We start from the raw sequence: 133,479 nt of genomic DNA, 5'->3' as shown, positions 1-133,479 counted from the left end.
CCCTTGCCACCATGGGGGGCGGCTCGCGGGCCACTCCAGGGCCTATGGGTTGGCTCGCAGCCACCCTAAATCTTGCTGGGGGTGGCTCGTGGGCCACCCCCGAGGCTTAGGGGTGACCGCACGCCACCCCCAGATCTATCTGGGGTGGCCGGCGGGCCCCCCAGGCCATGGGGGTGGCTCGTCGGCCACCCCGTGGCCTGTGGTTGGCCGCGCCGGCCACCCAAATGAGGCTGGTGGTTCTCTCATGACTACCCTTATTTTGCTTTTTTTGTTTTGGTGTTTTATTCTCATTTTAAGTTTTTGCATTTTTTTTAAAGTGCTGATGTGTCATGTGGTGATTGGTGGGCAGAAAACTCATGTTTTCTGCCGAAACCGTATAGCAGCAGCTCTCCATCCCAAAACCCACTTCTTTCTCACGTCAAAGAAAATCCCAGTTTTACGCTTCTTCTTCCTCTGCCTCTTCTTTAGGCTTCTTCCTCACATCTAGACATTTACTCCTCTGCATCTAAGGCTTATTTTCTTTTGAGGAGGATTGACATCGATTATGTACCTGTTCTAGAAAAAAGTAGAACATCTGGAGAAAATCAACTTCTTCCTCTTTTGGAGAATGCCAAAGTATCTGCAGAAGAATTTTTGAGAAAAATCTAGCTTCTTTGAGGGCGTTAAGGTTTCTTAAAAAGAAGGTACTTGGTCTATGGTCTTTTCGTGAGTGTATTCGTTCAGGAATGTACCATTTACTATTACTCTGCAGTTGTGATATGTAAAAACACGTCCGCAACAAACAAAGTCCAACAGAATTTTCTCACGATTAATTTTTTTTTTTCCTCAATTCTCCCAGCAAAAAAAATTGCCTCAATACAAAAATACTCACAAAACTTATAATCCAAAAAGGCACACAATAACCCAAATCAGAGAACCTAACCTGACCGAATATTTGGTATTGGCGTTTGCCCTTGGGTTTTGTGTGTGGATTTGACTCCGCCTTCCGGTGACGAAGAACCAACAAGCGAGAGTCCACTAAAAGCGGCAGAAAGGCCGTGCGATTCAAGTAGCGGCTTAGCCTCAATTTTTTCTTTCGGTTTTCTGTGGAAGACGAAGAAGGGTAAAGCTGGGATTTTTTTTTTCAGACGTGAGGAAGAAGTGGGTTTTGAGAGAGAATTTCTTGGTATCCTAAAAACAAGTGGGTTTTGAGGGAAGTGGGTTTTAGATGCAGAAAAGAAGCCTTAGATGCAGATGAAGAAGCTAGATGTGAGGAAGAAGAGGTAGAGGATGAAGAAGGGTAAAGTTGGGATTTTCTTCAAACGTGAGGAAGAAATGGGTTTTGGGTGGGAATTTCTTCGTATCCGGGTTTTGGGAGGGAAGTGGGTTTTAGCCACATGGCATATTTTGGACCTTCAAATAAAATGGAAGGCCAAGATCATTTAATTCCAGATTCTGGAATTCCAGGGGATCCAGATCCGACGGGGATCCATGAAATTGCGCCCTTCCAGTTGTAATTGGGCAGGGATGTGTGGACTGAGGAGGCCCGATGGGCCCTTCTTTGCTGAAGAAGCAGGGTGGCATGTGGCTTCCTGTCCACTACCCAAGCAACATGCTCAGGTGTGTGGGCTCGTTTTCGGTCAGAAAACTCTTCTCTCACATTACTACAATTTTTCCGTCCCTTTCATTTTTTTGACTACTTGATAGAGAATTATAGTCAATCCCCCCCTTTTATTTATTTATTAATTATTATTATTATTCAATGATTACGTGGTATAATTTTGGTCGTTCGTTTACGATAAGAAGGGATTGTAATGGACCTTAATTTCAGTTTAGGAGGCCCTATATTCAAATACAAAATTTGATTAATGTGATTTACTACTTTAACAAAACTTTACTTTTTCACAACACATTTATGAACGCATGCATAAGACGCAGTTTTTTTTTTTTTTTTCATCAAACTTACAGTCGTTTGATAAGTTCTTAATCTCCGCAGCACCAACTTTTTTTTACGGAGAAGGGAAACAAAAGTGGCATTAAATCACTCATTAAAGGCTTTCATAATATATTTTTGGAAAAACTTCACTTACTCCTTGATATTTTATCACTTTTATAAATCGTATACTCAAACTTTAAAAGAGTGTAATGTCGGATCGCTATATTTTAAAAGTTTGTAATGTTACCATTCCGTTAAGATTTTTTTGTTAAATCCTAATAGAGGCCACCAAAATATCAAAAATACCTCTATTTGAAAATTTGCCCCCGGGGACCCACGACCAAGCTAGCAGTAGGTTTTTTTTTTTTTTTTTTTTTTTAATTATTTAATTAATGTAATTTTATAACTTTAACAAGAGTATAAGAGATATTTCATCTATTAACCATCTTATTTAACGTTAAATCTTATTAGTAGGGGTGACATTGAAAATTTTAAAACATGATAACCCAATATTATAACTTTTTAAAGTTTAAGAGTACTATTATAAAAGTGATGAAACATGCATGAGGGAAGTAAGAGAAGTTTCTCCTATCATTTTAATGACCGCCCAACAAGTTTGCAAAAACAAATGGTAAAAGAAAATTGTTTCATTTAAAGCTCGTTGTGAGAGCCTTTCAAGTAGGGTTGTAAATGGGCTTAGATCAACAATATTAGGACTAATAATAGACCAAATAATTAGGTCAACAATGGGCTAAATAAAGACAAACTCAGCCTTTTTGTTCAACCGGCAGCGGGGAGTGATGATAAAATGTGTTTGTGTAAATGTACGAATGAAAATGGATGATTGATTCGAGATAGTCAATCTCCAAATAAAAAAAAAAAATGGAAAACAAGATTGTATTGAAATGGTAATTAATTAGATTTGATCGTAATCAAATTATTATATACCTCAAATCTCTTACGATAAATAAAAGTAATTTGTATTGTATTATCTTTAAGGGATTAAAAACAAAATTTTGCCCTTTAAGGCTTCATCTTATTGTTCGATTTTCGATTCTTCCGCACGATTCACTCACAACCCCGGGCTTCTTTGAATTTGTAAAATCTCCATGACTATGGAAGGCCCAATACTCGTGCTAAAACAGCGACGTCCAATGTTGGAGTTCAGCCCTAGCTTTCTCTGTCTCCACGGCTGAGCTGTGTCAAATAGGCGCCAACATCTCTCGATCCGTCTCTCTAAACCTTTTTTTTTTTTTTTTTTTTTTAACCAAAAAAAAAAAAAAAATCAAAATTTTTTTTGAATAGCAAACTCTGGATTACCAGAGGAATCATCAGCACCGAACATACAATATCCATTAACAACATGCATGGCCAACTCGTCGGCCAAAATGAGTACATGCAGCCACATGGGGAAGCCAAAATTCCTACCAAACGCAAGTACTCTGACCTCTTGAACTCCCATCATATCCTCTCTTCGTCATTTTTCAAAACTGAGTTTAATTAGGTGGTTCTCAATATTGTTCTTCAGTCTATGCCCAGATCTGAAATCAGATGATATCTCGTTCCCTTTGAGTTCCTCCAGTGAGAGTGTTTGACATCAGCAGACAGCTGACAGGCTAGGTATTGGTGATGGTCAGACAGAAAACGATGTAAACGGCATCCTTCAAAACAAACGACTGTTTGATCTCTTTTAAAATAGTTTGCTGTTATTATAATAAAAGCAGGTAAGCCGGATCCTTGGAAGTATCCCTGGCCGGCTGCCTATGATTAATGGTTGGTTGAGTAGATTTATGGATCATCATAGGGTGTCAAATAAAAAGAAAAGTATATATAGTTGAAAGGAGCTGGATAAGTATCAGAAATAATAATTTAGGAGCTAGATAAATGCAAACAGGAGACTAAACATATATTTTCCGCAGGGGGCAGTTAATGGTCCCCGTCCTTGTAGAGTCATCATCACTTGTCCGTTTCTCCCTCTCTCATCTATAATCGAGAGAGCTTGAAATGATGTTTGTTGAAAATGCAGAAAATGACAAAAGTAGCCAAAGTTATATATAAATTTATTTGTAATTCTCTAATTCTTCAGTCTGTGATTATATATATTTGTAAGAAAAATGCTGATCGAAGCTAGATGCACTTCTTAATTAGGTCACTCTCTCTTTCTTTCTTTTTTCGTGAGACCCAAAAAAAAAAAAAAAAACCTAGAGAAAGACAGAGATGGAGATTGAGCATTTCAATCACCGGCATGTGCTATCGCTGAGAGAAAAGAAGAGAGAAGATAGGGTGTTTTGCCAAGCATGCGATGAATATTGCGCTGAAGGTCTGATCTACAGTTGCAGGGACTTATGTGGGTTCTCCCTGCACGAATCATGTGCAAATCTACAGCAGGAGTTGGACAAACCCTGCAAAACGCTATGCCGACTCCAAAAACTTGTTTATCACAATTTATGCGGAATTAATATTATGAAGCAATAAACAATTCAATCACCCAAAATATATAAAGCAATAAAGAGGCAGACATAGATATTTTGGTTACGAAGAGGAAACCTTTTAGAAACTGATCTAAAAGTAAAATCTCTCCGGGGCAGCCAAACCCAGGAAATCACTATCAAAAGATTATCCAGAGATTACAGACACTAGGAACACTTACAACCCTTTGCAAGACCTTGGCTCTGTAAGATCGATAAGCATACAACTCGTCTCCTTGCTCACAATCTTCTTCAACGTGATTCTCCTTTACCGGACCCTTCCGATAGACTTCCCAACTATAGATTTATCAAAGGAATAACTAAAACTCTAAGAGATTTAATTTAACGCTCACCACATATGATCTCTCTTAGCACAGCCTCCGACGAACTCTCTGGGGGTAAAAATTCGTGCCTCTCTCTTCTATATTGATGTATATATACCCCCGACAAAACCCTAGACTTAACCCACTTAAAATCACGTTTTTGGGCCTAAAACGTATGGGGTGTCCGGACATGTTAATGGGCTATCCGGACACGGCTTTGCGAAGCAAAATTTGAGTTTCTGGAAATGAGGTCCGGACCCGGGGAATTGCGGTCCGGACCCGGCCTGTCCAGTCTTGATCAACAGCTCCGATCGATGGACGTTTGTGGTCCGATTGAGCTGAAATTTTGCAGGGACGTTCATAACACATGAATCTACATTATGAACGGTGGAGATTGGATTATGAGCATTCTATATCAGTGTTTGAGCCTGTGAACAGTAACATCTGCATTTTGGAACTGAATTAAGCCAACACAAGAACTAACAAACTCCCCCTTCACCCACACCCTCTTGCCCTATACCCAAATTCCGATGGATTTTCCTGTTGTGCTTCTGCCAACCCTCCCGGGGGCTTCTTCGTCCATTGCCACGAGTGCCTTCCCATAGTACTCCCAAATTCCTACTTCAAACAAAAATTTCACCGAAATTCCTAGGACCGTTCATGTTATGCTTGTCGCAGGAGTTGCGGGGGCTTCACCTTCGGCTGCGACAAGTGCAACTTCAGCCTTGATGTTATGTGCGCTTTTATAAGGCTAGCGAAAGAAGAAAGGGACCACCCTGTTCCTACACTACATTTTAGCCACCATGAGCATCCATTGCTACTCTTCGAGAACATACCTGTCCATCACATTAAGTGCCGCATGTGTGGAAGATCCTGCCGGGACCCGAAGACCTATGGTTGCCTCCAATGTGGCTTCTTTCTCCATCTGTCGTGTTTTAACTTGCCGGAAGTGATTTTCCATCCCTTGCATCCATACCACCCTCTCACCCTAAAACCAATCAAGGATGAAGGTAGTCGACGATGCAATGCCTGTCGCCATTATATCCAGTACTGGCACAGATTCGCCTACGTTTGTGAGTGTAAGATTAATTGTAACTTTGGCTTGCACAGAGAATGCACCAGTGTGATAATGCCTGCCATAACATTCTGATGCAGCGTAGGATTGTGGTGAACAAGAAAAACAGCAAGTAAAAGGGATAAATATTTCTAAGATTGTGAGACTATCACAAGAATCAAAGAAATCTTCTTAAAAACTATAGATTCTATCTATGGTTTAAGGAAAAACACAAAGAAACTCAACTCTGAGTAATTCTTATTAAACAAACTCAATAATAATCATAAACTGAATTGTTAAAGGCTATAAGCATATATTTATAGCTCAAGACTCCTAGTCCTAAGATAACAATGAAATAGAGTTAATTTAGAAGTCTACGAAAGACAACTAAATCAAATAAAAGACTAACAAAGAAACCTAATTCAAATAAAGACTGAAAGATAAGATAGAATAAACGACTAACAAAGAAACCTAATAAAAGACTAAAAGATAAGATAAGATAAGATAAGATAAGCCATTCTAAACTATATCTGCATCATTCTCCCCAGGTTGAACAGAATTCGACCTCGAATTCGAATCCTCATTCGGCGAATCACCGGTGAATGGTACAAGGTGTTTGACATTGAAAACGTCAGATGTCTTGATATGACTAGGTAGGTTCAACCGGTACGCATTTGAATTGATCTTCTCTATAATCTCTACCGGACCAATCTTGCGGGCAGCCAACTTGTTATACTCGCCAACAGAAAACCTATCTTTAGTTAACACAGCCCACACAAAATCCCCTTCCTCGAACTCAACAGCACAGCGCTTTTTATCCGCATCCTCCTTATACTTTACGGTAGATTGTTGTAAATTGTGGATGGTGAACTTGTGACCTGCGTGTATCTGAGCTATTAAGTCCTCAGCTGTAGCATGCGGCCGCTTCAAATTGGGAAGAGGAACCAAATCCAATGGGGCACGAGGATTACTCCCATAAATGATGGTAAATGGGCTAAGGCCAGTGCTCCGGTTAGTGGAACGGTTGTAGGCGAACTCGGCTTGGAACAATTTTTGATCCCATGATTTGATATTCTCCCCCACCAAGCTTCGAAGTAAGGCTCCCAATGATCGGTTAACGACCTCTGTTTGTCCGTCCGTCTGTGGATGATATGCACTGCTGAAATCAAGCCTAGTATGGGATAACCTCCACAAATAGCGCCAGAAGTGGCTAAGAAACCTTGTGTCGCGATCGGATACGATAGACAATGGCAAATCATGGAGGCGGTAGACCTCTCTGAAATACAATTGGGCGACATTCACCGCATTGGCGGTCTTCTTGCACGCAATGAAATGCACCATTTTTGAAAATCTATCAACAATGACAAAGATTGAATCATTACCTTTTTGGGTTTTAGGTAAGCCTAGCACGAAGTCCATGCTCACGTTGGTCCATGGCCCTTCCGGAATAGGAAGGGGCATATATAACCCGGCATTAGTAGCCGACCCCTTGGACACTTGACATATTCTGCAGCTCTTCACAAATTTGTCCACTTCTTTCCGCATACTCGGCCAATAGAACTGGTCCGCCACCAGTTGTAATGTTTTATCCCTTCCCATGTGACCTTCATAATGGCGCTCATGGATGATTTTCAACCTTAGACTACCTTCAGGAATGCATAATTGAGTACCTTTGAATAGGAACCCATTACACAAATTGAAGTCTCTTCGCTCGCCCGATGACACCTCCTCAATAATAGGACCAAAAAACGGATCACTAGACAAAGAATCTTTTAATAATTCAAAACCGAGTACCTCTGTTTTCATGGTGACTAATAGTGATGATTTCCGGCTGAGGGCATCTGCCACTTTGTTCAATGCTCCGGACTTGTGCTTGATTGTGAAGTTGAATTGTTGGACAAAAGCGGCCCATTTAGCATGCCGAGATGACAATTTATCTTGACTGCTGAGGTGTTTAAGTGCTTCATGGTCCGAGTACAAAATGAAGTTGTTGTAGGCGAGGTATGAGCTCCAATGTTTCAGTGCTTGTACTAATGCGTAGAACTCAATATCATAAGTGCTATAATTGAGTTGGGCGCACTTTAACTTCTCACTAAAATAGGCTACCGGTTTGCCTTTTTGGCTGAGTACTGCTCCAATTCCTACTTTTGATGCATCACAATGCAACTCAAAAGGTAGGTCAAAATCTGGAAGAACTAGTAAGGGAGCGGTGGTCAATTTGACCTTGATCAACTTGAAGGCGGTGGTGGCTGCTTCACTCCACGAGAATTTACCCGCCTTCATGCATTCCGTAATCGGTGCTAAGATGGTACTAAAGTTGTAAATAAAGCGCCGATAAAAAGATACTAACCCATGAAAACTGCGGACCTCATGTAGTGTAGTGGGGAGAGGCCAATCCCGAACTGCTGCTATCTTTGACTCATCCACCGCTAACCCGTCCTTGGACACCACATACCCAAGAAAAAGAACGGATTCCGTCATGAAATTGCATTTTGCCGGGGCTGCGTAAAATTTCTCCTTGCGCAAGACACTTAGTACCTCCCTTACATGTTGAAGGTGCTCCTCAATGGTAGAGCTATATATGAGGATATCGTCGAAGTAGACGACTACAAACTTTCCAATGAATGGGCGGAATGCCTGATTCATAACTCTCATAAAGGTACTAGGAGCGTTAGATAAGCCAAACGGCATTACTAACCATTCGTAGAGTCCTTCACGTGTCTTGAACGCGGTCTTCCATTCGTCACCAACCCGTACCCGAATTTGATGGTACCCACTCTTCAAGTCTAACTTCGTAAATATTGTTGCCCCACTTAATTGATCTAATAAGTCATCTAATCTAGGAATAGGAAATCTGTACCTTACTGTGATCTTATTGATAGCGCGGCTATCGACACACATTCTCCATGATCCATCTTTCTTAGGTGTAAGCAAAGCTGGAACTGCACATGGGCTCAAGCTTTCCCGGATATGTCCCTTGGTTAGTAACTCTTCCACTTGTCGGCGCAGCTCTTCATGCTCCTTGGGACTCATGCGGTAGTGTGGTCGGTTGGGGAGATTAGAACCGGGCACCAAGTCAATTTGGTGTTGAATGTCGCGAAGAGGCGGCAGCTCTTCCGGTAATTCTTTTGGGAACACATCGGCAAACTCCTCCACTAATCCCTTGATTGCAACCGGGACCTCCTCCTCCGTGGGAGTGCATTCCTTTCCAACTAGGACATATACTTGATTGGAATCACGCATCTCCTTAATGAATTCCCTCTTAGCTAAGAGATTTTGGCCCGCCCCTTTAGAAGGTTTAGGTTTGTCTCCCGGGTTAGGCAAAAGAGTGAGTTTTACATTATCAACCAAAAAACTATAGGTGTTCTTCCTTCCGTCATGATGAGCATTCCTATCATATTGCCAAGGCCTTCCTAGCAATAAGTGGCATGCATCCATGGCCACCACGTCACACCAAGTTTTGTCTTTATATCTTGATCCAATTGAAAAAGTTACAAGGCAACGTTTGGATACTATTACCTCGTTTCCCTTCTTGAGCCACTCCAAGCGGTATGGTGTAGGATGTTTTTCTGTTTCAAGGGCTAATTTTCGGACCGCTTCTTCCGCCACCACGTTTTCACAACTGCCTCCGTCGATGATAAGTTTGCATACTTTTCCCCCTATGGTGCATGTGGAGTGAAAAAGATTGTGGCGCTGCCCATCATCACCTTCCTCCTTACGAGGTGTTAAGCATATTCGTCGTATCATCAAAAGAGGACCGTCATCTCCGGATACAAATTCTCCATCATCGTTCCCATGGTCCTCAATGGTGGTGTCATACTCCTCATCCTCACCTTGTTCATCGAAGGTGTCTCCCGACTCAATAAGCAAACCTTTACCGTATTTGTCCCCTTTTCGGCAATCCGCCATTCGATGGCCTGATTCTCCACATCGAAAGCATTTAGGGCCACTCGTAGTTGCCCCTCGGTTGGATGGACCCGTTGTGGTTGGGATCCGGTTTTGAGTTGGGGTTTGCGTGGGGCTTCGAGCCGTGAATGGCCCGCTTGATCGGTTTGTGCTTCCCCCGGTTCCACGGCCAAAAATTCCATAGGACCCTCGTGAGGCCGTTTTCTCAAGCAAGAGTGCTCTTTGATGGGCTTCCGACACATTCTTTGGGTCAAAGAGGTTTAACGAGTCCTGAATTTGGTGACGTAAACCCCCAATGTATCGTGACACTAATTGATCGTCGGTTTCGACTAGATCAACACGTGTTAGATACTTGTAAAATTCTTCCGTGTATTCGTCCACGGACTTTGACCCTTGGCTCAAGTTTTGCAGCTTTTGATACATAGTTCGAGTGTAATTATAGGGTAAAAAGGCTGGCCTCATATGCTTCAACAGTTTCTCCCACTTGTTGATCTTCGTCTTGCCTTGCCGCCCTCGGGATTGCTTCAATTGCTGCCACCATGCAGCTGCCCTTCCCCGGAATTTGGTTGCGACTAAAGAAACTCGTCGATCGTCAGGCACCCCTTTGAAATCAAGAATTTCTTCAACGGCCGCTACCCAATCCAAGAATTCTTCGGGTTGGAGACCCCCTTGAAATTCTGGAATATCGAGTTTGAAACCGCTTTCCCATCGATTGGCTTGGGCTTGGACGTGGGGTTGATGCCCTTGTACTCCGCGCCTTGCAAAAGGATTCCGGGCTTCATTCTCCGTACGTTGTTCGTCTTCCTCCTCCGAGCTGGTCGGTGAGGGTTGTCGACGGTGCTCATGGCGCCCCTCCGGATTGGCCGCTCGAGCATTGGAGGCTGCAAGTTGGGCCTTCAAATCAGCGACCGTTTCCACCATGAGTTGCCACTGCTCCTCCGTGCGTGTTTCACCTACTACTTTTTCACGTTCATACACGTCCTCCAAATTTGCAAAGCGGTTGCCCCTTCTTCTTGTGTTTGGCGGTGCCATGGAAAGAAAACTGGAGCTCTGATACCAACTGATGCAGCGTAGGATTGTGGTGAACAAGAAAAACAGCAAGTAGAAGGGATAAATATTTCTAAGATTGTGAGACTATCACAAGAATCAAAGAAATCTTCTTAAAAACTATAGATTCTATCTATGGTTTAAGGAAAAACACAAAGAAACTCAACTCTGAGTAATTCTTATTAAACAAACTCAATAATAATCATAAACTGAATTGTTAAAGGCTATAAGCATATATTTATAGCCCAAGACTCCTAGTCCTAAGATAACAATGAAATAGAGTTAATTTAGAAGTCTACGAAAGACAACTAAACCAAATAAAAGACTAACAAAGAAACCTAATTCAAATAAAGACTGAAAGATAAGATAGAATAAACGACTAACAAAGAAATCTAATAAAAGACTAAAAAATAAGATAAGATAAGATAAGATAAGATAAGATAAGATAAGATAAGCCATTCTAAACTATATCTGCATCACATTCGAAGGCCACGATCACCTTCTTCAATTCAACGTCAATATTAGAAAGAATAATAGAGGTGAGGATGAACTGATCAAGTACTGCAGCGCTTGCAAATCCACTTGTGAATCATATGGCTTCAGTTGTCTGTACTGTGACTTCAATCTCCATCATACGTGTGGTCCATTACCATATTCCATTAAACACAAATCCCACATACATCCCCTCATTCTTATCAATTCTCCTGCTCAGCATGAAGATGAGACAGACGATGAATTCTATTGCGATGCTTGTGAGGAAGAAAGGCTGGATCCACTATTACCCATTTATTAGTGCATAGAATGTCACTTTGCTGCTGATATTAAATGCGTCATCTTGAGGTACGTAAGCTCATATATAAAATCTTACAGTTGAAGATTTGAAAGTTCAAACAATAACCTGGCTACTCTTTTTGATAGCATATTGAATCAAATACTCTTAACTTTAGTATTTTGGAGCTCTGTGCATCATCAGATAAATTAACAATGTCATGTGCAGATGATCTTTTAGATAAAGGGAAATGCTATGGGTATTAAATTTTTTACTAAGAGATGAGTATCAAGTTAATGTGGAGCTCATTCATTGGTACCTGTATCATTTCTCTTGATTAATTGTTTTGATTTTCTCCAATAAATCAGCTCCACATTAATTTGGTATCAATTCTTTCTATCTATTGGTTAAAGATTTAGCACCTATAGCATTTTTCTTTGAAAAAATTGCTTTAAAAAACTAATGTAGCTTTTAACCATTTTCAACACTAGAATCGATGTGCCTAGATGGTGGAAATTTTCTATTAAGGTAGAACTCCATAAACTACTTGAATTCTCAAAATTTGCTCAAAGTTAAATACGTTTTTGTTAGGTATACATGTGTAAATGTAAAAAAATTGAATCACCGTATTAGAAATATGTCACAAGTATAAATGGTTAATAAAGCATATATATATAGCTAGGCCAAAACTTGTAGATTTAAGCTTTTTAGTCGAGTGATGTCCCAACATGCATGCTATATTATAGTTTCAATGAAAGACTAATATGTGTCAATCTCCCTAACAATATATTATATAGGTTAGTGTCATTTGACGTCATGTGGGATTGGTTGGTGCCAACAGTTGGTACTTCATTAATTTTTTATATCAAGATTTTTAATTTTACAATTGGTTCATGCTCTTAACTCAATGTCTCTGGTTGGTTTGTAGGTAATATCATCGCTAAATGGAGAATATGGAGATGTAGAGTTGAGGAATCCGCTTGGACAGTTTGGTAAGGTTATTACCAAAGATGCGTTAAAAGAAAGGATGCAGAAAAAATATAAAAAACAACTCAAGCCGACTTTAAGTTGGAAAGATTTTTTAAGCACTTTGACTATAATCGAGGAAATATCCTTAAGGAAAACGATTAGAGAAAAAACTACTGCTGAAAAGATAGAAGCTTATGACCATGATGAAATTATAATGTTTTCTGACAAGGCCTATACACAATTTATGGATTATCTTAATTATTCTGAGGTTTCGCATAACATGTTTCCTTATGATTGGCATGTTGGTTCTCATACAAAAGAAGAGGTTATCAATGTTGGGAATTACATGACTACTCGTAAGTTGGCCTCAATCTTAAACCACTTGCTTTCCAACCATGGGGATATTGGTGCCGAATCCATTTTTAGTCCTAAATTGAAATCGATTTACTTTTTCATGTTATGTGAGTGCATAGATCGCATGAGAAACATCATGGTTGTGGATATCACTGATGATATGCTTCTCGGTTGGTGGAGATGCTTGGAAACCTTGCAATTTGCAGGATTTAAAATTGAGTTTGCCTTTGATCATTTGAAGAGAGTTACACATGCTCATTTTGGTCTTTATGTTGAAAAGCAAGTAGACAATGTTGTTGATCAACTTGATAGAGATATTATGGAACTTACAAGGAAACTTGAGCGCATAAAATCTGCAAAATCTTCAAAATTCAGCTTTATTGAGGAATGCTTAAGAGAGGCTTCAGTACTGAGGAAATGTAAAGCAGTTACGTCTAGGCTACTATAGATGTCAACCGTATTAAAAGCTATATATTTCCATGCATGTATGTTTGTTTTTTCTGTTTTAGTTTGTCTTATTTATGTATCATGAAGCTAATTAGTGGGTACTAAATGTTTACAACACAAATTTGAAATAAAATATATAATATTATTTGTAACACCTAGATCCAAAAATGGCATTAAAGGGGCTTTAATCCAAACTCTGGAAAGGAGAAAACAAGAGTAAATGGAAGTAGGTGAATAACTTTTAGGCAGATTATTCCTGGATTAGTTTGCTTCGCGGGCAATCTAAAAGGGGCTTTATTCTCATTTGAAGTCCCTTGTATGCTTCATTTATTGTTTAATCTATAAGCGATTTCTTAGTTTGTATGTATGTGGTAAAACAGAACAGAAAGCATAAATTTCCAAATAAAACTGCAGTCTATATTAATCTTCAAAAAAATTATTTAATTAAGGTAATTTTATAACTTTTACAAGAGTATAAGAGATATTTCACCTATTAATTAACCATCTTATTTAACTTTAAATCCTATAAGTAGAGGTGTGACATTGAAAATTTTAAAACATAATAATAACCCAATATTATAACTTTTTAAAGTTTAAGAGTACTATTATAAAAGTGATGAAATATGCATGAGGGAAGTAAGAGAAGTTTTTCCTATCATTTTAATGATCGCCCAACAAGTTTGCAAAAACAAATGGTAAAAGAAAATTGTTTCATTTAAAGCTCGTTGTGAGAGCCTTTCAAGTAGGGTTGTAAATGGGCTTATCACCAAGGACCACATTTGGATGGCTAGAAATTGTCTTATTCATGGTGGTGTTTATCCAAACCCACACGTTTGTCATAAAGCCATTCTTGTCTTTATTCAAAAACATTTAAAGGCATGGGTTGATTCTTAGAGCACTCCTCTCCAGTGGTCCTCTCTTCCTCATGGGTCTTTTAAAGTGAATTTTGACGTTATTGTTCGTCCTAACTTCAATGTAGTTTCTGCAGTTCTAAGTAGCGATAATGGTTGGATTTTGGCTGCCCGTACCCAGCAATTTCCCCCCTCTGAAGCTTCTTTTGGTGAGGCCTCTGCCACCTTGCTTGCTGTCCGCTTAGCAGCTTCTTATAGCTATCCCTCTATTATCGTGGAAGGCGACTCCCTCCTCACTATCTTGGCCATTAACCAAGGTCACATCTTCTCGGATTGGCCTTGTGCTCCTGTGATTGCCGACTGTCACCAGCAGCTCTCCTTTTTCAGTTCTTGGACAGCTTCAAAGGTCTCTAGATGTGTCAATTTTTTGGCACACTCGGTTACAAAATGGGCCGCTTCCTACGTTATGTTTGAAAGCATTCTCGATAACTCTCATTTCCTTTCAGCTTTAAGAATTAGGAGTGGCAAAGATCCTCCATTGCAATTTGTTTTTGTGCTTTTTGTTTGTCCCCCTTTCCTTTTCCAGAAGTTGAATAGAAAAAAAAAAAAAAAAAAAAAAGGGCTTAGATCAACAATATTATTAGGACTAACAATAGATCAAATAATTAGGTCAACAATGGGCCAAATAAAGACAACTTAGCCTTTTTGTTCAACCAAGCGTGGGGAGCGATGATAAAATGTGTTTGTGTAAATGTACGAACGAAAATGGGTGACTGATTCGAGATAGTCAATCTCCAAATAAAGAAAGAAATGGAAAACTCAACAAGATTGTATTGAAATGGTAATGATCAAATTTGATGGTAATCAAATTATTATATACCTTAAATCTCTTACGATAAATAAGAGTAATTTGTATTGTAATATATATCTTTAAGGGAATAAAAACAAAATTTAGCACTTTAAGGCTTCATCTTATTGTTTGATTTTCGATTCTTCCGCATGATTCACTCACAACCCCGGGCTTCATTGAATTTGTAAAATCTCCATGACTATGAAAGGCCCAAAACTCGTGCTAAAACAGCGACGTCCAAATCTGAGTCTATGCCCAATATTGTTCTTCAGTCTATGCCCAAATCTAAAACCAGATGGTATCTCGTAATCTTTGAGTTCTTCCAGTGAGAGTGTTTGGCTTATAATAAAAGCAGATAAGCCGGATCCTTGAAAGTATCCCTGGCCGGCTGCCTATTATTAATGGTTGGTTGAGTACATTTATATATGGATCATCATCATATGGGTGTCAATTAAAAAGAAAAGTATAGTTAATGAAAGGAGGATAAGTATGGGAAATAATAATTTAGGAGATAAATGCAAATGAGATGCAACAGGGGAGTAAACATATAGTTTCCCTCGAATTGTCATTTTCCGCAGAGGCAATGGTCCCGTCCTTGTGGAGTCATCATCACTTGTCCGTTTCTCCTTCTCTCATCAATAGACGTGTACGTCTTTGAAAATGCAGAAAAGGACAAAAAAATTCAAAGTTGCTTTTTGCTTTTTTGCTTTTTTCTTTTTGACTTATAAGAAAGGTGTATTTTTAATTCTCTCATTCTTCAGTGATCACTCATTATATTATATAATTGTAAGAAAAATGTTGAAGAGTCACTCTTTAGGTCACTCTTTATTTCTTTTTTCGTGAGAAAAAAAAAAAAAAAAAACCTCTTAGTGATTTTGGGTTAAAACCGATAGAGAGAAAGACAGATCGAGATGGAGATTGATCATTTCAGTGATCACCAGCATCTGTTATCGCTGAGTGACAAGGAGAGAGATGATTATGTTTTATGCGACGCATGCGATGAATATTGCGTTGGTCCGACCTACACTTGCAGCAGTGAATATTATTGTGACTTCGCCTTGCACGAATCATGTGCAAAGCTACCGCAGGAGTTGCGCAAACCACTTCTTCACCCACACCCTCTTGCCCGAGTACACCCAAAATCAAAATACGGCAAGTTTGAGTGTAATGCTTGTAGCAAAATTTGCAGGGGCTTCACCTTCCGCTGCGAAAAGTGCGACATCAACTTTGATCTTAAGTGCGCTTTTGTAGGGCCAGTGCTAGAAGAAAGGGAGGAGGCAGTTGCTGTTGGTACTTTTAGCCACCACCAGCACCCATTGGTTCTCTTCGAGAAGATTCCTGCCCATCGCATTAAATGCCGCGTATGTGGAAAATACTGCTCGGACCCGGCTTATGCCTGCTTCCCATGTCGCTTCTTTCTCCATCCATCGTGTTTTGATCGAAGCTTGCCCCAAGAGATCCAACACTTCTATCATCCCTGCCCTCTCACCTTGTACACTACTGGCCCAGATAAATCTTCTCCTTGCAGAGCTTGTCGACAATTCTGGCCCAGGGGAGGCTTTTACTATGGCTGTAGTCGGTGCGATTTTGTGATGGATATTGATTGCACTCTATTGCCCAGTACTACCCAATCTAAAAGTGATTATCAAGAAGAGATTCTCCATTTCCTCCACGGGCATCCACTGTCACTAATCTCGAAGATCAAGGCTGATGACAAAGTGATCAATTGCTATGTATGTGGGAAAGGCTGTACGGATCCGACCTATGCTTGTGGTTGTGGCCGCGGAGGTCACTGTAACCGCGTTTACATTCACCAATCATGCCTTGAATTGACGCAAGACATTTTAGATCACTCTCATCCATACCACCCTCTCATCCTAAAACCCATGGAGGATAGTGCTCAATGCAATGCCTGTCGCAAGGATATTAACTGGAACCGCAAAGGGAACAACTTCGCCTACGTTTGTGAGAGTAACAATTGCAGCTTTTGCTTGCACATAGAATGCAGTGTCATAATGCCTGCCGTTATATCAGACGAAGGGCACGACCACCTTCTGCAATTTAGGGACAATATAGTTGATGATGAAACGATCAAGTGCAGCGCTTGCAAATCCACTTGTCATGAATCATACTCTTTCAGATGTCTAGATCTGGATTGTGACTTCAATCTCCATCATACGTGTGGTCCATTACCATATACCATTCAGCACAAATGCCACATCGATCCCCTTACCCTCACGCATTCTCTTGCTGAACATGAAAATCAGAGAAACGATGAATTCTATTGCGATGCTTGTGAGGAAGAAATTGAAGACCCATTATTACCCATTTATTACTGCGCGGAATGCCATTTTGTTGCTGAAATTTCTTGCGTCATCTCTGAGGTACGTACATAAGCTCATATATAAAATCTTACTGATGAATATATGAAAACAACCTATAGCTAGCTACTATGATCTTTTTGGTTTGGAAATGCAATCATGTATGAATTGATGTTTAATCCATATAGCTTTACTCTTTTTGATCAAGACAAAAGCTAATGAATGGAGTTATCACAAGGAAATAAAATTTGTTGAATCAAATTGTTGGCTGGATTTTCCAGCAAGACACACTCCAAGGGCAGTAGATTAAACAAGGGAAACACAAGAGAATAAGAAGAACAACTTGCTACAGAAATTCTGCATAAAATGAGTAAAGAAATAGAGGAAAAACAGCAGAGCGGATGAGTTTTTTTTTTTTTCTGAAGAAAGCTTCTAGCTCTTTTTTCGGTTCTTTTTTTTTTTTTTCTTCTTCTTACATTACAATTTTTCTGCAGCTACACAATACAAAAGAAGAGAAGCCTTTACAAAAGTAAGTGCTAGAACCACACGTGGCTTCACAGCACACATTTTCACCTATTACAAACTAGAGTTTAATAAACACAACCAAAGATAAAAGTTTGACTAGTCAAAGCACATTACTTCGTAACACAAATAACTTTAGTTTTTTGTAGCCCTTATCAATAATGATTATAATTAGATGCATGCACATCATTAGATAAACACCGCTTATTGTCATGTGCAGATGATCTTTTGTAAAAGAGAAATGCTATGAATACTATTAAATATTTTATCAAGATCATGAGTACTAGATTGATGTAGAACTCATAATTCATTGGTATACCTGTATCATTTTTCTTGATCAATTGTTTTGATCATTTCCAATGAATGAGCAAATCTTTCCATCTCTTGGTAAAAAGTTTAGTACCTATAGCATTTCTCTTTGGAAAAATTGCTTTAAAAAACAAATCTAGCTTTTAACCATTTTCAACACTAGAATCGATGTGTACATGTAGATGGTGGAAATTTGCCATGAAGGTAGAACTCCATTAACTACATGAATTCTCAAAATTTGCTCAAAGTTAAATATGTTTTTGTTGGGTATACATATGTAAGTGTAAATAGATTGAATCCTATATTAGAAAGACGTCACAAGTGTAAATGGTTAATATAACATGAATAGCTATGCCCAAACTCATAAATTTAAGCATTGAGTGATGTCCCAACATGTCATATATATTATGGTTTCACTAATTAAAAGACTCTAAAATGTGTCAATTTCCCTAACAATTATATATATCTAGTGTCATTTGACGTCATGTGGGCTTGGTTGGTGCCCACAGTTGGTTCAATAATTTTATATATCAAGAGTTTCATTTTACAATTAGTTCATGCTCTTAACTCAAAGTCTCTGGTTGGTTTGTAGGTAATATCATCTCTAAACGAAGAATATGGGAAGGTAGAGTTGAGGAATCCTCTTGGACAGTTTGGTAAGGTTATTACCAAAGACACGTTAAAAAAGATGATGCAAAAGAAAGATAAAGAACAACTCAAGCCGACTTTAACTTGGAAAGAATTTTTAAGCACTTTGAGTGTAGTCGAGGATATATCCTTAAGGAAAACAATTAGAGAAAAAACTATTGCTGAGAAGATAGAAGCTTATGACCATGAGGAAATTATAATGTTTTCTGACAAGGCTTATACACAATTTATGGAGTTTCTTAATCATTCTAAGGTTTCGCATAACAGGTTTCCTTATGATTGGGATGTTGGTTCTCATACAAAAGAAGAGGTTATCAATGTTGGAGAGTACATGACTACTCGTAAGTTGACCCCTATCTTAAACCACTTGCTTTCCAACCACGGGGATATTGGTGCCCAATCCACGTTTAGTCCTAAATTGAAATCGATTTACTTTTTCATGTTATGTGAGTGCATAGATCGCATGAGAAACATCAAGGTTGTGGATATCACTGATGATATGCTTCTCGGTTGGTGGAGATGCTTGGAAACCTTGCAATTTGCAGGATTTAAAATTGAGTTTGCCTTTGATCATTTGAAGAGAATTACACATGCTCATTTTGGTCTTTATGTTGAAAAGCAAGTAGACAATGTTGTTGATCAACTTGATAGAGATATTAAGGGACTTACAAGGAAACTCGAGCGCATAAAGTCTGCAAAATCTGCAAAATCCAGCATTATTGAGGAATGCTTAAGAGAGGCTACAGTATTGCGAAAAGGTAAAGCAGTTACGTCTAGGCTACTATAGATGTCAACCATGTTAAACCTCTATTTCCATGCACACATGTTTATTTCTTATGTTTTAGTTTGTCTTGTTTATGTATCATGAAGTTAATTAGTTATTAAATCCATGGTTAACGCATTATGCGTGAGTGATGAAGAACATTATAGTTTAAGCACTTCACTACTGTTTAAGCTGGAACACCAACAATTCTCATGTTCCCATGCAAGATTTATTTTCCATAAAAGCAACTCATTTAATAAATCACATGTTTTCTTTTAAACAAACAACCAACTGAACCAAGCATACTTTATGTACCATTTAAATCGTAAAACATGCATAAAAATCAAGAGGGTGCGAGTTCTTCAAGCTTAGAGAGACCAACCTTTAAGAGTAGCCTCATTTCTCTCTCCTCCCCTCTCTCTAGGTCTAAGGTTTTTGAAATAGGTACAAAATGGGTTTAAGACCGCATTCTTGCCTTTAAATAGAGGCAACCCAAACAACTAGGGTCTTAAAAGGTTTCATTTTTTTTTAAAAAAAAACCGTTTGGGAAATTCAAACGTTCTTTGGAAACTTTGATTGTTCAAGGATGATCATTCGAATCCAACTTCAATCGTTCCAATGCAAGGATTGTTTGAATCCAATTTCAAACGTTCCAAGGCAACGATCATTCGAATCCCACCTGGAACGTTCGAATGTTGTAGGTTTTAAAATGGATAAGAAAGAGATATTCTTTTCAAATTATTTGAAAGACGTTTTATTTACTAGTGAATTAATACGTGCAAGAGGTTGACTAATAGGTTACCTTTATTATCCCATTTTATTTTTATTAAAAATATGAGTATTAATTTCATGGGGGCATTATACGTTGTATGTGTCTTGGAGTGCAAAGATTCTCACTCAAGTATAGAAGCCGAATACCACGCAATGGCTATTGTTAGGAGTGTCAACCCGGTCTCGATTCCTGGTTATTTTATTTTGAAAAACCAGAACCGGTTATCCAGTTATACAATAACTAGCAGATTCCGGTTGGTACCCAGTTATCTGGCTGGACCGGGTAATTGGTTTTTTTTTTATAATATATATATATATATATATATATATATATATTGGGCTTATTTTAGGTATTGAGCCTAATTTTTGGGCTTATTTAAGGTATTGAGTCTAATTTTTGTGCTTAATTTAACAATTTTTACCCTTTTTTTTTTTAAAAAAAAATTAGCATTTTTGTCCCAATAAGTTGGGGTTTGTAGTGATTGTTAAAAAAAAAAACCTAAAAAATCCCAAAAAATACTTTATTTGGCTTTTTGGGCCTAAAAAAAATAAAAATCCAATGTTTAAAAATGTCATAAAACTTCATTGTTTAAAAATGCCATTAAAATCCAATGTTTACAAATGCCATAAAAATTCAATGTTTAAAAATGCCCTAAACAAAATATATATATATAAAAAATTATTATTTTATATATATACCTGGTTACCTGGTTATAATCGGGTGCAAAAAATTGGAACCGGGTATCCGGTTACCAGTTTTTTCCAACCGGTTTCTTGGTTTTCCAGTTACCGGTTGGTACCCAGTTTCCCAATTTTTCGATTAGTACATGGTTTTTTTTAACACCCCTACATTTTTAATTTTTTTACACCCCTACTTACCAATGATGTCTATTGGCTTTGCCTGTTGCTAAAAGATTTTACGATCGCAAGTTGCATGTTCATCCCTTGCCACCTACGTTTTGGTGTGACATTATGGAAGCTCTAACCTTTACTTCTAATCTTGTATTTTTATGCTTGTAAAAGAGTACTTACATTGGCTTAATCATTTCTTACTTTTATTTAAAATATATAAGTCAAATACTAAAATATCTTATGCATCTCAAATGCAAAATATATGTTTGTTGCATTTGTAAACAGTGTACCGCTACATGTAGCGGACACGGTTCACACATCCATCTCATTAATATACTATTTCTCTCTTCATATCTCTCTTTTCCCACAATTTCTCCTACTATTTCTTTCCACATCTCTCTTTTTCTCAAAATTTTTTCCTACTATTTTTCTTATCACATGTCTCTTTTAGCAAAAGTTGAAAAACAGGATCTTATGAAAAATACAATCCTTATAACTAATAATAATAATAATAATATTCAAAATTATATAGATAAAAAAAATAGATAATCGGATGTATAATGTCTTTTAAAACTCATTAACTAAATTAAATAAAGTAAATTTTAACGAGCTATTTTACATAAAAATATACATAAATCAATACAAATACTCTAAAGCATATTAAAATTAATTATGCGCTTACACTGAACAAAGACATTTCTGCTCGCTACAATATTGCCACCGTTGATCATGCTTCTGCTCGAGAAGGCGGGTGTAGAGAATATTCAGATGCTACAAAAGGAAGATCCTTCTGCTCGACAACAAAGCACTTGCAGCTCACATTTTCTAAAGTAGAAAAGGAATCTCGAATTTGCATGGAGCTACAAAAGGAAGCTGCTCTTGCTTGACAGTTGACAGCAAAGCAATTGCTACCCACTTTCCTAATGACATTACAAAAGGAAACTTTAGTCGTCTGTCTTCTTGCTCGACTGCGCATCACCAAACACGAAAGCATTTCCTGCATACGTTTTCTATGAAGTCAAATGCAATCAGAACTCTACTTCCAGCCAATATCAAAACATCCCACACAATAAATCATTACCCAAAAAAGATTTAACCAAACCCATCTGCATAACAACGCAAAAAAGAGAGGAACAAGCCTCTAGAAAGGAAGCTTTCTGATCAGGATCGAGCTCGGTACTCTTCTGATACTTACGGATTTCACTGCATAACATTGAACAAAAATCACGTGTTAGATTAGACAAAACCAATCTCATACCCATAACGCAAATTCACTAAAAGCAATATTGACAATGTACTCCTTATAAACAAAAAAAGTTAGATTTGTTGAGAAAAAAATACTTTATCAAATTTAGAGAGATACTTTTAAAATGAGTCAAACATCAAACTCTCTATACTTTTATCTATTTTAGTTAAATATTATTATTTTATTAATTTTAAATCAATCAAGGGAGAGGATACAAAATAACCTTAAAAAATTATGTAACTTTAACTTTTGGCTCTTGAAATATAGGGAGCATCTATGAGAAGAGTTAAATAAAAAGTAGAAAATTGAGCTTGTTAAATGAGTGTTTTCATGAGTTTTATTATATTTTTAGAGAAAAGCTAAATATAAAAAGCCTATTATAAATGCTCTAAATGAGGCAAATTTAAGAGCAAAGAAAGGGAAAACTAACTCACCGAAGAGCAACAATATCAAGCCGGTAGCGATGGGGCTTCTTGACACCACCGGTGGGCATGGCTTTGGCATACTTTAGGGATCTTTGAATTCATTTTCATAACAATTTGTAATTTTGACAAACTACATAGTCTACATTAACTGATTTTACATTTAAAAAAAAAAAACAAAAAACAAAAACAAAAAAAAAAACAAAAACAAAAAACTACAGCAAATACCTATAATGATGTAATCCGTGCAACCCTGAGATTCATGAAAAATTCCTTGTAAAGCTGTACGCAGCCATATGTGTAAATTATTAGGAAAATGCGCTCAATTGATATATAAAATTATCATGCATTTTTAACATGTGAAAGTTACATTTCTTTTTAATGACAATTGAGAAACACAGTTTTTTAATAGAATTTTCTCTAACTTTATTAATGTTGTAAAAAAATATATATTTTTCACATGTTCAAGTGACACATCAATTTTATAGGCTAAATTAAAGAAAATCCTTGTCTTTATATATATATAATCTAAAAAAACCAAATCTAAACCATAAAATACATCATCCCCGATTCAGCCAAAATAATAAATCCAAAGATCAGCCTATATATATATATATATATATATATATATATGAAGTGCCAGATCTCCCAAGTCAAATCAACATCATCCCATCGTGCAATTTCAAGGGTTTATCATCATTTTCATCAACATGCATGGTCATTGTTTCCAACGTGCCCAACCCGTTGTAGTGAGAATTTCATGGACCTGTTACTTTATTCACTTATGATAGTGCACGGCCTTGGATCTAGGCACATAGTCTGATATTTCGTCGTGTTTGTCTTTGTTTGCAACGTGTTTATCTGTCCCCATCTATTCCTTACATAAAATCACCTTTGCTCAGTATTCATTAGTATCTTCTATAGTATGGATTGCAAAGGCATAGAGGTTCTAGTTCATTCTTTTACTTTTTAAAATTATTATTGAATGTGTGTGATAATGTGGGCTCGCATAAACTCCACAAATTTAACTGTGACTTTGGAAAGCGGAGCACTGGAAAAAAAAATTAGAGGAGGACGGGTATCACCGAAAGTTGTACCAATTATGAAATCAACTGCTCTTATCGGAAAAGAAAAAGGATAAAGGTAGCCAAAAGGTGACAATGGTGGGAACCTGCACTCATTCTCCCCCTTTTGCTCTTTCTTTTTCTTTTTTGACTTATAATATAAATTTATTTTTAATTCTTTCATTCTTCCGTCTGTCATTATAATTGTAAGAAAAATGTTGAAGAGGCACTTCTTTGGTCACTCTCTGTTTATTTTTCGTGCAATTAAAAAAAAAAAAAAAATCCCTTAGTGATTTGGGTTAAAAACCTTGAGAAAGGAAGAGATGGAGATTGAGCATTTCAGTCACCAGCATCTGTTATCGCTGAGTGAAAAGAAGAGAGATGATAAGGCTCTATGCGACGCATGCTGGACATATTGCGTTGGTCCGACCTACAGTTGCAGGGAATCTTATTGTTACTTCGACCTCCACGAATCATGTGCAAGGCTACCGCAGGAGTTGCACACCCCCCTTCACCCACACCCTCTTATCCTACACCCACGATGCCACTTTAACTGTTTTGCTTGTGCCCGGTACTTTAGCTGGGGCTTCACCTTCTGCTGCGACAAGTGCGACTTCAACCTTGATATTAAGTGCGCTTTTATAAGGCCAGCGAGAGCAGAAAGGGATGACCCAGTTCGTACACCATTTAGCCACAAGCATCAGCCATTGGTACGCTTCGACAAGATTCCTGCCGATCGCTTTAACTGCTTCGCATGTGGAACATACTGCTCCGACACAATCATCTATGGCTGCTTCCCATGTCGCTTCTTTCTCCATCCGTCGTGTTTTAACTTGCCACAAGAGATCATTTTCCATCCCTTTCATCCATACCACCCTCTCACGCTGCTCCCGGTTAAAGTACGTCGACGATGCAATGCCTGTCGCGAGGAAACCCATGGCTTCTTCTACGTTTGTCAGTATAACAATTGCAGCTTTTGCTTGCACATAGAATGTAGTGTCATAATGACTGCCGTTATATCAGACGAAGGCCACGATCACCTTCTGCAATTCAGCGACAATATAGGTGATGAGTTGATCAAGTGCAGCGCTTGCAATTCCACTTGTGAATCATACGCTTTCAGATGTCTAGATCTGGATTGTGATTTCAATCTCCATCATGCGTGTGGTCCATTGCCATATACCATTAAACACAAATCCCACATACATCCCCTTATCATCACGCATTCTTTTGCCGTACATGAAGATGAGACACACGATGAATTCTATTGTGATGCTTGTGAGGAAGAAAGAGACCCATTCTTACCCATCTATTATTGCGCCGAATGTCATTTTGTTGCTGAAATTTCTTGCGTCATCTCAGAGGTACGTACCTAAGCTCATACATATATAAAATCTTACATATTGTTGAAGATTATTCCAACATGTTATATTAAGAGTCCAAATGTGCCAACTTTCCTAACAAGGTATAAGAGTTGTACGGTGGAGTGAAATTAAATAAACACAAATAAGGCCAGGTTCATTATTAGAGTAGGAACAAATTAATGTGCAAGGGCTAGCATGGACTCCTTAAAGCAAGAGGAAAAGGTTTGTGTCATGGGGGAAAACATGAACAAAGGTTATTAGATGTGCATTTGATCTTTTGGATAATTTTCTTTCAAAAACTAATCTCTTAGTCAATTTCAACAATGACTAAGAGATTATATGAAAGAATTGTATGATTCATATATATATATATATATATATGAGTAGCCCCTTAATTTTAATTTTAATTTTTAATTTTAATTTTAATTTTAATAAAAATACAGATTTGTGTCATTTGAGGTCATGTGGGCTTGGTTCAATAATTTCAGGAAAAAGTCTACATATATCTTTAAATTACCACCACTGAATTGACAATGTTTCTTCAATCTTTTTATCGGGACAATATCTCTTAATTAAATTACTAAAAAATTGTCAATAATGATCCCCAAAGAAGAAAATATCCTTAAAATAAAAATAAAAATTCTAAAAAAATAACTAAAACTATATTTATTTTTTAAAGCCACTCTCAAATTTCTTATTTTTAATTTTAGTTTCTCCTAACCATACTAGAAGTTTCCTGTGGCGGACCGTCAAGGCTCCATTGGGCATGTACTCATAAACCAAAAACAACTAGTCTTGATCATGAAGGCACCATCCTCTTAACCGGATGTGGCGGAGGTGAGCCACATCCGCCACAATTTCATATATATATAAAAAAATTTATGATCTTTTTTTTCTTTTAACCTAGGGGTACATTGACAATTTTTTTGTAGTTTGGGATAAAATTATCCCAATTGAAAGTTTGGAGGCACATAGACTTTTCCCACAATTTCTATATATATATATATCAAGATTCGCATTTTACAATTGGTTCAGGCTCTTAACTCAAAGTCTCAAGCTGATTTGTAGGTAATATCATCATTAAATGGAGAATATGGAGATGTAGAGTTGACGAATCCTCTAGGGCAGTTTGGTAAGGTGATTACCAAAGATGCGGTAAAAGAGATGATGCAAAATATAGAAAAACAACTCAAGCCGACTTTAATTTGGTGCAGTGCTTTTGAAACTTCGAGTGAAGTCGAGAATGAGGATGTGGTTCTTTTAGAGGGTAGAATATTAAAGGACACAATTACTGATAAAGAGATAGTACCTTATGATCATGATGAAATTATAATGTATTCTGACAAGGCTTATACACAATTCGTGGAATTTCTTAATCATTCTGAAGTTTCACATAACAAGTTTCCCTATGATTGGGATTTTTGTTCTCGTACAAAAGAAGAGGTGGTCAATGTTGGAGATTACATGACTACTCGGAAATTGGCCCCGATCTTATATCGCTTGCTTTCTAACCACGGGGATATTGGTGTCCAATGCACATCAAGTCCCAAGTGGAAATCGTTTTACTTTTGCATGTTTTGTGAGTGTATAGATCGCATGAGAAACACCAAGGTTGTGGATATCACTGATGATATACTTCTCGGTTGGTGGAGATGCTTGAAAATATTGCAATTTGCAGGATTTAAAATTGAATTTGCCTATGATCGTTTGAAGAGAGTAACAAATGCTCATTTTGGTCTTTATGTTGAAAAGCAAGTGGACAATGCTCTTGATCAACTTGATACAGATATTGAAAAGCTTTCTTTGGAAGTTGAGGCAATGAAATGCAAACGCGAGCGCGTAATATTTGAAAAATCTACAAAATCCAGCTTAAATATTCAGGAATGCTTGAGAGAGGCTTCAGTACTGAAGAATGGTAAAGCAGTTACATCTAGGCTACTATAGATGTCAGCGGTGTTAATTGATAAATGTCTATTTCCATGTATGAATGTTTATTTCTTTTGTATCATGTTAAGACCAAGGGTAAAAGTGTTTCTCTTTAACATGTTATGTGCAGCATGAAAAATATCAAGCTTGTAGATATCACCCATGATTTGCTTCTCAACTGGTCAACAATTTTGAAAACCTTGCAAAGAGCAAGAAAAGAGAGGGTATGCGAACCCATCACATTTGGAAGCCCAAAGAACACATTTTTACAACCCCTGTTTTCCATGATTTGCCTTCCTGAGTTGTTTTTGATTGGCTTCATGGTCCTTGTATTTAGGATGAGAGAACTCACTCGATGTCTGCCTAGATGTTTCAGTTTCACAATGCACGGTACTTGTTTGATAAAAAGTCTCAATTAAAAGTCCTTGTATTGGCTTCATAGTCTTTTGAATTCTTGATATTGTTGAAGGAAATTTAAAGTAGGGTTAAATACTCCATACCCATGGGTTTAGTTGCTTTATTATTATTATTTTTTTAGGGTTTGATTTTTATTACAGGAGGTCTTTGTGATTTTGATAATAGACTAAATTAGTCATTTTGTCAGTTGACCGTTTGTTGATTTAACGAAAGTCCACGTAGACTAATTAAATGTTGACACGTGGCACCTACTTAATTTTTATTTATTTATTTATTTATTTTTATTTTTATTTCTTGGCCATTTGGGGGTGGCTCATTGGGGGTGGTTTCGGCCACTTCTAATTTTTTTTTACTAAAAAAAAAAAGCATTTTTTTAATTAAAAAAAATTTTAAGTAGGTGTCACGTGTCAACATTTGATTGGTCTACGTGGACTTCCGTTAAGTCAACTGACAGAAGGACTAATTTGGTCTATTATCAAAACCACAAAAACCTCCTGTAATAAAAATCAAACCCTAAAAAAAAAAAAAAAAAAAAGCAACAAAACCGCCTTTAAAAGTATTTTTGTCTTTGCAAGCTGTTCGATTAATTCTACATGGCAATTTGATAAATTGCCGAATAGGAGGTCATTGCTGGAATGGTACTTAAAAAAATAATGTTAAAATAGAAATTTTTTTTAAAATATATTTAATTGGAAGAGCGAAAGTAAATTCTTAATTTAAAGAGCAAAAAAATAAAGAAAAATTGTATTTTTCGTAAAATAGAGAATAAATTTAAGAAGAATAAAGAATGCCCTCACTTGGTTTGTTTCTCCCCCTCTCTCATCTATAATTGAGGCAGCGAGTAGGCTTAAAAAGCAGAAAAGAAAAAGGACAAAAGCAGCAAAAGCAGACCATGGCGGGAGGAACCCTGCACTTATTATATTATCCACAGCTTTTGCTCTTTCTTTTTTCTTTTGCTTTATAATATAAATTTATTTTTAATTCTCTCATTCTTCAGCCTGTCATTATATTGTATGAAAAGTGTTGAAGATGCACTTCTTTTAAGTCACCAGAGATCTCTACGCCAACGCATATTATATATATTCTTTTTCGTGAGATAAAAAAAAACTCTTATTAGTGATTTGCAGGGATGGAGATTGAGCATTTCAGTCACGAGCATCTGTTATCGCTGAGTGAAAAGAAGAGAGAAGATGAGGTTTTATGCAAAGCATGCAATATATATTGCGTTGGTCCGACCTTCAGTTGCAGGGAATCATGTGGGTTCGGCCTGCACGAATCATGTGCAAAGCTACCGCAGGAGTTGCACAACCCCCTTCACCCACACGCTCTTTCCCTACACCCACAATACGGCAAGTTTAAGTGTAATGCTTGTGCCCAGGATTGCTCGGGCTTCACCTTCCGCTTCGACAAGTGCGACGTCAATCTTGATCTTACTTGTGCTTTTATAAGGCCAGCGATAGAAGAAAGGGAGGAGCCAAATGGTACACATTTTAGCCACCACCAGCATCCATTGCTGCTCTTGGAGAAGATCCCTGCCTACCGCATTAACTGCCGCGTATGTGGAACATACTGCTCCGACCCGACCTATGGTTGCTTCCCATGTCGTTTCTTTCTCCATCGGTCGTGTTTTGAGCGGAAGTTGCCGCAAGAGACCCAACACTTCTATCATCCCTGCCCTCTCATTTTGTACACTACTGGCCCAGATAAATCTTCTCCTTGCAGAGCTTGTCGCCAATTATTTCCCAGGGGAGCCTTTTACTATGGCTGTAGTCGGTGCCATTTTGTGATGGATATTGATTGTACTCTATTGCCCACTACCCAATCTAAAAGTGATCAAGAAGAGATTCTCCATTTCCTCCATGGGCATCCACTGTCACTCTCTAAGATCAAGGCTGATCACAAGGTCCATTGCTATGTTTGTGGGAAAGGCTGTACGGATCCTACCTATGCTTGTGGCAGACGTTACTGTAAGTACGTTTACTTTCACAAATCATGCCTTGAGTTGCCACAAGAGATCATCTGCCATCCCTTTCATCCACACCACCCTCTCACCCTAGAACTACTGCAGTATGGTGGGCGATGCAATGCCTGTCGCAAGGATATCCGCTTCAACAACTCTGCCTACGTTTGTCAGTGTAACAATTGCAGATTTTTCTTGCACATAGAATGCAGTGTGATAATGCCTGCCATAAAATTCGAAGGCCACGATCACCTTCTACAATTCAGGGACAAGATAGAGAATATACCCTATATAGGTGAAAAGTGCAGAGTTTGCAATTTATCTTGTGAATCATATGCTTTTAGTTGTCTGTATTGTGACTTCAATCTTCATCTAATGTGTGGTCCATTACCGTATAGTATTAACCATAAATGCCACATAGATCCCATTGTCTTTACAAGTTCTCCCGTTGAAGATGAAGAGGATTGCAAGTCGGACGAATTCTATTGTGATGCTTGTGAGGAAGAAATTAGAGACACATTATTACCCATTTATTATTGCAAGGAATGTCCTTTTGTTGCTGAAATTTCTTGCGTCATCTCTGAGGTAAGCTCATATAAATCTAATTTTTGAAGATTTGAAAGTTATAACAATAACCTACCTAGCTAGCTATTATAGGATCTTTTTGTTTTAGAAATGCAATCGCTATGAGTTGATGCTTAATCCATATTGCTTTAGTCTTTTTGATAATTAAGACAAAAGGTAATGGATGGAGTACTTATCACAAGGAAAGGTTGGACTAGTTATATGAAAAAAAAAAAAAAATTGTATGAATGATTCATTTATATGTTGGTTTTTCATTTTATTTAAATACAGGTTAGTGCCATTTAAATAAAATCATCTGGGTTTGGTTGGTGCCTTAGGTTGGTTTAATAATTTTGCACCAGTATGATTTCCTCTAACAAACATTTTTACAGCTGGTTCATGTTTGTGACTCATATATTTGGTTGGTTCTCAGGTGGTGTCATTACTAAAGGGAGAGCATGGAGATGTGGAGCTGAGGAATCTTTCTGGACAGTTTGGAAAGTTGATTCGTGAGAAAGAAGAACAACTGATCAAGCCGGCTTTAACCTTGTATGATATTTTGAAATCTTTGAGTGAAGAGGAGAATGAGGAATTGAGTAGTGCTCTAAGGGCTAGAGGGAGGGAAACAATTACTACAGAAGAGATATTATGTAATGACCATGATGAAGTTTTTTGGGTTTCTGACAAGGCTTACACAGAGTTCATGAAATTTCTTGATATTGGAACAGAGATTCCTACAGAATTTCGAGATGGAGTGGAAGTTTTTAAGATTTCGAATTTCATGTTTAGGTATAGGCAACCTCCTGAAGAAGAGGTTGTCAATATTGGGGATTACATGGTTACTCGAAAGCTGGCACCTATCCTAAAGGGGTTGCTTTCCAAACATGGGGATGTTAGTGCCGAGTCCAAGTTAAGTCCAAGAGTGAAACTTCACCTCTTCCACATGTTATGTGAGAGCATATATAGCATGATAAATACCAGAGTTGTGGATATCACCAAAGATGATCTTCTCAAATGGTGGACAAGCTTGAAAACCTCACAATTCGCAGGATTTAGAATTCAATTTGCCTTTGATCATTTGAAGAGAGTTGCACATGCTCATTTTGGTCTTTATGTTGAAAAGCAAGAAACCAATGCTCTAGATAAACTCGATAGAGATATCAAGAAGCTTTATAAAGATATCGAGGCACTGAAAGGAAAACGTGAGCGCATATCATCCGTAAAATCCAGCTTAATCGAGGAATGCTTGAGAGAGGCTTCGGTAATGAGGCAAGGGAAAGCAGGTGTTGGACTACTATAGGCGTCAACACAGAGCGTTAAACGTCCATTGGCAGGCATGTATGTTTATTTCTTTTTGTATTAGCTTGTCTTGTTTATGTATCAGGATTCAGGAAGTTTGTGGGTACTTATTGTGCTAATATAATATGTTCACAGTTAACATGAATGTGTAAGTAGAGCTTTTTGAAGAAGAAAGCCCTTTTCCATTCATTACCCTATTTTACCTACGATTTTCCATGAGCAAGGCAGTCAACTATCAGTCATATTATCCCATGGAATTTTTGTAGAAAGGAACGTTATTGCCATAATTTTTGTGGTGTGGTTGCTAGCGTGCGCCAGCTGAGGCAGGACAAACTTGCGTTATAGACCAGGACAACATGCAACAAATGAAGCTGCCCAGGTCTGATTTCTTTTTACTTTAATTCCAAGAATGAATTTTTACAGTTGACTTTAGTTCGTTCAACGAGTATGCTATTCTTTGGTTAAATAGATGATGAATGGAGGCAGAATGTCTGAATCTTATCAAACTTGTGTTACTGTTTGTGTATGTGCTAGTGTACATGTACATGTGTCTTATACTCGAAGGTTCCTCTTTGCCTTATTTCATTCTGAGTTGAATATGGTTGCTTGACCACCAATGCTAGCTTCAAATTTTGTTTTACAGTGCAATTGAAATGGGTGTTTTTCTGCATAGCATTCATTTAAGGTTGTGGTGTTCCACATATTATTTGTTTGATTTAATCAGAGAGACATTATGCAAAAAGATACAAATAAAGATTGTGTTTATCTTTCTAGATATTTGCACCTTGGAGATTTCCTACTCCTAACTTTCGAAACGAGAAAACAAGGGGTAAATGGAAGTAGATGATTAATGAATAACTTTTAGGCAGATTATTCCTGGATTTGTTTGCCTCACGGGCAATCTAAAAGGGGCTTCATTCTCATTTGAAGTCCCTTGTATGCTTCATATATTGTTTAATCTATAAGCGATGTCTTAGTTTGTGTGCATGTGGTAAGCAGAGATTTCCAAAATTGCAGTCTCTATTATTGATGACTTGCTCATACCGATTGCAAGATCCCCTAGAAACCCAATAAACGTGCACTAGAAATTCCTTGTCCAAGAACAACAAGAAATCTTCAACTCGAAAGGTCTATGAAAGTTATAAAAGATGAATTTATGAGACTAGACTCCTTTTTTTTTTTACTCATCCAACTCCATTTATACTCGATTTGTGAATTAAGTTTGAGACAAAGATAATAGTACTTTTTTGTAATATGTTTGGAAGCTAGAATGCTTTATGATGAATTTTTGTGGGGGAGATGCCAGGATTAAGTACTGTAATCAGTCAAGAGTATTAGAGGTCTATAATGTTAAGGAGTCTACTACCATGCAAGATAATGAGAGCGCTCGAGTGCATACTTCAGATCAATCGAGCGCAGTACCAGGAACGATCCATCATCATGAGACATCTACTTCTTCTTAACTTCTCTTCTATCATTAAATACAAACAGAATGCTCTAGTGTATTAATTCTTCGACTGTAATTAATTTTCTTAGATAGTTATCTTATCATTCTTATCTTGTTAAGATTGGTGTTTGATTGTAATTGTAACTCTTTCATTATTTAAGCTCAATGAGAAGGCTGATAATATTATTCTCCCCAAAATCCCTTCTCTTTATTTTATTTTACTCGGTATCAGAGCCATTGTAGGTGCACACCTTCAACCTAATGGCTTCTTCCGCAAACTCTATTTCCATACCCAATCTTACTAGCTTTGCACCTAGCAAATTGGGTGAACATAATTACCTGGCCTAGTGTCTTCAAATTCGTCCCATCCTTCATACACATGGTTTTATGAGCATCGTTGATGGCTCAAAACCTTGCCCAACGAAATTCCTTCCCAAAATTGTTGAAGAGGATGATGTTATTAATCCTGAATTTGCTATATGGGAAAGAAAAGATCAGTATGTGCTCAGCTGGCTTATCACTTGTCTTTATGAGAAAGTAGTTCTAACAGTCTATGGCTTGAATACCTCCCATGAGGTGTGGACTGCATTGGCTACCCGTTTTGCATGCCCTTCTAGGACACGCATCAGTCAACTACGGCACCAATTACAAACCCTTCATCAAGGAACTAAGACTTGTTTTGAGTATTTACAAGAAGTCAAGTCCCTTGTTGATAAACTGGCTTTTGTTGGAAAGATAGTTGACGAGTGATGCAGGGTGGGTGTTGTGGATTCGCAATAGCAAACAATAATAGAATCATAACTTTTCTTAAACTAAGATTCTATCAAGAAATTGAGGTAAAAGGGATAGAAAATCACTCATAGAGTGTTTCATAGATTAATCAAAATACATAAAATTTGCCTGTTACATATTAGGTCTGCTTATTTATAACAATAAGCAAACTTGGAGCAAAAGTAAACGTAAGCCTATTATGGAAATTTCTAGAATAATAAAGGGAAAATTATAATTAAATAAAATCCTAATTTAAATAAGGAGAAAATACAGTTTACCCCTCCTAAAGTTTCAGGAGTTTTTCAATTTTGAAGCCCAAAGTTCAAAAATTGGCAATCTACCCCCCTGAAGTTTAAAAAATTGGCAATTTAAACATTCTGTTACTAATTTCCGTTAAATTGGACGGGAATTTTTTTTTTTAAAAGCTTGAGGGTAATGATGTAATTTCATAGATTTCCGTACATTTAGACGGAAAAATTAAACGGAAGGTTTAATTTGTCAATTTTTGAAACTTCAGGGGGGTAGATTGCCAATTTTTGAACTTTGGGGTTAAAATTAAAAAACTCCTAAAACTTCAGGAGGTAAACTGTATTTTCCCCTTTAAATAATGTAAATAATAAAATAAAATATATTTGATTGCTGGATTATTTGATTTGTTGGAATAAAATCTTTATTAAAGTCCTCAATAGGGCAATCAAGTATTTCCTTATTGGATTATTGCTTTTATTTCCGTCCAGTTTTTCAATCTTCCCTTTATAACCCGTTTTGACCTAGTAAAAATTGGAATTAGCCAAAGCTTGTGACACTGAGTTTGTAGATATTTGAATTAGCTTTTTAATACCACCAACCTTGCTCAAATCCGATATCCGAAACTCGAGATATAACATTTTTAGTAAAACTTGTTTGGTGGGAATTTAACCAAAATGAGTAAACTGACTTGCATCAGTTTGGTAAGATGATTATCAAAGACGCGGCAAAAGAGATAGTGCAAAAGAAAGAAAAACAACTCAAGTCGACTTTAACATGGTATGATGTTTTTCAAACTTTGACTGAAGATGAGAAGAAAGAAAAGAATCTATTAAGGGATAAAATAAAGAAAACAACTACTGCTGAAAAGATAGAAGCTTATGACCATGAGGAAATTTTAATGTTTTCTTACAAAACTTATACACATTTCATGAAATTTCTTAATCATTCTAAGGTCTCAATTGACAAGTTTCCTTTTGTTTGGGATCTTTCTTCTCCTACAAAAGAACAAGAGGTTGTGAATGTTGGAGATTACATGACTACTCGTAAATTGGCCCCCATCTTAAAACACTTGCTTTCTAACAACGAGGATATTGGTGCCGAATCTACATTAAGTTCCAAGTTGAAATCTCTTTTATTTTACACGTTATGTGAGTGCATAGATCGCATGAGAAACACCATAGTTGTGGATATCACTCATGATATACTTCAAGGCTGGTGGAGATGCTTGAAAATCTTGCAATTTGTGGGATTTAAAGTTGATTTTGCTTTTGGTCGTTTGAAGAGAGTTACACATGCTCATTTTGGCCTTTATGTTGAAAAGCAAGTAGACAATGCTCTTGATCAACTTGATAGAGATATTGAGATACTTATAAGGAAACGTGAGCGCGCATAATTAAAATCTGCAAAATATGCAAATTTCAGGTTAAATATTAAGGAATGCTTAAGAGAGGGTTCTATGCTGGGAAAAGGTAAAGCAGTTGCGTCTAATCTACTATATATAGATGTCAACATTGCTTAACGTCTAATTTCCATACGTGTATGTTTATTTCTTTTGTATTAGTTTGTCTTATTTATATACGAGGAAGTTATAGTGGGTTCTCATTGTCGTAATTATATCGTTACAGCATGAATGTGTAATAAAATTCGTCATATATGATATAGATGAAGTCACGATACGCAATATATATTATAAGAAGCAGTTTGTATTCAAGTATTTATCACTAAATATAAACTCCTTGTAAACTTGACGTGGTAGTTCATAATTAAGCAAAAAATCTTACTTATCAATATAATTAATTAGTTAGTATATAGCAGACTTATCAACCATACACTATTAATTATTTCATCAATTATAAACTCTCATTTCATTTCATTATTTATTAATTACGAGAATTAAATGCGGGATTTCACCATGCTCTTAATTTGTCCTGAATCCGGCCATGTGGGTGATAGGTCATCTATTGTACGTGTTTAATTATTTCAACTCCAAAAGTCATCTCACAATTTAATTTGTTCGCACTAAATTACAAATTAAGACTCGCCATTAATTTTTTGCGCCAAAGAAGATAATTAATTTATAAGAGATGATTCCCATCTAAAGTAGCTAGAAAAGGGAAAATTCATATCCTTTTAATGAATGGAATCCTTTTCTGCTTGTTTTTCTGATGTTTGCAAGGAATTAAAGTTCGTGATCATAATTAAGATAGATAATGCCTAAGCAATATTCTTTTGTTAATAATTAGATACTACCAGTGTGTTATTGATTGCTTTTGAGGTAATTATTAATTGTTAACAAACATTATAAACTTGTTAAGAAGGTTAGGAACTAACGCCACGTGATGATGCAGGATAAAATATCAAAAGAAAGAAATTAAGATAAAATTAATGATAAAATTTTCTCACTAACTAACTAATTACCTAACCCTAATTTCACTAACTTTGGGCTAAGGTCATTATTAAAATACAAAATAATACTTAACTCTTAAAAATTTAATACTAATAGCTTCATTAATTAATAAAACAAAAAGACCCAATTATTTTATTAACCATTTCAAATTGAACCTGTTGGATAGCTTATATCAGATCAAGATTTCTAATAATTTCTTAGGTATTCTACCGGTAGAATTCTTTCTTTAAATCACAATTATTGTTTTGGAATTCAATGATTAATATTTCTCAGTGTTGGCGATTATCAATAGTTATCACTTTAAACAGCGTCTCAACAGTTATCATATTTATCTATATTTTGGAAGTGGTAATTATTGTTGACATGGAAAAATCTCAACCATTGAATTCCAAATTAATGTTCGAGATTTGAATAGACCTACTCCGTACGTATATATAACACCCCAAGAATTGCATGTAAGGAATTCTAATCCGTTAACACCAATAAATTAAAATCTGTGTTATAAAATTCATGGCAAACAATAATTAATATGAAATGAAGACTGCACAATGTCTAACAATTACTGTTTGTGATCAAGTAATCATTATTTTTTATTACAAGAACTAAATGCAAGATATCACCATGTCATCTTGTGTGTTTTTTTTTTTTTCTTCCTCCTATTCAAATATGGGGGCTAGGGAGCGGGAAATGGAGAATTATAACAAGATAAAATACAAAAAAGGTGAACAACCCAAACAACAACTAAAAGATAATGCTAAAACAGCATAACACGGTAACCCGCGGGAATATATAGGTCGATCAATTAAGTGACTCAGTCCATAAAGGAAACAAAGCAATCATAAAGGGCTACAACCAAAGGCAAAGCAAATGATTGCGAGAGAAGCAAACCTTTTAAAATCTAAAAAGGTAATCAAAATCTGTCTTACGTAAAGAATTTTGTTTCTTTTTGCTTATAACTTGCGTGGAGTGACTAGAATCCGCTAAAAAATGTAGTGATTCTTTTCTTCAAAACGGAGGAAATTAGAATCACAGCTTTGTTTAACAGAAAATTAAATTAAAAAGAAAAGGTAAAATAGATCATTATTTTATTTTTTATATGGTAATATAATATATATTCAATCTTAATATATTTCTTATTCGATCTCTTCTTATATATATATTGTCAGTTATGATTGTGCTTGCTCGATCTACAATTATAGCTAGAATAGTTATGACTGTAATTTTGTAAATTTCATTGAAAATGGACAGATCAAGATTATACTTCATAAATTAATGTAAAAAAGAAGAACAAAAAAGTCGAAAGGAATTAAATTTAATTGTTAATCATTATCACTTGGTCTGTTTCTCCCTCTTTCTATAGGCCCTCATGTGGCTCTGCCACTGGATAATGTAAAGGGTAACTCCAATCCCACCACCCACATCGATCAACCAACACTTTAAGGCCTTCAAACTCTTTGTACACATGGAGTAATTTCTTCATGATCAAGATTCAAGGTAGTGGGAAATCTGATACCTTTCCTAGCTACTCAGTAGTATTGCTTTGCTGGGACTTGAATTTGAAGGTTTTAACTTTTAATATTCATAAGATTTAATAAACTCCCACAATCGCACCAATTGCAATATTGCATGCTCTCTCTCCCGATTCGCAGTTTATCCAAGTAAGCTTTCCTCCCTAGGCTTTTCTTTATTTTTTATTATTATTATTATTTATTTATTGTCTCTCGATCCCGATCGAGGCTTTTCATTTCCCTCTTCTTGATGCAGATTTGCTCTTGTAATAAACCCATCTAAGTGGGGGAAGCGTCTGGATCTAAGTGGGTGAGTTGTAGACACAAATTTCCTCCACTCCACATTTAGAAGGTACTTTTTATTATTATTATTATTATTTATTTATTTTAAAAAAAAAACAATGTTTTAAGGTGACATAAAGATAAATTAGTAATGCTATACTCTCATATGATCATTGGGTTGATGTGATACTATCCTTTAAATATGCACTACCACATGAGCATAATGGAATGTGGTGTAATATATTACATTTCTCAAAATAAACTAAAATAACTAAGAGTAGATTGGTAGTGTCATGCGATAGTGGTGTGGTATATAAAGTACTCAAATAAAAATATATTTGAGTAATGTATACTATGAATATTTTATGATTGATTTTTTTTTTATTATTATTTTTTTGCTAAAAAATAAAAAACTCTCCCAAAATGCATTGTCTAATAAGGCCGCTATCTTTAATTGTTTATCTAGCATATTCTTTTTCTTGTTGTTTCTTTGAATATATATTTATAGAATAGTTTTATTTAGTACACTGTTGTACGACCATGATATAATTGAGATGAAGTGACCGTTTATATTTTTTTTGGATAAAGTTCACATACTCCCCTCAAATTACTACCTAACTGACAATGTTTCCCTTAAACTTTCAATTGTGACAATATTTCTCCAAACTACCAAAACATTTTCAATGTCCCCTACAAGGCTAGCAAAAAGATAAAAACGCCCCTATATATTTCTCAATAAGACAAAAAAACTCCTATGAATTTGAAAAAAAAAAAATAATTAAATTAATTAATTTTTTTTAAAAACGTAAATTTTATTTTTTTTAAAAAAAAATCTTCAATTTTTATAAAAAAAAAAATCAAAATCAAAATTTTTTTTTTAAAATTTTTTCTTATAAAAATGAATTTTCTTTTTTTTTTTTTAATTTTAAATTTGGCCATTTGGAATTTTTTTTAAGGTTTTTTTAAATTTTTTTTAAATAAAAAAAATTACTAAGGGTAGTTTCGTCATTTGGAGGACATTGACAATGTTTTAATAGTTTGGAGAGATATTATCATAATTGAAAATTTGGAGATATTGTCAATTGGATAGTATGTGAACTTTCTCATATATATATATATATATATATATATATATATATAACAAATGCTCATTTAAAGACTTATTTTTAGTGCATTTGAGAGGATAATATTTTGGACAAATTTGCCATTCTAAATAAAAGTAATGATACAATGCACGCGGCGTGCGTGGCACGCCCACGCATGCCAGTGCAAAATTTTTTTTTTTTTTTTTTTAAATAATAATAAAAAAAAATTTTGTGCCTGGCGTGCATCACTGTTGATGCACGCCAGGCGTGCATTGTATCATTACTCTTCTAAATAAACTAAATGGATACTCTCCGTTGGATCGGTTTCCCCAGTTTGATTGTCTGAAAGTTATACAAGTGCCAAGTGGCTACCACTAAATTAATAACATTAAATTACTCACATTTATAATGTCTTATATTTAATGCTCATCTTTTTCAGCCGTACATTACAATTACCAGAAAATGTTTGAGAAAGCTTTCGCGGCGGCAAAGAAAACAATTTCCGAAACAGTAGAGAAGACGGCAGCGACAATTTCCGAAACAGTAGAGAAGACAGCAGCGACGTCGTCGGCTCCACATTTTAGTCATCCTGGTCCTGAGCATTGGTTAGTTAAGTACGTTGAACAGTATTGGCTAGGTTTGCAATGGTTGCGGCATAATGAGGATATTAAATGCGCCATTTGCACATTGAACATCTGATGTAGATTGGAATTTAAGGCTTATCTTATCTTATCTTTTAGTCTTTTATTAGGTTTCTTTGTTAGTCTTTTATTTGGTTTAGTTGTCTTTCGTAAACTTCTAAATTAACTTTATTTCATTGTTATTTTAGGGCTAGAAGTCTTGGGCTATAAATATATGCTTATAGCCTTTAGCAATTCAGTTTATGATTATTATTGAGTTTGTTTAATAAGAATTACTCAGAGTTGAGTTTCTTTGTGTTTTTCCTTAAACCATAGATAGAATCTATAGTTTTTAAGAAGATTTCTTAGATTCTTGTGATAGTCTCACAGTCTTAGAAATATTTACCCCTTCAACTTGATGTTTTCTTGTTCACTACAATCCTACGCTGCATCAGTTGGTATCAGAGCTCCAGTTTTCTTTCTATGGCACCACCAAACACAAGAAGAAGGGGCAACCGCTTTGCACATCTGGAGGATGTGTATGAACGTAAGGAAGCAGTCGGTGAAACACGTACGGAGGAGCAGTGGCAACGCATGGTGGATGAGGTGGAGATGCTGCAGAAAAAATTAAAGGTGAATCAAGCGGCGATTCGTTGGCAACGCATGGTGGATGAGGTGGAACTACTACGGAAAGAAATAGAGATCTTCACAACCCAAGTTGACAACCGGGGTAGCCCTAAAGTTCGTCACCATCGAAGGAATCAACGCTTTGTGGATGAGGATAATGTGGTTGTCGGTCATAGGGCGTATTCTGAAAAACGGAGAGCACTATTTGAGATGGAGATGCCGCAACAAGCCAACTTGACCATTATTCGCGAGCCTCAAATCTATCAACCAAATCCATATTCTGTGGAGGAGGAAAGGGAATCTGTGGATGAAGAGTTTCAGGAATCCGAGTTCATTGATGAAGAATTCAGACATGAAGATATTGAAGATCCTTCGCAACGATTTGGGGATTGGGATTCACCACCAACCTATGATGAGGAGCCCGAAGAATATGACTCATGGGAAGAGGAAAGGCCTACGGAGGAGCACGAAAAAGATGGGTTTTTTCCCATGTTTGGTGGTCTCTATCCAGAAGAAGATGGCCAATTGGAAGAGGAAGGGCCCACAGATGTCATCGCCAATTACGAAGAGGATGGCATTGCTGATTATGAAGAAGTTGAAGAAGACCTTCCAGGTGCATTACCTAATTTTAGTGATGAAGAATTAGGTTATGTTGATTTCCTTGGTATTGAAGATATTTTAAATTCTCCTAACGAAGATTATGGTGAGTTTTATGCGGATGAGAAAAATTATATGTTCACAAGGGAAACAATGGTTGACCCATTCTTGAGTATCTTCATGGCACATGGAAGGGAGAAGGAACGAACAAAGAGCAAACCTGCAGTATTGCCAAATGGTGTATGGGGCTTTCATGACAACCATCAAAGTATTTCGATGATGAGAAGCGTCACGTTTATTTTGGGGTGTTGCCTTGTTGTGATCTTAAGGAACAAAGAATGGAACGAGTTAACAGGACACCCGAAGGACCGTGGAAAAGACAGTCTGAATTCGAGGGCGAATTCTCTCCAACCTCGGGAGGATGATGTAGATTGGAATTCAAGGCTTATCTTATCTTATCTTATCTTATCTTTTAGTCTTTTATTAGGTTTCTTTGTTAGTTGTTTATTCTATCTTATCTTTCAGTCTTTATTTGAATTAGATTTCTTTGTTAGTCTTTTATTTGGTTTAGTTGTCTTTCGTAGACTTCTAAATTAACTTTATTTCATTGTTATTTTAGGGCTAGAAGTCTTGGGCTATAAATATATGCTTATAGCCTTTAGCAATTCAGTTTATGATTATTATTGAGTTTGTTTAATAAGAATTACTCAGAGTTGAGTTTCTTTGTGTTTTTCCTTAAACCATAGATAGAATCTATAGTTTTTAAGAAGATTTCTTAGATTCTTGTGATAGTCTCACAGTCTTAGAAATATTTACCCCTTCAACTTGATGTTTTCTTGTTCACTACAATCCTACGCTGCATCAACATCCTTGATGTTCCAGTGCGGGCATGCTCCAAGTGTAAGTTCTTCCTGCATGAAGAATGTGCAAAACTACCGGAGCGACTACTACAAAACCCCTTTCACCTTGCTGTCCCTGCACACCCTCTTACCTTGCAGCCAATTCAAAACCACGACTTTCGCTGTCATGCTTGTCATCAGCTGTCAATCCAACGCTCAGGCTTCTGCTTCCGCTGCGGCGACTGCAACCTCAACCTTGATCTTGAATGTGCTTTTATAAGGCCAGCAACCGAAAAAACGGAGGAGCAACATTCTAGCCACCAACATCCATTGGTGCTCGTCGAGAAAATGCCTAACGATCTAATTAACTGCCGCTTATGTGGAGAATACTGCTCCGATCCAAGCTATGGCTGCTTCCCATGTAGCATTTTTCTGCATCGATTGTGTTATGAGCGAAACTTGCCGGGAAAGATCCAACACTTTTTTCATACCTGCCCTCTCACCTTGTACACTTATAATCCTGAGGAGTCGAAGTTCAGAAGTTGCAGAGCTTGTTACAAACCCTTGTCCCCGGGACTCTTTTATTATGGCTGTCGCGAGTGTCGTTTTGGGATGCATGTTGATTGTACCTTGTTGGCCACTGAAAAATCTACAAGTAATCAAGAACAGATTCGGCACCATTTCCTCCACGGACATCCATTGTCACGCTATGAGATAAAGAATGATGACACTAATGTTATAATTTGCTATGCATGTATGACACGCTGCACAAATCCCACCTATGCTTGCTTGCAGCCTTCGTGTAGTAAGAAGGTTTACATTTGCAAAACATGCATTGAGTTGCCAAAAGAGATCTGCCATCCCTTCCATCCATACCACCCACTCACTCTGCTTCAGCAGTACCACGATCATCTCCAACATATAGACTGGACAGTTCCTCTTCCTGGAAGCGTATGCAATGCCTGTCGCAAAGAGACCGGCATCGTCGTCTACAGTTGTCAGAGTGAGATTTGCAGTTTCGGCTTGCACGTTGGATGCAGTGGGATAAGGGATGCTATAGAATACGAGGCTCACAATCACCTTCTGCAATTCAAGGAGATTATAGATGGTCATCAACTTATTAAGTGCAGCGCTTGCAATTCCACCTGCAATTCATATGCCTTCAGTTGTCTGCATTGTGATAATTTCAATCTCCATCATACGTGTGGTCCATTACCATCTACCATTAAAGACAAATGCCACATACATCCCCTCATCCTCACGCATTCTCTTGCTGAACATGAAAATCAGAGAAACAATGAATTCTATTGTGATGCTTGCGAGGAAGAAAGAGATCCAGAATTACCCATTTACCAGTGCATGGAATGCCACTTCGCTGCTGAAATTAAATGCGTCATCTCTGAGGTAACCCCTGATCATGTAGAATCTTATATATATTTATATATATGAGTGGCACTTTAATTTCATTTACATTGGTTCATGCTCTTAACTCAAAGTCTCCGCTGGTTAATTTGTAGGTAAAATCAAGGCTAGATGGAGAATATGGAGAGGTAGAGTTGAGGAATTCTCTAGGACAGCTTGGTAAGGTGATTACCAAAGACGCGGCAAAAGAGATGGTGCAAAAAAACGAACAATTCAAGTCGACTTTAACTTGGGAAACTTTTTTAAGTACTTTGAATGAAGACGAGAAAAAGGAAGCAGATCTCTTATGGGTTAGGATACTGGAATCAACGCATGCTGAAGAGATAAAACCTTACGACCATGAGGAAATTATAATGTTTTCTGACAAGGCTTATACACAATTCATGGAGTTTCTTAACCATTCTAAGGTATCGCAAGACATGTTTCCTTGTGATTGGGATATTGGTTCTCATCTAAATGAAGAGCTTGTCAATGTCAGGGATTATGTGACCTCTCGGAAGTTGGATCCTATCTTAAAAGACTTGCTTTCTAACCACGGGGATATTGGTGCCAAATCCACAATAAGTCCTAAGGTGAAATCGCTTTACTTTTGCTTGCTATGTGAGTGCATAAATCGCACGAGAAGCACCAAGGTTGTGGATACCACAGATGATATACTTCTCGGCTGGTGGAGATGCTTGAAAATCTTGCAATCTGCTGGATTTAAAATTGAATTTGCCTTTGATCGTTTGAAGATAGTTACATATGCTCATTTTGGTCTTTATGTTGTAAAACAAGTGGACAATACTCTTCATCAACTTGATAGAGATATTGAGGAACTTACAAGGAAACGTGAGCGGGTCAAATCTGCAAAATCTGCAAAATATAGCTTAAATATTGATAAATGCTTGAGAGAGGCTTCTGTACTGAGGGAAAGTAAAGTAATTGTTGCGTCTAGGCTACTATAGACGTCAACAATCAACATTGTTAAACGTCTATTTTCATACATGTTTATTTATTGTCTTATTTTATGTATCAGGAAGTTATATATATATATATATATATATATATATATATATAGTGAGTTCTCATTCTCATTCTTGTGCTGATTATATGTTCACACTATGAATGCGTAATAACATTCATGATAGGTGATATTTTTTCTTCTTTTTGATTACTGTCATTATTATTATTTATGTTTTATTCTTCTAATGGTTTAACTGTAGATTTCGTATATCGCTTGTCGATGAGGACAAGAATTTCATTACATGATTGTAAAAATTTCAAGATTTAAAATTTGATTGTGATTAGCGTGACAATGTTACGTCAACTGTCACATTAATTTGTACGGAGACTGAATTAATAAATGTTGTAATACCTCAAACATTTTTTCGAAAAAATAGAATGTAAGCTAGCTAGGTGCAATGGATCATAATCTAAAAAACCCTCTAATTTAAACCTTGCTTTTTGCTATCATTTTTCTGTTTGACAATAACTTAAACCTTGCTCCCTTTTTCCCCCCTTTTTGTTTCTTACAAGTTAATGTCAAACTTTTAGTAAATGTAATTAGAATTAAACAGGAACCAGCAACTTGGCTGCTCAGAGCCACTTAGTTGCAAGAATCAGCACGCCAACTAAATAAACAGGTGTCTTTTAAGTCCTAAGGTAAAAATCACTTTACTTTTGCTTGTTATGTGAGTGGATATATAGATCACATGAGAAATACCAATTAAGGTTGTGGATATCACTAATAATATACTTCTCGACGGGCAGAGATGCTTCAAAATCTAGCAATTTGAAGATTTAAAATTAATTTTTCCTACGATCGTTTGAAGAGTCACATGTGCTTATTTTGGTCTTTATGTTGAAAAGCAAGTAGATAATGCATGCTCTTAATCAACTTGGTAGAGATATATATTTCAAAAGCTTTCTGTAGATATCAAGGCACTTACAATGTATGTATCCTCTTTTTTAATTTGGCCCATTTTAATGTCCCTAGTTATTCCGTTAGGATTTTCTGTTAAATCTTAACGGAGATACTAAAATGACCAAAATACCCCTCTTGTAGATCAATTTGCCGTGGGTCTAGTTTAAATTTCTTCTTCTTCTTCTTGTTTTTTTTTTTTTTCTTAAACTGAGGGTAAATTTGTATTTTTATGAATTTTTGGAGGCCGGTTATAAGAGACATTTTACTATGAGTGAAAAAAGGGTTACGGTTAACAATTATTGGCTAAAAACGCTAATCGTAACCGTCTAGGCGGTTAGTAAAACCTTTAATTAGTTAACGGTTATTCGGTTAATAACCCTAATAACCGTCGGCCGCTTTTTAAAAGAAAAAAAAAATACAAATACAAATACAAATTTTACATGTTAGTCATTTGACTTAACACAAAACCCTAACAGTAATGGTGAAATTAAAAGGGACTAAAGAAAAAATAAGATACAGATTGCATGCAACTTTTAATAATCCAAGATTAACGACATTGCAACAACAAGGACACTTCCGCCGCGTGGGAAGGGGAAAAGTAAGTGAAGTTTCTCTTAGAATATTTGTTAACACCGAATTAATTACTAGAATCATCCTTTTTATTTTGTGCCAAAGAAGATAGTTTATATAAAATGATTCCCTAAAGTGGATAGAAAAAAGAAAATTCGTATACTATTTATGAATGGAAATTTTTATGCTTGTTTTTATGAGGAATATTTAACGTTTGTGTTCATATGAGAGAAAAGTAGGTAAAGCTGTTGGATTTTGCTTTAAGCAATATTAGTTTTGATACCTTTCGTATTAACATTAATTTGCTAGCTAGGATTGAAATCTGATACCTTGCTTTCTGTAGGACTTGAAATGAAATTGAAGGAGCTTTTAATAATTACGGAAATCTAATACCTTTCGTTGAAATATTATTTTATTAGGACTTCGAATTTGAAGGTAATTAATAATATTAAGACTATATATATTGAATCCCTCGATGAATTGAGAACCAATTGATTGCTCTCCCTCCCGATTCGCAGTTTCTCCGTCACTAGAGTTTATCGAGGTAATTAAACTTTCCTCCCCCTAAGCTTTTCATTTCTATTTTGTTCATAGGTTTCCTCCTCTCCACACTTTAGAAGGTGCTTTTTTATTTATTTTTTTAAAAGTGCTTTGATGAAATAGAAAAATAAATGAGTAATGCTAGCCTATATGCTATACCTATATTTCATTGGGACGATGTGCCCATTGGCCTTCGAAACAACCCTTGTGAGAAATGTTGATGGGTACTACCCCGAGTGGAATGAGGATGCCGTTTATAACATTTCTCAAAATAAATAGAGTAATGTTTTATACCACATCACTATCTCAGCCACAATGCTAACGTTATATTGTCAATTCACCTTTGAATTTTTTTTGCTTCTTTTAATAATGATTGATTTAGCTAGAATGGATTGGCAATATAATGCCGTCATGATAGTGAAATTGTGGTGTGGTACGTAGCATTACTCAAATTAAAATGATTTTGAGTATTTTATGAATCTTTTATGGTTGAAATTGTTGGTAATGATTTTATTTTATATTTTGCTAACTCTCCAAATTATGCACTGTCAAACGAGGCTGCTATCTTTAACTTTTTATCCTGCACTTTCTCTTTCTTATTGTTTCTTTTAAAATATATTTATAGCATAATTCTATTTACTAGACTTCCGTAAGACTGAATTAACTCCTCAATGACCAATTACTTTCTCTCTCAATTCACAGTTCTCCTGGTCTTATGTAGACATTAATTTTTTTTTTTTTTTTTATTATTATGAGAAATAATAAATTTTTTTACTTTTTTTTAAAAATAATATCCACATAAAACTAGAAGGATACAAGAAAAAACAATAACATTTCTTGTAAAATATTGTTGTAGTATATATATATTATTACTGAAATAAAAATAATTGTTGAGTATTTTATTTTATGATTAAAATTGTTTGTTTGGAAAGGCAAAAGTTTCCTCAGAATGCATGGTCTAACAAGGCGCGATCTTTATCTGTTTCTCCCGCATGCACTTTCTCTTTCTCCTTCTTCTTCTTCTTCTTCTTCTAATATATAACGATAAACTTATAATTGATGCTCATCTTTTTCAGCCGTACATTAAAATAGTCAGAAAAAACCATTCTTTTGGTGATTATGATAAGGAAAGTTCTCGGGAAGGTACTAAGGCCGAGGCCGAGGCCAACGCCGACGCCGACGCCGACGCCAAGGCCGACACCGGCTCCGACGCCGACGCCGACGCCGACTCCGTCGAAGTATCCACATTTTAGTCATGAGCATTTGTTATTGAAGGAGAAATTCCAGGCAGATGTGGTTAAATGCGCCATATGCACAATGGACATCACTGGTGGTACGTTGCGGGCATGCTACGCGTGTAAATTCTTCCTTCACGAAACATGTGCAAACCTACCGGAGCAACTGCACAACCCCTTTCACCCACACCCTCTTACCCTACGCCCAAACCACGGCTATAGCTGCTCTGCTTGTCATTCAATCAAACACTCGGGCTTCGACTTCCGCTGCCACAATTGCGACTTCAACCTTGATCTTCAATGCGCTTTTATAAAGCCAGCAATCGAAGAAACGGACGAGCATCATTCTACCCACCAGCATCCATTGGTACTCTTCGACAACATGCCTAAAGATCGCTTTCACTGCCGCTTATGTGGACAACTCTGCTCCGATCCAACCTATGGCTGCTTCCCATGTAAACTTTTTCTGGATCGATCGTGTTATGAGCGAAACTTGCCGGGAGAGATCAAACACTTTTTTCATACCTGCCCTCTCACCTTGTACACTTATAATAACCCAGAAGAATCGAATTTTAGCAGTTGCAGAGCTTGTCACGAATCCTTGCTTCCGGGACTCTTTTATTATGGCTGTCATCGGTGTGATTTTGGGATGCATGTTGATTGCACTATGTTGGCCACTGACGAATCTACAAGCAATCAAGAACAAATTCGGCACCATTTCCTCCACGGGCATCCATTGTCACTCTCTCTGATCAAGGATGACGACACTACTAGTGCTATAAATTGCTATGCATGCAGGAAACGCTGCACAAATCCTACCTATGCTTGCTTCCATCCTTCCTGTAACGATGCCGTTTACATTTGCAAAACTTGCCTTGAGTTGCCGCAACAGATCATCTGCCATCCCTTTCATCCATACCACCCTCTCACTCTGCGTCAGCAGTACGATCCCCACAGACGGATTCACTGGACAGATCCTTTTCCTGGGAGCATATCATGCAATGTATGTCGCGAAGAAACCAATATTGTCGCCTACAGTTGTGAGAGTGATAATTGCAGTTTCCGCTTGCACGTTGGATGTAGTGAGATAATGACTGCTATACAATACGAGGGTCTTATTGATCACCTTCTACAATTCAAGGACAATATAGGTGATGAACTGATCAAGTGCAGCACTTGCAATTCCACCTGTGAATCATATGCGTTCAGTTGTCTGCATAAGTATTGTGATTTGAATCTCCATCTTATGTGCGGTCCATTGCCATATACCATCAAACACAAATGCCACGTAGATCCCCTTATCCTCACGCATTCTCCTGCTATACATGAAGATGATCAGACAGACGATGAATTCTATTGTGATGCTTGTGAGGAAGAAACTGATCCACTATTACCCATTTATCAGTGCAGGGAGTGTCAGTTCACTGCTGAAGTTAAATGCGTTATCTCTAAGGTAACCCCTGATTCAACCTTTTATTTTAGAATTTCATTGTGTGTGAGTTGATCCTTATTTCATATTGCTCAACTAAGACGAAAACAATATTGTAACTTACTGTTTTTAGCCACATCAGTGATCATTCAATGAACAGCTTTGAAATAGCTGATCTTTGGGAAAAAGTTGCATTCAAAAACTAATCTATTAACCATGTTCATGATCAACATAATAAGAAAGTACTGTGTAGGTGGTGGAAATTAGTAATCTTCACATAATATTATCGCATGTGCCCTCAAGGTAGAACACCAGAAACTGCTAATTTTCAAGATTTTATCAAAGTTGCATATGGGGTTATTGAATGAATGTTCTGCCTTAATTAAAGCAGTTTATTTGCAAATTTTAAAGCATAGCTGACTGTAAATCATCGTACTATTTGTTGAAAACATTGGGCAACCAATGTATAGTTTATTCAATAAATGTGGCATTTCTTATGGTCTTAATATATTGGTCTTGCTTTTAAGATTTGTATGAATATCCATTTATATGAATAACAATTCCCTCTTCAATAAATAAATGTTAGTGCCACTTAAGTTCATCTGGGTTTGATTGGTTTGTTCAATAATTTATACCATTACTTTCACCGACAAAAATTTTACAATTGGTTTGCGCTCTTGACTCAATCTTTGGTTGGTTTCTAGGTAATACAGTCACTAAAGGGAGAGTGTGGAGATGTAGAGTTGAGGAGTCCTAATGGACAGTTTGTTAGGCTGATTACCAAAGACACAGCAAAACAGAGGGTGCAAGAGAAAGAAGAGCTACGCAAACCTGCTTCGACTTTGTATGACATTTTAACATCCTTGAGTGAAGATGAGAATAAGGAGTTGACTAGTGTTTTAAAGGCTCTAGAAAGGGAAGCAGCTACTGCTAAAGAGATATTATCTTATAACCATGATGAAGTTTTACTATTTTCTGACAAGGCTTATACACAATTTATGGAGTTTCTTGATCATGGCGTAGACATTCCTATGGAATGCCAGGGTAGTAAGCAGGATTTCAAGGTTTCAAATGACGGCTTTACCCATAAGTGGGCTCCTAAAGTGAAGGCTGTTAATGTTGGAGATTACACAGTTACTCAGAAGTTGGCCCCTATCCTCAAGCATTTGCTTTCTAAACACGGGGATATTAGTGCCGAGTCCTTGTTAAGTTCAAAGGTAAAAGTGTTTCTCTTTCACATGTTATGTGAGTGCATATACAACATGAAGAACATCAAGGTTGTGGATGTCACCCATGATTTGCTACTCGACTGGTCCACAATTTTGAAAACATTGCAAAGAGCAGGGTTCAGAATTCAATTTGTCGTTGATCATTTGAAGAGAGTCTCACGTGCTCACTTCGGCCTTTATGTTACAGAGCAAGTAGACAATGCCCTTGATAAAATCAATAAAGATATTGAGGCACTTAAAGTGAAACGAGAGTGCATAACATCTGCTAGATCCTCGAGATCCACTTTTATTGAGGAGTGCTTGAAAGAGGCATCGGTACTAAAGAAATGGAAAGCAAGCATTGAACCACTGTCAATGTGAAGATTCAATCAGGTATCAACACACATGTGAATTAAGATCCTCTCTAGTTCATTTGAACTGGATAATATCTAGTTAGTTATATTTGAGTGATATTTTTGTTATGATTTTCTTTGTTGGATTATTCTATGTAAATGCATGTGAAAAAATTACATCTTCAATTGGGCACATCCAACAAATGTGCTAGTTAGGAAATGCTTTAGGGCATAAAAGACCTCTTCATGAAAGGACAATAACATTTATGCAAGTGCAATGAGCCTTGAAATAAGTTCTTCAGTTTCTTCAATAAATTCTTTCTCATCCAAAAAAAAAAAAAAAAAGATTTATATTCCTTACAAAATAATTACCTTTTATAATTGACTAATTAGGTTTGATGATAATCAAATCATTTTGATTAGAATGGTATGACAATGACATCAATGACCGAGAATAGACATAAATGCAATACAAGAAACAGGGGTCCAATTTTTGAAGTGATTCTATAAATTTCTATGGAGCTGAACAATCCTCTACAGTCTAACACACTCCCATTTCTTCTACATTGGAGGCTAAAAAGCAGGAATAAGAATATGGCAAACAATTACAATGGCATGAGATGGACATGTAAAGCAAAGAACTTGCCAGAGCCAATACCCCTAAAAATTTTCTAAAGAAATGGACTGATCTGCTTGTAATTCAGATTATTAAAAAGAAAAAAGAAAAATTGTAAGTCTAGTATCTTTCAAAAAATATAATTGAAAAAGAAAAAGAGAATATACTGCTTTGCATGTCCAAGAAGCACATATACTCCAAATAAAACCCCTAGTTGTAACCCATATCTTATGTGAAGATACATATTAAACATGCATCCAACTTAATTTTTTTCATGAATACTGCATGGATACTAGCTATTAGGATGCGGCTATGTTTGGGAAAAAAATTGAATTTTCTTCGGGAAAAAAAGGGGCCGGGGTCTATTCATGGAGGACAAAATGTACACCCATCATGTACTACCTAAAATTCTTATTATTTGTTAAAAAAGAGAGAAAGGTTAAAATAATGTACAACACGAGAGGCAATATTTTAGAAAGTTAGAGACCTCCAAAATTAAAAATCATTATAAATATCCCACAAAGCTAATCTAGGTTTTTTGTTTTTTTTTTTTTTTTTAATAATGACCAATCCAAAGACTACTCAACATTGTTGCCACATCAACTTTGTGGAATATTTGTGGTATGTAACATTTCTCAATTGGATTTAATCTGTTATTAACTCTACCTGTTTGGATGACGACCCACATATACAGCTGACCTAAACATATAATTAAATATTGGATCAACTCGCGAAGATCAATTACTATATTGCATGCATGTTTTGTAACCCAAAATACAATTTTTTTTTATTTTTTTATTTTTTTGGCCTATCTTGTTTCAATGTGTTTCAAAAAAAAAAAAAAAAAAAAAAAAAAAAAAAACAAATTTTGTTCTCTCGCGTGAAGAATGGTGCGTGAACTTTGGGGGCTTTTCTCTTTCTCTTACCCTTTGTTCCAACAACCAGGGAATTGCAAGTTGGGGCTTTGAAACCAGAGAAAGAAGATCCGGTTGGGCTTGCTAGCGTTTCAAATTAAGAATTCTCAGCGTTCAATCCACTAGCAGTTTCCATAGTCTCCTCCGTCTCCAATGTAATGCCCCCCCTCCCCCCTAAATGACAAATAATATTGTTCGTTTTTTATTACCTAAACCAGACTTCCCAGGATGTCACTTATCCTGGTACTGCTCTCGAAGCTTGCTTAACTGTGGAGTTCTGATGGGCTCATGACGGTGTAACAATACATATAGGCACATTCTCATCCACAAGTGATGTGGGACGTTACAATCATCCCCTCTTGGGAACCAGCGTCCTCACTGGCGACTCTCATGGGCTTGTGCATCCTACCGCTATCTCAGGCTAGATAATGGCTCTAATACCATTTGTAACACCTCACTCCAAATGATACACAATATTATCCGCTTTTAGCTCCCCAAACCAGACTTCGTAGGAGGTCACCCATCCTAGTACTGTTCTAGTATAAACTCGAGTAACTGTGGAATTTTGATGGGCTCATAACCATCACAGCTTTAAAACGCATTGTTGTCAAGAATGGTGTAACTATACATATAAGCACATTCTCATCCTCAAGCGATGTGGGACGTCACATCTGGCGTACTCTAAAGCTCCGAACTACCCTCTCGTTGCCGCCATGTTTTACCCTTGCTTTCACGTGCAACTTGTTGTGGGTTCTTTTAATTAGTTTTTTCAAAAAATAAAAATAAAAATAAAAATAAAAAACAAATAAAAAAGAAGGTAAAGTACCTATATTTTGGCATTGGCCAAGATATTTGGTGTTTTGTTAAAATAAGAGTCTAGATAAACAAGTAGATTATCTGCGGTTAGATTGTTGGGCTGAAGCTCATTTGTAATAAATAGGTTAATTGAGCTGGTTACACAAGGTACGAGTTGTTTAGTAGTTTTTGTATGAAAGGCCCAAAGGCCAATCAAAATTCTATTTTCTCTCTGGTTTTTTCTTTCGGGATTGACTATCTCAAATCAGTCACCCATATCATTAGTTTTGTTCATACATTTTTCACAAACAGCATTTACCATCAAATTACATTAGAAAATTATACAAAAATAGAAAAGTCCTTTACACTAAATCTGTCTTACGCAAGCAAATTTATTCTCAGCGTAGATCGCATTTTTCCCTTTGAATGAATGATTTCACGTTGTTAGAAAAGGTATATAATGACTCTTTAATTCTGTCTTACACAAAGGATTTTGTTTCTTTTTTTCTTGTAACATGCGTCGAACGAGGGACTAGAATCCACACAAGAAGTTGTGTTTCTTTTTCCTCGAAAGAGGAGGAAAGAATCACGGCTTTATTTAATAGACAATTAAGTAAAAAAGAATCACAATTTTGATTTATTTTCGCTGAAATTTACTTTTATTAATGGTATATCATTATTTTATTTTTTTTAATCAAAATGGCACAAGAATGCGACTAATTATAGCTATTTTACCTGACTATTAAGGGTAGTGATTCAATGACCCAAAAAAAAATTTTAAGTGGTTAAGGCATGTAGTAGGAAGTAGGTTCAAATCTCCACAATAAAGAATTCTCACATATACCTGATTAGTATTAGTCGTCTTAGATTTTTATTGATGCCCTGGTGGGGCTGGGTCAAGATATAATTGTTGGACTTGAGAGAGCGCATGCAGTTCTCACTGTCTAAGCCCCTCTTGTGCAGCTTCCGACGGATAGGTATTACTATGATCATACCTAAGTAAAATAGCTACAATTAATCTCATTAGCCTATCCTTTTTGCAAAAAAAAATAAATAAATAAAAGGAAAGTGATCGACTACGTACACCTATTTTGCCAAGAATCTTTGTTTTTTTCCCGGAGGGGCCAAGCCAATGGTAGCATCCCTGTTAAGTCATTCTCACTTGGTCTCTTTTTCTCGCTATCTCAATCATAGGTCTCGAAGCCAACGCATATATATATCTTTTTTTATCCCATTTAAAAGACATTTTATGTTTTTTTTTTAATTTATAGTGGATCTGCCAAATTATAGCAGGGGGACACGGTTGTAGAATCCGTTTATCAAACGGTTTTGGCCTAATTTAGCACAGTACTATTCATTCCACTTATTTATTTTTTTAACATTTTTTATTTTTTATATCACATTAATTATTTTTTATTATTATTTAAATTAAAAAAGTCACAACAAAACAAAAAATTTTATTTTTCTATACCATACATTCTTATTTTTTTCTTTTTTAAAAAAAAAATATTCTTATTTTTTTTACATCAATCAATTTTTATTGTTGTATCAAGTCAAAACAAAAACCGAAATAAAATCGTTTACAAGCCAACTCGGAGATCCTGTTTTGTTTTCCGGAGGGAGCCAATGCCAATGTGGTACCATCCATGTGAAATCATCGTAACTTGTCCGTTTCTGCCTCTCTCATCTATAATTGAGAGAGCGAGAAAAAGAAGGTGTGGGCTAAAGAAAACAGAAAAAAAGAAAAAGAAGGTTGGTAAAGTAGCCAAAGGGTGACCGTGGTGGGAACCATGCACGCGCAGCTTTTGCGCTATCTTTTTTCTTTTTGATTTATCTAATTCTTCAGTCTGACATTATAATTGAAAGAACAATGTTGAAGATCATTCTCTATTTCTAAGATGATGAGAAAAAAATAAAAATTTCTGATTGATTTGGGTTAAAACATAGCTAGCTAGAGAGAAAGACAGAGAGATGGAGATTGTTACGCATTTCGGTCACAAGCATATGTTATCGCTGAGTGAAAAGAAGATAGAAGATTGGGTTAAATGCGACGGATGCAATGAATATTGCAATATTGGAGGTCGGATCTACAGTTGCAGTGAATCTGGTTGTAGGTTCAACCTGGAAGAATCATGCGCAAAGCTACCGCAGGAGTTGCACAACCCCCTTCTTCACCCACACCCTCTTTCCCTAGTACCGGTACAATACGACTACTTATACTGTTGTGCTTGTGGCAAAAGATGCTGGGGTTGCGCCTTCCGCTGCTACGAGTGCAACGTCATCCTAGATGTTAAGTGCGCTTTTCTAAGGCGAGCGATAGAAGAAGGGGAGGAGGAGGCAGTCGGTACACATCATTTTAGCCACCCTGACCATCCATTGCTACTTTTCGAGAACATGCCTGCCCATCGCATTAACTGCAGGGTATGTGGTCTATGGGGAAATTACTGCTCCGACCCGAAGACCTATGGTTGCCTCCCATGTGGCTTCTTTCTCCATCCGTCGTGTTTTAAGTTGCCGCAAGAGATTTTCCATCCCTTTCATCCATACCACCCTCTCACCCTAAAACCCCCCCAAAATTCCCGGGAGGATGTTGTTGTTCGATGCAATGCCTGTCGCAATGATATCCAGTACCGGCGCGAAGTCGCCTATGATTGTGAATGGGAGAATTGCAGATTTCGCTTGCACAGAGAATGCATTAGTGTGATAATGCCTTCCATAACATACCAAGGCCACGATCACCTTCTACAATTCAACCACAATATTAGAAAGAATAATCAATTTTATAAACTCAACTGCAGCGCTTGCCATTCCATTTGTGAATCATATGGTTTCAGTTGTCTGTATTGTGATTTCAATCTCCATCATACGTGTGGTCCATTACCATATACCATTCAACATAAATCCCACGTTATACATCCCCTTATCCTTACAACTTCTCCCCTTGAAGATGAAGAGGATTGCGAGCCGGACGAATTCTATTGTGATGCTTGTGAGGAACAAAGAGTAGACCCATTCTTACCCATTTATTATTGCAAGGAATGTCGTTTTGTTGCTGAAATTTCTTGCGTCATCTCAGAGGTAATTAAGCTTTTTAATTCAAATACAGGTTTAATTGTGTCATTTAAAGTCAATAATTTTATATATCAAGATTTTCATTTTACAATTGTAGGTGGTATCATCGCTAAATGGGGAATATGGAGATGTAGAGTTGAGGAATCCTCTTGGACAGTTTGGTAAGGTTGTCACCAAAGACGCGGCAAAAGAGATGATGCAAAAGAAAGATCAAAAACAACTCGAGCCAACCTTAACCTGGGGCAATTATTTAGGTACTTTGAGTGAAGATGAGAAAAAGGAAAAGCATCTCTTAACGGATAGAATAAAGGAAACAATTAATGCTGAAAAGATAGAAGCTTATGACCATGAGGAAATTTTTTCTGACAAGGCTTATATACAATTCATGAAGTTTCTTAATCATTCTGGGTTCTCGAATAACAAGTTTTGTTATCCTTGGGATCTTTCTGATCATGAAAACAAAGAGGCCGTTGTCAATGTTAGGGATTACATGACTACTCGTAAGTTAGCTCCTATCTTAAACCACTTGCTTTCTAACCATGGGGATATTGGTGCCCAATCCACGTTAAGTACTCCTAAGTTCAAATCGCTTTTTGTTTGCATGCTATGTAAGTGTATAGATCACATGAGAAACACAATGGTTGTGAATATCACTCACGATATACTTCTCGACTGGTGGACATGCTTGAAAATCTTACAACTTGAAGGATTTCAAATTGATTTTGCCTTTGATCGTTTGAAGAGAGTCACACATGCTTATTTTGGTCTTTATGTTGAAAAGGAAGTTGACAATGCTCTTCATCAACTTGAGAAATGGACGAGGAAAGTCAAGTGCATAAAATCTGCAAAATCTAGTCTTATTGAGGAATGCTTGAGAGAAGCTTCAATACTGAAGAAAGGTAAAGCAGTTACATCTAGGCTACTATAAATGTCAACAGTGTTAAACGTGCGTCTATTTTCATGCATGTATGTATGCTTATCTCTTTTGTATTAGTTTGTCTTATTTTATGCATCTTGAAGTTAGAGAACGGTGGAATAAAGTAATTATTCATATTCTTTAGTTTGTTAATAATATATGTGTTCTAATTGGAATTGAATCACAATTACCACAAAAAAAAAAAAAAAAAAAATGCTTGTGAAAAGTGCATGCTCTAAAGATATCAATTACATAGATTAGGTTAAAAAAAAAATTTCTTTTAACCTAATTTAAAAGAAAACTTTGTTCATCACTTATTTACTTGAAACACGCTTCATATAAACTTAAAAGTATGCGAGTATTAATGCTACACCTACAATTATTTTACAATTTTTACAACTTGTTGACACGTGTCAGCACATAATTGAAATCACATTAGCCACTAAAAAAATTTAACATCATCCAATCACATTTTGACACATGAAAACAAGTTATAAAAGAGTTATTAAAAAAAAATTGTAATTCTAATATTTTTCAAAATATATAATTGAAAAAGAAAAGGAGAATATACAGCTTTAATTTGCATGTCCAAGAAGCACATATACTTCAATTAAAACCCTGTTGACTGTTGTAACCCGTATCTTGCCGTCACAAGCAGCAAGAGTGGCCGCAATAGTTTTTACTCTTTTTTTATTAACGGTCCGTTTGTGATTGCGATTTTAATAAATGCGATTTTAAAAATAGTATTTTTGAAATTGCTATTTTTTAAAATCTCAAAGGAGTTTGGTAAAACATGTTAAAAAAAAAATTTGTTAAATATTTATTATAGGAATTCATGATTTTGGTTTAAATTCGTACTTTTTCAAATAAGCACCTTCTAACCTGGTTAATGAAATCGCAGATTTTTTTCCTATTTTCAATTAAGTGCTTTCTACATTTTTCGATATCTTTTAAAAACACATATTATTTTTACGAAATCGCAATCCTAAATGCACCTAAAGCCAAAAAGTAATGGATGAAAACGTCCATTATCCCTCTCGCACCGAGGCACTAGCGCGCACCTGCACCTAAAGCCAAAAAGCAATGGATGAAAACGTCCATTATCCCTCTCGCACCGAGGCACTAGCGCGCACCTCCACCACCAAGCCGTCCATTATCCCTCTCGCCCATAACTGAACCTCCACGCGCGGCTCCAATTAACCTCTCTTGAAGCCACCAAACCTCAGCCCCTTCTAGGAATACCCACCTGTAGACTTTTTACAAAAATCTTTCCCCATGAAGGTGACGACTAGACCATGGGTGAAGACGCTTTAGCCTTTGCCCCTACCGGGAAACCCACAGCGCCTCCGAAGGGATCAACCCCCATGAAGGTGAAGACCAAACCATGGGTGCCTCCGTGAGAGAGAAAGGTGAGAAAATAAAATAAAAATATTATTTAAATTGAATAACTTGTTAACTGCCGAAGCAAATGAGTAACTAAAATAAAATAGAAGAGTTTTTGAGTAGCTAAACTAACTTTATTGCTGGAGATACTCTGATTGGTGGCACAAACTCACTCATTTATGCAACGACCACACAAAAGACGCACGTGAGTTGAAATGCTCACACTGCCAGCCCACTTTGAAATGCATGCTTCTTATATTTTTAAGGGTAATTTCACTTTAAATCCTTGAATTACCTCGTAATTTGACAAGCTCTAAAACTTCAAAATCTCTCAATTTGAACCCTTACTTTCTATTACAATTAATTTGAACCCCTCCATCAGATTTTAAACATTAAAAATGAGACAATGACACTTATGCCTCTGACTTTTTTATAAAATTCTAAATTTACCTTAATTTCAATTTTTTTTTTTTAAATAAAAAGAAAATTGAAGGGTAATTTTATCTTTTTAAGAATTTTAATGGCGAAAATTGATGGAATTGATAAATTGCATCAAATTGAAAGTTCGAAGAGTGAAATTGAGAAGTTTTTAAAATTTAAGGAAGTTTGTCAAAACGCGCGATAATTCAAAAATTTAAAGTAAAATTTTTCCTATTTTTTATTTTTAAATAATATGGTGCTTGTTATATTTTATTTGCCCACTTCGAAATGCTCACGGTTACATCCCGCTTCCTTGTTAAAAAAACACTATAATAAACACCATGCACTGCCAGCCCACTTTGAAATGCTCATGTGCTTGTTATTTTTTATTTGCCCACTTCGAAATACTCACGCTTACATCCCACTTCCTTGTTAAAAAAACACCATAATAAACACTATAGTCTTTACACTGCCAGCCCACTTTGCAATGCTCATGTGCTTGTTAGTTTTTTATTTGCCCACTTCGAAATGCTTCCGGTTACATCCTACTTCCTTGTTAAAAAAACACTATAATCTGATGAAGGTTTCATAGCATGTGTGGTGCTTGTTATATCTTAGAGGGTCTTCTGTGTGGTCGTTAATTGCACAAAACAAGGTTTTGTGTAACCCACTCAGAATTTGATACATCAACATTGAAGAAAAATTGCAAAAAAAATAAATGTGAGCAAAATACTGGATTGTTTCTCTTAAATACCACGCGCATCTGCTGCTGCCGCCGACGCCGATACCGCTCACTCCGCCGACGTTGCCTCATACCGCCTCCGGCAGAGAGAGAGAGAGAGTGAGAGAGATCCGGCCACTGGGAGTGGCTTGCGGCCACCTCCCAGGCTGTTATCCACCCCCTGTGGCCTGGGGGTTGCCGCGAGGGGTGGATCACCACCACCCCACAAGCAGCGATCCACCCCCAGTGGCCTGGGGATGGCTCGCGGCCACCCCCGGCCACTGGGGGTGGCGGCGAACTGCCCCACTTCCCTCTGCCATCCTCTCCAATTATTTTTTAAAAAAAAATAATAAAACCTGATATAATCAGGTGTGGATTTTTTTTTTTTTTTTTTTTAGAATGTTCCAACTGATGTGGCAACCACTGAATAGTTTGCACAAAAGCCCCCTTTTATGCAAGGACCACATTGAAGTTATTCTCTATATCATATGCTTTTAGTTGTCTGTATTGTGAGTTCAATCTGCATGTGTGGTCCATTACCATATAGTATTAAGCATAATTGCAACATATATCCCCCCTTGTCTTTACAAGTTCTCCCGTTGAAGATGAAGAGGATCTCAAGCCGGACGAATTCTATTGTGATGCTTGTGAGGAAGAAATTAGAGATACATTATTACCCATTTTCATTATTGCAAGGAATGCGATTTTGTTGCTGAAATTTCTTGCGTCATCTCAGAGGTAATTAAGCTCATATAAAATCTTATTGTTGAAGATTTGAAAGCTATGACAATAGCCTATCTAGTATATATAGGATCTTTTTGTTTTAGAAATGCAATCGCTATGAGTTGATGCTTAATCCTTATTTCTTTACTCTTTTTGATAATTAAGACAAAAGGTAATGGATAGAGTTATCACAAGGAAACGCTGGACTAGGTATATGGAAAAAAAAAAAAAAAAAAAAAAAAAAAAATAAGAAATTGTATGATTCATTTTCTTTAAATACAGGTTAGTGCCATTTAAGTAAAATCATCTGGGTTTGGTTGGCGCATTAGGTTGGTTTAATAATTTTGCACTAGTATAATTTCCTCTAACAAACATTTTTACAGCTGGTTCATGTTTGTGACTCAGGTGGAGATGTCATTGCTAAAGGGAGAGCATGGAGATGTGGAGCTGAGGAATCTTTTTGGACAGTTTAGAAAGTTGATTCGTGAGAAAGAAGAACAACTGCTCAAGCCGGATTTAACCTTGTATGATATTTTGATATCTTTGAACGAAGAGGAGAATGAGGAATTGAGTAGTGCTCAGGGCTAGGATGTAGTCGAACAAATGATTCGACTCATAAAAGGAATAAAGCGAATACAGAGGGTTGCGACCAAATTGAGGCAAAGCAAAGGATTCCGGGAGAGGCAGAGTGGCAAGCCTTCCGGAATCCAAAAAAGTAATCAAAATCTGTCTTAGGTAAAGAATTTTGTTCCTTTTTGCTTATAACTTGGTAGGGAGACTAGAATCTTAAAAAAAATAGGCCGATCAAGATTATACAAAGCTAGAGAAAGACGTAGAGAGAGATGGAGATTAAGCATTTTAGTCACAAGCATCTGTTATCGCTGAGTGAAAAGAAGATAGAAGATTTGGTTTCATGCAAAGGGTGCGATGAATATTGCGTCGGTCCGACCTACAGTTGCAGGAAATCGAATTGCGACTTCAACCTGCACGAATCATGTGCAAAGCTACCGCTGGAGTTGCACAACCCCCTTCACCCACACCCTCTTGCCCTATTACAGAAGCCAAAATACGAATTTCTTCTCTGTAATGCTTGTGACAAATCTTGCACAGGCTTCATCTTCCGCTGCGACAAGTGCGGCATCGACCTTGATCTTAAGTGCGCTTTTATTAGGCTTGCTGCAGCGATAGAAGAAAGGGAGGAGGCAGTTGGTACACAACTACATTTTAGTCACCATGAGCATCCATTGCTACTCTTTGAGAACATACCGGCCGATCGTCGCATTAATTGCCGCTTGTGTGGAAAATACTGCTCGGACCCGACGACCTATGGCTGCTTTCCATGTCTTTACTTTCTCCATCGATCGTGTTTTGAGCGAAACTTGCCCCGACAGATCCAACACTTCTTTCATCCATGTCCCAGCCCTCTCAACTTGTACACTACTCCCCCATTTAACCAATCTTATTATTGCAGAGCATGTAGCGAAAGCTTGCCCAGGGGAACCTTTTTCTATGGCTGTAGTCGGTGCCAGCTTGTGATGGATGTTGATTGCACTCTATTACCCACTACTACCCAATCTAAAAGTCATGAAGAACAGATTCTCCATTTCCTCCACGGGCATCCATTGTCACTAATCTCTAACATCAAGGCTGGTTACGAAATCGATTGCTATGTATGTGGGAAACGCTGCACAGTTCCTACCTATACTTGTTTCTATCCTCCCTGTGCAAATGTTCACATTTATTCACCCAAAAAAAAAGGTTTACTTTCACAAATCATGCCTTGATCAGCTGCCGCAACAGATCATCTGCCATCCCTTTCATCCATTCCACCCGCTCACCCTAAAACCCGGGCAGTATGCTGGGCGATGCAATTCCTGTGGCAAGGAAACGGGCTACAATGCCATCGCCTACGTTTGCGAGTCTAAGAATTGCAGATTTGGCTTGCACATAGAATGCGGTCGTGTGATAATGCCTGCCATAACATACCAAGGCCACGATCACCTTCTACAATTCACTGACAATATGGGTGATAAACGCCAACGGACAGATAAGTGCAGCGCTTGCAATATTGAATTCACTCGTGAATCATATGGTTTCAGTTGTCTGTATTGTGAGTACTTCAGTCTCCATCATACGTGCGGTCCATTACCATCTACCATTAAACACAAATCCCACATACATCCCCTTATCCTTACAACTTCTCCCCTTGAAGATGAAGAGGATTGCGAGCCGGACGAATTCTACTGTGATGCTTGTGAGGAACAAAGAGTAGACCCATTCTTACCCGTTTATTATTGCAAGGATTGTCATTTTGTTGCTGATGTTAAATGCGTCATCTCAGAGGTAAGCTTTTTAATTCAAATACAGGTTTGTGTCATTTGACGTCATGCATGTGGCAGATGGGCTTGGGTTCAATAATTTTATATATCAAGATTTTCATTTTACAATTGGGCCATACTCTAAACTCAGTCTTTGGTTGATTTCTAGGTGGTATCATCGCTAAATGGAGAATATGGAGAGGTAGAGCTGAGGAATCCTCTTGGACAATTTGGTAAGGTGATTACCAAAGACGCGGCAAAAGAGATGATGCAAAAGAAAGATCAAAAACAACTTGAGCCGACTTTAACCTGGGGCAATTATTTAAGCACTTTGAGTGAAGACGAGAAAAAGGAAAAGAATCTCTTAACGTATAGAATAAAGAAAACAATTACTGCCGAAAAGATAGAAGCTTATGACCATGAGGAAATTATAATGTTTTCTGACAAGGCTTATACACAATTCATGAAGTTTCTGAATCATTCTGGGTTCTCCAACGACAAGTTTCGTTATCCTTGGGATCTTTCTGATCATGAAAACAAAGAGGCTGTTGTCAATGTTGGGGATTACATGACTACTCGTAAGTTAGCTCCTATCTTAAACCACTTGCTTTCTAACCATGGGGATATCGGTGCCCAATCCACGTTAAGTACTCCTAAGTTCAAATCGCTTTATGTTTGCATGCTATGTAAGTGCATAGATCACATGAGAAACACCATGGTTGTGGATATCACTCACGATATACTTCTCGACTGGTGGACATGCTTGAAAATCTTGCAACTTGGAGGATTTCAAATTGATTTTGCCTTTGATCGTTTGAAGAGAGTCACACATGCTTATTTTGGTCGTTATGTTGAAAAGGAAGTTGACAATGTTTTAGATCAACTTGAAAAATTGACAAGAAAAGTCAAGCGCATAAAATCTGCAAAATCTAGTCTTATTGAAGAATGCTTGAGAGAAGCTTCAGTACTGAAGAAAGATAAAGCAGTTACATCTAGACTACTATAGATGTCAACCGTGTTAAACGTCTATTTTCATGCATGTATGCTTATCTCTATTGTATTAATTTGTCTTATTTTATGCATCTTGAAGTTAATTGTGAGTACTCATTGTGCTAATTGTTATATGTTTACAGCATGAATGTGTAAGTAATAAAATTCACGATATGAAGTCATGACATGCAATATAATTAAGAAACTGTTTGTATTCAAGTATTTATCATTTTTTGTTAATTACGAGAATTAAATGCATGATTTCACCATTTTCTTTGTGATTAATCTATTACTGATCGATAGCTCATCTTTTGTGTTTTATTATTTAAACTTTAATGCCTCGTTTGGTTTACGAATGGGTATTCAGTTAAGAATGAAATAGTTATTCATAGTCTTTAGTTTGTTAACAATATATGTGTTCTAATTGGAATTAAATCACAATTACAAAAAATCAAATCAAATCAAAAACTCAAATTAAAATCAAAATTTATTTTAATAAAAAATTGTTGAATTTTCACATACATTTTAAAAATGTATGAGAAAGTTGCATGCTCTAAAGACATCAGTTGCATAGATTAGGTTAACAAAAATTTCTTTCAACCTAATTTAAAAAAAAAAAAAAAAACCTTTGGTCATCACTTATTTACTTGAAACACGCTTCATGTTACACCTACAATTATTTTACAATTTTTATAACTTGTTCATGACACGTGTCAGCACATAATTAGAATCACAGTAGCCACTAAAAAAAATTTAACAACATCCAATCACATTAATTTTGACACATGGCAACAAGTTATAAAAGAGTTATTAAAAAAAAAAATTGTAATTCTAGTATTTTTTTCAAAATATATAATTGAAAAAGAAAAAAGAATATACAGCGTTAATTTGCATGTCCAAGAAGCACATATACTTCAAATTAAAAACCTGCTGACTGTTGTAACCCGTTTATTAATTATTGCAAGGAATATCATGTTTGTGGCGGAATTTCTTGCGTCATCTCTAGAGAGGTACGTAAGCTGATATATCAAATCTTATTGTTAAAGATTGATTTCAAAGTTAGAACAATAACTTATAAATAAATAAATAAAAATTAAAAAATTAAAAAAAGAAAAAGAAAAAAAGTTGAAACAGTAATCTATAGCTACTAGGATCGATCTTTTTGTTTTAGAAATACAATCATCACTATGAGTTAATGCATAATCAACCCATATATACCCATATATATATATGGGTTGATTATGCATTAACTCATAGTGAGTATATATATATATATATATATATATTGCTTTACTCTTTTTGATTAAGACAAAAAGGTAATAGTCCTCAAGAGGTAGCTCAATCGACTGGGACCACGCTTAATGAAGCGAAGGTCACTAGTTCGAATCATCCTCCCACCTCTTGTACGGACATGTCCAAAAAAAAAAAAAAAAAAAGACAAAAAGGTAATGGATGGAGTTATCACAAGTAAATAAATTTTGGATACAATGTCGAATCAAATACTCTTTAACGTTAGTTTTTCGAGCCCTTATCAATAATTAAATCAATGGGCATAATTAGATAAACAATGCTTCTTGTCACGTTAAGCTGATCTTTTGGAAAATTGCTTTCAAAAACAAATATGGTTGGCTAAATCACTTAATTAAACAATCATATTCCATGACCCAAAAAAACATATGATTACTAGTTTTTTTTTTTTTTTTTTTTTACATGTTCACACAATGAGAGGGAAAGGAAAATAGGAATTCGAACTAAGAACTACCGCTTCATGATGCGTAGTCCCAATCCAACTAAGCTACCCTTGAAGACAACTCTAAAAACTACTTGATTCCCAAGATTTTTCAAAGTTACATATGTTTTTTGTTTTGACATGTTCACACAAGAGGGGGAGGGGGATTCGAACTAGTGACCTCCGTTTCATAAGGCGTGGTCTCCAACTGATTAAACTACTCATTGGGGACTCAAAGTTACATATGCTTGTTGAATGAGCTTGACCTAAAAATAATTTATGTGAGGGTGTTTGGCAAACAACAACCCCCGTGACACTGTTCATATTTAAAATTATTAAAAAATAAAATAGTGATTGATATAGGAAAATGAAAAAAGTGATATTGGAAAGTGGAGAAATTTTGTTTTGTAATGATTTTTTTATTTGAATAGTAATAAAAAGTCAATGATTTGATATAAAAAATGAATGATGTAATATAAAAGTGAGAATATTTTGATGTTGATTTTTTTAAAAAAATGAAGTGAATAGTGTGGGAGAATGTGGTGTTGTTGAACAAACATGGCCCATGGAAAATGTTGCTTTAAAGATATTATTGGTCAATTATCAAATTAGTAAGTTCGAAACGTCACTGACAATTGGTCTTTCTTATCGAACAATGATATTATTTATTTTTTTTAAAGCTTTTTATACGGTGATTTGTCGAAAATATTGAGCAACCAAAGTAGTGACTAAATCAATTTTGTATTTCTCTCATGGTCTTTAATCTTTATACGGCGATTTGTCGAAAACATGGTCTCAATGACCGAGAATAGAGATAAATGCAATACAAGAAACAGGGGAGTCCAATTTCTGAAGTGATTCTATAAATTTCTATGGAGCTGAACAATCCTCTACAGTCTAAGTCGCTCCCATTTCTTCTACATTGGAGGCTAAAAGGCAGGAATAAGAATATGGCAAACAATTACAATGGCCTGAGATGGACATGTAAAGCAAAGAATTTGCCAGAACCAATACCCCTAAAAAGTTTCTAAAGAAATGGAGATTATCTGCTTGTAATTTAGATTATATCCAGAATGAGGTAATCTAATGAGGTGAGGGGAATCGTCGGGGACCTATGCAGTGCCGGCAAATTATACAAAAATATACAGACAAGCTGGGAGTATTGTTCATGGTGAGATGTTCAAGTTTGATCTTGCAGATTAATGTTCATGCTTGACACGTGGTTTGAGTATTCCGGGAATAGGCGGTGAGGTGGGAGGCCTAACCGCCGTGTTTACACTGGAGGAAGAGGGAGCTGTGGTTGATTCATGCCAGACATGCTAGAACCTTCACCTCCATCTGAAGTAAAATTGTGTGCCATATCATCATCACCCTGTGGTCTTTCACAAAATTTCATTGCCTTTAGAACGTAGTTGTCACCATGGAGCTCAAATGGGGTGCTGCAAATACGACCAAATAAAATGAAATTGTTAACAACCATTAAATACAAGAATTTGAATATCTGGGAAAAAAAAAAAAAAAAAATCAGTGTCCGGAGAATATGCTTGGTTGGTTGCCAACTGAAGGTGGAAAATATTTTTTGAAACTTGTTTTTCTATACTTATATTTTCGATTATATAAAAATTTTAAATCAACCATTTTAAAATGATTAGGTGTATTATTTAAGTTATCACTCACTTTTGCTTTCTCCTCTCAGATTTCAAAGCGATTGAACTAGGCGGCCAGCATGCATGAGTTTAATTAGGAGATTAAGATCTACTAGAATTTCTTTTAAATTTGAGACTCTCAAATTCATAAACCGCAGTCGTTCATCTCATCTAACCATCTAAAATAAGCCATGTTTCAGCATTTAATGTGTAAATTTAATGAGAAAGCTACCCTAAAGGAATTTAATAAGCCATTTTTTTCATTAAATACTGAAATATAGCTTATTTTAAATGGTTAAATGAAATAAACAGTTAAGATTTATAAATTTGAGAATCTCAAATTTAAAGGAAATTATAGGGGATCTTAATCTGAGTTTGGAAGGGGTGTGGAGTTATTGATTTGTTTCTTTATGGCTTTATTGTGATAATGTTTTGATTTAGAACTTAAATTTTATTTATGTCATATGCCTAAAGATTAACAACAACCATAAAAAATTATTGTCCCACCATAATTAATTTATATCAAATTAATGATTTGTTAGATTTTATTATGCCTAGATTCAATAAGCACATTTACAGCCTCTCTTTTTCGTTAAGGCATATTTGCAAAAGTCGCTTATAGAAAAATTCTCTTCTAAATTGAGTTGAAAGAAATTTCTTTAATCAAATTTTGAAAACTGATATTTGTGATTCCCACATGCAGTTTTAATTGATTCTTGCGTCAAAATCATATAGTACTCTAAGTACATAAGTCAGTTTAATAAATTAAGTTAAAATTTTCTTTAACCAATTTTGAGAAAAACTTCTTCGTCACCTAATTATATGAACGCGGTTCATATTAGCTTAAAAATATGTAATTGGAAACAAATCAATAAACTACTAAATAAAACACACCTTAGCTAAAAAATTTATTGTTCCTCCCGTTCGAAAAATAAGAACAAAATAAATAAAATGAGAAAAAAGCAGGAGACTTAATTTATTCGTCGTCAACAAATAAATTAAATAGGAAACCAGCACATGATTATCTACATAAATAAAACTTTTTTTTTTTTTTTGAAACATAAATAAAACATTAAAACAAGCTAAATTGACCCAAAATAATTTCTCCCCCAAATCCAATGTGCTCCACACCTTCACCATGACATGCTTTTGAATAAGTTTATAAAGTTCATCTTGTCTCAAAACTATGCCACTTAATTGTTAGCAGCAACAATTTGATCAAACCAGAAGTTGTATTTGGTGCTGGTTAATTGAGAAGTGAAAAATAAAGAGGGTTATCTGGGTTTGTTTGGCGACCTATTGAGTCATGGGACAAGCATTTGACAGTAATGAAATATTTGCCTCAAAAGCAAGAAGCTTCTTTGACAACATACGTACATTTGAGTGGCCTGGGACGTACACATCAAACACATGAATAAAGCACTCAATATTAATAAACACATGATACAAAAGTTGTGGATATCACCATGTATGATCTTTTCGACTGGTGGGCAAGCTTGGAAACCTCAAAATTCGGAGGATTTAGAATTCAATTTGCCTTTGATCATTTGAAGAGAGTTGCATATGCTCATTTTGGTCTTTATGTTGAAAAGCTCTTGCTAAACTCGATAAAGATATCATTTAATTTGTTTAAGAAGTATGTTACACAACCATCTTTCAATTATATTTTAACCATGTATTTTTGCAAATTCAATTAATCAACCGTTAGATTTGTAGACTCAAGTGGATCTCACACAAATTCAATGGTAGATTCATCCGTTTACTATATAGAGATGGTCGAAAGAATGAATTTTATAAATTCTCTTTCAAAAGAGATATATAATTGTCAGTCTAGTACACATACTCTCACTTCTTTATACCCACTTTTTTACGCCTATATAGATGGTATTTAAAATCACCATTGGATTAAAAATTTAATAAGCATTCATCTTAAATTTAATGGTGGTTTTAAAAGCCACCTATCAGTCTAATTGTAATAACTCTAAGATAAGTACATAGTCCAACTAAAATAAGAGTCTAGATCATAATCATGTGAATTATGGATCGTTGGATTGACGCTCATTCTTTATTTCTTTCTTTGGAGATGGACTAGCTAGCTATCTCCGATCACTCCTTGACACTATTTCTGTCCTACGCAAAGGATTTTGTTCCTTTTTTTGCTTATAACTTGTGTCGGGGGAATTGAATCCGCTCAACAAAGTTGTGATTCTTTTCCTCAAAACAGAAGGAAAGAATTACAACTGTAATTTTTTTACAGACTATTAAGTAAAAAGAAAAATAAAATAAAAAGGAAAAATAAATCCTTTGGGATTACAAGTATTTGAGAAATTGAAGGCACGTACAGAGGAAAGTTCAGCAGGAAACTTAATTTGATTTTGACTCAGAATTTTGTATGAAAATTAGGGAAAAGATGTGAGAGTATAGAGAATAAAGTTGTATTCTTAGACTAAAATCGTTGGCACATTAATGATCAGGCCGGGATAAAATTAAAAATTTAGTGCTCATAGGAATTTTGAATTATTTTTGGCCGAAATTGTTGATATCTTTTTAACCGTACATATATCAATATTTTTATTTGGAGAAACTTCACAAGGCCTGCCTCCTGAACTTCTACGTGTTTTGAGGGACCCGGTTTTTATTTATGTTTTGATCCCTCTATCTTAATATATTTTTTTCTTCATATCAAGAATAATTGTAATTTTTAAAATTTAATTATAAATGGAGTGTGGACAGTTAAATGTGAAAAAGAGAAGGTGTGGCTAAAAAAGCAGAAAAGAAAAGAAGATCGAAAAGTAACCAAAGAGGACCGTTCGATCTGTCTTTATCTTTTTGCTTTATAATATAAAATTATTTTTAATTCTCTGATCAGTCTCCAGTCTATCATTATAATTGTAAGAAACATGTTGAAGAGGCTGGCACTTACTCGATCTCAAGTCTCAACGCCAACGTACGTATATTATATATATTCTTTTTCGTGAGATAAAAAACACAAAAACAAAAAATCTCTTAGTGATTTTGGTTAGTTCAAACGTAGAGAAAGACAGAGAGATGGAGATTGAGCATTTCAGTCACGAGCATGTGTTATCGCTGGGTGAAAAGAAGAGAGAAGATGAGGTTTTATGCAAAGCATGCAATATATATTGCGTTGGTCCGACCTACAGTTGCAGGGAATTATGTGGGTTCGCCCTGCACGAATCATGTGCAAAGCTACCGCAGGAGTTGCACAACCCCCTTCACCCACACCCTCTTGGCCTACACCCACAAGGCCAGTTTCGCTGTTATGCTTGTGCCCGGGATTGCTCGGGCTTCACCTTCCGCTGCGACAAGTGCGACGTCAACCTTGATGTTAAGTGCGCTTTTATAAGGCCAGCGGTAGAAGAAAGGGAGGAGCCAGTTGGGATACATTTTAGGCACCAACAGCATCCATTGCTACTCTTCCAGAAGATTCCTGTCCATCGCATTATCTGCCGCGTATGTGATGCATACTGCTCGGACCCGACCTAGCTATGGTTGCTTCCCATGTCGCTTCTTTCTCCATCAGTCGTGTTTTAACTTGCCGCAACAGATCATCTGTCCCTTTCATCCGTACCACCCTCTCACTCTAATAATATTCCTGCATGGAGGTCGATGCAATGTCTGTCGCCGGGATATCCGCAGTGACAACCTCGCCTACGTTTGTCAGTGTAACAATTGCAGCTTTCGCTTGCACATAAGATGCACTAGTGTCATAATGCCTGCCGTAACATACGACGCCCACGATCACCTTCTACTATTCAACGACAATATCCAGAACATAGGTTACAATCTCAAGTGCAGCGCTTGCAAATCCACTTGTGAATCATATGGCTTCAGTTGTCTGTATTGTGACTTCAATCTCCATCTTACGTGTGGTCCATTACCTTCTACCATTAAACACAAATCCCACATTCATCCCCTTATCCTTACAACTTCTCCCCTTGAAGATGAAGAGGATTGGGAGCCGGACGAATTCTATTGTGACGTTTGTGAGGAAAAAAGAGTAGACCCATTATTACCCATCTATTATTGCAATGAATGTCATTTTGTTGCTGAACTTTCTTGTGTCATCTCCGAGGTACGTAATCTCTTATAAAATCTTATTGTTGAAGATATGAAAGTTAAAACAATAGCCTATAGCTACTAGAATGTTTTTGTTTTAGAAATGCAATCACTATGATGAGTCGATGCATAATACATCTATATATTGAGCCCTTATCAATTATTAAATGCATGCGCATCATTAGATAAACAGGGCTTATTGTCAAGTGCTGATGATTTTTTTGGAAAAATTATTATAAAAAAATGAGAAATGCTACTAGTACACTCTCGCTCTCACATTTTTAAATGCGCACTCCTTACACATCAAGGAAATTATTATTAGACTTTAATATATTACTATTAAATTTTGAATTAATTTAATGATAATTTTTACTGTCATATTAAGAAATATACATTTGAAATTAAGTAGTGTGGGTAAAACATTTCGATCTCTTAATAAATATAAACTAATCTTTTAACCATTTACAACATTAGAAAGAATGCAGATGGTTTAATAATTTTGCACCAGTGTGATTTCCTCTGAAAAATATTTTACAATGGGTTCATGTTGGTGACTCAAATCTTTGGTTGGTTCTCAGGTAGTATCATTGCTAAAGGGAAAGCATGGAGATGTGGAGCTGAGGAATCCTTTTGGACAGTTTGGAAAGCTGATTCGCGAGAAACAAGAACAACTCGTGATCAATCCGGCTTTAACCTTGTATGATATTTTTAATTCTTTGAGTGAAGCGGAGAAAAAGGAATTGAGTAATGCTTTAAGGGCTAGGGGTTGGAAAACAAGTACTTCTAAAAATAGTGAATACATAAAAATTTTCGGGGGTGATGACGCTTACACAGTTCATGAAATTTGTTGATATTGGCACAGAGATCCCTACAGAATTCCTTTACATTTCGCATTTCATCAAGTTTCGTTGTAAGCAGCCTCCAAAAGAAGAGGTTGTCAATATTGGGGATTACAAGATTACTCGAAAGTTGGCTCCTATCTTGAAGGACTTGCTTTCCAAGCACGGGGATGTTAGTGTGGAGTCCAAGTTAAGTCCAAGGGTGAAACTTTATTTCTTCCACATGTTATGTGAGTGCATATATAGCATGATAAATACCAAAGTTGTGGATATCATCATATACGATCTTCTCAACTGGTGGGCAAGCTTGGAAATCTCAAAATTCGCAGGATTTAGAATGCAATTTGCCTTGGACCATTTGAAGAGAGTTGCACATTCTCATTTTGGTCTTGTTTTTGAAAAGCAAGGAAGCAAGGCTATTGATAAACTCGATAGAGATATTGAGGAATTAAAAAGGAAACGCGAGCACTTAACATCTATAAAATTCAGTTTAATTGAAAAATGCTCGAGAGAGGGTTCGATACTGAAGCAAGGGAAAGCAGGTGTTGGACTACTATAAGTGTTTTTGGTAATTATATATATCCTCTCTCTTCATTCTCAGAATATTTTGGCCACCATGGTGATAAATCAAGATTTATTGTCCACTGATTCATATATAGTTTCATGAGTTTCTTTTATCATCTTCATTTGCCGTCTCAAAGTTCATTTATCTTATGTTTTAGAATGTAAACATAGCAGTTTACAATATAAAATATTCTCATAACGACTTCCGTGAGGTTTCAAAGTTATTATTCATATCGATTGCTTGTTTCAGATCAATACATGCAGATAATTACACACATATGTTTCTTAGAGTCATCCTAAGATCCTCCCAAATGTAATGTGGCTTTTAAAATTACCGCTGAATTTGAGATGTGATGTATTGAACTTTGATCTATTGGTGATTTTAAAAATCACATCACATTTAAGATGATTCCAGAAGAACTCTAAGAAGACTTATAGCATTACTCCATATGTTGGATATACCCAATGGTTAGTTACAAACTGTCAAACTGCTTTAGGGCTCGAGAGACCTAGCCTCTTCATAAAATGTGATTTATCCGAACCCAAGATGGCAGGGATATATATGATCCTCTCCATTTATTAAAAAATAAAAAATAAATGACATTATAACATATTTACTACGTGGAATTATGTACACCATTAAATGCAACAAAATATATTGATCATAAAATAGCTTATCTCCATTTCAAATGAAATAGAAATAATTCTAGCCCCTCTTTTTTTCGCAAAGGCATGTTTTATTATAGTTGCATTTTTAAATAATTTTCACATACATTTTAAAATGTATGTGAAAATTGCACGCTCTAAAGACATCAGTTTCATAGATTAGGTAAACTTTGTTCATCACTTATTCACTTGAAACACGCTTCATATTAACTTAAAAATACGAGTAATGCTACTTACTGCTCTTTTATAATTCTTATAAACGGATTCGGCTTCAGTGGTGTTAAACAAAACTAAGCATGTATGCTGTTAAAAAATGGACTCTGCAGATTAAATCTAAGAGATTTTAAAAAGACAACGTCGTCTCTTAAAGGAACTAATAGGTTCGATTTAGACGGTTCTAACGTCTGCTTGTAAATGGCTAACGTGTGGACTTCCTATAGCTTCTACCACTCAGAGACACGAATAAAAAATAATTGAAGTGCAGGAAATCTGTGATCCAACTGTAAGAGTTGTTGCAGTCACTTGCATATTTACACCCTTGCTTAGTTGCTGTGCACAAGAATGCCAGAAGCACTACAAAACTCCTACACCATCGTCATCACTGTAATGAGTAAATACATGTCCCTCACGCTGACATGTGATTAAAATAAAAAATAAATAATTCATATCAGTGGCTTCAAAATTTTGGAATTGCTAGTCCTATGTTGTCCTGTCCGCATTGGCTCTTATAACATCTTAGGAAAAAAAAACATGTTAGCTGTGATTATATTGATGAGGAAGTGGTGAAATTATTGTTCCTTTTTTGCATCCAATAAATTTGGAAACAAAATCAACCAGGCATCCAAGTCCATTCTTCCCTCTGTTCACCTCTGTTTCAATGTTCTAAAACATGGTCTTTATACCACGATTTGTCGAAAACATGGTCTCAATGACCGAGAATAGACATAAATGCAATACAAGAAACAGGGGAGTCCAATTTCTGAAGTGATTCTATAAATTTCTATGGAGCTGAACAATCCTCTACACTCTAACACACTCCCATTTCTTCTACATTGGAGGCTAAAAAGCAGGAATAAGAATATGGCAAACAATTACAATGGCCTGAGATGGACATGTAAAGCAAAGAATTTGCCAGAACCAATACCCCTAAAAAGTTTCTAAAGAAATGGACTGATCTGCTTGTACTTTAGATTATATCCAGAATGAGGCAATCTAATGAGGTGAGGGGAATCGTCAGGGACCTATGCAGTGCTGGCAAATTATACAAAAATATACAGACAAGCTGGGAGTATTGTTCATGGTGAGATGTTTAAGTTTGGTCTTGCTGATTAATGTTCATGCTTGACACGTGCTTTGAGTACTATTCCGGGAATAGGCGGTGAGGTGGGATGCCTAACCGCCGTGTTTGACACTGGAGGAAGAGGGAGCTGTGGTTGATACATGCCTGACATGCTAGAACCTTCACCTCCATCTGAAGTAAAATTGTGTGCCATATCATCACCCTGTGGTCTTTCACAAAATTTCATTGCCTTTAGAACGTAGTTGTCATCATGGAGCTCAAATGGGGTGCTGCAAATACGACCAAATAAAATGAAATTGTTAACAACCATTAAATACAAGAATTTGAATATCTGGGGAAAAAAAAAAAAAAATCAGTGTCCGGAGAATATGCTTGGTTGGTTGCCAACTGAAGTACAGCATTTAAGTATACGCACATGGAGGACTCCCCCCAACCCCCTCTTCTTTTCCTTCTTTTCAAAGTCTAATGGGGACTGTCCCAACATTCAACATCCCCGCTACAAAATGGCATATAAATGTAGCAGGCAGATCAATTGATTCATGGGAGATGAAATTGCATGGAATTTAGGATGCTCCCAGGCCTCATTTACCTGTTGAAGTCAAAATGTACCAGCTGCATATCTTCTGATATTTCCACTTCGACAGTTGCATGAGGACGTGATCTACAGTTCAAATGTCAAGAACAAGGGAAATGAGAGACATGAGGAATTAAGCAACTGGAATATCTAAGAAAAGTTCAAATTCTCACTATGATAAGGCACTTAATTCGCATGAAATGATCAAGAGTTATAGCCACATGAAGCTGGAACTGGATTTAGGGTAAAAGAGATAAATGTGTGTTAATAAAACGAAAGGTTAAAAGGAAATAATTAAGGAAAAATTGTGTTTTAATAAAGGGAGAGATACAATCTCTACCTAATCTCTAATTTAAAACGGTGTTTGGTAAAAAAAAATTCTAAAGAAACAAACTAAAGATAATCAATTCACAATTGCTAAAAATTTATGCATAAAAGCACAAAGATACATTCATCTCGAATATCTCATACCTTAATTATAGTTCGGAGTCACATATATTTCTATGAAACTGATAAAATAAACTTTGTACAACCGTCAACTTCTATAGGAAAGTGTTTTGAAATGTTGTTGCCGTAGAAGGAAATGGTGAATTTAGAGTGAGAGAGACCGACGTGATTTAGGATGAGAGAGATAAATGTGACTTAATAAAATGAAAGGTCAAAAGGAATTAATTAACTTAATTCATTAAAAAAAATAGAAAAGCAAAAACCCCTTTCAATATTTGCACCGTTCAATTATTAAAAATTATGAGTAAAAAAAATTTAAATTTTTTTTAAAAAAAGGGACATGTGAGTTAATAAAAAGAAATGTCAAAATAAATTAATTAAGAAAAAATCGTACACTTAATTCATTAAAAAAATAGAAAAAGGAAAAACCCTTTCAATATTTGCACGGTTCAATTATTAAAAATCATGAGTAAAAAAATTTAAAATTTAAAGAAAATATTGTTGGTGTGCAAAAAAAAAGGTTATAATTTCATTTATATTATTTGTTTCCTTATTTGATTCGGACATTAATAATACTTAATTTATTGAATAATTTATGTATGAAAAACTCTTGAAATATAATCAACACAATTAATTACACTAATTAATGACCAGAGGTAAAAATAAAAAAACGGTTTTTACAAGAGTTTTAACCAAGAACTTCTAAAATTTTAACGATTGCCAATTATGTGCATAACGGTTTTTACAATTCTACCCTGCCAAAGTTTTTTAACGACAAAACATCATTTCAGATTTTTGGAAGTCAATCGTTGGGTTTTAGAAGAAGAAGAAAATTTGCCTGAAGCAAGAGGTTTCCAGAATTCTACCTTTCCCGAAGACGCCGACGTTCCTACCACCGTAGCAAGCCCAAAAATCTCACGTCCACAGCAAATAGGTTTTGTTTCCTGCTTCTGCAATTCAGGTAAGACTCAACCCTTCTTTTAACAACATGCTTGGCTTCTGAGAAACCAAAAGAAACAGAACCCGTCAAACTTTAAATTGTCCCCTGTTTTTTTCAAGGAGATTTCTATAAGTGCATCGCGGAAGAGGACGATGATTTGAAGTAATGTGAGAAGCGATACCGGGTAGAATATTACTGTGGTCGTTTCAAGTTTCTATTATTCAATCGTTGGGTTTTAGAAGAAGAAGAAAAATTGCCTGAAGCAAGAGGTTTCCAGAATTCTATCTTGCCTGAAGACGCCGACGTTCCTACCACCGTAGCAAGCCCAAAAATCTCACGTCCACAGCAAATAGGTTTTGTTTCCTGCTTCTGCAATTCAGGTAAGACTCAACCCTTCTTTTAACACCATGCTTGGCTTCTGAGAAACCAAAAGAAACAGAACCAGTCAAACTTTAAATTGTCCCCTGTTTTTTTCAATCAGATTTCTATAAGTCAATCGTTGGGTTTTAGAAGAAGAAGAAAAATTGCCTGAAGCAAGAGGTTTCCAGGAAAAAAAAAATCTGATTTCAGATTTGGGTAAAATCCTAGAGAAAGACAGAGATGGAGATTCAGCAATATTTCAGTCACGAGCATGTGTTATCGCTGAGTGAAAAGAAGAGTGAAGAAGATGTAATTAGTTGCAGGAAATGCGACTTCGCTCTGCACGAATCGTGTGAAAAGCTACCGCAGGAGTTGCACAACCCCCTTCTTCACCCACACCCTCTTTCCCTAGTACACGCAGAATACGGCCAGTTTGACTGTTGTGCTTGTGGCAAAATTTGCCGGGGCTTCACCTTCCGCTGCGACAAGTGCAACGTCACCTTTGATGTTAAGTGCGCTTTTATAAGGCCAAGGATAGAAGAAAGGGAGGAGCCGCCAGTTGGTACGCTACATTTTAGCCACCACCACCGGCACCCATTGCTACTCTTCCAGAACATGCCTGCCGATCACATTAACTGCAGCGTATGTGGAAAATACTGCTCGGACCCGATGAGCTACGGTTGCCTCGCATGTCGTTTCTTTCTCCATCCATCGTGTTTTGAGTTGCCGCAAGAGATTTTCCATCCCTTTCATCCATACCACCCTCTCAAGACCCTGCGCCCAACATATCGGAAGTGCAATGCCTGTCGCAAGAAAATTGGCTGGAACAACTTGGCCTACGTTTGTGAGAGTGAAAATTGCAGCTTTTGCTTGCACTTAGAATGCAGTGTGATAAGGACTGCCGCTATATCATACGAAGGCCACGATCACCTTCTACAATTCAAGGACAATACTGGTGATGAACTGATCAAGTGCAGCGCTTGCAATTCCACCTGCAAATCATATGCTTTTTGTTGTCTCTATTGTGATTTCAATCTCCATCTTACGTGTGGTCCATTACCGTATACCATTAAACACAAATGCCACATTGATCCCCTTATCCTCACGCATTCTCTTGCTATACATGAACTTGATCAGACAGACGATGAATTCTATTGCGATGCTTGTGAGGAAGAAAGAGACCAAATATTAACCATTTATTATTGCAAGGAATGTCATTTTGTTGCTGAAATTTCTTGCGTCTTCTCAGAGGTACGTAAGCTCATATATTGTTGAAGATTTGAAAGTTAAAACAAATAACCCCTATAGCTAGCTAGCGCTAGCTAGGATCTTTTTTGTTTTAGAAATTCAGTCATATAAAATCTTATCTTTTAACCTTTTTCAACACTGGATGTGTGTTGACTGTTGATGGAGGAAATTAATTAGTAATTTAAAAAGTATTTGGCATAATGTATACATACATATGCAAGTGAGTTCCATGTCGAAAAGATATAATTAGAAGAATAAGTGGTTTATATATATAGCATAATTTGGCCTAGCTAAACCCAGAGGTTAAGCTTTTGGATCGTGTATTGTTTCAACCTGCTATATATGGGTTATTTAAAAATACTCACCAAAGTATCAATCTTCTTAACAATGCCATTAAGGTAGAACTCCATAAAGTACTATTTAATTCCTCAAGCTTACATGTGTTTTTGTATAGGGTATACATGTTTAATTACATGTAAAAAGATTGAATTTTACATTAGAAAGATGTCACAAATATGAGGGGTTAATATAGCATAGTTGAACCCAAATTCATAGGCTTAAGCTTTTGGCTTGAGTGGTACTTACTCCAACATCCTATATTAAGGTCTCACCTAAAGACTCTCCAGTGTCAATAAATTTCCTAATAATAGGCTTAATCTTTGGTTGGTTCTCAGGTAGTATCATTGCTAAAGGGAGAGCATGGAGATGTGGAGCTGAGGAATCCTTTTGGACAGTTTGCAAAGCCGATTCGAGAGAAAGAAGAAGAACTCATCAAGCCGGCTTCAACCTTGTTTGATATTTTGAAATCATTGAGTGAAGAGGAGAATAAGGAACTTCGTAGTGTTATATTGGGAACACTTACTACAGAACTTGATGATCGAGCTAGTGAAAATGATATTGAGGAATATATAGTTCATTATTTGGACAAGGCTTACACACAGCTCATAAAATTTCTTGATATTGGCATAGAGATTCCTACAGAACTTCGAGACGAAGTGGAAGATTTTAAGAGTTCGGATTTCATGTTTTGGCATAACTATAAGCAGCCTCCTAAAGAACATGTTGTCAATATTGAGGATTACAAGGTTACTCGGAAGTTGGCCCCTATCTTGAAAGACTTGCTTTCCAAACACGGGGATGTTAGTGTTGAGTCCAAGTTAAGTCCAGGGGTGAAACTTTACTTCTTCCACATGTTATGTGAGTGCATATATTACATGATAAATACCAAAGCTGTGGATATCACCGAAGTTCATCTTCTCAACTGTTGGACAAGCCTGAAAACCTTACAATTCACAGGATTTAGAATTCAATTTGCCTTTGATCAATTGAAGAGAGTTGCACTTGCCCATTTTGCTGAAAGGCAAGCAAGCAATGCTCTTGATAAACTCAATAGAGATATCGAGGCACTGGAAGGGAAGCGCGAGCGCATAAAATCTTTTAAATCTAGCTTAAACAAGGAATACTCCAGAGAGGCATCGATAACGAGGCGAGGAAAAGCTGGTGTTGGACTACTATAGGTGTCAACATAGAGTGCTAAACGTATGTTGATGTGCATGCATGTTTTTTTTCTTTTGTTTTAGCTTGTCTTGTTTATGTATCTCGAAGTTAGTGGGTATTCTTTTTTTATTTTTTTAATTTTTTTTTTTCCTAATTGAATAAGGAAAGGGCTACAGGGAAGGATCTTTCCCACTTCTGATCCGAACGAAAAGGAAAGTGGGAGATCCTGAAAACGAAAAAGGGGTGGGCTCCCCAACAATAAACCCAAAATAAACTAAAACAACACAGAAATAAAAACTAAAGGGAAGGCCATCCCAACAACAAAGCCCAAATGGTAAAATACAGTGCAAATACAAGAACAAACTCTAGATCCAGTCCAAAAGGACCAAACTGTAGGCAATGGTAATTACCAATGATCCCAAAAGAATCATAAGCAAGCCGGGCCTATTCCAGGACCGCACAAGGCGGTGTAAATTGCAAATAAACTCCGTGAAGAGATCATTGCGGATAAAACAACAACCACTGTTAAATAGTTGTTGCAGAGTAGACACTGCAGAGAACCAAAAGGAAGCCGGTATAGGACGACCACCAACATCAATCTCCTCCTCAAAATCAAACCAAGTCATGGCAGGGAGATAAAAAACCACAAAAAACAATACTAACAGCAAAATAAAACTAAAATTACAATAAAACAAAAAGAAAATTACAACAAAACAAGGGCAGGGGCGGTGATAACCAACCGAAGAACAGATCGGGCACCGGCAAGCGGTGGACTGAACGAGGATCGGCTGGCGGAAAAGGGGAGCTAGGAGGACAGGGAGGATGGTGGAAGGCCTCGATTGGTGGATGGGTCGGCGTGGAAGAGTAGATCGGGTTTTGAAAAAACCCAATCTAAACCCCCAAAAACCAGATCCACAACCAGGAACTTCGGCAAAGCAGTGAACGGCGACGACGATGACGACGATGGACTGAACGGCGACAGGCTGGGCGACGGGCTGGGCGACGACGATAGATTGAACGGCGACAGGCTGGGCGTCGGGTTGGGCGACAGGCTGGGCGACGAGCGTGAACGACGACGGTGGCTGGACGGGCTTCGAATCTGCACAAGAAAAAAAGAACAAAACACAAGAAACCCAAACGAAAAACACAGCAAATAGGGAAAAAAGAAGGGGAGGGGGAAAGGAAAAGGCAAAAAACCTTTTCCTCCACCCCGGGAAGGCCGCACAAGGCGGAGAGAAAGACCTCACTAGGAGGCGGCTGCGGAAAAAAACCCTAAGGGTTTCCCAGAGTTTCTCTCTCTAAACAGGAGAGAGAAGTATCTTTTTGAATTGCTGGGGTGACTAAGTTAGTGGGTATTCATTGTATCAGGAAGTTAGCTTGTCTTTTGTTTTAGCCACCCCCTCTATTTTTATTTTTTTTAAAAAAAATAAATTTTAGTTTTTTATTTTTTTTAGTTTTTTATCTTTATTTTTATTAAGAGTTCCATATGTCATCATATTAATGGTGCCAATGTGACACACTAACGGAATCCGTCAAGTGTGTTGACGAAATTTGACTACAGGGACCAAATTGTTATTTTAGCTTACCTCAACAACCTCTAAATTATTTTTTTATACTACAGTGAACGATTTATAATTTAGATCAACCACATGAACTAATTTTACATTTATCCTTATATAGAACACGAGAGCCAATGTTTTAGAAAGTTAGAGACCTCCAAAATTTAAAATCATTATAAATGTCAAACATGGATTGTAAATTATGAACTCTTTTATCCTATATAGTTACAAGATTAGTGTACCTATTTTATTTTCCCCTTTCCCGCTTTGAATAATAATAATAATAATAAAAAGTGTGCCTATTTTATGCCTTTCGATGTTAGTTATACATTTTTAAAAAATTAATGTATGCTTTTAGGGCTGGAACTGAAATGAGGGATATGTATTACTTGTCTTCCCTTTTCAACTTAACTTCCCCGTCGACAGTAAGATAATAAATCAATAATGGTATGGCAGTGACATCAGATAAAGATAAATGCAATACAAGAAACAGGGGAGTCCAATTTCTGAAGTGATTCTGTAAATTTCTATGGAGCTGAACAATCCTCTACAGTCTAACACACTCCCATTTCTTCTACATTGGAGGCTAAAAAGCAGGAATAAGAATATGGCAAACAATTACAATGGCCTGAGATGGACATGTAAAGCAAAGAATTTGCCAGAACCAATACCCCTAAAAAGTTTCTAAAGAAATGGACTGATCTGCTTGTACTTTAGATTATATCCAGAATGAGGCAATCTAATGAGGTGAGGGGAATCGTCGGGGAATCGTCGGGAACCTATGCAGTGCCGGCAAATTATACAAAAATATACAGACAAGCTGGGAGTATTGTTCATGGTGAGATGTTCAAGTTTGATCTTGCTGATTAATGTTCATGCTTGACACGTGCTTTGAGTATTCCGGGAATAGGCGGTGAGGTGGGAGGCCTAACCGCCGTGTTTGACACCGGAGGAAGAGGGAGCTGTGGTTGATACATGCCAGACATGCTAGAACCTTCACCTCCATCTGAAGTAAAATTGTGTGCCATATCATCACCCTGTGGTCTTTCACAAAATTTCATTGCCTTTAGAACGTAGTTGTCATCATGGAGCTCAAATGGGGTGCTGCAAATAGGACCAAATAAAATGAAATCGTTAACAACCATTACAGACAAGAATTTGACTCCCCCCAAGCCTCTTCTTTTCCCTCTTTTCAAAGTCTAGTGGGGACTACTGTCCCAGCATTCAACATCCCCGCTACAAAATGGCATATAAATGTAGCAAGCAGATCAATTGATTCATGGGAGATAAAATTGCATGGAATTTAGGATGCACCCAGGCCTCATTTACCTGTTGAAGTCAAAATGTACCAGCTGCATATCTTCTGATATTTCCACTTCGACAGTTGCATGAGGCCGTGTCTACAGTTCAAATGTCAAGAACAAGGGAAATGAGAGACATGAGGAATTAAGCAACTGGAATATCTAAGAAAAGTTCAAATTCTCACTATGATAAGGCACTTCGCATGAAAGATAAATGTCAACAAACTAAAAATACTCTGCAGCTGATCATGCATAAAAACAATAGCCTTCTAAAGATTGAAAACGGAAAATACAAAGAGTGAACACACTGAGTAGATGTAGTACTTAAAGATAGCCTACGTAAAGTAACAGCTTGATTAGAACATCTGTAGACCCTCACTTTCTTCAGACTAGGTGGGCTAACTCTACACTCATAATTCATCCATCTCAACATCTTCATATCATCGACATTTTTTCCCTTGCCAAAAAATATCCCTTACAAAGGCAAACGCTGGTCAATATTCTGTTTTAACAAGCTCGAATCCCATAGAGACAGGAAAAAAAAGAATGAAGGTTAGGATCCATACCCAGTCAATCTACTCTCACCAGTAGTTGAATCATTAACTATTTATCTCATCCACTCACCGAGTGTTCTTAGTTTAGATTAAAAAATAAGTTAGAACTACATTGTCATCATGATTTAGATCAATTAGAATTGATTCCATTTATTTCAGATTTACCTTGAACCAAGCATATCCCAAATTTGATTAAAAGAAAAACCCTAGCTCGGTCATGATCAATTTAACTACACAGTTGCAATTGTAATTTGAATCAATGGACCAAATCAATTGACCAAAGTATAATTATATAATCCATACAAATATCTCATAAATATCCTACAAAGCTAATCTGACAAGGTCTAATAACCATTAGATTTTTTCATTAACAATGGCTTATCCAAGGGCTACTAACCCTGCTGCCACATTAAGCTTTGTGGGATATTCGTGTGGTATGGAGCATAACTCAATTGGATTTAATTTGTGTTCTTTACTCTACAATATGTTGAGAAATAATAATAAAGTATTAAATATAAATAAAATGCGCATCACGACCATAATAAGAATAAGTGTGGTTAGGTTTAAAGTGACAAAACGCCAAACGTTAGAAATTAGGCTTGAAAAAGACTTGGGCTATGTCCATGATAACAACAGCATGATCCGTCATCAACTTATATTGTGATTAAACATATTACCACAAAAGAAAATTTGAAATTTTAGACCACAATATCATAGTTTTAAATCCCTGTAACACCAACAAGAAAACTCTCAAGGTACAACAGACCACAGAAATGAGTTGAAACTTGAAAAGCATCAATCAACACATAAAACATCAGTTTAAACAGAATAAGAAAATCAAGGAAAAAAATGCTTAAACCTTAGCAGCACACCCAATCTTGGTTAAAAACTGTAGTGAAATAATAACCAGAACAAAGTACTTGAAAGGTAAGCCTGATATACAGCCTTGAGTAGCAAGAGGGTAAAACTATGGCTCTTCTAATTCGTCCAGAATACGCCAGTAAGTTATGTTAGGCAATGATCCAAATAAATCAGCAAACTAAAAACTCATCCATGAACAGCAAGAAGGTTGACATGTCTGATATCATGATTTCATGAATCAAATAAAATTCATAAGCCCAGCTAAGCAACCACTGACTGACATTGTGCACCAACCAAATTACACCTACATGCTTTTTTTTTTCTTTTTCTGATCATTTAGTTACACACCCAGTGCCCACCTACCCCATTCTCATAGGGGAAGAAGTAACATTGGAGCAAAAGCTTATTGGCCAAACTACACCTAAACCTTAAGTAGGATTTATTATACAAATTTGGAGAAGTCATTCATGGCAAAACTTCAAAACATAGCAAATTTCAAATCTACTCACAGAACAGATAAAATTATGATACAAGGAAAATAGTGAGAAGAAATCTACCTGAACCAGAATAAAAGGTAAAGCCACACCCCCGCTGGGAGCATCTCCAGAGCTGTACAATTGCTCATTTCGTTCTATCAGGTTCTGAAGACCTATGAACTTGATGGAAGGAGATAAGAAGTTAGAGAACAGACATAATCAGTAGTACCTAGAATCAGGTTCTGAATTTTTTTTTTTTTTTTTTTTAAGGGAGTGGGGTGAGGGGGGCAACTTTATTACTGAACTAGACAGTTAAAAAATAAAAATAAAAACACGAAAGTCAAAAGTTTCCAAATAAAGCATTAAGCAAAGAACAAATTCAAGCCAAAGTGAGGATATACATAACAGATATAGAGTACGAATAGATAGCCATACTTGTTCCTCCAGTTCTTGCAAATATGCAGATTTCTTTTCAATTCTATTTCTGAGTCCAAGACGCTCTGTCTGCATCCATTAAAATTAAAGCTCATATTAAATCTAGGACAGTGAGTACAGAAAAATCCATTTAATACATACAGGAAATGAAAACACAAGCTGCAGTCAGACCTTTAATTCTTCAATATCATTCAGGCTAGTACGAGGTAGACCTTTCCATTGTATCTCTTTTTTATCTTTGGATATAATATCCATCGCCATGAGAACATTCAGGGCATCATACACCCTGCGCCGGATGTTTTTCTCATCATATTGTTGCTGCCAAAAAGAAATTCAAATTTTTCAAAAAAAAAGGAGCTACATCATAAGTTCCAGTTTCAACCTTGAGATTGCATATTTTTGCAGATTTGCAGATGGAAAACATATTTATCTAACTGGCAAAAGAATAGCAAACCTGATCTGGGGATGTGACGCCATTACTAGGATCAGCAAATTCCGCCACAAGCTCATCTGCTACCTGGATATTACCTTAAACTCTCAGAATGATAAATGAACTGCAAGATAATTAGTTACATAAGAAGATTCCAACAACTTTTTCTTTATAAAAAAAAAGTTGTGATCATCGTCAATTTTGCTTGGCTACTGAATACAGCTTTTCAGAGAGGTAAAAAGAAGCATGCCACATTGCACATTAATATGAGTAATACCAAGTCAATGAAAATTTGGAATAATATGCTCAGCCAAACAATTAACTTTCAAATTCACACATTCCCAGTTCTAAACATAAATTTGATGGATCAAAACGCACCTAAGTGAAGATTTTCATAAAATCACTGATTACTCAAACTTAGAATGTTTCTTAAACAACTAATATCACTGCCATTTTCCTATTCAAAGACTGGATTAAGAAAATAATTGTGACACTTTGTGAAAGTGAGAAAGAGAAACTAATCCAGCTTCGTTAAGCCGCGTATTCCGAAATTCCACTGATGTAACAGAAGGTAGAAAAATAAAATCCTCATCTACTAATTGTGTAGCCAAAATGAAAAGAACTTAACTCGATATGCCTAACTAAAGTGTTTCTGTTAAAAAAGATCAAGGTTGTAAGGATAAAACTCTGATATGCCTAACTAAAGCAATTCTGTTAAAAAAGATCAAGGTTGTAAGGATCAGACTCTGACATGCATCAAAGGTTTAATTTCATCATCTAAAACGAAAAGGAGAAAGACGATCTAATGGCAGAGAAGTGTTCGTGTGTGTGTCTAACACGCGCACACACGCACATATACATAGAGAGAGAGAGAGAGAGAGAGAGAGAGAGCACAACTAACTATATCTTCAATCTTGGATTTAACAAAATTTAAATCGATAAAATGCATGATTATACACATTGACAAAGATTTGTTAACTAAATAGTGCAGAGTTATTCACTCAAAATTCTTAAACAGGTCAATCAGAAATTTTCATTCTAGAGTTTAATTGATGCAATAAAAATTAAAAAAGAAGAAAAACGAATGTCAAATAGGCCACTCCTTAAGTAAAGGAGATGAAGAACAACAAAAACAAAGTAGTAGTCCAACCGGAAGAAGTACCATAGAAAAGTACAAGTTTCAACAACAGAAAGTCAAATGAAGGTGTAATATTACTGGAAGACAAAGTTATGAAAACCAACTTTAAGAGCAAGTATATTGAATTACAAAGTCCATGTTGCCAATGACGAAAGAACAAAGAACTCCATCTTCAGCACGTGCACATCAACACACATACACTCAAACCATATTATTACTACGATAAATGCAAGCATTAAATAGCATCCTGATAAAATAAATAGGAATAAGCACTCATACAGTGAATATCATAACTTCCACCAAACACAATAGACAAGAATAAATGAATGACTTCAACAAATCACCTCACCTCATTGTAAGTAGTTCTACCCTTGCTTTCGACTTTCTCACACACTGTAGTAACAATGAAAATCATAAATGAGATCAGTCAGAAATTTGTTGCCATTAAATTTTTTTATTTTTTTTCATTAAGGTTTATAACAAAAATAAAAATATTGCCACTAACTCATACAAAACAATGCCCATCCTGGGGAAAGAAACCAAACAAGAATACTTTCTGCATGAAAGACTTAAAAGCTTGTTGCCTTGTTGGGCAGTAGATTTAGAGGGACAAAGAGGGTTTACGGGAAAGGAAACAATAACCCATTCTCCATATGTGTTTCAACTCTTTGCCCAAAATTGGCCAATTTGGGTTGAAAGGAAAAGCTGCTAGCATTACTTTTCTACAATCACCAAAATACCCATAGCACGACGAAACGGCAAATGTAAAATAAATGACATGGTGATAAATGAAAAGGATAGAGCTTCATTTACTTTCAGTTGTATAAAAACAAAAGATAACTATTACATCTCCTTCCCTTCAAAACATCCAGACAAGTGAAGAAGAAGTCCCTATCTTTTCCTCTCTCTAAGAAGAGATCATATCCTCTCATCTCCTCTTTTTCCTTCCTAATATCCCAAAGATAGTGTAGAATTTGGCTTCTCAAGATTAGACATGTGCAATGAAATATTTGCTTAATGATTTCATAAGTTGCAAAAATTGCAAGATTTTATCAGGAAAGACTAAAGCAATGAAAAGGGGAAACAGAGAGATGAGGATGAATCTAATACCTTTCATGCTAAATTGGCGGAGTCCTCTTCCACTCTTATCACCTCCAACAGCTCGTTGCCCTCTCTTTTTCTTCTTGCTACTGTTTAGAGACTGATACTTAGTAAGTATTGAAAATAAGTAAAAGTTATATTTGTTCCTTATTGATAAACAATGTTAAAACTAGCCCTAGAGAAACAAAAAGCAACTAATCATCCATTAGAACTATAGAATGAAAAAAGCTCACCTCCAGCATCAGACTAGAGAATCGTAGAAACTAATATATCACCATAAAAATATCATAGATAAGTTTAGTTTTCTACAACATAAAATCCACAATTCTCTAATTTCAAATTTCTCAAAGCTTACCCAATTATAAATTATGCCAATTAAATGACCCATATAACCAATTTATGAGAAATGAAGTTATCAACATAATTCTTTTGTGGATGCTCTGAATAAGAATGTAAAAAAGTGACACATTTTAACAACTCGCACAGTTACAATCCCAATAGCACTCAATTCCCTCATAATACACTATTTTACATAAAAACCTTACACCCTCAAACATGAGAACTCCCATCACACAATCAATTCAGCAGCTTTATTTGAATTATCACCAAATTTCACAAACACAAGCTCAAAAGAACAATAAGATAAATGGACTCACCCAACCGCTCCTTGCGATCCGGCCTCATCACCATGTATGTCGAGATGGTTTAGTCTAAATAAAGTGCTATCACTAGCGGGTGTAGCCATCGTCTGCTCGCTCCGGCTCGACGGCGACCCTACGCTACGGCTTGTTGACACCGACTGACCCGAAATCGTGGCGGCACCACGGCCTGGTGGCTCCTCCTCCTCCTCCTCTCGACTCAATTGCTGGTTCCTTGTCCCCATGACGGTTCCTTCCAGTTACAGTTCCTGCTGTAACCCAATTTTTTTTATATAAGAAATCTAAATTTTATTAAAAACGAGAGGGCGCAACGGAAAAACAAAAAAAAAAATCATGAAACTGTACCCCAAAATTAAACACCAACAAAACAATAATTAAGCAAGCAATCGTCAGGAATTATTGGTTTGGAGGAAAACCCAGATGAGAACTGACCTCAAAATGATGTGGGTGTTTTTAGCACACACCAATATTGAAGCAAAATAATAAATAAATGAACAAATAAATAAAAGAAAGAAAGACGGTGAAATTTTGAAAAGTGCTTGGGTTTTGGAGGGCAACCCATAAGAGAGCTGACCTTGAGGGGAAGTGGGAAACGAAGAAGCAAGATGGATGAGCACCAGTGACAGGAAGAGAGGCCTCAGTCTCCGTGATTGTGTAGGCACAGAGAGTGGATTTGTGAAGTGGGTTTTGGCGTCTAAGGATTTAGCAAAGGGTGGGGAGGAGTATTGCGGGGGTTAATCATAATCTGGCGATCTAAGAACGGAGGTCAAAGGTGGAAGGAGATGGAGCCAACTGGGAAGAAGAGGTTAAGAAAACGCCAGGGTTCAAGCGCTCGCGAAAGAGGGAACAAAGTAGTAGGAGGGTTTGGCTTTGGTTGGCTACAATTTTTGCTACCATTTGTTGAGTTGGGAGTCAGGACCAACAAAATACTTAAATAAATAAACAAACAACAAAATGGCTCCAACCTTTTTGTTTTTCTTTTTTTTTTTTCAAATGATGAGAGATTTTTTTTAAAAAAAAAATAATAATAGTTTATTAAAACATTTAATTAGATTGGAAAATTTTTCTCTAAACTAATTTAGAAAGAAAACAAAAAGTGTCCTATCAAGTAAGTCATTGTGCTTAACAATCAAAATGTTCACTCAAATAGGCCATGTTTGGTTAAGATGGTTGAAAGAATCAAAATGAGTATTAAGATTAAGGCATCTATGAATTATATTTGATCAAATATATCTTATTATATATATTATCAACCTAAAGTTTAACTTTTTTATATACATAATCAAATATAATTTATTGTATAACGGAAATAGTTACAATAAGACAATGAAACATGATTATTAATAAAATATTCTTCTTCTTTTTCTTTCGTGTGTTTTATATGAATAATGCTAGATGTTTATTTTATATCTCTAAAATTGATGTGACTTTTAAAATTACTATTAGATCAAGATATAGATTTATGTTTTAGAGCATCTCCAACAGTGTAGCTAAAAGGGAGATATTAGCTACATTTAGCTATTTTTGTCATTTTTTTTGCTCCAACAGAATAGCTTCATATTAGCTATTATACCTACTACAATGAATAGCTTCATATTGCTATTCACTGTAGCACACTAGATTGTTGAATATAATATTATTTCCACATTATTTTCTCTCTCTTCTTTCTCTCCCTCAATGTTTCTCTCTTTTTTCTCTTCTCTGTTCATGAATTTATGATACAAATTCAAGTATTTTGAATCACTAAAAAAAAAAAAAAAATTGAATAGCATGCATATAATTGACAAACTAAAAATGGAAAAATAAAAATAACACACAGGTATGCTGCGTGAATCAATTCTATTACAATTTACAAGATGATGCAAAAGTGGTCGTGGATCAAAACAAAAAATGAAAGATTAAAAAATAATATTTAATAAAATAAATAATATGTTGGAGTTGGTATTAAAAAATGAGTAGCTAAAATAGAAAATTGTGTTTTTTGACTAGTTAGAATACCTCTTACTGCTGGAGATGTTTTTATATGTTATGATAATAGAGAGGTTTCTATTGGTCTTTGGTTTCAATTGTTAAGAGGAATATGTGTCCATTAAGGAGTGTTTCTCCAATTAATTCTCCACTTCAACCGATTGAATACTAAAAAGTCATGCATAAATCTATCCTCAAATCTCTTGTTTGTTAAGAGGCTTAAGAATTCTTTAATTAGATAGGTAGGAAGAGGAAGCTTGATCGAACTTATTTTTCCGTCGATTATCAAATTTAATTGCTCGGTTATAAATTCTAATAACACCAGCTTGCTTAAATTTTAGATTTTACCCGAGAAGCGTACCTATAAATTGTACATGCCTAATCTTTTTAAAAAGATGAATTGACGTGACACAATTATCGGGTTTTCGAATGTCTTTTATTTTTTATTTTAAAAAAATATTTTGATGTAATGTAAATGTTGAAGTTGTTTTTATATTTTTAGAAATGTTTTGTATTTTGATTATTTGGTATCATAAAAAGCTATAATGTGTTGAAATTAATGGCAATTAAGATAATACTATAAAGAAAAAGAGAGAAAGGGGATAAAAGAAGAAGAAGAAGAAGAAGAAGATAATACAACTCTTTTCTTTTTCCCTTTATTCTTCTGGGTTATAAGATGCCCACAGAACTGGCTTTATTTCTTTTTTCTTTTTTCAGAGCTTTTTTTAAACAGTAATTATCAATGTAGAATAGTGAAATCTTATATATATTCTTAATATTCTTGTTATTCTATATTAGGTTCTTAATCTTTTAGACAAAGCAAATTACCAAAAGGTATTTTCAAGACTCCAAGACCCTAAAAGATAGAAGAAAAACAAATAAGTTTGAGTTCAATTTTAGTTGAAGATTAAGATTACGACACGTATCTTATAACATAACACAAAAGACACGTGTCCTAATCCCATGAATCCAGTTCCCAAGCCAAACACCCCCCCCAAAAAAAAAAAAAGAGAAAGGTGAAGGGGGGCATGAGAGATAGAATTTGGATGAGGAGGAGGAGATAGATCCCTTTGATTTCAGAGGAAGCTTCTGCTTCACGAAAAGGTTAGGGGGAAAAAGGGGTAATGGGGTCCAAAAGATAGTACTTGAACCAAAAGGACAAGCCATGATTCAAAGTGTGACATGAGGGATACACTTCAATTATTACCATAGGAAATGAAGAACTACCCTACCTTTTGGCACATGAATACAAAGCCAAATTAAAGTTGCATAAATGTGATTATTATATAACATCATTTTCTATTCGAATGTTGTCTTGTAAAACTGGGAACTTGAATCATTACTGCACATTCTTCTTTTATTTGTGTGAAGACAGACAATCAATATTATTGAATTCTCAAAAAGTTGAGCTTCTTCCCAAAATACACTCACCATTTGGGGAACTTGAAAATTTAAACATCAATGGCTTTTTCAAGGCTTTCTAGTCTTGTCAAAGATTAACTCTATCAGATGGGCTATGGACAGTATTAGTGGCCTATAACTTAGGATAAAGTTTTATTATAAACTGGGCTTTGAGTAATTTCTTCTAATTTAATTTATTAAATTGATATGTATCTAAAATGTATATACGAATTATATGCTCTATTCAAAATATATATAAGAATAAAAAAATGCATATAAAAATTGAAGTACATACAACTCAAAAGGTCAATTGAGATCTAAGGATTCCAACCTATCCAAATTTATTTCCTCAAGGGTACAAGAGCAATGGACCTGCTCCAGTCTGCAATGGGCCTCTAGCATATATTCAACATATAGTGTTGGACTGTCCATTTGTAACAATTATTTGGTAGTTTTCAGAAATCAGCCCATTGAGGCTTTCCATAGGCCCATTCCCTGCTAGCCATTCCTAGGTGCGAAATTCAAATCTATGCTGCTGTTACCATGGACCAACTTTGGCTGCTGACATTTGCCCTGAAGTTTCCAAAACTTTGAAATAGGTTGCTTCTTTCACAACAGCCCAAATTGCAATGGCCTCCCAACTTCACATATAAAAAATTAAAAAGCCACCCCATGGTTGGTTGGGGTGGCCGCAGGGTGATTTGTCCACCTATGGGGTGGTTTGTGGTCACTCCACGGAAGTGGGGAGTGGCTAGGAGTGATAGCTATTCCTTTAATTTTTTTTTTTTTTTTTTTAAATTTTAAATTAAATTAATAAAAAATTAATATTTTAGTGGGGTGAAATAGTTCGTTTTGATTGGGACTTACAGTTGTTAAAAAAATTTAGCGGTAAGAATTTTATTGTCATTTCGATTAACTTAAAAAGTAAATTTTGAAAATAAAAACTAAAATATTTTTAAATTTTGAAGAGTTGGTTCATAAACTTATTATATAATTATCCTTTTAAAAAATATATAATTTTAAAAATTAAATTATAATTTTAAAGACTAAATTATAATTTTGTCATGCACTTAACTTCTTTTAAAATTACTATTTTTAAATCGTAATTTACAATAAGCAAAGATAGATGAGCAGGGATATTTATCTAACTCAGTGGATAAGTGAAATGCGTGTTTGCTTCTCGGAACTGAAAACTCTGCAACTTCTTCACTGTCTCCATGACTATGAGACTCCTTTGAACCAGCAAGACTTTCACGAGAAAGTTTGAACTTTACCGCGGACCAAACACACTACCAGCACCAGCACAAGTGAAGAGATGGACGCACTCAAAACCTCCTTCCTTCTCACCACCACCCCACTCCTCCCTTCTCCAAACGCACCCTCAACAAAACCCAGAATCCCCATCCACTCCTCGGTCACCCCGGACCCCTGGTCCCTCAGCGACGGAAACGACCCGAGCAAGCCCAAGCCCAGGTCGAAGAACTCCAAGAACCCACTCTCCGACGACAACGCGCGGCGCATAATCAAGGCCAAGGCCAGCTACCTCAGCCAGCTGCGCAAGAACCAGGGCTCGCGCGTCCAGACGCCCAGGTGGATCAAGCGCACCCCGGAGCAGATGGTGCAGTATCTCCAGGACGACCGGAACGGGCACTTGTACGGGCGGCACGTGGTGGCGGCGATACGGAAAGTGAGGGCCCTGGCAGAGAAGGGTGAGGGCGAGTACGATATGAGGCAGGTGATGGCGTCGTTCGTGGGGAAGCTGAGTTATAGGGAGATGTGTACGGTGTTGAAGGAGCAGAGGGGGTGGAGGCAGGCCAGGGACTTCTTTGATTGGATGAAACTTCAGGTTGGTCATTACTTGGATTTTTCGGGAAAGTTTATAATTTTGGCTTGATGTGGTGAATTTCATATCTGGGTTTTTGTGAATTTTTGGAAAAGCAACATTTGACATTTTTGTTTGGGAATTATTTTGCTTTGTGGGCGGGTTTGTGAGTGGTTTCTTTTCAGTGGGTCTTTGAAGTTGTAGGTAGTCTTGGTGAATTACTCGCTTTTGGTAATAATGTAACTGTTGTATTGAATTTACTCAATAGGTTTTATTTGTATTGGATTTGAAAGAACAGCATCTTTTTTTTTTGTTTTTGTTTGCTTGTTGGACGGGTTATGTGTTGTTTTTGGTTATGTTGTGGTTTTATTTGTGTCAATTTCTCCAATCCAATATGCAGTGGTTTTATAGCAATGGGTGGTCTTAAATTAATGGTTTACTGTAATGAATAGCTGAAACTCGATGCCTTTAGTATTATTTTCTTCCAAAGCATGGAGATTAATGTAGTGTAATGATAGATTTGCGCTCAAACAGTTAAGCTATCGCCCTAGCGTTATTGTCTACACAATTATCCTGCGTATATATGGGCAAGTTGGAAAGATCAAGCTGGCTGAAGAGACCTTCTTGGAGATGCTTGAAGCAGGATGTGAAGCGGACGAAGTTGCTTGTGGTACCATGCTCTGTACGTATGCCAGATGGGGACGTCATAAGGCTATGTTGTCATTTTTTTCTGCTGTACAAGAAAGGGGAATTACACTCTCTGTTTCGGTTTTCAATTTCATGCTGTCCTCCTTGCAGAAGAAATCACTTCATGGAAAGGTCGTAGAGGTTTGGAGGCAAATGGTGGATAAAGGGGTAGCACCCAATAATTTTTCTTATTCGGTAGTCATCGGCTCACTTGTTAAAGAAGGTCTTCATGAGGAGGCTTTCAAGACTTTTGCTGAGATGAAGAATGCTGGGTTTGTTCCAGAGGAGGTTGCATATAGCCTACTTATTAGTTTAAGTAGCAAAAGTGGTAACCGAGATGAAGCCTTAAGATTGTATGAGGACATGAGATCCCGGGAAATAGTTCCAAGTAACTACACCTGTGCTTCACTTATAACGTTGTATTACAAAAATGAAGATTATTCTAAAGCTCTTTCTCTCTTTTTGGAAATGGAAAGAAAAAAAATTGCAGCTGATGAAGTAATCTATGGTTTGCTCATAAGAATATATGGAAAACTTGGTCTTTATGAGGATGCCCAAAAGACATTTGATGAGACTGAGCGTTTGGGCCTGCTTAGTGATGAGAAAACATATTTAACGATGGCACAAGTCCATCTCAATTCAGGGAATGTTGAGAAAGCTCTGAAAATTATTGAGCTAATGAAGTCCAGCAACATTTGGTTCTCGAGATTTGCTTATATTGTCTTGTTGCAATGTTATGTTGTGAAGCAAGATTTGAACTCTGCCGAAGTCACATTTGACTCTCTATCCAAGACTGGACTTCCTGATGCTGGTTCTTGTAACGATATGCTCAATTTGTATGTAACACTGGACTTGATGGATAAGGCTAAGCATTTTATTGCTCGAATAAGGAAAGATAAAGTAGATTTTGATGAAGAGCTTTACAAGACGGTTATGAAAGTCTATTGCAAGGAGGGAATGCTAGAAGATGCTGAAAAGCTAATAGAAAAGTTGGGTACTGATAAATCGTTCAAGAATAATTGGTTCATTCAAACATGTTTTAGAACTGTGTGTTACCATAGGGGAGATGAGCAACTTGATGAAAAGGATTCAACCTTTGACCATCCTGACAAAATGGCTCTTGTGCTGATGCTGAATTTGTATTTGGCAGATGGAAATTTCAAGAGAACAGAAGAAATACTAAAATTGTTGCTTGAGACTGCTGGTGGCTTGTCAATTGCGTGTAAGCTCATTAACAACTATGTTAGAGAAGGCAAGTAACTCATATTAATGTTTTGTTGTAAGGATAAATTTTAATTATTTTATGCAAGTCGCTTTATGATTTTTAATCTATGTTTATGGTGAAATTGAAGTATGGCTGAGATTGATTTCTACGCAGGTGATACAATTAAAGCTGAAACTCTTACTGGTAAATTGATCAAGCTTGGCTACAGACTGGAGCCTGCCACAATTGCTTCTTTGATTAGTTTATATGCAAAGCAACACGATCTTAAAAAAGCCCAGGAAGTCTTTGCAGCAGTTGCAGATTCTTCTACGAATGAGAAATTAATATATAAGTCAATGATTGATGCATATTCCAAATGTGGCAAACCAGAAGAGGCATACTCACTTTACAAACAGTTAGCTGAGGAAGGGCATGATCTGGATGCTGTCACCATCAGCATAGTTGTGAACGCTTTGACGAATAGTGGTATGAGCGGAAAACTTAGTCAGCTAACTCCTAGTTTGTTCCTTTCTCTGTATACTTTGGGGCAATCAGATAAAAGAGCCCCCAATAATGTGCAAAACTCTTGGATGTTTCATGAATGATGCACTCTCACGAATGTTTTTTTTAATAAGTAATCAAAATATCTTTTAAAGTGCAATTCAGGTACACATGAAGTATACAAGAGAAACGCCTATCTAGAAAAAGAGATGCACTCTCACAAACTACTGCGCATGTTTTGCATTTGGTTCAAAATTATACATAGCTTTATTTTTATATATTCTAGAAAACTTATCTTAATAAAAATGCTTTTATCAATCAAATGTAAGCAGTTAATACCAGTTTCTGCGTAAATTTGTACGTTATAGCAACTGTAGAGATACATATGATAGACTTCCGGCAGAGCTTAGCTTATATCAGCTCTTTGAAATTATACCTTGTTGACTTGAAGGGCCAGTTGCCAGATCAAAAAATTCCTCAAAATTGTAATTAATATCTACGACAGTTCAGCAAAAGGCGCTGGCCTCTATTGACCATCTGAAGTGCCTGTCTGAATATGACTTTGTACCAACTTTTACGTTTCTGGAATAGCCCATTTTATTTGAAATCAAATTTCAACCATCATATTAAAAGGCATACAATGACCATAAACAATTAGGAAGTATAGAGTGTGGCATCCAATGCTTGGTTTCCTTTGCATTTATTCTTGTGGCAGTTCAGTTAGTGATAACAGTAACCCATCGGCAGGCAAACATCGAGAGGCAGAAAATATTATCCATGAGAGTCTTGAAGGCAGCTCAAAGCTTGATACTGTGGCATACAATACCTTTATCAAGGCCATGCTAGAAGCAGGTTTATACAAATCATTTAAATTTGTTTTTGAAGCAACATATCCGGAAGAAGGCTTGCATTGAGCCATAAACTTCATTTTGCAGGTAAGTTGCATTTTGCATCTAGCATCTATGATCGCATGCTTTCCTTGGGGGTTTCTCCTTCAATTCAGACATATAACACCATGATCAGGTACGAGTTCAATGTTCTTTTGTTTATTTGGAAAGTAATTCAACAAGAAGGTATATATGCGTCATATCAGTGATATGTAGCAGTTCATACTGGTTAACTATGTGTGCAGTGTGTATGGACGGGGTCGGAAGTTGGATAGGGCTGTTGAGATGATCAATGCAGCGCAAAGCTTGGGTGTATCTCTGGATGAAAAGGCATACATGAATTTGATTAGCTATTATGGGAAGGCTGGTATAGTTCTACTTCTAACTCCGTTTTGAAGGAAAATAAAAAATAAAATAAAAATTGTGGACATTGTTAACGTGTCAAAAAAAACTTCATTGCTCTTGAATTGCAATACTTATATTGGTTTAGTTCATGGTGAGAAGAACATGAATAGAGTGATGCTGATTCCATTACTTTTGGTGCTGGTAACAGTTTGTGAGATACACAGATACTGGAAAAATAAGATAAGTTAGATTGTTTAAAATTCTGATTGTATCTAGAATTGTATTTGTAATGGCATATGGCGGATTTTCCTTTTTTTTTTTTTTTTTTTCCTTCTCTCCTTTAATTTATAGAACAAAAGGTTGTGATACTGCCAAACCTCATAAATTTATCCCCTTTGCAGGTAAGAGGCATGAAGCTTCTCTGTTATTCACCAAAATGCTGGAAGAAGGGATAAAACCTGGGATGGTATGCACATATGTCGTATATATTGCCCAAACTTATGAAATCATGATTAAAAGGAAATCTAAATAGCACATTAATGGTAGTTAGAGAAGAAAACAAAAAGATTTGTATTGCTGGTAAAATGATTTTATAGTTTTATAGGGTGAGGTATGTCATAATGTTCCTTAATACTATGACTCCAATTCACTGTTTGTAATCTTATTTGACACTGATTCGAGATACATGATGTGTTCTCTCTCTCTCTCTGTCTCTTTCTCTAGCTTCTAGAATTAGTCTATATTGTGGCGCTTGATGTTTTTTCTTATTTTGAAAAATGGCAGCATTTCAAATTGGTAACAACTTTATTTATCAGTCACAATACCCTCCACTTCTGTCATTTATCATTTTTGGTTGGCTACAATGCTGGCAGACATTCAATAAGGTCATATATGCATATGGTCTACCAATGACCCCTTTCCCATTTTGAACTGCTCAATTTAATCAATTAGTTGAACACTTGAACAGTTACATGATATGTTGTCTGCAATAATTTGTATTTGCCATCACATAAAATTTGTGAGAAAATTAGACATATAAAGTAGAGTGCTTATTCCTTTTCTTTGCTGGGGAAATGCAGGTCAGCTACAATATTATGATCAATGTATATGCTACTGCAGGACTTCATCACGAAGCAGATAAACTTTTTCAAGCCATGCAGAGAGATGGTTACTTGCCCGACTCCTTCACCTACCTCTCCCTCATTCGGGCTTACACTGAGAATTTGAAATACTCAGAAGCCGAGGAAACCATTGATTCTATGCAAAAAAGAGGCATTTCTCCTTCTTGTGCTCACTTTAACCTCTTACTCTCTGCTTTTGCAAAAGCAGGTCTGATAGGGGAAGCCGAAAGGGTTTATAAAAAGATGCTCACAGCTGGTTTATATCCGGACCTTGCATGCAATCGGACTATGCTGAGAGGTTACATGGACTATGGGCATGTGGAAGAAGGCATCAAATTTTTTGAACGAGTTTTTGAGTCTGTGCAAGGAGATCGGTTCATTATGAGTGCGGTTGTGCTTTTTTACAAGTCTGCAGGAAGGGATCTCAAAGCTGAAGGTGTGTTAAATTCAATGAACAGTTTGGGGATCCCAATCCTTAAAGACCTTGAAGTTGGGTGGAGGCTTAAAACACCCTAACATAATAGTAATAGGCCCTCATATTGTTGAGTAGAGCAAAGGGATAGAGAGATGTCCAAGTATTTGGTAGTGGAACTGGGTTACAAACAAATTCCACATTTGTATATCGGCAGTGCCGTTGGTTAAGTCAATTGATTGGTAATCGTCCCTGCCTTGATTGAATAGCAAAGAGTTCCTCTAGCCTATCAAGACTCAAATTTGGGGGAGATGCCGAATTATTGTCTAAACGACTATGGTGAACAAATGTAACATAGTTGCATACCAGCAGTATGCAGCAAATGGTTTAGGACTGTTATATTGCTAATCCTCTATGATCGAGTAGCCGAGAGTTTCTGTTGTATGAAGACTTCAAATTAGTGGCTTGATGACACTTCGACCATGAAATTTATGTTCAGTGAGTAGGGGAACTTGGCAATCTTGCTGGGAGGGCCATCGTTACTTAAATGTCCATCTTGTATGTTGCATGGAACCCAAAATTGGTGGCATGAAGCTGAAGGGATATACAGAGAACTATTCTCCACTGGCTTTAATTCCTGACCGTGCATGTTATTGGACCTTGCTGAGAGTACATGGACTACTGACATGTAGAAGGCGGCATCCACATATTCAACGACACCGGCGCGCATGCGGAACGCCTGAAGCATACAGGTTTATCACGAGTACAATTGAGTATTTTTTGTAGTAGCAAGGAGCAGCAGTGGGATGATGGTCGTTTGAGACTGTTGTGTTGCTAGTCCTTCTCATGTTAGAGTGGCAAAGAGCTCGTCTCGTGCGTGAGGACTTGGAATTTTGGTTGAATGAGAAATGTGTCGACTGTGAAATGTTCTTGGTTAATTATTATGGGAACTTGACAAGCGAGTTGGCAATTTCTGTGGCTAATGGCCTTTGTACAATTTCCTTCTTTACAGATCTGTATGAACTAGTGTCTCTCAGTCTATTTTCCTTCTCTTCTATTAATAATTGTCGTTGCATACAACTTCTGGGAATTTTTTTGGAAATAAAACCAAATGGGGGCTTCTCTTCATTTTATTGTATAAATGCAACAAAACAAATTCTATACTATACAATGATTCTTCTTCATTTCATTTAAAATTGAGATAATCCTCTTAGTAAAAATATATTAGTGGGTCTCTCTTATGAAATGGAGATCTTTAGCAAATTTATTATTTAAATTGTTAGCCATTCGAACAACAAATATATAAGAAAGCTTTTACCAAATTCACATGTCAGAGCATATCTTGAGCAATTTGGAAAAGTGTTATATATGGGTTTTCTCACATCTAGCAATCCTTATTGGAAATCCGGATCTCTCACGTGTGATACAGTAATTATCCCGTACGTGTACAAAGATTACACGTTTCTGTAATTGGTTGGGACTCGTTAACCATGGATCTGGTATTTTTGTGGGCTTTACAGTAAGCCCAATCACAAGCCCAACTCTACCATTTCCTGATCGTAGTCCCCGTTGTCTCTCTCTGACTATAAAGATACCACTGGTTTCTCTCTCTCTCTCTCTCTCTCTCTGGGAATGGCGTCGAGTCTGTTCAAAACCCTAATCAGATCGTCGAATTCTCCATCATTGGCCAGAAATCTCAGCCTCGTCAGGGTACAAGTCGGCAACCACACCGCCAAATGGATGCAGGTACCTTCTAATTCCCCATTGCCAATACCTAAAATTACTGAACCGAAAATTGTATTTTTTCAGATTTTTTTTTTTTTTTTTAATCTCTCTATTCGCTATTACCGAGGTGGTGCTTTAGTTTGTCGGCCGAGAACATGTTAAGCTAAAAAAAAAATTCGAGTATTATAATTTTAATTATAAAATTTGGATTCGATGAGCTTAATTTTTAGGTTCTTTTATTTGTTATAATATGTAAAAGGAATTTATAGTTTTGGTTAATTTTTTTCGTTTGTTAGTTATTTTTCAGAGCATAATTTGGTTTCAAGATAGTTTGGCAATATAAACACTGCTCTGAGTGGATTATTGATTAATTGAGGAATATTTCTCTAAGCTAAGAATATCAAAATCAATGTGAGATTTTTGCAGAGTTTGAATTACTAATTTGGTGAACAGAGGAAGGTTGTGAACCACTTTTTAGCCAGATTCTACTGGTTAATCAGGTAGTCTTGATGTAGCTGGCAGTTTTGGATGGTAGACTTAGATGTCTATAAAACAATGAACAAACAATACAAACAATGAGAAAACAATGTGTCTTGCATTACCCTTTGGGTAGTCTCCTGCCTGCTGCTTTCTTTGAGAGCCATGTTATTGGGGTTTCGATCCATTTAGGGAGGTTCAATGTGGTTTTGATTAGAAAATTAAAATGAAATTATGTACTGTTGTGATTTAGTTTCTTTAGCAATTATGAGAGAGCAGTAATATCTTATGAGTGGCTCAATTCCAGTTTCATGGTGATGGTATTTTATTGAGTAGTATAGATATAAATCAATTGGGACTCTGAATTATGCAAAATTCAATGATGGCCAGTTCCTTTTATTGATGCATTTAACTGGCTTGTAAGTTGATCCCACCATTTTATGTGAAAACGTGAAATAATCCTTCATGTTGGGCTGCTGCCCCATATAGATCATCATTATAAATGGTAAGCCAATTTATGTGTTCTTCATCATTTTCTTAATTGGATGTTTCTCTTGATATTAATTATATCAATTAAATAACTTAATTAAAAATCATTTTTTTATTAAATGAAAATATATACACGCAAAGTAGTTGGGTTGTGCCCCTTTGCGTTTCTTAATGAGAATGGATTACTTATATATAAAAAAAAAAAAAAATGGTAGGCCAGATATTCAACAAATTTTGGGATGTGTTGATCTATGGTCAACCATAGGAGGATTCAAAATTGAACTCAAAATGTTTCCGAGGATTCTTATTAAGATAATTGGACATTTCCAAACTTCTGCACACTGGGCGTCACCTATATGCGCATCTTGTACATCCCTTAAGCCTGTAAATATTCATGTTATTGGTTTTTTAGTTAAGTACTTGAGTATGCTGTTCCAATAAATCATTTGGATGGTATGATATTATAAGTTTCTTCCTCTTGGCCGATTCAAGACATGCGTAGTATATAGTGCTTGTGTCTTGCACAATTTTGTCGCTTATAGTTTTTGAATATTTTGTTTCTGTTGGTATTGTGGTTTTCATTGGTTCTTCTTTACTGGAACTGTGGAACATGCTGTCTAATTGGATGGCGTGCGTGCGCGCGTGTGTGTGTTTGAGAGAGAGAGAGAGAGAGTTTTGATGGCTCTCTGATTCACAAATCATCTTTTTTTTTTTTCTTTTTTTTTTTGGGAAGTTTGATTTTACCTTGAATTTATGTGAAAAAAAAATCCTAGAGAAAGATTTCTAGAGAGAGAGAGAACCCTACAGAAAGATTCAAGATTTGATAATAAGGAACTAGTGGCCTATGGAAAGATTTCAAGATTTGATCATAAGATTTCAATCATAAGTTGGTGAATTTCTTTGCACATTTAAATTGTTGAATGGAAGTACATGTGTTAGTTCTCAAATGTTATCAACAAAGCCTGCTATATTTAAGTAACTTCCCTATTGTCTATCCTATTGAAATAGTAAGTTTGATGATCCTATTACTTATCAGGACAAAAAAAGAAGTTAGATTACCCTTTCAGAATTTGAAAATTAGATTGCTTGATTTTTTCCGTAATGCTCACAATGAAAATTCTTTCAAATGTGGACTTCCTCCATCTTTTTTTTTTCTTCAATTTTTTCATATACTCTTCGTTTTCTTTAGGTTTGAACATGTTTCCTTTAAACATTTCTTCTCTTTAATTCCATCTCTTTCTTTGTTGCTATGCCTCCATGTATGAACATGCTTGCTCTGTCTTCAAGTCCTTTGAAGGTTAGAACTTTTTGATTACTCCCACATAGGAAATTTGCCGGTAGGTTTTAAAAACATTTTCTATGGAGCATATGAATATTCATATCACTTTTATTTATAGGATACGAGTAAGAAGTCCCCAATGGAGTTGATCAATGAAGTTCCACCCATCAAGGTTGAGGGCAGAATTGTTGCTTGTGAAGGAGGTTAGCTTGTACTCTGATTGTTTTAGCTTGTATCACATATTTTTCACTGAGGCAGCTATATGTGGATTCTCTGTTCCATGGCCAAGTCAATTCAACACTTAACAATGGATATGATTTGTAAGGGATTTACTTGTTTCTGGTTGCAGACAGCAATCCTGCGCTTGGGCACCCAATCGAGTTCATATGCCTTGACCTGAGTGAGCCAGCTATCTGCAAGTATTGTGGCCTACGCTATGTTCAGGACCATCATCACTAGGATTCTGAAGGTGATTATTCTGCAACCTTACGATCTGCAGTGATGAGTTCCTAGGGGATACTTGTGACGTGGCAAGGTTCATGTTTGTAGTGCCAATATTGTTTTTTTCTCAGACAGAATCATGGTGTAATGATATCCTTTCTTGTGCCTAACATTTCGCAAAATAAGGATTTGACATGCCCTTTCATGTTTTTCTGTGAGGGTCTATCTCTATTAAGAATATCTGAAGTGCATTTACCATTTATCAATGTCCATTTACTGTTCTATGAAACGTTGTGATTAATTTCATTGTTGTAAAACTACCATAGTTCATTTCAGATTTGATAGTATTGGGTTTGGTTCTGATTGGTAGTGCATTTACCCTTTCTATTTGGGGATTGGAAGCATCCTGTATGATATCTTGATTATTGTTCGGCTTTCAGGAGGTCATTGACGTGGAGGTGCTTCAATTTTTTTAAATTTTTTATTTTTTATTTTTACCGGAGTTTATCTCATCCACTTGCTGATCTTGCGTGACGACTGGAGGCATGGTCAAATGGGTTAGGTAATGAACTACGATAAGATTGGTAGGATTTACCCAAATTGATGACTATTTATTACATTGAACGGTCACGATTTGACGAATTGCAAGTTTATTTTCTTTTTAACATTTTATCAGAAGAAAGGAAAGCTTGAATAATTCAATTATCACTAGCATCAAAATTTTTTATTAACGAAAACCAAGATGGCCAGATGGGACAAAGAGAATGCCCAGAGCTATACGGACAGCGCGAGACTATTTTAACAGTTATGCCTATGAATATAACTCACTGTTTAATATCGAATAAAACCTAAGATGTGAGAAATATCAAAATCCCCAAATCAACAAGGGGAAAATAATGATAAGATCATGATGCCCAAAAACCAAAAAGCATGGGCCGTTCCTAACTAAGCCAGATAAAAGACCCGCATATGTATGGCCATGTGATACACAAACCGCCTGCTTGTGATGCAACACATCATACACTACCTTTATCGGCTGCGAATTTCCTTCTCTGTTGATGCTCTGCAACCTTATAATCTACCACCTCTCGGAACAGGCTTGAATCGAGCACACAATTCTCACTCCCATAAACAGCCGCTTGGACGCTTGCCATCAATTTTGCTATTTCTCGTCCAGAAAATCCCTCGGTTTTAGCAGCCGCTTCCTTCAATATGTCTTCCGTCACACCCTTAATCTCGATCTTCTGCTGTTCCTTCCTGAACAAGTTTGGGAGCCAGCTAGATTTCTTTGGTCCAGCATTAGCTATATACCTGTCCAGATACAGTTTTAGAAGCTTGAAGCGCTCCTGTTCCCCAGGCAATGGAAATTCCAGAGCTTCATCGATACGGTCCGACACAGCTGAATCAAGATCACCGGGGCGATTTGTAGCAAGAGCAAGTACTATGTCCTTGGACTGGTCACCTGTGCGGAAAAGGAGGGCATTGAGTGCACTTCTTTGAGCTTCACTCATGTAGGTTTTGTTCCGCCTGCAAGATTTGGTCAACGCACACAAGTTATCAGATACGGTTTCCAATGAACTAATGTGTTGAATAACACCATGTATATTACTGATTACCAACTAGTGTGGATAAAGGTTGGGAAAAAAAAAATTGGCAACTTACTCGCACAAAAATGCATCAGCTTCATCAATGAAAAGCAATAAACCTTTCCGTGACTTCTTGGACCAATCAAACAACTGGTGTATCTTGGTGACAGCCTGTGGTCCCAGCGGAGCAACATCTCCTCCAGTCATCAATGCATAATCTAACCCCTAAAAGCATGAGAATTAAACATCAGTAAGATGATAATAAAGAAAATAATAACAATAATGATCATGATGAAGCAGCAGAGGCATTTTTTCATAAATATATAACTGTTGTACAAAACACATGGAACACCCCATAAGCAGGGTGCCAACGTCCACATATTCACCATCCATTTCCATACCACCCAAAATTCTAGTACGATATGTTGTTATTCAACTGATAGACACAGATAAACTATTACTCAATTTTAGTTCCCAAGTGTCCGCATTTTTCTGGGGCCTGATTTTCCTTTCCAGAATGCCTAAAAGTTCCATTAACATCAAAAGTTATCAAAGGTTTAAAGAGTAAATAACAATTATCAAGCGTTTATATAGCTCATCCATGGATAAATCAATTGCAATTCCAAAGTGTATCAAACTAAATTCAGGCTTCAATTTTTAAGAGCAACCAAGTTGTGCATCACTCTGATAACAACTCGACCATCCTTCCCATGTATTCCTGTGTGCATGTATCTATGTTCTTGTACATAGATAAACATCCATATCGACATAACTAAATTAAGCTAACAAGGACATAAAATTATATAGTGGAAAGTAAGATCTCATACAGATTTACGAGCCAGCTCTCTAGCAGCCATTGTTTTTCCTGTTCCTGGAGGACCATAGAAGAGCATATTACGGAACGGTGCCTGATGGGATTTTGTATTGGCAGTTGCACCAGCCAGCTGCTCAATCCTTTTTTGAAGAGAAGGATGTAAAATTACATCACCAAACCCATTCCCATTTTTTAAAGCAGATCCCTTATCAGCACCACGAGAAAGAATGCTCATGGAACGAGAAAACAAGCCTGACCAAGGGTATTTCCCTCTGGAGGATTCTCTAATCAATGATGGTTGTCCCAATATTCTATCGACATAGCTCCATATCACCCTTGCTCCTTCTCTGTAATGGAGTAAAGGGACCTGCATGAGCTATAACTTTGCAGATAGAAAATCACAAACAAAATAATACTACTAATAAGTCCAATCAACAAAGTTCATATCAATACTACAGTTCAAGCAGATAGCCCGAGATCTGTAAAATGCAAGTCCTTCCTTCTGAGTTAAACAGCCTAATCACTAGGATACCAAAGTTAAAGAGCTTTACCAAAGCAAAATAACTAAATGAACATCAAGTTATATTGGCACAACGTCTGAAGAATTGGTGCATGTAGATAAAAAAAATCTATTTTTAGCAAATAAGCGTATACATTTTTTCCCAGCATTCTTGATACTTCAGTAACCATTATTACTCTCTCAAACAAATCCCAACTGAACGCAACAAAATACTAACTTCAACAAGCACATCACCCCCCCACACAGCAGACAACACACCAAACTGATTGGCTAAAAGACCTTTTTTCTTTTTCTTTTCACTCTTAGGCAAATTAACACCAAAAGCAAACATTAAGATCCTTCAAAAAAATTCACTATAAGATGAGCAGAAGAGCTTCCAGATAGCCATCTAAATACAAAAGATTAAGAGAAAAAAATAAAAAGAAAAGAGGAATGGCCAATAACAAGTCCAGATCATGGAGATCACCAAATAGATAATCTAAGCTGTCGAAGGCAACAATGCACAAGCAAAACATAAAAAGGGCAGCATATTCAAATCCTATACTATAATTTTAACACATACCTTGTTGTGTAAACCCCTGCTGCCAGAGCTGTCACTCCCCCAACAAATACAACCAATTTATTTTGATCTGTTAGAATGGCTCTAAAACCCCCTGCAAAAGATAGATGACTCTGCATTATGCCACACCTTTTCAAGAAATGAAAAAGCAAAGGAAAAACTGACAGAATTTTAAGTGCAATTCTGCAAAGTCCTCATTCTGTATTTTTGGTATGCCATACGTATAAGGAATCAAGGATGCAAGAAAACAAGATTGGCTCATTCACTCATAGGCCTCGTCTCCCTCAGGAACTACTCAAAACCAAATCTTATTTAGTAACTTGAGTGCAAGGCATGAGGAGAATTTCAAACAAACTAACAACCTAGTCACTACTTAATGACAATTATTCTGAATTTTGGGACATCAGCCATGGCATATGATGTAAAAACCAATATTGAACCCAGACATATTTCAAAGTTACTGATATTGTTAAACATAAGTCTAAATGTGGCTGTGTCAAAAAAAAATCCAACAATCAAAGAAGACCAGTTGACAACACCACAAAAAGAAGTAATATGATTCGGTTTTTGCAAGTACAAGCAGAATCCATATATGGCTGAGATAAAGGAAAAAATGCTATTTGTCCATTTTGATGAATTATCCCTACTGGGTAGAACAAAATACCAAATAATGTGAACAAGTCTTTCTTAAGCAGATTAAACAATATAACTACGTCCATACCTCCAATATGGTCAAAAGTAGTATTTATGGCAGCCACCCATTTTTCTCTCTCTGCATTTGCACGATCCACTAGCATTCGCCTGTTAATATCTTCAGCTAACTTCGCTTCATGGGCTCGCCCTTCTGCTTCTGCCATAGCTCTTACTCTGATCGTTTCACGTTCTATCTCTGCCTTCTCCCTCTCTGTTTGCCGACGTTGTGCTTGAATCTGTTCTTCTGTTGCTCGTCGAGCTTGCTCCTGCCTAATTGACGACTCTTCTTGCAGTTTTACAAGCTCTTGATTCCTCGCTCTCTGGTACTCATTTTCTGCCTGCCACAAGCATAAAGCAGATTTAATTCTAACCACAAATCAACATCATAAGAACCCATAATAAAGTGCTTACCTGCATCCTCTTTCTTGCCAATTCATCCTCATAGCGAGCCATTTGAGATTTTGTTTGAGCTTGATGCTGAGCTAGCTTCTTCTGCTCATCATATATTACCCTTTGTCTCTCCTATCAAGCAACAGAATAGAGAATTTACACCAATCAGAATACCACTGAAACACAGTTCGATATGATATTTTCATCATCTAGAAGAAAGTATTAAGCAAAAATCTTTTTGCATGGATCAAGTCAAACAACAATTAAGGGTACGTTTGGTACACGAAATGGCTATTCAATTAAGAAAAATGAATAGATTTTATTAAGAATGGAAGAAGGTGAAATAGAATAGCCTTGGTGTTAGAGAATGATAAGGATATAAATCCTTATCATATACTCCAATACTTAGAATAGCCATTCCCATGGGAATGACCATTCCATTCCACCTTCCATTCTCAATAAAGCTATTCATTTTCCTAATGGAATAGTCATTCCGCATACTAAACGTAACCTAGGAGAGAGCTCAAAAGCCTTCTTCATTGCTTCTTATTTGAGTGACTAAAGCCAACATCTCACCGAGCCACTTTATTTAAAAGGTATATCACACACTCTGACTATATGGAAAACCAAAGCATTATTTGCTATTGGGTTTTCCATATAGCAAATTATGGTTTTCCAATTATATGCTAAAAACTAGCAATGATTATGCACAACAAGCTGCTGGCTGATGCAGCTCACAAAGAAAGGGGCTTATCAAATGGAAGCTCCAAAACCACCCCAAACATGATCCTCTAGAGACATATAATAAACTGCTAATGAGCTAAGATAGAAAATCCAAGTCAAATGACTCTCATTAAAACTAAGCAAATTAACTATTGCTTTGTGAGAAGGGGGACACAATCCCTTTGCTCTTTCAAGGTTCCCTAACAAAATGCATTCTTAAAGGATCTATGCTTGCAATATGCATCTAATCAAGTTCATGACTCCATATAAGTCCCCCACCCACAGTTGTATCAGCAGATTCCAAGCACACATTGATTTCGATCTATTCAATAAACAGGCCATTAAGATTGGTCTTTCCTAAACAACCATAAGCAGAAACATGCCACCACCAGATAGGGCAAACCAAGCCAGTTATGCATAGACAGAACAATCACTCAGCATTCAGATTGCTCCCACCAAAACACTCTTAGTCTTGGTCAATGACAACTAAATATACAAAGACAGAACAATGAATCTTAACAAATGAGATCGGTATGGCCAAAACATTCATAATCAATGACCTGCCACCACAGACTAAGTATGCAAAACTTTTTTTTTTTGATAAGTATATATATATATATTGTATTTTAAAGGTAAAACGGATATACCAACTTTTTTTCTCCTTATTTTTAACAAAGAATATATGAAACCTTTGAACCACAAATAACATACGCCCCACAATAAAATGTCCACATTTGTTTCCTTTTGTTTAACAGGCAAATATAGTACAATCCACAGACATATAGGATTGAACCCTTGACCTCACCCTCCACCTTGTTTATGTGGGAAGGAGATACCATTTGGTCCACATTCATGTTTAACATAATTTTTTTTATCAAAATTTTAAAGCACCAAAAGATATTAATCAGCTCTTTTTGGAAGGCAGGGTTATCGCTTTGACAAACATGCGACATAATCACTACATGCATATATCATTGACCTCACCCTCCACCTCGTTTATGTAGGAAGGAGATACCATTTGCTCCACATTCATGTTTAACATAATTTTTTTTATCAAACTTTTAAAGCACCAAAAGATATTAATCAGCTCTTTTTGGAAGGCAGTGTTATCGCTTTGACAAACATGTGACATAATATAACTTGAGAACTTTTATTGGCAGATGTCAAGGTTATATTATTAAAAACGCGTTTCTGATCACTGGAATTGATTTAACTTCAGTCAATCAAGTAATATCCTTGATCAGCTAAAAGTTGCGATATGTCATGGATTACCATTAAACTAACGAGATTATTATTATTATTATTATTATATAAATAAAGTCCTCATCAGGCACAGAGAACTCCCCAAAATTTGCTACAATAATTAAAAGCTAATACAATATAGATAGAAGAAAACAAAAGGGCCCGATCAGAAGAGCACATACTCCATTATGTGGTGGATTTGAAATGAAGGAACTAGAAAATATTCAAAAAGTGCATGTACATATGGGCTTACATTTTCATTTAGCAAAAAAGTACAGAAATCATGAAGGAACAAAGAAACAGGGTCTTACAGTTTCAGATTGAGCTTGCATTGCTTTGAACTCTGCAGCCTTAGCTTCCAACTCTGTCTGCCTCGTCTCTTCTTGCTTCTTAATAACTTCAAACACCTATACCAACAAAAGAAACCACTAAATTCCCTCCACAAGTCATCAAATTCTAAGCAAGCCAACAGATAAAATACCTATTTATTGCACTTTCCAAAACATGTTTTCCACTTCTTAAAGTATGAGAAACCAAAAAAGAATATGCATTTGGTGGGTGAGAGCTTTTGAAATAACCATGCTCCATCAAAGTAATAATATTGGCTATGTTTGTTTGTTAGTGTCTTCGGATAAGTGTTCTTTGTTTTTTGTTTAAAAAAGTATTTTGACGTGACATAAAAGTGAGAAGTATTTTAGAAGTATGGTGGGTCCACATTTGAGAAAACGTTTTCTATGAAGCACAGCTGCTTACTTTAAGAAAACCCAAACAAATGTAGTATTGACTTCTTACTTACAAAAAAAATATATATATTTAGTCATGTGGCCACCCTAAGTGAGAACCGTTGTTGTGAGTCCACCTCTGGCCTATTATAGTGGTCGTGCGGCCACCCCAACCAAATCGAGGTGGTTGCACAACCACCCCTCTCTACACGGTAACCCTAACATTTTTTAAAAAAATTTAAAATTTGTTAAATAATTTAAGTAAAATCCTACATGTGCAAAACTTAAGCACCCATTTTTTCAAAATATTCGAGGTGTGAAAGTTTTATAAAAAGTGTTTTGAATTTTGAGTTGTTTGATAATGTATTTGAGACAAGTGTGTATTTTCAAACTAAACACTTGGAGAATACCCATTGTTAGTCAGAAGCGTCTACTTTCTTCATTTTGGACAAGGCAAAATTGAACTTCATTATTTCTGTCGCCATTTCTCTCGGAAACCAAACAGAGGGTATATGCTAGGCTCTAAACCACTAATAAGGCAATTTGTCACTATACCATTCTTGAACAAGCCTTTTACGAAAATTTCCCACTAGCTCTCCTTTGTACAAGATAAGTTCCTGTAGCCTTAAAATCGTCTATAGACTAACACACGCCTTACATGATTGAACCTGTGCCTTCACGCTTCACATTTTTGTTTATCGGGGAAAGAGATGTCATTTGACCCAAATACCGTTGGGCTTAGTTTTCGAAAAAACATAGGAAAAGAATAGAGTCATTACATCAGATATTGATCTTCCATTATTGAATCCAAAAAAAAAAAAAAAAATCTATAAAAAAACAATGAAACCAAGAAAAAAGTCCCACCAGTCAACTGAGACTGAAACCATAATTTGACTTTACTCATGTAAATTTTCATTTCTAAAAGATCAAAACATTGTGACACAAAAAATGAAATGAACAAAATTTTAGACTTTTTTTTCTTGCTTTCCTCAGCTCATTAGTAATAAATCTACCTGGCTTGACTTGATATCACTTATTCATTCCATCAAATAGCCCAGTTGTATTTTTTTCTTTTCTCTCCTTACCTTTCCTTTCCTCTCCTCAGTTTCCTTGCCAACCAGGCAGGGCTTAAGAATACTTAAATTAAATTATACATGAGAATCCAAACCCAAATTCAAAAACGAAAATAAATAAAACGCCCATAAGAAAACCAATTTCAACTCATAACCACAAAACCCCAAATCTCATTGGAACCTATAAAATCAAACAAAATCCATTTGCAGAAACTGCACAAATCCACAAATTCCATCAACAATGCATCAAAAAATGACAAACCATCGACAAAACCGAACAACCAAAAATTAATAAATGAAAACCTATTTCAAAAAACCCAACCTTCTTGGCATGAGAGGAACTGGTGATCTCCTTCAACGCCTTGGCCCCCCGCTCCAGCGCCTCCGGATCGAACCCCGCCGACGTGGTCCTTGGATTATCATTCCGAACCTTTGAGGGAGACGAAGACGAAGAGTCGCTACTAGCTGCCGATGCCGGAGGATTGGATGGCTGAGATTGCCCAGAAGAAGGAGAAGGAGAAGGAGAAGAAGAAAATGGTGAGAGTTTGAAAGGCCCATCAGCATAAGCTACGTGGGTTTGTGATGATAAGGACGAGGAGGCCGAGGCTGCTAGGGCTGAGATGAACCCTAGTGCATACGATTTAGCCATTTCTGCTTCTTCTTTTTTTCCCTCTTGGGTTCCTGCGAAACCCTAAGAGGTGGATTTTTGTGAGTGTGAAAGAAAATGTGATAAGATTTTGGAGCGGTTTTAATAGTGGAGGGTTGGCTTGCAGAGCAAGAATGCAGAAACCCAAAGACCCCCCCTATGTTACCATAGAAGGTCTGTAGAGAGAGAAATGGTGTGTGAGGGTTCAGGGTTTTGGTAGGGTTTGTGTTATTTGCTTAGGGTTTTTGTGACGGTTTTGGGCGAGGCAGGGATTTTGGACCCGGAAGGCCATACCCGGCTCGATTTGGTGGGCTTGGGCTTCAATCTGGATTTTTGTATCTATGGGTTGGACCTCAGCAATTTGATGCCGGATTATTAGGCCATGTAAGTGAATTTCTATTGTGAGATGATCCGACAAGTAGATTTTATAGTCTTTCATTTTTTTTGTTTTTTGTTAAAATGTACACACAAAAGAAGGGGATAGGGGATTCGAACTAGTGACATCTACTTCATGAGGCATAATACACAGCCGATTGAGCTACGTTGTAGGGACTATAGTCTTTCATATTATTTGTGTGAACTGGACAATAAAATTGTTAGAAATAAGATTTCTCATATATTCTAAAGTATTCTACCCAATATAATTTTTCAAATTCTTACCATTAGTTTGGAACTCAATTATTAGGATTTTGTCATATCATTATCACCCAAAAATTATTATTTATTGAATTAAATTTCAAACTAATGGTTGAGATTTGAAGAATTTTGTAAAATACTTTAAGAATTTAAGGGAATCCTAATCCACTTTCTTTTGGTTCAATATAGAATGATCTTTTTTTTCTTTTTTTTGTTAACATGTCTGCATAAGGAGAAAATGATTCGATCTAATAACCTCCGCTTCATAAAATATGATTTCTAGTCGATTAAGCTACCCCTAAGAGACAATATAAAATAATCTTAGTCACGAAAAGGAAAATTACAAGTAAATAATTGGTAGATTAGGGTATCAAGAGTTTTAATTTGAAAAATCATGGTGATTTTGTGAAAACAAGACTAAATTTTAGATAAAAGCCATCATTTGTTTCGCGATTGCTATTACTTTTTTTTTTTTTTTGTTGATATACTATTTTTTTTTCTAATTTGTTGATATACTAATTGATATAATATAACCTGTACTTTGTATTTCTTGCTAGTTTTATTATTTTTTTCTAGGTACTTTTTTAGATATTTTTATGTAATAAAAATAATGGTTAATTTCACAAAAGCCTCATAAACTTGTACGCGTTTTGAGAAAATCTCTCAAATACTTTTAATTTTACTCATCGAATTTCTAATTTGATATAATCTACCTAGCCCTTCCATTAAGATTTGACGTTGAATCCTAACGAAATCTATAAAAAAAATTCAAAATACTCACAGGAGTATAAAAGTCATTTAATCCATTTTAACAAATACATTATAAACATAAATAACTTCAACATTTCTTGTCATCGTCTCAAAATTAATTTGGAATTTGTCAACATTCTTTAAATGAGTTGTACATGTTATATGAAGCTTTGTGATGGCTGTAACCTTTGCTTTTAGTTGCTCTTAACTAGAAAGAATTTACCTTAAAAAAAAAAAAAAAAAAAAAACTAGAAAGAATTTCAAGCACACATTTATTAAATTACTAGTTAAATCTCCCAAAAGTAATTTAAGCTGGTTAAAGGTTATAAATTTAATTATATAATTAATATTCGAATACTCTTCCTCATCCGTGGCTTAAACTCTCTCTTCGTAAGTGGGGCTCTGTCCTCAAGAAGTAGCTCAATCGGCTGGGATCGCGTCTAATGAAGCGGAGGTCACTAGTTCAAATCTCCCTCCCCTTCTTGTGCCCTTTTGTGTTGTTATAAGAATTAGGTGTTTTTTTTTTTTGACATGTCCGCACAAGAGGGTGGAAGTGGATTCAAACTAGTGATGCCGGCTTCATTAGGCGTGATCCCAACAGATTGAGTTACCTGTTAGAAACGAATAAGGTGGTTTTTGAAAACAATATTTTATCAAAATTAAATAATAATCAATTGTAAGACCAACAATGATTTTAAAAATCGTGTCATTTTTTGAGTAACACAAAAGGGGCACAAGAGTGGCTTCTAGCATTACTCTTAAGAATTATTTGTCAATTTTTAATCAATTTTTTCCAACTTAATTTGAAAAAAATATATATATATACTTTAAAAATTATGATATATTAATATTGTAAGATTCCAATGAGACACAGAAGGAAAAGAATTACTTGCATTCACTCTTATTATGGAAATAAATATAGTGATCGAGTACAGATCAAAATTACAGTACATGGAGAGTGAATAAAAAATAAAATAGAGAAGAAGGGAGAAGACATTGCTTGAGATGGATGATGAGTTGGAGCAAGGGCTTCTTTGTCATGAATCTAAGACAGATGACTCAATGCCTTTGAAAAGATAAAACCAGAATCAAGAGAATTCTAAGGAACAGGGGAAGCTGCAGCCAACTTAGCTCTCAGATCTTTTCTTAAAATCTTTCCAGAGGGAGACTTTGGAATTGCATGAACAAAGTACACCTTGTGCAGTCTCTTGTAAAATACCACCTGTTTGGTACAAAAATACATGAATTATTAAAAATAATAATAATAATAATAATTTAATAATTTAATTAATACTAGACAAAGTTCTTTGTACTTGTTTTGCTATGAATTCTTTGACCGACTCTTCGGTAAGTTCTAAATCATTTGACCGGACCACGAACGCGACGGGAACTTCACCGGCTACATTGTCTTTTTGCCTGTTAACACGAGGAATTTAAACTTTTTTTTTTTTTTGCCTACAGTAGGGGAATTTTGCACCTTGTGACTGCTTAATAAAGAGTAATGTAATTGAGCTTACGGGACAACAGCTGCATCTGCAATTGATGGATGGCTCACAAGGAGGGCCTCAAGCTCAGCTGGTGGGACCTGATCACAGAAATAGAAGGTTTTATGAGATAAAGAAATAAGTAATGGAAAAAGGATTCTAGATTGGGTGTGGAATGGGCAGGGACTCGTCTTGTCAGGGCCGGCCCAACTGTTAGGCAAGTTAGGCCGGCGCGTAGAGCCCCGATTTCGTAAGCCCCAAAAAAAAATTTTCTAAGGCAAAAAAAAAAAAAAAAAGCATAAAAATTTAAGACCTTCAACATGCTTAAAAAAAATATTATTACTTGTTTATAATATCAAGGCCCTCAACATGCTTTCTTGAGGCTTTCAACATGCTTTCTTGAGGCCTTCAACATACTTTTAAAAAAATAATATTATTTTTTTTATAATATGGAGGTCCTAGCATGCTTCATGCAGAATGGCCACAAGGCCCTCAACATGTTTAAAAAAAAAAAAAAAAAAAGTTATTTGTTTATAATAATGAGGCCCTCAACATGCTTTCTTAAGGATTTCAACATGCTTTAAAGAACATGCTTTAAAAAAATAATTTTATTTTTTTTATAATATTCAAGCCCTGAGCATGTTTTCACTGCACAACAACCACAACTCACAAGGCCCACAACATACTTCCTTGGCTGTACAGTAAAAAATAGAACAATAAAACCACAACTCAGTTTTATTGTTCTAATTTTTTTTTATATATAAATCGTGTTTGTTTAAATTTTTGAATATTTTTAATCAAATATTTCTACCAAAAAATATACATCTGAATATGAAAAACTTAATAAATAAATAAAGTAGAAAAGCTGATTGAATCTCAAATAAGAGTTCTAAATAAATTTGTTATTAGCAATAAACAAAATATAGACGATAATTTAGGTGAAAAACTTGTAAATGAACAAGAAATTCATCAAAAAGAATTAGAAGATAATGAAAATACTATTGATATATCTAAGTCTTTGGTACAAATATTTGAATAGTATCTAACTCTATCCCTTTCCTCATTTGAATAGGAAAAAAATAAAATAAAAAACTCTATTGTTACAAATATTTATGACCTAGGCTAATAGAAAGATATTGATGCAAAATTAAGGGATTTATTAGTAGAAAATGAGTATAATAAATAGTAATATAGATTTTCTTAAAGATGAGAACTCTAAGCATTTTTTTAGTACATATTATATACGGAAATTATCAAATGGGGAGAAGCATAATAGAAAATAACTAGTTCATTCAAAAGATTTAGATAGAGTATTTTGGGGAGAATAATGATTTTTAAATAAAATAATAATAACAATAATATTAAAATAAATATTATTTAATTAATATTTAAATATTTTAAAAAATAAATTTACATTTAAAAGTTTCGCCTAAGGCCCTAAAAACTATTAGGCCGGCCCTGCGTCTTGTTTGGGTAGGTGTTTGAGTATTTATTCGGACTACATACCCGAATACCCGCTCACATGAAGTTGCTCAAGCAAAAATGATTGCAGAAAATAAGGCGTGTTATTTCAACATGCAAAACGAGTGAAAATTCATAGAGATGTTACGAAGTTTTTCCAAGAAAAAAACAAAAAATAGGGAGAAAAATTGGGACAGAAACTGTGTATAGAGAGAACATGCCTGGAAGCCTTTGAATTTGATGAGCTCCTTCACCCTATCAACAATGAAAATCTCCTCGTCGTCATCTACGAAACCTATGTCACCCGTGTGAAGCCAACCCTCAACATCTATGGTGGTTGCTGTGGCCTCGTCGTCATTCAAATATCCTGAATATGTTTGTGGAATATTAGGCAACTAATTCAAACTGTTATGAAATGCATGGTTCTTTGTAAATATTAATTGTTAATTAAAATATAAACTAAATGATTAATTTATTATTAATCATACTCTTAGTTTAATTTTTTGTTTAAATTCAAGAGTAATGGAGATATCTATTTTCTTCAAACTTGGTTGGAAGAATTTTTTCAAATCGTCTATAAAATTATCGTGTGTCTCTTGGTAGGTGAAAAACACCGGATTTACATGACGGTTTTATAGATTGAATTTGAGAAAATTCATATCCGTATAATTAGAACTAATAACTAGAATGGAAGCCACTAAACCTTTCATGATCTGAGATCCACGGATGCAAATCTCTCCAGGTTGATTATGGGCAAGGGAGCAACCGGTTTCAGGGTCAATGACCTTGAGCTCAGCATTTCTAACCACCGTACCACATGAGCCTGACTTGGTTGGAAATGGCTGCTTCGCAAATGCCAAGCACATCGATAGCACTGGCCCGGCCTCCGTCATCCCGTAACCCTGCAGTTTTACAACACAAAAGATATCACTTGCCATGGCCAATTTAGCATACAATTCCTATGTATGAAGATAATCAATTTGATCACAAAGACCGATTCAGGGACAAGGGCTTGAGATCCCAGTCCATAACTTTTTAGTTGGTTCACTCAAATGCAATCTTAATCAATTCTTTAATTTAAGGTGATCAAATCATAATCAAATTTTTTAAATTAGACTAATCTAATCTTCATCAAATTCCTAACTTTAAGATCATTCAAATATAGTATCTTCATATGAAGCAAAAATTAGACATGTAGACCGTACGTGCAAGTTAGATGACTCTGGGTTGGGCTATCTGTTGACATTATACATTCCATCATACGGGCCCACATGGGCCTTACCAGAATACACCAAAAAACATTAACAGTGATCTGTTATAGCTCAACGAGGGACGACTGCTTGCTGGGCTTCAACTTCAAGTGCTACGGTTTATGCATAGCACCGACATGAATGGGTCTTAGGTGGGACACGTGAAGAATGATAAGGACAAGGATCCTATTCCTACGAGTAACTGCTTGATGTCTGTGCGGTAAAGCTCAACTGAAAAGAATCGTAGTCAAATTCGGTAAGTTACGGTGGGCCCTTTCAGCTTCAAGTTAAGAAGTTAGTTTGACTGCCATTTTCGCAAAAATTATATGTACTTTTAAAAAACTTCTTGTTTGAAAACATTAAAAACAAAAAGTGTCTTAAATGGCTGGTAATGAAATGTATTTTTAAAAATATACTATTTTAAAAGTTAAATTATGATTTAAAGGCGAAATCATAATTTTATCAAATGTTTACTTGTATTTTTAAAATTTATGTTTTTAAATCACACATTTTTAAACCGCCATTTTTCAATTGCTATTTTTCAAAGCAGCTTTTTGTTTCGTTGAAAAATGTTTTTCATTTTTCTTATTTTTTAGTGTTTGGTAAGATTGAAAATTGTAGTCAAATTGAAAATATTTTCAATTGATGAAGAAAGTCTTTCTTAATTTTTCCATAATATTGATTTTTTTTTTTAATTTTTTTTTAAAGTAAACTATTTTTCGAGTTAGAGCATCCCTTTATTGTACGCACTTTCTCGCATTTGGTAGCACGGAATCTGGCCACCAAAGCTCGCTATAATTTAGCAGTCAACTGTGTGAATTTCGTTGAAATCTAACTGTCAGAGCTAGCCAGAATACGGGTGTTGACCATCGAAGTTCACTGAAATTCTTTGTCGGTTTTTGTTGTCAATGTTAGCTAAAAGTTGCCGACTTTTTTTGTTGCCATTAAAGGTTGTCGGCCATTGTCTGTAATCGCTAATTTTTCATACGAGTTAAATTTTGAAAAATTCATATTTTGAGCATAAAAATAATGTTAAAAACTATATTTTGATATAACCGTTCTATAATACTGTTACTTGGCATTCACCCTATCATTTTTTATTAAAAAGGAAAAAAAAAAAAAAAAAAAGGTTAATTGAGACTATGTCAAGATTGTGTCACAAGAAGGTGCGGTACAGTGCATTTCTAGTTCCGAGCGCTTGGTATACACAAGAAGAAGAAGAAGAAAGAAAACTATGGGATTTGTATGTACGAACCTGACCCAAGATTGCCTGAGGAACCCTATTCCGGAGGGCCTCCTCCAGCTCCTTTCCCAGCGGCGCCGCCCCAGACAGCACCACCCTGATCGAGCTGAGGTCAAAATTCGCCACAATAGGGTTCTTCGCCAGCGCTAGCACCAGCGGCGGCACAACTGCTGCCACCGACACTCGATGCAGCTGTATCAGCTCCAACAACGCCCCTATCTCGAACTTCTGCATCAGCAAAACCGCAGCCCCGGCTCTGAGCGAGCACAGAAGCACGCTGTTCAACGAGTATATGTGAAACAATGGAAGCACGCATAACACCACGTCTTCCGGGTTCAAATACAGATTCGGGTTCTCTCCGTCGACTTGCTGAGCCACGCTGGTTATCAAGCTCTTATGCGTCAGAATTACACCTTTCGGAAGCCCCGTTGTCCCCGAAGAGAACGGCAGCGCCACCGCGTCATCCGGGTCGATCGAAACCGTCGGAAAGTCGGCCTCGTTGGCCTCGGAGATCACCGAGAAGTGCAAACATTTCTCTGGCGGATCATCCACTGTGATCACCGTGAAATCTTCCCCGAGTACGGGGAAGTTCTCGCCCGTTTCCCGAAGCTTGTCGACGTACTGCGACTGGGTAATGATCAATTTGGCTCGGGAAGAATTGAGTTGCTTGAAAACTTCCGCCGAAGTGTAGAACGGGTTCGCGGTGGTGGTGACGGCGCCGAGCATCGAAGCGCCGAGGAATGAGAAGACGAACTCGGCGCAGTTTTGGAGAAGAACCATGACGACATCTCCTTTCTTGATGCCGAGATTGGAAAGCCCAGCTGCGACTTTCTGTGATACGAGGTGGGTTTGGGCGAAACTGTACGTTTTCCCGGTGGAGCCGATGATCAGGCATGGTCTGTCGGCGAAATCCGCGAGGTGCTCGAAGCAGTAGGTGTGGAGTGGGAGCTGGTTGGAGATGGGTATTTCCGGTAATTTCGATTTGAATACACAGGCGGCCTCAGAAGGCTGTGCGGGGGATATTGTAGGAGCCAAGAATTCTTGGTTTTGGGGTTCAGTGGAAGAAGCTACAGATATCATGGTGTTTGTTCGATTCTTGTTTGAAAGCGTGTTATGTGTGTGTGGTGCAGAGAGAGAGAGGGTACCGAAAACTTAGAGAGAGAATTGAGGAAAGGGAATTGAGAGAGTGAGAGAAGGGGAATGGGTGATAGTCATAAATACAGGGAGAAACAGAGTGGAAAGATATGGGGTTAGGTAGGAATGGTGCGGTGGAAATATGGAGAAGGGGGGGTAGCTATTGGCTCGTGGCTTCTAGTTGTTGCAGATGAGGAATGAGGATTCGGGTTGGTTTGGAAGGGAAAGAGAGGGAAGAAGCACGCGTCACCTCACGTTCAATCACCAAGCCTTCCTCTCCCTCTTCAAAGCTAGCTCCCACCTACCCACCCCTCTCAATCTTAATAGTTTCAAGATTAATTCTTAAATCATTTCACTAATATTCCACAAAGTTAACTTAAAATGACACAAATATCTCGTAAAATTAACTTAAAGCATTGAAAAGTAATTTTGAATTCAGCATGTAATGAAAAATTACCAAGTAATGCTATATTCACGGCACCCATTATGGATCGTTTACCGATTTTTTTGCTACTCTCTTAACATTTTTTGTCATTGTTATAAGAATTTGGCATAAATTAGATTTTTTTGTCCCTTTACGCAGAGATAGACACAGCCTCCTATAGCACAAAAAAGGCTTAAGATGAAAACATTGTATTCTAGCTCCTCCACCGACCGATTCTTTTATGTCAGTTCATTTTCTGTTGCACGTTTTATTAATAACATATAAGAAGCACACGCGAGAAATTTATCTAAAATAAAAATAAGATATATAGCAAACTTGAGCTCCTTGCTAACGGGTCTTACGTGTGGACTGTTGTTGCCACTCTTTCTACTTTCTTTCTTTAACTTTCTATCTCTTTCATGTTTGGTTGTCTTGCTAGGAAATATCATTGCCATGCCGGCAGAAAATGAATGGGGTGGGGTAGGAAATTAAAAACATTGAAGGAAGTATGTCTACGTGGGCAAAGAAGGCTCTCATGGGGCGTCGACTTTTTAAAAAAAAATAAAAAAAAACAAACATGTCACCACATGTCCACAACGGTTTTTAATTTGATAAATTTTAGATTATTATTATTATTATTTTAAAAAATATGTCACCACCACAGCCGGCGTTTTAACTTTTTAATTTGATAAATTTTAGATTTGTTTTTTTTTTTTTTTTCTTAAAAAAAAGAATTTGGAAAAATATGTCACCACAACTGTCCGCATTTTAGCTTTTTAATATTGAAATCCTAATTTTTAATTTGATAAATTTTAGATCAATGCTTTTGGACATTTTTAAATTTAGACCTCTATTAGGCTTTATATTATCCCCACCAAAGAAAAAGGAGAGAATAGATATCTATAGATGGAGACAGCAAAAGGAAAAATGAATGGAGGTCTAGGTTGTGGTAGTTTTTGAAGAATTACGGAATATGCGAAAATATGGTGGAAGCAATATAGAAAATGAACACAAAGAATTATAGGTGGTTTTGTGTTAGACACCTACGTCCCCCACTCGGAATACCCATAAATTAAAGGCTACATTGTGCTCATTAACTTTTTTTGTCTATAATACAAAAGTCCTTATTTATAGGATAATATCTAAATACAAATATAGTAATCAAATCACATTCATTTGATTACAATCAACCTATAAATAGAAAATATTCGATATCAACATAATTATAAAATATACGAAAACTAACAGAAGTTTTGATGTGAATATCAAGGATGCTAAGGTTTTAAAGAACCTAGCTACAAATTGCCTATCAAATTTTTTTGTCTTTTCTTAGGTGAGAGCCCACAAAGGAGCCTCTCTTAACAAATTCATGTCCAAAGAGAATGGGGCATGCACAGGACAGGAGTCCCCAATTTTAGAGGATCTCGGTCTTTAAAAATAGATTTTAAAAAATTAAATTCATCAATTAGATTAACCAACATTTATATGTTTCCATGCAACAACGGATTACTATACACAAGAAGTAGTTTTTTTTTTTTTTTTTTTTCTGAAAAGACAAGTAGTTTTATTGGTTGGGTAATTAGTCACACTTTGTTCATTGAAATGAATTATGTTATTCTTTATCTAACATTCAATCCTAATGATTTTATAGAATTACGTTGGTTTATTATATACTTAATTCCATGCACGTATTACAGGGAATGCGAGAGACGTGGCTTTTAGTTTATGGAACAACTCTACATATTCTCTCTCTCTCTAGATCTCTCTCTCTCTCTCTCTCTCTCTCTCTCTCTATATATATATATATATATATATATATGATGGGGACGTGTGATATTGTAGCGGGTGGAAGAAAACGTACCCTCCTGATAGAATTCAAGTCACGATTATTGTGTTGTATATCTAATAAAACAAGAGAGATGACTTAATTAATGGGTTAGACTTAGATGGAATGATTTCAGCTTAATATCAGCCATGTTCTTGGGAAGAATCATCTCAAGTTGTTGGAATATTAACCATTTATTTTCTTAGCCAATATCTTATGGAATTTTAAATATTATATCTCGAAATTTACTTGGTAATGGAGGAATTAATTATACATGCTCTATATTACTGAGTATGCTAATTAAGAGCTCTAAACAACTTATACAAAAAAAAAAAAAAAAAGGATCGATACTCTAAGAATATATTAACTTTTTATTTTATTTTTATTAATTGTGTTGTCTACACATAAGTGATGATGTGTTAACATAAGACAAAGTTTTCCTTTAAACTGAATTTTTAAAAATGTGTGTGAGAATCACGTGTTTTAAAGATATATGTCAATTTAATGGGTTCAAAAAGAAAATATATATATATGTCAATTTTATAGATTGATAGGAAGAATTTAATAGATAGGGCAGTGTCGAGTTGGGGCTCGGGCAAAATGAGCAAGGCCTTCCAATAGTCCAGTAGTAGTAGAGCCGGTCATTTTCCGGTGGAGGGGGAATTTTTTTTTTTTTTGGGGCGGTGGGGGTTCAGCTTTCAAATGATTTCCTTAAAGGGGATATGTTTTTTTTACGATGACACATTTTCAAAAAGCACAGTTTTCGAGCCATACCACATTAGCGGTGTGTATGAAGCCTAGCATTACTCAAAATATATTATCAACTTTGTGCAAAAGATGAACTATCAAAATTGATCCTATGTCCATAAGAGGTAGCTCAATCGGCTGGAACCACGCTTAATGAATCGAAGGTCATTAATTCAAATCCTCCTCCTCCTCTTGTGTGGACATGTCAAAAATAAAAAATAAAAAAATTGATTTCCTACTAAAAAACATATTTGTTTGCGGTTTAAAGTTCCAAACCTAACGAATTTGATTATTGAGAAAGTTAAACGATGTTAAATTATAGAATTAATAAGAAACATTAAAAATGAAATATTAAGAGGAGTTAATACAAATTTTAGAGAAAACTATACTTCCCCTTCTAATTATCACTTTATTTGCAAATTCTTGTAGTGTTTCAATTTTTGTTATGTTCCTCCTCCCAATCTACCATTTGGGGTTAAAACTTAAAATGTCCTCATCCGCACAAAAATACCATAAGATAATTTTTATTTTTTTAAAAAAAAAAATCAGAAAAAGCAAAAAATTCAATTTCTTCTTCTTCTTCTTCTTTTTTGTTTATTTTTCATTTATTTTCAGAATTTTTATCTTAGGGTATTTTTATCATTTTGGGCGCAAAAGAGAAACATTACAACCCTAATAATAAAATTGAGAGAAACATTACAAATATGATGGTATTTAGAGGGTTCATTTGGTACCTTGTCATTTAGATTCAAGAACAACTTATTATCATGTATAAAGCAGCAAAGAGCTAAACTAAAGCTCACACAAAAGAGAGTTTCTCGGTTGAATATACACTTGTGAGCGAAAAAAAAAAAAAAAACACTATGTTCGTGTCATAACATGTTATATTATGGTCTCGTTGCAAGAACTCTTCAAGAAATTTCCAATACCCGTGATTCAATTAGCATCTGCAAAGGATTTCAAACTATGGTACACTAGATAGACCCCACGATCAACACCATCAAAGAGGTCACCAAGAATTTAACTGTTCCCCCATAAGACAACAATGGAGAAGGCCCTGGTTTTTGTGGACTGGAATTTAATAGCATGGGTGATGGGGCAGCCGCTATAGCAGGTGGTGATGGGAAAGATGGGGCAGGGGATGTAGCCCCTGCAGCAGGAGGGCTTGAGCTGTTGGAGCAAGAAGGTGATGGAGAGGTTGTGTTGTGCTCCGGCATCAATGTCGGTAGCAAAACCCCATCAACGCCATGGCACCGGATGGAAGACCCCTCTGTACAAATATTTGGGCTAATGATTTTCACATTGTTAAGAGAGAAGTTTTTCCTGCCATTGTTGGAGATTTTGAGCATGTAGTCCGGCAGCGAACTGGGGATGATGGAGCCGGTTGGGAGACGCTCCAAGTCGTCGAAAAGCAGTGGTGAATGAATGGAATGGCGGAGCAAGAAGCCAGAAACGGAGCCTGGAGCCATAACGTTCCTTGAGAGCATCCTGTCATTGGGCATCAAGAAGGTGACATTGGCTTGGATTTTTGAGTCAAGAGAGGCCATGTTGATGAGTGTGACGAAGGTGAAGTAGTTGGCCCTTTGCATCTCTTCAGTGGCGCCAAGAAGGTCTTGGTTTTGGTTCTGTGGAGTGATGGTGGGGGAGGCTGAGGTGACGAGTGCCAGTGATCCTAGAAGAATTGCCAATCTCATGAAGGCTGCCATGGCTGATGAGCTCTCTCTTTGGTTCATGTGGGGTGGTCTTATTATGAAGGGGGGTGTGACTGATATTGGGGGGACTAGCTATTACTTCGGAAAAAAAGGAAAAAAAGAAAAAAGAAAAAAGAGTAAGGAAGTCAGCTATTCATCCAGAAATAAAGAAATGAGGTTAGCTTGGGCATGCAACTGTGCTTCCTTAACAACTGAGTTTCACATCTTCTGCATGTATGCTAGTATTTTAGGGGTTGAGTCTCTATATTAGGTTTTCTTGTTGATGTTAGCAACTAGATTTTGCATGAAATAGGGATTGAAAGATTTGGGTTTGTTTCATAATGCTTTTTGAGAGTGTTTTTTGCTTTTTGGTTGTTCATATGACATAAAAGTTAAAATAGTTTTAAGTGTTTTGTATATTGAATTATTTCTTAATGTTATTAATTTTTATTTTTTTTTGTTAAAAAGCACAAGAGTGGGGATTAGTGTGACCTTTCAGTAAATCAAGAGTCAAGCTTCTGTTTAGTGTTCCAAGTTATTTGTTTTAAAAGTATTTAAATATATATATAAAAAATAAAAAAAAATAAAAAATAAAAAAAAGTCTCATATGTATTTTTAACTTTCACGGCATTTTTAATAAAGCTCACATGCATTTATACATTTTGAACACATCAGTTTAATAGATTGAGCCAAAAAAAATTCATAACCCAATTTGAAGGAAAATTATATTCATTGTGAGGTTGCTCATCCAATGTAGAAATCTGATAACTCTGGAATAATTTTTTTTTACTGGTCGGATTATAAACCGCAATGAAAGCTGATTTCCCAAGCTATACACAAATTTCAAGCAAATGTTCAGTCCAGTCAAGAACTTCGGGATCAGATGACAACAAAAATGCCACCACCAAGCAGCAGAACATTATTGTTTAAAAAGAAGAAGTGTACTTTGAATTATACAGCATACAGTTTTTCTTTACGATGCTAAGAAAACAAACTGAAGTTTGATCTGGCAGTAGATGGCCTGGGTATAAAACTACAGAAGAATGAAAATCTATGCCCAATCCTAATCCTCCATGTAAAAAAATGAAATATTCAAATTAACAGTTCATGTACGAGGCCATACAACAATCACAAAATGCTGGGAAACCCACAGCTTCCCATTCTCTTGGTCCCATCCATTTTACTCAGATTGCTGAAAGTTCCAAACATTCAAATGGGCACAAGAAACAGAACATACCTAGTCCATTCACCAGCATGGTTAACTTTGGGAGAGAATAATTGAATAAAGGAATATCGCCGAACATATTCGTCTTGACAGGAAAAAAAAGACCTATCAGGGGAACTGGAATGAACCTCCAATTTGGGTCGAACCAGAAGGGGGACTGATTGCCACCCAAAGGAGGGATATCGTGATTGCAATGAGTCCTGACCATACAAAAACAATAGTAGGTGTCCTTCCTCTTCGTCCCATCAGCCCTTTCGCAAAAGGGTAGAGATGAGCCAAGACCCAGAAACTGAAGAAAACGCCGCCTATTAATTTACTCCACTCTGGTATAGTACTGTATATCGTTCGGCTAAAGCCAACAGCAATTGCAATTAAGTTGACCATCATGATTGTGATTGGTGGTATCATCAGGGATGTCCATTTGACAATGTAGAGATCAGCAAACTCATCATTCTCATCATCACCTCCTGATTTTGATGTCAAAGTGAAAGAAATTTCTATACCAGCAAGGACTTTTAGAAGTCCCTGAAGCACAGCAGCAAGGTGAGCGCTAGTCCCTCCAATCAACCAAAACTGCTCGTTCCTCCACCACTCTTCTAGCTCAATCCCAGACCATTTAATCTCCAGGATAGCAAGCATACACAGGGTCAAAGTGATGGTCAAGAGGTAGGCAAGGAAAGTGACATTGAGGGTCTGGACAATAAACTGACCAGAGAAGAGCGAAAGTGCAGGGAGGAAGCAGTAGACAATCAGGAAGATGGATGTAAAAGGGTAGATGCCTACATTAAGGTATGCTATCCTCTGCAGAAGCTTCATTCTTGGACTAGCCAGAAGGGCATTGTTGCGGGAGAAGAAAATCTCAACTGAACCAGTAGCCCACCGGAGGACCTGATGGAGCCTATCAGTAAGATTGATTGGAGCCGTTCCACGGAAGGCATCACGTTTGGTCACACAATAAACTGATTTCCACCCCCTATTATGCATCCTGTACCCTGTGACCACATCTTCAGTAACTGACCCATAAATCCACCCTACACGCTGTCCCCACTCAGTCTTGTCTTCATACCAGCAGGAGATCACACTGATTGCCTCTGCAACAGTTGATGCATCGAGAAGGTCACGAGGAATAGTGAGAGCACCAGGTGGGCGTCCATTCTTCACAGCTGGGTGATCTGCAAGAGGACGACCTTGGAACTCTGCCACCGGAATTGAATCAATGAGGAAAGTTGAGTTCCCAAACTTCTTAGGGAGCAAAGAGAGGTTCATCTCTTCATCGTCAGAATCACCCATCCTTAGGGCCCGATTCTCTTCTGGCGTGTTTGCAACTGAGGAATGCTTTTTGCGACTGCCAAAGCAGCAACTGCAGCAGCCTGGGTGGTGTTCTTTAGATCTCGGTGGGTCAAAGCCATAAAGAGCAATCCTTCGAAAGAGGCATCCAGTTCCGACATAGACTGGGCCCATAATCCCATCAAGGGCTCGCATATTGACATCAAAGAAAACAGTGTTGTGATTGGCATATCGATCAGATGGATCAATACCCTCAAACCTCTGGGGAAACTGCACATAGCAAAGTCGGTCGCCTCCTCGATCCATCATGAAGCACATGCCTTCCCTCATTGCTTGGGAGTTATAGATATAGTGATCGCAGTCAAGGTTGAGAATGAAGGGGCCATTGGACATAATGGCTGAGGCTCTAACCAGGGCATTCATGGCCCCGGCCTTCTTGTTGTGATCATAGCCTGGACGCTTCTCACGTGACACATAAACAAGCAGAGGGAGACGAATGTCAACATCGGTGAGGTCAATGAGCCTAGTATCATCAGTACTTCCATGTAGTGGTTCATCACTGGGAGGTTTCAACATCACCTGCATCATTTTAAGGGGAAAAATAACTCAGCCCATCTAGTACACCTTTTGTCCTCAGTCAATCTGATAATCTCATGGTTGAACTACTTAATATTAACTAATGGGATCACAAAAATACCTGTATTATACCAGCATGGTCACCTTTAGAGTGCTCAGCTGCAGAACTCAACCAAGTCCCTGGCCAATGAGTTCCATCAGCCATCCATGTTGCTTTTGGGATCTTCACACTCTCCACTGGTTCATCATCCCTGTTCTGTCGCTGAAGCTTCATGGCCTTGATTTCTTCACGAGCATGATAGGCGTCCGATCGGCGGCGAATAGAGTCAGGCAGGCCATTGATGCGGACCTTGAACTCATCATACTCACGCTTTACTCGTCTACGATCCTTCACAAAATCTGACTTCACTTTGTTCTTGTAAGGATCCCTCTTCAAACTGAAGTAAGATTCCGGATTCCTGGGCTCAATAGTATGTTTACGACAGAACGGAACCCATGTATTGGCAAAGCTTGCAGCTTCAGCCATGGCCTCAAAGGTTAAAAGTGCACCTCCATCATCAGAAACATAACAAGCAAGCTTTTCAACTGGGTAATCAGCAGCAAGAATAGACAAGATAGTGTTTGCAGTGACAAGAGGTGGCTCTTTATCTGGATCTGCAGTAGAGACAAATATATCTATTCCCGGGAGATCAGATTTTCCAGTGGGATTGTTGGGGCTTGGTGTTTCAAATTTTTCCTTCAAGACATTAAGATCTGTAGCACGATTGATTGGGCAGAGCTTGGGTAGCTGGTCAAGAAGCCAAGAAAAAGCAAACCAAATCTCACAGACAATGGACATTCCCCATAGCCAGATTGCATCAGTATTTGGGTGGTTAACCCTCCATGTCAAAAACAGTGCAAGAGCAACCATACGAACAAAGATGAGAAGCCTGTTAAAACACATGCAAAAGAAAGCAAAATACATTATTGACATGAGGATGAAGGAAGGAAATGTCAAAAGGAAGTAAACTGATAAGATAAAATCTACATAGAAAAAGTGATAAATGCATCATAAAAATGTGAAAAAGCACTTTATGACTAAATCCAAATTAAAATTGGAATTAAACAGTTGATAGTAGTGTGTTTATGCATGTCCTTGTATAGTTTATCATCAATATGCACTCTTCATTCACAATTGGATGAAATAAAAATATAGTCGGAAGGCAATCAAAAATCTGACAAACATCCTTTTAATAGAAGGGATGCCATCATAACATAGAAGATCTAAAGCAAAACAACAACAGGTTAAACAATCAAGAAACAGAGACAATACCTGTATGGGCTGATAATGGCAGCAGGTATCTTCAATTTCCGTGTAAGTGGCCTCCATGGTTTGTTCATCAACTCTGTTGGCTCAACAGTTTCATCATCTTTCCCATTTCCAAAACCCCCATCCTTTGGCCATATGGCATTCCCATATCCATAAGTCCCCCTTGTTTCAAACAGCCACCGATTGTGATCGAAGTCACCAACCCCAGTTTGGCTCCTCATCAGAGCCGACTTCGTTGACTTCATCAATGACAACCTCCTCTCCATTTTTGACATCCCATTTGGCGGAGGAAGAGGAAGTGGCCGCCCATTACTATCCACAGCTCCTTCATCCAAATCTGTATTCTTATAAGGCTCCTTGCATCCCGGGCAAATCCCACCCCCTGTTTTCACAGCATCCATATAGCAGTCACGACATATTTTGAAATCACACTCACAAGGGAGAATGTCCACCCCACGCTCATCACTCATCACCTTTGCATCACATCCATTAACCGCACACGAAGACCCTTTTGCGCCAGCCATCTGGGGATGGTTCGCTTCAGACTCAATCACCTTGTCCATGAGATGAGCTCGCGTAACACTATTGAACCCACCCGTAAAGAGTGAATTCGACACGTATTGCTCTTCAACCTTTTGCGAAATTGATGGATCCATAGGCTGGTTGTCAGGGGTTGGTGGTATGTGTACTGTATAGTCCATGAATTCACCACTACCCAGCTCACTATCAAGATCATCCCTCGAGTAGCTGATGTAACGGCCCGAAGAAGTTCTCCGGCCAAATGTCACGGCCGGAGGCAATGGAGGTTTGTTAAGTGCTTCCGAAGGCACATCGGAGGTTGAAGACAGATTTGACCGGCTTGCCTTGAAGGACTTGGACGCCATATTCAAACACTACCAGCAACAATCCCAAGATCCTGTAATTACACAATGCAACAAATTCAACTCTGTATCAGCATAGTTTCAAATCACCACCACAAACCCAATAACAGATCTTAAAGATGCCATAAAATAAACCAAAGTTTAGAGCTAGATTTATTTGTCCACAAATTAATAGGCATATTAGGCTCAGTTTTAAGAGAATTTTCTGTTGATCAACACTTTCCAAGCAACCAACCAGAACATAAACCTTCGACAGAGTTCAAACTAAGTCAAAATCTCTAGACAAAATCCGAGAAATGCTAAACCCAGCTTACACCTGAAAATACAAAATTACAACAAATGCGTCTGTTCGCAGTTCACATGCGCTTTTTTGTTTACTAAAATCCCCAATCACAAGGATCCAACAAAAACATGGTTCCTTTTTCTCCAAAATATACTCAGCAACCAAACAGAGTCTCCCAAAAACCTCAAACAGCTCAAACCAAGTCTAAAAAAATTTACATAACAAAAACAAAGAAGTCTAACCCTCTGTTTGGATGCCGAGGAAAAGAAATGAAACTTGAACAAAACACTCTTGACTTGCGGTCTTCCTTAACCTTCAGAAATCTAAGATCCACCACAACTCCCCTCCCAATCCTCCTCTTCTCTCGCACACTATCCGAGCAACCAAACAGAGCACGATACACTTTCCCACTAGCACATACACTTTCCCCTTAAGCTAGAAAGCAAGATCGGACCATTTTCTGAGACAAAACAAAAAAGAAAGAGAGCTTACCTTGGTTTTATGAAAAATGGCAGAAGACCCACCTCAGATCTCCGTCTCTCTTTCTCTGTCCGAGAGTCCCAGGCCTCTCAAAGCGTTTTTTAAGAAAAGGAAGCGACCACTATGTTTGAAGCAATCTCGTAGTAGTAGAATAGTAGTAGACGAACAGTTCAAACAAATCTCCTGCGACTTGCTCTCCAACCCATCATAAGACCTGGTATTTGCCAGACAAACACAGAGAGAGAGACAGAAAGAGAGAGAGAGAGAGAGAGAGAAAATGGCGTTTGTTTGTGTGTTTTTGGGACTTAGTCGTGGGCAAAACTACGAGCACTAATAGGCCATGATTGAAAGCCTTGGCCTGTAATATTGATTATTTTAATGGCGTTTGCTTATAATATTTTTCTCGTCGGAGCAAGCGAAGTTTCTGAGGGGCTGAAATTTGAACTTTTGGAGGAGGTGTTCATAGTTCAAACAGGACAGTGAGTATTTTTGTGTTGTGTTTGTGGGTCGCCGGTTGCGCACTGGACTAGTGGACTTGGCCCTACAAGCGTGTTTTTTCTGCGTCTAAGCTTGTGGGGATACCCGGCCGTCTCTTCTGCTTAGGCTGTTGTTAACGTTAATTACTTTTATTAACTTGCGTGGGGTTTTTGGACATCTTAAGAGTGAATATAGGCTTTTCTTTTATCACCGAAAAGTGTGATAAATATATATATTTTTAACGAAAAAAGTGTAATAGAATTAAACTAATGAAAAAGGGTAATTATTTTTTGGGGAGGGGATATTCTTTCAGATAATTCAAGTTAAAAGAGAATTGTCACTTGGAGAAATTTTTTTTTTAAATGTTATTCTGGACATTTATTTATCGTGTTTTAAGTGGTTGACATGTGTCATAAAGCAAAGAGATTTGACAATGTTATTATTGTTTATTCTAAAAACTTAAGTAAATAAAAAGTAATCTCTCATATATAAGTTTAAATTCCTTCATAATGAGTAAGACTCTATTGGTAAAATATTTAATTAAAATTAAGTGAATTTAATTATTTAACTAATATTTTAACAAATAATGTTCAAAGTACTACAATTTTGTTAGTATAATTCTCTTACAAACTGACTTGATAATCTAAAAGTGGTTAAGATTGTATAGTTAGCAAATTAGTCACTAACTAATTAAATTAATAATTGATATTTTGTAATTAACCATTTTACTAATTATGAACAGTCACATTAATTTGTAAGGAAACTTATAGTAAAAGTTATAGTACCATGTACCCAAAAGAGAATATGATCATCTTTATTTCATGGTCAAGATCTAAGCAAAAAAAAAAAAAAATCTAACATTGTTGTATTTAATTATGTAAATTATGAATCCAGATTCACAACAATTTTGTTATTCAGATTGTTAACAATTCGAGCAGCAAATATGAGAAAACTCTCTCATATTTGATAGAGATTTCTATCTATAAATATTGTCGTATAATAAATAATAAATATGTTAACACGTAATTAAAAAAATTTAAATAACGCTGCATTCTTTGCCCCCATTACACATAAAAACATTAAATTCTTATATTAAAATGAGTGTAGATATGGAGAAGATCCTTCTTCCTTACGCAGTATATACCTTCAATTTCGGGAACAATTAATGTAGAGGATTAATATGTTGCTAATTAAAATAATTAATTGTTGACCATCTCAAGTAAGTAAGATGATGGTTACATGCACACACTATAATAATAAAAAAAAAAAAGGTTGAATTTTTTAGTTGGAATTGCGTAAAAGCGTGTGCAGTTGAGCTGTGTCGACGTGGAGCGCGTGTTGACGTGTAGAAACGCTAGTTGTGATTGTGCTGTACTTTGCCTTAATCACACCACATGCTTCCTGGCGTTCCCACTGGGGTGTTCTGAACTTTCTCATAGTTTCGACCAAATCATTATCATTAATATCGTATAAAAACAATTAATTAACAAAAGTTTAACGCGTATGTACTCAGGTGTCCCCCATGTTGCATCAGAATTACAGAAGTGCCACTCACTATAACGGTGGCGTCTTTCCACATGCACAGATTTACAAAATTGTTTATTCACCCTTAAATGCGGAACTAAGATATTCGGATTGCCGGAAATGCCCTTCATTCTTCAGGCTTATTTACAGACTGGCCATCCAATGTAAACGCGGAAATGGCGGAATGATTTTCGCATGTCTGTTGTGTTCCTTTCTTGCGTGGTTTTTTTGACTTTGTGACGACGGACCCTCACAGCTCTAGGAGCGTGGTAAACACAGTCCAATCAGAGTGAAGATATGAATTTCTGTATTCTCTATCGGCGTTTACTTCCTTTATATAGTACTATAGGTGGAGAGAGATCAACCGCACCCCCTTAATTTGCACATTACCCCCCCCAACCCCACATTCCACGTGTCCTGTGATCTCCTAATATTCTCACGCACATTCTACATACGACAATTTTTACATCAAATGCTTTAAACTATCGTTTTAAAAAAGCTGTGACCGGATATGTGTGGGATCTCTCAATTTCCTTAAAACGTTCAATTTTTTTAATTAAAATGAGTTAAATTAGAGTTATTTTTATAATCTTATACATATACTTCGATATGATTTGAATTTAACAAGCAACATAAGAATTGAATCGGCTGTTAACCACGCTTCATGAAGTGAAAGTCATTTGTTTAAATCTTTTTTCCCTCTTTTCTTGTATGGATATGCCGAAAAAAAAAAAAAAAAAAAAAAAAAAAAGGTTGAAAATTTTTTATACGACCAACGAATTTGAACAAACCCAACACAAAATTAATAAGTTATAATTAAAGGGTATGACATGTTTAATTAAAGTGGTTGGATTATGGTTGAACTTGAAAATTAAAAAAAAAAAAATAAATAAAAATCGAAAATAGAGATCTAGAATCTTATACTGTACTCTTTTACTATGAGGATCCAGAGTTGACATTTTGATGAAGTTTGTTGTGGTGGATGATCTTATTCACCCACACCCCAAAGTGTGGAACACCGACTTTGATAGAGTAGGTGCTAATAGTATCATCAAATTTACCTTCCTCTTATATATGGTCACCGGATCAGCCCCTCCCCTTCGTTCCTCTCAAGCAAGGAGGAGTGCCATGACCTTAGGGTACTACTAGCCCTCTAAATTTTGAATTTTTTTTCTTCTAAAATTTTAAAATGCCTCCAAAATTTAAGGTTTATTATTATTATTTTTTTTAATTTTTGTTTTAATTTGATGGGTTGAATCCCAAAAAATGAAATTTTTATCCAATATTTTTTTTCCCCCTA

General features: G+C 36.4%; 12 protein-coding genes and 1 non-coding gene across 18 annotated transcripts; 7 read left to right on the top strand and 6 right to left on the bottom strand.

The window, feature by feature from the left end:
• The first annotated feature begins 2,974 nt into the window (after window positions 1–2,974).
• On the top strand, window positions 2,975–3,137 carry LOC132168347 (small nucleolar RNA snoR134). Its single transcript, XR_009438861.1, has one exon. It is a non-coding gene; the product is annotated as a small nucleolar RNA snoR134 (small nucleolar RNA).
• A 12,727-nt stretch (window positions 3,138–15,864) lies between these two features.
• LOC132166499 (uncharacterized) lies at window positions 15,865–19,654 on the top strand. Its single transcript, XM_059577326.1, has 3 exons — window positions 15,865–17,337; window positions 18,698–19,094; window positions 19,212–19,654. Exons 1-3 carry the CDS (start codon window positions 15,865–15,867, stop codon window positions 19,538–19,540), a joined length of 2,199 nt encoding a protein of 732 aa, XP_059433309.1. The 3' UTR covers window positions 19,541–19,654.
• A 9,053-nt stretch (window positions 19,655–28,707) lies between these two features.
• On the top strand, window positions 28,708–31,750 carry LOC132167981 (uncharacterized). The gene is made up of 2 exons (XM_059579075.1): window positions 28,708–30,123; window positions 30,536–31,750. Exons 1-2 carry the CDS (start codon window positions 28,708–28,710, stop codon window positions 31,400–31,402), a joined length of 2,283 nt encoding a protein of 760 aa, XP_059435058.1. The 3' UTR covers window positions 31,403–31,750.
• A 22,968-nt stretch (window positions 31,751–54,718) lies between these two features.
• On the top strand, window positions 54,719–56,921 carry LOC132167352 (uncharacterized). Its single transcript, XM_059578298.1, has 2 exons — window positions 54,719–55,899; window positions 55,991–56,921. The coding sequence occupies exons 1-2, from the start codon at window positions 54,793–54,795 to the stop codon at window positions 56,819–56,821; spliced, it is 1,938 nt and encodes a 645-aa protein (XP_059434281.1). The 5' UTR covers window positions 54,719–54,792; the 3' UTR covers window positions 56,822–56,921.
• Window positions 56,922–73,850: 16,929 nt separating this feature from the next.
• On the bottom strand, window positions 73,851–74,838 carry LOC132186469 (transcription factor-like protein DPB). The gene is made up of 2 exons (XM_059600452.1): window positions 74,775–74,838; window positions 73,851–74,454 (listed from the first exon to the last, which is right to left on the bottom strand). Exons 1-2 carry the CDS (start codon window positions 74,801–74,803, stop codon window positions 74,214–74,216), a joined length of 270 nt encoding a protein of 89 aa, XP_059456435.1. The 5' UTR covers window positions 74,804–74,838; the 3' UTR covers window positions 73,851–74,213.
• A 1,186-nt stretch (window positions 74,839–76,024) lies between these two features.
• Window positions 76,025–79,369, top strand: LOC132164591 (uncharacterized). 2 transcript variants are annotated; one of them, XM_059575137.1, is made up of 4 exons: window positions 76,025–76,167; window positions 76,269–76,526; window positions 76,628–77,757; window positions 78,429–79,369. In XM_059575137.1, exons 3-4 carry the CDS (start codon window positions 76,747–76,749, stop codon window positions 79,269–79,271), a joined length of 1,854 nt encoding a protein of 617 aa, XP_059431120.1. In that variant the 5' UTR covers window positions 76,025–76,167; window positions 76,269–76,526; window positions 76,628–76,746; the 3' UTR covers window positions 79,272–79,369. The 2 variants fall into 2 exon arrangements, with proteins under 2 accessions (XP_059431120.1, XP_059431114.1); XM_059575131.1 differs by having other exon boundaries at window positions 76,266–76,526.
• A 1,921-nt stretch (window positions 79,370–81,290) lies between these two features.
• Window positions 81,291–88,655, bottom strand: LOC132186448 (transcription factor-like protein DPB). 3 transcript variants are annotated; one of them, XM_059600442.1, is made up of 10 exons: window positions 88,340–88,655; window positions 87,763–88,046; window positions 87,116–87,195; window positions 86,355–86,398; window positions 84,892–84,954; window positions 84,609–84,755; window positions 84,438–84,506; window positions 84,084–84,182; window positions 82,140–82,210; window positions 81,291–81,914 (listed from the first exon to the last, which is right to left on the bottom strand). In XM_059600442.1, the coding sequence occupies exons 2-10, from the start codon at window positions 87,987–87,989 to the stop codon at window positions 81,677–81,679; spliced, it is 1,038 nt and encodes a 345-aa protein (XP_059456425.1). In that variant the 5' UTR covers window positions 87,990–88,046; window positions 88,340–88,655; the 3' UTR covers window positions 81,291–81,676. The 3 variants fall into 3 exon arrangements, with proteins under 3 accessions (XP_059456425.1, XP_059456417.1, XP_059456410.1); XM_059600434.1 differs by having other exon boundaries at window positions 87,763–88,016; XM_059600427.1 differs by having other exon boundaries at window positions 87,763–88,013.
• A 3,645-nt stretch (window positions 88,656–92,300) lies between these two features.
• Window positions 92,301–99,241, top strand: LOC132182552 (pentatricopeptide repeat-containing protein At5g27270). Of its 2 annotated transcripts, none has more exons than XM_059595834.1 (8): window positions 92,301–92,980; window positions 93,491–94,895; window positions 95,022–95,333; window positions 96,096–96,200; window positions 96,284–96,371; window positions 96,481–96,602; window positions 96,982–97,046; window positions 97,660–99,241. In XM_059595834.1, exons 1-8 carry the CDS (start codon window positions 92,450–92,452, stop codon window positions 98,215–98,217), a joined length of 3,186 nt encoding a protein of 1,061 aa, XP_059451817.1. In that variant the 5' UTR covers window positions 92,301–92,449; the 3' UTR covers window positions 98,218–99,241. The 2 variants fall into 2 exon arrangements, with proteins under 2 accessions (XP_059451817.1, XP_059451825.1); XM_059595842.1 differs by having other exon boundaries at window positions 97,700–97,898.
• Window positions 99,242–99,705: 464 nt separating this feature from the next.
• On the top strand, window positions 99,706–102,786 carry LOC132178182 (NADH dehydrogenase [ubiquinone] iron-sulfur protein 6, mitochondrial). The gene is made up of 3 exons (XM_059590635.1): window positions 99,706–99,859; window positions 102,202–102,286; window positions 102,433–102,786. The coding sequence occupies exons 1-3, from the start codon at window positions 99,746–99,748 to the stop codon at window positions 102,540–102,542; spliced, it is 309 nt and encodes a 102-aa protein (XP_059446618.1). The 5' UTR covers window positions 99,706–99,745; the 3' UTR covers window positions 102,543–102,786.
• A 440-nt stretch (window positions 102,787–103,226) lies between these two features.
• LOC132178174 (uncharacterized) lies at window positions 103,227–111,728 on the bottom strand. Its single transcript, XM_059590628.1, has 8 exons — window positions 111,169–111,728; window positions 109,363–109,458; window positions 107,108–107,218; window positions 106,725–107,034; window positions 106,007–106,097; window positions 104,938–105,271; window positions 104,187–104,335; window positions 103,227–104,051 (listed from the first exon to the last, which is right to left on the bottom strand). Exons 1-8 carry the CDS (start codon window positions 111,493–111,495, stop codon window positions 103,541–103,543), a joined length of 1,929 nt encoding a protein of 642 aa, XP_059446611.1. The 5' UTR covers window positions 111,496–111,728; the 3' UTR covers window positions 103,227–103,540.
• A 2,027-nt stretch (window positions 111,729–113,755) lies between these two features.
• Window positions 113,756–119,518, bottom strand: LOC132183285 (4-coumarate--CoA ligase 2-like). The gene is made up of 6 exons (XM_059596691.1): window positions 118,329–119,518; window positions 116,527–116,725; window positions 116,045–116,190; window positions 114,396–114,463; window positions 114,192–114,294; window positions 113,756–114,100 (listed from the first exon to the last, which is right to left on the bottom strand). Exons 1-6 carry the CDS (start codon window positions 119,394–119,396, stop codon window positions 113,978–113,980), a joined length of 1,707 nt encoding a protein of 568 aa, XP_059452674.1. The 5' UTR covers window positions 119,397–119,518; the 3' UTR covers window positions 113,756–113,977.
• Window positions 119,519–123,348: 3,830 nt separating this feature from the next.
• Window positions 123,349–124,151, bottom strand: LOC132168129 (FAS1 domain-containing protein SELMODRAFT_448915). Its single transcript, XM_059579217.1, has one exon. It carries the CDS (start codon window positions 124,138–124,140, stop codon window positions 123,421–123,423), a length of 720 nt encoding a protein of 239 aa, XP_059435200.1. The 5' UTR covers window positions 124,141–124,151; the 3' UTR covers window positions 123,349–123,420.
• Window positions 124,152–125,021: 870 nt separating this feature from the next.
• LOC132183270 (cellulose synthase-like protein D3) lies at window positions 125,022–130,691 on the bottom strand. 2 transcript variants are annotated; one of them, XM_059596672.1, is made up of 4 exons: window positions 130,191–130,691; window positions 128,538–129,450; window positions 127,347–128,154; window positions 125,022–127,228 (listed from the first exon to the last, which is right to left on the bottom strand). In XM_059596672.1, exons 2-4 carry the CDS (start codon window positions 129,416–129,418, stop codon window positions 125,471–125,473), a joined length of 3,447 nt encoding a protein of 1,148 aa, XP_059452655.1. In that variant the 5' UTR covers window positions 129,419–129,450; window positions 130,191–130,691; the 3' UTR covers window positions 125,022–125,470. The 2 variants fall into 2 exon arrangements, with proteins under 2 accessions (XP_059452655.1, XP_059452663.1); XM_059596680.1 differs by lacking the exon at window positions 130,191–130,691 and adding an exon at window positions 129,941–130,013.
• Between the last annotated feature and the right edge of the window lie 2,788 nt (window positions 130,692–133,479).

The sequence above is a fragment of the Corylus avellana genome, chromosome ca1 (genome assembly GCF_901000735.1).
Source record: "Corylus avellana chromosome ca1, CavTom2PMs-1.0".
In the NCBI taxonomy this organism is placed as follows: Eukaryota; Viridiplantae; Streptophyta; class Magnoliopsida; order Fagales; family Betulaceae; genus Corylus; species Corylus avellana.
The sequence above is the reverse complement of the archived record's forward strand: the minus strand, read 5'-3'. Positions and strand labels throughout refer to the sequence as shown.

Bases quoted from the DNA above. Each gene is read 5' to 3' on its own strand.
- LOC132164591 (XM_059575137.1), top strand. From the start codon at position 76,747: ATGGAGATTCAGCAATATTTCAGTCACGAGCATGTGTTATCGCTGAGT. The intron at 77,758-78,428 runs GTACGTAAGCTC...GTTGGTTCTCAG, and splicing joins TTTCTTGCGTCTTCTCAGAG to GTAGTATCATTGCTAAAGGG.
- LOC132186469 (XM_059600452.1), bottom strand. From the start codon at position 74,803: ATGCAGCTGGTACATTTTGACTTCAACAG. The intron at 74,455-74,774 runs GTAAATGAGGCC...TCGTATTTGCAG, and splicing joins GTACATTTTGACTTCAACAG to CACCCCATTTGAGCTCCATG.
- LOC132167352 (XM_059578298.1), top strand. From the start codon at position 54,793: ATGGAGATTGTTACGCATTTCGGTCACAAGCATATGTTATCGCTGAGT. The intron at 55,900-55,990 runs GTAATTAAGCTT...TTACAATTGTAG, and splicing joins TTTCTTGCGTCATCTCAGAG to GTGGTATCATCGCTAAATGG.
- LOC132183285 (XM_059596691.1), bottom strand. From the start codon at position 119,396: ATGATATCTGTAGCTTCTTCCACTGAACCCCAAAACCAAGAATTCTTG. The intron at 116,726-118,328 runs GTTCGTACATAC...GTAAAACTGCAG, and splicing joins CTCAGGCAATCTTGGGTCAG to GGTTACGGGATGACGGAGGC. The intron at 114,101-114,191 runs GTACAAAGAACT...TGTACCAAACAG, and splicing joins AAGAATTCATAGCAAAACAA to GTGGTATTTTACAAGAGACT.
- LOC132167981 (XM_059579075.1), top strand. From the start codon at position 28,708: ATGGAGATTGAGCATTTCAGTCACGAGCATCTGTTATCGCTGAGTGAA. The intron at 30,124-30,535 runs GTAAGCTCATAT...GTTGGTTCTCAG, and splicing joins TTTCTTGCGTCATCTCTGAG to GTGGTGTCATTACTAAAGGG.
- LOC132182552 (XM_059595834.1), top strand. From the start codon at position 92,450: ATGGACGCACTCAAAACCTCCTTCCTTCTCACCACCACCCCACTCCTC. The intron at 96,201-96,283 runs GTTTATACAAAT...TTCATTTTGCAG, and splicing joins CAAGGCCATGCTAGAAGCAG to GTAAGTTGCATTTTGCATCT. The intron at 97,047-97,659 runs GTATGCACATAT...GGGGAAATGCAG, and splicing joins AAGGGATAAAACCTGGGATG to GTCAGCTACAATATTATGAT.
- LOC132178182 (XM_059590635.1), top strand. From the start codon at position 99,746: ATGGCGTCGAGTCTGTTCAAAACCCTAATCAGATCGTCGAATTCTCCA. The intron at 99,860-102,201 runs GTACCTTCTAAT...TTTTATTTATAG, and splicing joins ACACCGCCAAATGGATGCAG to GATACGAGTAAGAAGTCCCC. The intron at 102,287-102,432 runs GTTAGCTTGTAC...TTCTGGTTGCAG, and splicing joins AATTGTTGCTTGTGAAGGAG to ACAGCAATCCTGCGCTTGGG.
- LOC132183270 (XM_059596672.1), bottom strand. From the start codon at position 129,418: ATGGCGTCCAAGTCCTTCAAGGCAAGCCGGTCAAATCTGTCTTCAACC. The intron at 128,155-128,537 runs GTATTGTCTCTG...GTGTTTTAACAG, and splicing joins GCCATTATCAGCCCATACAG to GCTTCTCATCTTTGTTCGTA. The intron at 127,229-127,346 runs GTATTTTTGTGA...AAAATGATGCAG, and splicing joins ACCATGCTGGTATAATACAG to GTGATGTTGAAACCTCCCAG.
- LOC132186448 (XM_059600442.1), bottom strand. From the start codon at position 87,989: ATGGGGACAAGGAACCAGCAATTGAGTCGAGAGGAGGAGGAGGAGGAG. The intron at 84,756-84,891 runs GTTTGCTATTCT...TCTTTTTGGCAG, and splicing joins GCGTCACATCCCCAGATCAG to CAACAATATGATGAGAAAAA. The intron at 84,183-84,437 runs GTATGGCTATCT...CCTTCCATCAAG, and splicing joins TGCAAGAACTGGAGGAACAA to TTCATAGGTCTTCAGAACCT.
- LOC132166499 (XM_059577326.1), top strand. From the start codon at position 15,865: ATGGAGATTGATCATTTCAGTGATCACCAGCATCTGTTATCGCTGAGT. The intron at 17,338-18,697 runs GTACGTACATAA...GTTGGTTTGTAG, and splicing joins TTTCTTGCGTCATCTCTGAG to GTAATATCATCTCTAAACGA. The intron at 19,095-19,211 runs GTAAGTTGACCC...GTGAGTGCATAG, and splicing joins TGGAGAGTACATGACTACTC to ATCGCATGAGAAACATCAAG.
- LOC132178174 (XM_059590628.1), bottom strand. From the start codon at position 111,495: ATGGCTAAATCGTATGCACTAGGGTTCATCTCAGCCCTAGCAGCCTCG. The intron at 107,035-107,107 runs GTAAGCACTTTA...TGCTTGTGGCAG, and splicing joins TGGCAAGAAAGAGGATGCAG to GCAGAAAATGAGTACCAGAG. The intron at 106,098-106,724 runs GTATGGACGTAG...TATCTTTTGCAG, and splicing joins TACTTTTGACCATATTGGAG to GGGGTTTTAGAGCCATTCTA.
- LOC132168129 (XM_059579217.1), bottom strand. From the start codon at position 124,140: ATGAGATTGGCAATTCTTCTAGGATCACTGGCACTCGTCACCTCAGCC.